The sequence below is a fragment of the Oncorhynchus kisutch genome, linkage group LG12 (genome assembly GCF_002021735.2).
Source record: "Oncorhynchus kisutch isolate 150728-3 linkage group LG12, Okis_V2, whole genome shotgun sequence".
Lineage (NCBI taxonomy): Eukaryota > Metazoa > Chordata > Actinopteri > Salmoniformes > Salmonidae > Oncorhynchus > Oncorhynchus kisutch.
This window is the reverse complement of record NC_034185.2, coordinates 15345675-15467570: the sequence shown is the minus strand read 5'-3', so window position 1 is coordinate 15467570 and position 121896 is coordinate 15345675. Positions and strand designations below refer to the sequence as shown.

General features: G+C 41.5%; 6 protein-coding genes across 20 annotated transcripts; 2 read left to right on the top strand and 4 right to left on the bottom strand.

Moving 5' to 3' along the window:
* Window positions 1-7133: 7133 nt before the first annotated feature.
* tmem151ba (transmembrane protein 151Ba) lies at window positions 7134-20002 on the top strand. Its single transcript, XM_020496277.2, has 2 exons — window positions 7134-7824; window positions 11579-20002. The coding sequence occupies exons 1-2, from the start codon at window positions 7738-7740 to the stop codon at window positions 13028-13030; spliced, it is 1539 nt and encodes a 512-aa protein (XP_020351866.1). The 5' UTR covers window positions 7134-7737; the 3' UTR covers window positions 13031-20002.
* drc5 (dynein regulatory complex subunit 5) lies at window positions 14089-29921 on the bottom strand. 3 transcript variants are annotated; one of them, XM_020496278.2, is made up of 7 exons: window positions 25579-29921; window positions 24986-25191; window positions 24317-24885; window positions 22690-22874; window positions 22112-22409; window positions 20960-21070; window positions 14089-17764 (listed from the first exon to the last, which is right to left on the bottom strand). In XM_020496278.2, the coding sequence occupies exons 2-7, from the start codon at window positions 25164-25166 to the stop codon at window positions 17681-17683; spliced, it is 1428 nt and encodes a 475-aa protein (XP_020351867.1). In that variant the 5' UTR covers window positions 25167-25191; window positions 25579-29921; the 3' UTR covers window positions 14089-17680. The 3 variants fall into 3 exon arrangements, with proteins under 3 accessions (XP_020351867.1, XP_020351868.1, XP_031692830.1); XM_020496279.2 differs by having other exon boundaries at window positions 22690-22841; XM_031836970.1 differs by lacking the exon at window positions 25579-29921 and having other exon boundaries at window positions 24986-25556.
* Window positions 29922-34148: 4227 nt separating this feature from the next.
* Window positions 34149-49586, bottom strand: rnf8 (ring finger protein 8, E3 ubiquitin protein ligase). Of its 4 annotated transcripts, none has more exons than XM_020496274.2 (9): window positions 49346-49586; window positions 43898-44026; window positions 43371-43819; window positions 42730-42943; window positions 39150-39239; window positions 38774-38863; window positions 38544-38651; window positions 36083-36294; window positions 34149-35861 (listed from the first exon to the last, which is right to left on the bottom strand). In XM_020496274.2, exons 1-9 carry the CDS (start codon window positions 49469-49471, stop codon window positions 35819-35821), a joined length of 1461 nt encoding a protein of 486 aa, XP_020351863.1. In that variant the 5' UTR covers window positions 49472-49586; the 3' UTR covers window positions 34149-35818. The 4 variants fall into 4 exon arrangements, with proteins under 4 accessions (XP_020351863.1, XP_020351865.1, XP_020351860.1 ...); XM_020496276.2 differs by having other exon boundaries at window positions 34149-35856; XM_020496271.2 differs by having other exon boundaries at window positions 36090-36294.
* Window positions 49587-58564: 8978 nt separating this feature from the next.
* On the bottom strand, window positions 58565-68742 carry LOC109900583 (NACHT, LRR and PYD domains-containing protein 3). Of its 2 annotated transcripts, none has more exons than XM_020496270.2 (15): window positions 68354-68492; window positions 67856-67912; window positions 67491-67673; window positions 67302-67331; window positions 65311-67060; window positions 64834-65007; window positions 64508-64681; window positions 63380-63553; window positions 63123-63296; window positions 62761-62940; window positions 62401-62574; window positions 60767-60940; window positions 60499-60672; window positions 59668-59841; window positions 58565-59056 (listed from the first exon to the last, which is right to left on the bottom strand). In XM_020496270.2, the coding sequence occupies exons 2-15, from the start codon at window positions 67866-67868 to the stop codon at window positions 59023-59025; spliced, it is 3582 nt and encodes a 1193-aa protein (XP_020351859.1). In that variant the 5' UTR covers window positions 67869-67912; window positions 68354-68492; the 3' UTR covers window positions 58565-59022. The 2 variants fall into 2 exon arrangements, with proteins under 2 accessions (XP_020351859.1, XP_020351858.1); XM_020496269.2 differs by lacking the exon at window positions 68354-68492 and adding an exon at window positions 68523-68742 and having other exon boundaries at window positions 58571-59056.
* Window positions 68743-83482: 14740 nt separating this feature from the next.
* mia3 (MIA SH3 domain ER export factor 3) lies at window positions 83483-106050 on the bottom strand. Of its 5 annotated transcripts, XM_020496267.2 has the most exons (28): window positions 105480-106042; window positions 104412-104545; window positions 104226-104312; window positions 103867-104109; window positions 101448-103335; window positions 100654-100932; window positions 100429-100562; window positions 97026-97157; window positions 96177-96198; window positions 95957-96045; window positions 95772-95849; window positions 95528-95638; window positions 95160-95231; window positions 94959-95063; window positions 94719-94841; window positions 94488-94569; window positions 94116-94168; window positions 93901-93991; window positions 92343-92481; window positions 91935-92133; window positions 91655-91722; window positions 91483-91571; window positions 88995-89108; window positions 88132-88203; window positions 87041-87087; window positions 86786-86845; window positions 85500-85851; window positions 84701-85327 (listed from the first exon to the last, which is right to left on the bottom strand). In XM_020496267.2, exons 1-28 carry the CDS (start codon window positions 105598-105600, stop codon window positions 85041-85043), a joined length of 5271 nt encoding a protein of 1756 aa, XP_020351856.1. In that variant the 5' UTR covers window positions 105601-106042; the 3' UTR covers window positions 84701-85040. The 5 variants fall into 5 exon arrangements, with proteins under 5 accessions (XP_020351852.1, XP_020351851.1, XP_020351856.1 ...); XM_020496262.2 differs by having other exon boundaries at window positions 84082-85327; window positions 86786-86842; window positions 101448-104109; window positions 105480-106046; XM_020496261.2 differs by having other exon boundaries at window positions 101448-104109; window positions 105480-106047.
* On the top strand, window positions 97983-119927 carry LOC116376502 (TATA box-binding protein-associated factor RNA polymerase I subunit A). 5 transcript variants are annotated; one of them, XR_004211872.1, is made up of 10 exons: window positions 97983-98103; window positions 109516-109651; window positions 109729-109840; window positions 111440-111634; window positions 112108-112226; window positions 112462-113102; window positions 117168-117243; window positions 118317-118436; window positions 118612-118769; window positions 119017-119927. XR_004211872.1 is itself a non-coding variant. In XM_031836967.1 (8 exons), exons 4-8 carry the CDS (start codon window positions 112508-112510, stop codon window positions 119085-119087), a joined length of 528 nt encoding a protein of 175 aa, XP_031692827.1. In that variant the 5' UTR covers window positions 108986-109840; window positions 111440-111634; window positions 112108-112226; window positions 112462-112507; the 3' UTR covers window positions 119088-119927. The 5 variants fall into 5 exon arrangements, 2 of the variants coding, with proteins under 2 accessions (XP_031692827.1, XP_031692828.1); XR_004211870.1 differs by lacking the exon at window positions 97983-98103 and having other exon boundaries at window positions 108979-109651; window positions 112462-112613; window positions 113030-113102; XR_004211871.1 differs by lacking the exons at window positions 97983-98103; window positions 117168-117243 and having other exon boundaries at window positions 108981-109651; window positions 112462-112613; window positions 113030-113102.
* Window positions 119928-121896: the final 1969 nt, after the last annotated feature.

Sequence of the window (121896 nt, the reverse complement as noted above, 5' to 3'; positions counted from 1 at the left end):
TTGTTTTGGTCACTGGCCTACACACAATACCCCATAATGTCAAAGTGGAATTATGCTTTGAGATAAAATAAAAGTCAATAAGTATTCAACCCCTTTGTTATGGCTCGCCTAACTGCGTTAAGGAGTAAAAATGTGCTTAACAAGTCGCATAATAAGTTGCATGGACTCACTCTGTGTGCAATAATAGTGTTTAACATGATTTTTGAATGACTACCTTATCTGTTTACCCCACACATACACATTATTGTAAGGTCCCTCAGTCAAGCAATGCATTTCAAAACAGATTCAACCACAAAGACCAGGGAGGTTTTCCAATGCCTTGCTAAGAAGGTAGATGGGTAAAAAAAAGAAGCATATATTGAATATCCTTTTGAGCATGGTGAAGTTGTTAATTACTCTTTGGGTGGTGCATCAATACACCCAGTCACTACAAAGATACAGGCTTCCTTCCTTACTCAGTTGGAGGAAGGAAACTGCTCAGGGACTTCACCATGAGACCAATGGTGACTTTAAAACAGGTACAGAGTTGAATGGCTGTGATAGGAGAAAACTGAGGATGGATCAACAACATTGTAGTTACTCCACAATACTAATCTAATTGACCGAGTGAAAAGGAAGCTTGTACAGAATAAAAATATTCCAAAACATGCATCATGTTTGCAACAAGGCACAAAAGTAATACTACAAAAAAATGTGGCAAAGCAATTAACTTTTTGTCCTGAATACAAAGTGTTGTGTTTGGGGAAAATACAATACATTACTGACTACCACTGTCCATATTTTCAAGCATAGTGGTGGCTGCATCATGTTACTAGTATGCTTGTAATCTTTAATGACTGGTGAGTTTTTAAGGATAAAAATTAAATGGAACGGAGGTAAACATAGGCAAAATCCTAGAAGAAAACCTGGTTCAGTCTGCTTTCCTTCAGACACTGGGAGATTAATTCTCCTTACAGCAGGACAATAACTTAAAACACAAGGCCAAATCTACACTGGAGTTGCTTACCAAGAAGAAAGTGAAAGCTCCAGAGTGGCTGAGTTACAGTTTTGACTTAAATCTACTTGAAAATCTATGGCAAGACCTGAAAATGGTTGTCTAGCAATGACCAACAACCAATTTGACACAGCTTGAAGAATTTTGAAAATAATAATGGGCAAATATTGTACAATCCAAGTGTGCAAAGCTCTTAGAGACTTACCCAGAAAGACTCAGCTGTAATTACTGCCAAAGGGGATTCTAACATGTATTGACTCATGGGTTTGAATACTTACAGTGAGGCAAAAAAGTATTTAGTCAGCCACCAATTGTGCAAGTTCTCCCACTTAAAAAGATGAGAGAGGCTTGTAATTTTCATCATAGGTACACTTCAACTATGACAGACAAAATTAGAAAAAAAATCCAGAAAATCACATTGTAGGATTTTTAATGAATTTATTTGCAAATGATGGTGGAAAATAAGTATTTGGTCACCTACAAACAAGCAAGATTTCTAGGCCTCTCACAGACCTGTAACTTCTTCTTTAAGAGGCTCCTCTGTCCTTCACTCATTACCTGTATTAATATCACCTGTTTGAACTTGTTATCAGTATAAAAGACACCTGTCCACAACCTCAAACAGTCACACTCCAAACTTCACTATGGCCAAGACCAAAGAGCTGTCAAAGGACACCAGAAACAAAATTGTAGACCTGCACCAGGCTGGGAAGACTGAATCTGCAATAGGTAAGCAGCTTGGTTTGAAGAAATCAACAGTGGGAGCAATTATTAGGAAATGGAAGACATACAAGACCACTGATAATCTCCCTCGATCTGTCGGCTCCACGCAAGATCTCACCCCGTGGGGTCAAAATGATCACAAGAACGGTGAGCAAAAATCCCAGAACCACACAGGGGGACCTAGTGAATGACCTGCAGAGAGCTGGGACCAAAGTAACAAAGCCTACCATCAGTAACACACTACGCCGCCAGGGACTCAAATCCTGCAGTGCCAGACGTGTCCCTCTGCTTAGGCCAGTACATGTCCAGGCCCGTCTGAAGTTTGCTAGAGAGTATTTGGATGATCCAGAAGAAGGTTGAGAGAATGTCATATGGTCAGATGAAACCAAAATAGAACATTTTGGTAAAAACTAAACTCGTTGTGTTTGGAGGACAAAGAATGCTGAGTTGCATCCAAAGAACACCATACCTACTGTGAAGCATGGGGGTGGAAACATCATGCTTTGGGGCTGTTTTTCTGCAAAGGGACCAGGACGACTGATCTGTGTAAAGGAAAGAATGAATGGGGCAATGTATTGTGAGATTTTGAGTGAAAACCTCCTTCATTGAAGATGAAACGTGGCTGGGTCTTTTAGCATGACAATGATCCCAAACACACCACCCGGGCAACGAAGGAGTGGCTTCGTAAGAAGCATTTCAAGGTCCTGGAGTGGCCTAGCCAGTCTCCAGATTTCAATCCCATAGAAAATCTTTGGAGGGAGTTGAAAGTCTGTGTTGCCCAGCAACAGCCCCAAAACATCACTGCTCTAGAGGAGATCTGCATGGAGGAATGGGCCAAAATACCAGCAACAGTGTGTGAAAACCTTGTGAAGACTTACAGAAAACGTTTGACCTCTGTCATTGCCAACAAAGGGTATATAACAAAGTATTGAGATAAACTTTTGTTATTGACCAAATACTTATTTTCCACCATAATCTGCAAATAAATTCATTAAAAATCCTACAACGTGATTTTCTGGATTTTTTTTCTAATTTTGTCTGTCATAGTTCAAGTGTACCTACGAAGAAAATCACAGGCCTCTCTCATCTTTTTAAGTGGGAGAACTTGCACAATTGGTGGCTGACTAAATACTTTTTTGCCCCACTGTATGTATCAAGCCTGCTCCCGCTCTCCCTCTCTGGCGCTCAAGGGCGCCAGGCTGCCCTTCATTACGCACACCTGTCACCATCATTATGTGCAGCTGCGCAATATTGAACTCCATTACTTTGTTGATTACCCCCTCTATATTTGTCTGCTCCTCAGTTTGTTCCCTGTGTCAGCATTGATGTTGTTATTTTTTCCCTGTCCAGACGCTGTTCCTGTTCTGTTTCATGTTTATTTAATGTTCACTCCCTGTACCTGCTTCTCGTCTCCAGCGTCGATCCTCACACTTATGTAAATTTTAATATTTCTGTGTTTCATTTTCAAAACATTTGCAAACATTTCAAAAAACATGCTTTCACTTTGTCATAATGGGATAGTATGTGTAGATGGGTGAGGAAAAATTTTATTTAATCCGTTTTGAATTCAGGCTGTAACACAACAAAATGTGGAATAAGTCAAGGGGTGTGGATACTTTCTGAAGGCTCTGTGTGATTAAACATTCACAATAGGCCTAATACAAATATGGAAATACAACTGGTGGCCTATAGTATATATAGACTACTAATGCTTACTCACTGTAAACACAACTTCAGTGGCCAATATAACCTACTAGGCTAATGCTTATTCACTGTAAACATAATTTTAGTGGCCTATAGAAAAGCCTACTAATGCTATGCTTATTCACTGTAAACCCAACTGCAGGAGTTTCAGTGCAAGACTTGTAGCCTAATTTTCCAGCAGAGAGCACTGGTCAGCTTTTTTTGAATCCAACCCCAAAAGGTATTTTTCACAGTTGGTGTTCAATATGTCTCCTGTAGGCTATTTATCCTATCTGGGGGTTCTCTCTGATTTAGCTCATGGTATCACCATTAAATAAAGAGGTATCATCTCATCTGTAGCCTTTTCTTGGTAACAAAAGAGAAAAATGTGTTCATGGGTGGACAGAGGGTAGTAGTCTGAAATCTGCCAAAATTCACCCCCGTTCCATAGGAGTCAAACCTGACCGTAAATCCCTTTCCTTGTTCAAATTAAACCTAATATCAGTATGGCCATTAGGGGGCAGAATCAGCCATGTTATAGCAGATTATTTACCTTTGAGAGTTGATACCACTCTTTACAGCCTACAGTACTTTACAGCCTACAGTACTAGCGATAATACATTAGATGTTACATGTTTGACTACAGCATTATTGAAGAATTACTACAGCATTATTGCAGACTTACTACAGCATTACTGCATAATTACTACAGCATTAGTACAACATTACTGCAGAATTACTACAGCATTAGTACAACATTACTGCAGAATTACTACAGCATTAGTACAACATTACTGCAGAATTACTACAGCATTAGTACAACATTACTGCAGAATTACTAGACTTTTACTGCAGCATTACTACAGCATTACTGCAACATTACTACAGCATTACTGCAACATTACTACAGCATTACTGCAACATTACTACAGCATTACTACAGCATTACTACAGCATTACTGCAGCATTACTACAGCATTACTACAGCATTACTACAGCATTACTGCAACATTACTACAGCATTACTACAGCATTACTACAGCATTACTACAGCATTACTACAGCATTACAGAAACACAGTGCTACAGAGGATTACTTGAATAATATTAACTATAGAAGCCCTAGTCTTGCCCATAGCATGAAAAGCTACTCAGCAGATTTTCTGTGCATTTCAACTTGCTGTCAAGAGCCGCTGATGCATATTTTGGCCTGCAGTTAATGTTATTAATGTTCCAAGTGCAATCATATCTGGCCATGCTTTTTGAATGATTAGATACAGTTGAAGTTGGATGTTTACATGTTTACAGGTTGGAGTCATTAAAACTCGTTTTTTCAACCACTCCACAAATTTCTTGTTAACAAACTATAGTTTTGGCAAGTCGGTTAGGACATCTACTTTGTACATGACACAAGTCATTTTTCCAACAATTGTTTACAGACAGATTATTTAATTTATAATTCACTGTATCACAATTCCAGTGGGTCAGAAGTGTACATACACTAAGTTGACTGTGCCTTTAAACAGCTTGGAAAATTCCAGAAAATGATATCATGGCGTTAGAAGCTTCTGATAGGCTAATTGACATAATTTGAGTCAATTGGAGGTGTATCTGTGGATGTATTTCAAGGCCTTCCTTCAAACTCACTGCCCTTTGCATGACATCATGGGAAAATCAAAAGAAATCAGCCAAGACCTCAGAAAAAAAATTGTAGACCTCCACAAGTCTGGTTCATCCTTGGGAGCAATTTCCAAGTGCCTGAAGGTACCACGTTCATCTGTAGTATGCAAGTATAAACACCATGGGAACACGCAGCCGTCATATCACTCAGGAAGGAGACGTGTTCTGTCTCCTAAAGATGAACGTACTTTGGTGCGAAAAGTGCAAATCAATCAAGGAACAACAGCAAAGGACCATGTGAAGATGCTGGAGGAAACAGGTACAAAAGTATCAATATCCACAGTAAAACGACTCCTATATCGACATAACCTGAAAGGCCGCTCAGCAAGGAAGAAGCCTGCTCCAAAACTGCCATAAAAAAGCCAGACTACGGTTTGCAACTGCACTTGAGGACAAAGATCGTACTTTTTGGAGAAATGTCCTCTGGTCTGATAAAACAAAAATAGAACTGTTTGGACATAATGACCATCGTTAGGTTTAGAGGAAAAAGGGGGAGGCTTGCAAGCCGAAGAACACCATCCCAACCGTAAAGCACGGGGGTGGCAGCATCATGTTGTGGAGGTGCTTTGCTGCAGGAAGGACTGGTGCACTTCACAAAATAGATGGCATCATGAGGGAGCGAAGATTATGTGGATATATTGAAGCAACATCTCAAGACATCAGTCAGGAAGTTAAAGCTTGGTTGCAAATGGGTCTTCCAAATGTACAATGACCCCAAGCAAAGTTGTGGCAAAATGGCTTAAGGACAAGAAAGTCAAGGTATTGGAGTGGCCATCACAAATCCCTGACCTCAATCCCATAGAACATTTGTGGGCAGAACTGAAAAAGCGTGTGTGAGCAAGGAGGCCTACAAACCTGACTCAGTTACACCAGCTCTGTCAGGAGGAATGGACCAAAATTCATCCAACTTATTGTGGGAAGCTTGTGGAAGGCTACCCAAAGTTAAACAAAATACTAATTGAGTGTATGTAAACTTATGACCCACTGGGAATGTGATGAAAGAAATAAAAGCTGAAAAATATCATTCTCTCAACTATTATACTGACATTTCACATTCTTAAAATAAAGTGGTGATCCTAACTGACCAAAGACAGGGAATTTTTAATAGGATTAAATGTCAGGAATTGTGAAAAACTGAGTTTAAATGTATTTGGCTAAGGTGTATGTAAACTTCCAACTTCAACTGTACATTGATTATATCATGCTCACGTAATCACTGTGCCATCTAATAACATCACTTTGGGGTGAGCCATAAAACTGGCTAAGGTCAAACTGGCTTACTGGGAACTTGTGTTAAAGGCTTAAATCTTCACTGAGCCAAGGATGGTTTTCATTGAGTAGGCTATGGAGGTTTATACCAGTTCTGTCAATCAATTGGTCTTCATCAGTGGACAGTCAGACTATATCAGTTGGACTTTGAGTAAAATCTCTTCAATCAGAGGCCCACATCAGCAATGATTTGTTCACTTAGTGTTGTTATTCTCGAAAATGTATGAATGTATGTTTTTCTTGTGTTCGTGATACGGATGTGTGTGTGTGGGTGTTAATAGAATACAATAAAATCCATCAGTCTCAATCAATCAGTTTGGGAAATATGACTAGATTGTTCTGGCACAACAGTGTGCTTAAAGTGGCACTTCAGTTTCCTTTTCACCTCATTTAACATCTGATTTACTTAACAAAAAGGCACATCTCAATAGGTGGTCCAGGTAAGTCATGGTATAGCACAAGTAGGGGAATGGGGTGCTTGCTCCTCTATTGTTCCTCAAGCAAGGGGGAGGCCAATGACATCACGACTTCCCATCAAACCAACTCCTTGAATGCCCTAGTCCTTGAATTTAGTTTGCAGTTGTGTAAAAAAAACTATATTTTGCTCTAAACTTTTATTTTTTTGTACCGTTTATTGTGTGTAATTTACTGTATCTATATGCCTACTTGGGATATCACTTTTCAACAGGAACAGTAAAAAACTTTCCTAATGACATGGAATGGGGAATAACCCACCCATACCAGACAATTTCACGTATCCCTTCCCTGCAGAGACCAATGGACACTGAAGGGGAACCTTGCTGTGCGCCGTCTACTGCCGTCTCATCACAGATACCTGGAGAGGATTGCAATCACCACGAGCACACGCAGGCGCGCTCTTATATCTACATTTTGCCTATGCCATATCCTGTAGAATAGTCTACAGAGTATTTGTCTTTGTCCTATATACCCCAGTGGTGCACTTGTTTTTTCATTTACTGAGGCTAATTTATGCAGCTGCCATGACCATTTTATCCTGACGGGGACTGACTGATGTCTTTACCATTTCCCACTACTCTATCACAAGAGCCTTTCGGAAGCACCTGCATCAACGCGCAAAGGAAGGAGCCCGTTGTTTTCTACCGCGGACATATGAACTCAGGACATTACGCTTTGGATAAAGGCTGCCCGTAGCCATGCAACGGCACCTCACATCAAAGATTCTGTGGGGAAGAAGATGCTGCTTTGAAACTGGAGCATTGTTAAACATGATGTAGAGGTTCCTTCCGGCTAAATCGGGTTGGATTATGTATCCCGTGATAGGCTTGCTGGCGAGTTTACGTTGCACTGTGATTTGAACCTCAGTTTTCCTAAGGTGATCCATGCCTCTGTGTTTTTGCCTTTGTCAACATGTCCCCAGCATCGGCTGCCACGGCCAGTGAGAGCAGCACCACTACCGTTCCAGAGGAGGACACAGAGGAAAGCCCCCGCGAGGAGGTGAGAGAAGAGAACCGCGTTGTATACCTTCAATTTTGCGCCTGCGGCTGCACGAGAGCTGCTAGGCGAATCGTGCAATTGGCAAAATAGTTGATATTCATATCACAGCTAAATCACCCATAACCTGAGCCCTAATCTGATTCAGAGATAGCGGCTCAATTACCCACGTATAATAACCGCATTACGCGCTGCAGCTGCACCAATACGGTTTTTACCGTTTATCATGTAAATTATAAATAGCCTATAATTTTGACCATATTATTCATTCAATATGTTGTGTTAGCTGTGCGTGAGTTTGCGCTTGTTTTTGTCTCGTCTCCAGCCACTGTAAAACATCCCCGTTATATGGTCCCTTTCTGGTGGGTATCAAAATGATTGACAGCCCTCTGTCTGAGGAGATATCGTAATGACAGGCTATAGGCCACAACTCCTGTCAGGGCAAGGGATTATTAAAGCCCTTTAAATATTCATTTATACAGCAATAGTAACATTCTGGACGCATTTCACAAACTATTATTATTTGTAATTGCTACAATGAACCCTTGTTTTTATAGTGTCCTTCTGATCAGGGAACACTATTGTATAATTGTTTTTAACTGCTGGTGTTTTATATTTTGAGGATTTAATAGAGTTTATTATCAGTTGATAGGATGTGTCACTAACCATTTTAATATATTCATTAGCTTACATTCACAATTCCCGTTACACTTCTGGACTAAACATAAGACTGAAGAGCTGACAATTCCAATCAAGTAGTAGGTTTAAGTATCAAGATGTGCTAATGTTTAGTCAAACTTTTGTTTTAGTTGGGCATCTCTTCCATTAGCCTTTCTATTACACTAAATTATTTTTATGTACCACAGAGCCAGTCTTAACAAGAGAGAAGTGTCAGCTTGACAGAAACTCAATTGGGGGTAATTCCACGGTAACATAGTGATGCTGAGACTCCGATTTTTCACTTTAAAATGTATGTAAAACAAAAACCAATGATTGCAAAATTAAACAATAAATACAACTCTTTGCACGACAATTAACAACAATTAACAATTTCCACTGAACATTTTACAAAAACGCATTTTACTTGAAGAACAGTGCAGATGCAAAGTTTGGTAACAGAATGAGGGTTTGTGCTGTTGATGCCATCATTCTGTTACCAAACTTTGCATGTGCAACGTTTTCTCCTAATTTCACAAAATGGTTGTTTTATAACATATTGTACCCTATAAAAATATGTCATTTACAAGTGGAAACGCCATGTCACAGGTAGTGTGAATGAAAGCCTGTCAATCTGACAGTGTGAACCCAGAGAAACCCTAAAGTAATCGGGTAAAAAGTGGGACACTTCTTTACCCTCACTTTGTGCTTCATCAACACCATTTGTTGAACACACCTCTGGTGAAAATCAGACCACCTGAGAGTGTCATCATTATGGCTGTTTTCAGCTCCTACAGAATTCATTAGGAAGTAGGCATTATCCACAAAGAAGACATTATCCATGAAGTAGGCATTATCCACCCACACAGCAAGACAATCATTTTTCATATCATTATTTCATTGTATAGTATTAATTCAGCTGCCTCCACATTGTTGATAATGAATTCCCTAGCTTCACCATTTTACCATGAAGATTCCCACAGCTTTCATCAAATGAAGCTTAAAATGTCAGGCGAAATGACTGCAATGCCTTCCTAATACGATGGATTGATTTTTGCTATGCATGATATACATCGGACCAGAATAGATCATAAGACCAGATGGTACCTTTCCTCAGGCACCTCGAGATGCTCAGAGCTTGAACATTCCCTACTGCCATAGGTAAGGGCAGCCATGCTGTATAACACAATGTGAAACATTATCTGTTGGACACCAGGCAAATGCACAAAAATAGTAGAAGAAATAAAAGTATTTCCTTCAAATTAAAAGTCTAAAAGAAAATGTAGTGCAATATCCACTGTGCAAACACAATGTGTATCCCTTCAAAACTGTAGAATGTTAGATGAGTACCAAAGGACACCCCCATCCTCTACAATCAATCATGATCTCATGTCATGCTGCTTCAACTCATATTACTTTATGCTCAAATCAAAAAGAGGGCACAACAGCTCCATGCAACAGGAGCTGGAAAGTGTGTTATGTTAGATTGATTACGGTGCTGGCTAGAGTTTATCCACTGCCAGTGAGTGAATAATATTCCATTGCAGTAGCATATCAACAGAAGGGGAAGTTCAGTGCTAAGCCCTCTGCCCTGTGGGGCGTCATGTTGACAGGGGGCATAGGGACCATGTCATGTGACAAGGTAGGGGGAGGATAATTATGGAGAAGGAACATCTATTATTTACTCAGTGCTGTCATGTTAGGAGCATGGCTTGCTCATTTGTTTTTCTGCTCACGACATATCAGAGATGGTCTTTTGTAAAAACCTGGAATACAGTTTGGCGAAACCTGTATTTAAATCCCCAAAAAGGTTGTCTATACAGTACTATCCTGTATTATACACTGGGTGGTTCGAGCCCTGAATGCTGATTGGGTGAAAGCTGTGGTATATCGTATACCATAGGTATGACAAAACATGTATTTTTACTGTTCTAATTACATTGGTAACCAGTTTATAATAGCAATAAGGCACCTCAGGGTTTGTGGTATAATATATACCACGGTTAAGGTCTGTATTCAGGCACTCTGCATTGCTTCGTGCATAAGAACCACACCCCCTCGTGCCTTATTGCATAAATAACCTATGCAACGAAAAATAACCATTGAAGCATGATGCCTCCTCTTCATAGCTGGTTGCAATGTCCTGCCTACCCTCTGTAGGCCCATGTTTAGTTCCAACAAATTAATCCACTGCCAAAAGTATCACCCCATGATGTCCAGGCAGCGAGCCTCCTGTACTATACACCATTAAGCCAATCAATCTCTGCCCCCTGTGTGATGACTGATATGCAAATGTAGGAATGGACTGCGCTATAATCCAACCATCCTGAGGCTTTTAGATCCCTTTCCAAGTGTGTGGGCAGGCTGCACTCCCATAAGGCGTGACCAGCTCCTGATGCAGGCACTGGGGCTTGCGGTGCCCTGGGGTGGAAAAGGTACCACCAGCTTCATTGCGCCTGGATGAAATGGCTGCATGATTTCTTCTGGATGGTTTGCTCTCTTAACGGTTCACAATTTTGGAATCCAGTGTTTTAGATATCTGTTTAAATAAATACTACTTATATGAGTAAAACATTATTTTGTAGCTAATATAGCTAATTTCACTTTTATTATGCTATTGCATATTTGATCAGAAGACTCCTATATACACAAACATAGGGCCATAAACTGGGAGTGCTTCACACTCACTTGAAGTTGCTGGTAGTATCTGTGAGATACTTCATGGCGACAAATGCATTACATGTTTTCTCAATGGCCTGGAATGGAAACAAGCAGATTCTCATTAAAAGGTTGAGAGTTCAGATGAAGTGTGTGAGCCGTTTGATCTTAACAAGCAAAGACATGATCAAGCGGCTCTCTGCTTAGGCATAAGATACGTTAATGCACTTAGAATGCGGACTATTTCTCTAAATATTTCATGTGTTGCAAAGAGCAGGTGCTTTTAGTGTTTCTATAGAGTTATTTCAAAGATAGCTATTATTTAAAAAATCCATTGGTTCATTCTCATCAGGTATTTGAAATGTATTTTGTCCACAATGCTTGCAGGTATGTTTTCACAGACTCAGATTGGTATTTTCTCTCTCTGTTTCCCTCTGTGCAGCAGCGGCCCCTGAAGCAGTCGCTCAGTAAATCCCTGTGCAGGGAGAGCCACTGGAAATGCCTGATCCTGTCTCTGCTCATGTACGGCTGCGTGGGGGCCATGACCTGGTGCCACGTGACCAAGGTGACGCGCCTCTCTTTCGACAGTGCCTACAAGGTCAAGTCCATGATGTACCACGAAAGCCCCTGCTCCAACGGTTACATCTACATCCCTGTGGCCTTCATGGTCATGCTCTACGTGGTCTACCTGGTGGAGTGCTGGCACTGCCACACCCACAACCAGCTACAGCACAAGGTGAACGTGGAGAGTGTGGGAGAGCGTGTCGGGCGCATGCAGCAGGCCACGCCCTGCATCTGGTGGAAGGCCATCAGCTACCACTATGTGCGGCGGACACGACAGGTAACACGCTACCGCAACGGAGACGCATACACCACCACGCAGGTGTACCACGAGCGCGTCAACACGCATGTAGCCGAGGCGGAGTTCGACTACAGCAACTGTGGTGTGAAGGACATATCCAAGCAGCTGCAGGGCCTAGACTGCTTCCCTGTCACGAAGCTGAGGTTCACCAAGTGCTTTAGCTTCGCAAACGTGGAGTCGGAGAACGCCTACCTGACTCAGCGGGCCCGCTTCTTCACTGAGAATGAGGGCCTGGACGACTACATGGAGGCCCGCGAGGGAATGCACCTGAAGAATGTAGACTTTAAGGAGTACATGATTGCCTTCTCGGATCCGGACCACCTGCCCTGGTACGTGTCCAACTACGTGTTCTGGACAGCCGCCGCCTTCACCTTCTCCTGGCCGCTGCGCGTGCTAACCGAGTACCGCACGGCCTACGTCCATTACCACGTGGAGAAGTTGTTCGGCTTCGATTATGTCCCTGTCACACCATCTGAGGAGCGACCATACTGCCGCCACATCCCTCGGGTCAACACCATCGACAGCACCGAGTTGGAGTGGCACATCCGCTCCAACCAGCAGCTGGTGCCCAGCTATTCAGAGGCTGTACTCATGGACCTGGCTCAGCTCTCGTCAGGTGGCGGCGGCAATGCCAACACCTACTCAGTGTGCGGCGGCTACGGCAGCTATCGGCAGAACTGCGAGCGCTGCCACCGCACCATCAGCAGCTCGTCCATCTTCTCGCGCAGCGCCCTGAGCATCTGCACTGGGACTAGCCCGCGCATCCCCTTCAGCGGCAGCCGCTTCTCGCTGTCGCGGCTGTACGGATCACGGCGCAGCTGCCTGTGGCGGAGCAGCGGCAGCCTCAACGAGACTTCGTGCCCCACAGAGAGCACGCGCTGCCTGACACCGTCGGGCCAGCTGACTAGCGAGGAGAATCCGCCGGACTACCAGGACGCGCTCTACTTCCCTGTGCTCATCGTGCACCGCAACGAGGGCTGCCTGAACCACTCGCTGCACAGGAATGGATCCTGCGTGGAGACCTCTATATGACGCAGCACTGGGCCTCCCAGTCCAAACCTGAACAAGGAATGTAATGTTACTGTCCTTTCTCTGGGAGGACACTGACTGGATAATGAACCTTCCTTTTGGATCTTTTTTTCCTCTCCATTAGCCCACAGAACAGATGACACACCAGTGGCATTCCGGAACCCTTCCAGACCTCTTCCAACACTGTTTATCAAAGACAGTACTGAGTTAAATACACATTTTGAATGCTCACTCCACCTTTTCCATAACTTCCTTTGCAGCCCAGCTCATCTCACATGAGATGCCCTCCAGTGATATGTTCATCATAGTAAGTAATAGACTATGTAACTATCTCAAAGCATGTATGAAAAAAACACATTCATTGGCAAAATCAGACAGTCTGCGACAAATGGACATAATGATCTGAGAATGATATTTGGAAGGACATATGTTGCGCGGAATGCACACCACCACCATTCTGGACCAATCACAATGCTCTGTTCATATCAGTTTGTGTTTCCTTAACAAAAGTGTCATGTTAGCTTCCACACTATCTATAAATAGAGAACATGAAAAAGCAAAGTACACTAACAGACATTTGGCCAGAGAATAAACTCCACCTTAAATCGTAGTGCATTTTGCTGTTGTCATAACCAGGTAGCAAAGAACTTCAATTGGAACATCTGTTTTCAAAGTTGGATAAAATGTGTTATTTTGTAAGTCTTAGAAGGGATGTCTTGTGACTGAAAATCCCCAACACAGCTCAAGACAGCTCAATGGTAGAGGCCTCCGACACAGCTCGACTAGAGGCCTTCATTGGAGATGACTCATAAGAGGGGCATGAGTTTAAGGAACATAAACATGATTTATTCAAGCCTTAGAGAGCAATTTGGAGATGGGAAGGAAAACCATGGCGCCACATTAAATAATTGAGAGCAAGAAAAGTTTAAAACATCTGACTTATTTTTCTAGTAAATGCATTACTGGATATTTTAAATGATGTTGCAGATATCAAAGTAAATTCATACAGTCCATAATTTGTTTCCCCTCTAGCTCATGGTTCTCAATGAAAAGCCTTAGACGCAGATCTACATTTTTTATTAAAACATTACAATTTGAAACACATTTGGGGCTATGTGATGGTGTAGTTGTTTGTTTTGAGGCCAACAAGAGATCTTTTTACGGAATTAATGTTCTTTCAAGATAATGATGATGAGAGATACAGCAGTTACAACATCCAGTTAATTAGCAACGGGAATCAAATATCACAGGATGCAATAACATTCCCACTTCCTGACCCTCTAAATATAGTAACATAGTCAGATCCATGAATAATTTAGATCAGGGGGACTAAATGGTACAAATACTTCAAACTGAATCCATGAGAGAAGTCTTTCATCGAATAATTTTCGTTACTGTCAAAATGACTGTCACTCTTCACTACATGTTAATGCATTTCTGATTGACTTAATACATACAACATCAATGTGATTATATCATGTCAGCTCAGCTGTCAATAATAACCTCAGCATTGCATATCTCCTATTTCCAATTAATATTTGAACACAAAATTATTATTAATTACTATATGAACAATCATTTCCTTCAAACTACCTCTTCTTTGTTTTTGTGATTTAAGTGCCTGACTGTGGGTGCTTTAAAGTTTGGCTTAAAACCACACCTAAACCACATAGCACACCTACCAATTCATCCAAAACTACACCTTAACAACATACTGTAGCTCACCTAACCATTCATCCAAAACCATACCTAAACAACATACTGTAGCTCACCTAACCATTCATCCAAAACCATACCTAAACAACATACTGTAGCTCACCTAACCATTCATCCAACCAACCAACCAACCAACCAGAAATACAAAGGCAGCAACAGAGCAAATCAACTTTCACTGCATCTCTTCTAAGTAGCAATATACTGATGAGACAGGACATTTAATTGAGGCTGGCACCAATGATCAGGCCCTGAAAACTTCAAGATGTGCTTTGTCTATTGTCAGAAAAAGTAGGTTTAAAAGCAAGACCAAGTGCTGATTCTGATGATGCCTATCAGAAACAGCCAGACAGCCATCACAGAGACCCAAAATAGACTGAGGGCTGTGTTCAAACACTGATAATGTCAGCTTTAGTAATAAACCAGGAGGATTTTTGAAGATATGAGAATAAACATGATCACAACTGAACAAATGTTCTATGTACTAATGGCTTATTTCCACTAGCAAAGTCTCAAAGCAAGGCAAGGTACATTTAAAAATAAGTTCAATAAATGTGTAGAATTCACACCTAGGACCAATCACTTATAAAGTACACAGAAAGGGTGCCCAGCTCATGAAGTGAAAAATCCAACCCACTTCTCCCAGTCCACTGAAATATACGCACACATTTTGTAAATAACTCTTTAAATGGTTTTGAAGGTAGCGGTCAAAGGGCTTTGTTGCTGTGATCAAACTAAAGCTAACCCTAGGAGCTGGAGTCAATATGGCCCGGGATAAGAGCTAAGCTGACAGCTAGCCAGTCACTTCTGGCCCAGAGGCCTCTGCTATTTAACAGAAAACAACTCTGATGAATTCAGGGTGACGGCAGAGCTCAGTAATCTATGCCCAGGACTCATACTTACAATTCACACATTGTCATTAGATCTATATACACAAAGGATAGATAGGCCTTTCTCCATTTTATGTATCCTACTGACCTCAAATTCCCGTTCTTATCTCAGAAATGACTAGCATTATTGACTGATGTGGATATGTGATTGAATTGACTGTAAACATTGGATTGACCACTTAATAATCCAATGCTGTCAAAGATAAACTCATTCTGCTCATTCTGAAAAAACATACACCTATTTTGTGAAATCCGCTGATCATCCCACGAACAAAAATTGCATTAACAATATACTGGTAGATCTCTAGCAGAGAGTGTAATAGCATTTCTTTCTCTTGATGCGTTTCTTCCTTGCACCCTACTACCTTTATAACGTCACTTGCTACTGGCCATTTTAGGGAACTAGATGCGAAGCAATTAAAGGAAGTTGTTCAACCTCAATCCCATTTTCTCGACAATAAACCAAAAAACACTTTAGCTATACAATAAAGCAGCAAACAAAAAATACACACCAGTCATAACCACAAGACACTGAGTCCTGTCATGGTTAGTTGTGGCTCACCTCATCTAAAGCGCATCTATGCAACCCCCATAACCAACTCAGGAGTGTAGTCAGGATATCCACCTTACATTTGTCATAAATTCTACCCCTTAACCTTTTCTTATTATCCCTATCAGCTGACTTGACAGTGCTGTTTGATTTGTTTTCCAGATAGGAGGCTATGAGGATGCACTTAAGTGCCCATATTCACAGTCTCAGAGTAGGAGTGCTGATATAGAATCATTTTTGCCTTTCAGATCATAATGAAAAAGGGGAGACCTGATCCTAGATCAACACTCCTAGGTCTCGGTCTGCTCTGCAGTTCCTTAAAGTGTCAGAGGCTTTGACCGTGTGTATCAGCTGAAACGAATGGTGTCCTTTATGGGGTTTTAATCACGGCATGTGACACAGCTCTGTAACCATACTGATGCTCCTATAGCAGATGATAGAAGGTTATTATAACCTAGCTGGAGGTCACGCACGTCATGGGAAGCACAGTTCACTCAGTCACAGAATGCCCTCTTTATTTAGATCACTCCTATTATGTCTGGGATGGGCTGAAGTTTGGAAACAGCAGATAGTGAAGCCCCAGAGTTTTAGACTTCAACAATGGTCAAAAAAAGATAGTGATACCGGCATTACAGACTCAATAGTCCATTGCTCACTGACCAGCCTCTCACTAATAAAAAAAAAGTTCATTTAATGTAGATAAAACAGTTATATCAGATGGCGTCACTGTGATATGTAATTGTGTACAAATACAAGTGTTTAACAGTGCTATGTTTACTAACCATAAAACCATAAATAGTATACAAGTACAGCAAACCAAGGTTATCAAACTGAGTTTTTTTAATAACAATTCAAAAACTGAAAATCTTTTCCTACCACAGACTGTTAACTTCAAACCCTTTATCCTAATGTAACATAGAACTAGGCTTGCAAAATTCCGGTAACCTTCCCCAAAATCCCGGTTGGTAAATTCCCAGAAACAGGAGGGCATAACCAGGAAATCCTGAATCTTCCAACCAGGATTTCTGAAAGACCTGGGAATTTTGAGAAAGTTAGCGGAATTTTGCAACCCTACATGGAACCCTTTATTGTGTGTATAAAGTGGAGTAATACCTTATAATACTGTATGTACTCTCACACCCAGAATGCTTTTGGGGCTCCTCTTTTTATAATGTTGTGTATAATTTTGTGGCTTAAAACAGGATTGCAGGAGAACGATTTTGTACTGTAAGTAATATAGAGATTGTAGGTTAGGACTGTCGTCGTGTTTCTTGTGCTTAGTCGATTGTGTCACCAGTAAATGCATAAAATGTGGTGTTTTATTAAACACTGCTAATCCTCAAATGTACTCGACAACAGGGAAGTGTTTCGGGTTTTCAGATCAACAATCGACACATTTCTATATAAAATGGTGTTGTACAAGGAAAATGAATCTTGTAAATACAGTACAATTTCAATTGCAGACCCTGCGGCCAATCTGATGCTGTATGAGATATACACTTACTTTGCAATGGCAGAGCACTGTTGATTATTTCCTTCAACGTTATTGGTATGTTTTAACACTCTTTCTTGATAGTGGAAAGGCTGGAAGAGAACACATTTGAGTATGGAGGTCAAAGATTTGAGTGCAGACAACTTTTTACATAAGGAAGCCAACCGCTGACTTATTTGATCAATATTCCACTATCTTAGACTGTCATTCAGGCTAGTTACATTGGTTGTGTCCCAAATGGCACCCTATTTCCTATGTAGTGCTCTACTTTCAAACATATCCCTCTGGGTTTAAAGATCTATGTGTTCTGGGTCTTGGTCAAAAGTAGTACACTCTCTAGGGAATAGGGTGCCATTTGAGACACACATTTGTTAAGTTTATTCTGACCATACTGAGAACATTTCTCTGCCTGCATTATTCTTACTCTCTCAATGTCATCGATTGCTGGTCCTTGCAGCAAGATCTACAGTCAGGAAACATGTTTTGTACTGCCTAGGTAAGGTGGATCACAGGTTGAGTGTGTGACTACTAAATAATAAATATAGGGCAAAACTGCAAGTCTGCATGTACAGTTGAAGTCGGAAGTTTACATACACCTTAGCCAAATACATTTAAACTCAGTTTTTCACAATTCCTGACATTTAATCCTAGTAAAAATTCCCTGTCTTAGGTCAGTTAGGATCACCACTTTATTTTAAGAATGTGAAATGTCTGTATAATAGTAGAGAGAATGATTTATTTCAGCTTTTATTTCTTTCATAACATTCCCAGTGGGTCAGAAGTTTACATACACTCAATTAGTACTTGGTAGCATTGCCTTTAAATGGTTTAACTTGGGTCAAACGTTTCGGGTAGCCTTCCACAAGCTTCCCACAATAAGTTGGGTGAATTTTGGCCCATTCCTCCTGACAGAACTGGTGTAACTGAGTCAGGTTTGTAGGCCTCCTTGCTCACACATGCTTTTTCAGTTCTGCCTACAAATGTTCTATAGGATTGAGGTCAGGGCTTTGTTATGGCCATACCAATACCTTGACTTTGTTGTCCTTGAGCCATTTTGCCACAACTTTGGAAGTATGCTTGGGGTCATTGTCCATTTGGAAGACCCATTTGCTACCAAGCTTCAACTTCCTGACTGATGTCTTGAGATGTTGCTTCAATATATCCACATAATGTTCGTTCCTCATGAATTCCTCTATTTTGTAAAGTGCACCAGTCTCTCCTGCAGCAAAGCACCCACACAACATGATGCTGCCACCCCCGTGCTTCACAGTTGGCATGGTGTTCTTCGGCTTGCAAGCCTCCCCCTTTTTCCTCCAAACAGAATGACGGTCATTATGGCCAAACAGTTATATTTTTCTTTCATCAGACCAGAGGACATTTCTCGAAAAAGTACAATCTTCGTCCCCATGTGCAGTTGCAAACCGAAGTCTGGCTTTTTTATGGTGGTTTTGGAGTCGTGGCTTCTTCCTTGCCGAGCGGCCTTTCAGGTTATGTCGATATAGGACTCGTTTTACTGTGGATATAGATAGTTTTGTACCTGTTTCCTCCAGCATCTTCACAAGGTCCTTTGCTGTTGTTCTGGGATTGATTAGCACTTTTCACACCAAAGTACGTTCATCTCTAGGAGACAGAACGCGTCTCCTTCCTGAGCAGTACGACGGCTGCGTGGTCCCATGGTGTTTATACTTTCGTACTATTGTTTGTACAGATGAACATGGAACCTTCAGGCATTTGGAAATTGCTCCCAAGGATGAACCAGACTTGTGGAGGTCCACAATTTCTTTTCTGAGGTCTTGGCTGATTTCTTTTGATTTTCCCATGATGTCAAGCAAAGAGGCAGTGAGTTTGAAGGAAGGCCTTGAAATCCATCCACAGGTACACCTCCAATTGACTCAAATGATGTCAATCAGCCTATCAGAAACTTCTAAAGCCATGACATCCTTTTCTGGAATTTTCCAAGCTGTTTAAAGGCACAGTCAACTTAGTGTATGTAAACTTCTGACCTACTGGAATTGTAATACAGTGAATTATAAGTGAAATAATCTGTCTGTAAACAATTGTTGGAAAAATTACTTCTGTCATGCACAAAGTAGATGTCCAAACCGACCTGCCAAACTATAGTTTGTTATTTAACAAGTGGAGTGGAAGAAAAACAAGTTTTAATGACTCCAACCTAAGTGTATGTAAACTTCTGACTTCAACTGTATATTGACACTATCACAATGTTGCCTTGATGTTGCATAATACAGTTACAATGACCGCAAACCAAATCTGTGTATCAAAAGTGAAAAAAGGCTAACTCAATAAAACAGCTTGTGAAATTGTTGAAACATAATGTGTCTTTTTACATACGACATATAACATGTACACACTGAAACCCATGTGGTAGAAGAATATAAAGCCTATATTTACCAGTATATCCAACTTTCCAACCTAATTTATATGCTATTATAAACTAGGTGGTTCAAGCCCTGAATGCTAATTGGCTAACAGCCGTGGTATACCACGAGTATGACAAAACATTTATTTTTACAGCTCTAATTATGTTGGTAACCCATTTATAATAGCAAAACGGCATCTTGGGGGTTTGTGGTATATGACCAATATACCACAGCTAAGGGCTGTATCCAGGCACTGCGTCGTACCCAAGAACAGCCCTTAGCCGTGGTATATTGGCCATATACCACACCCCCTTGGGCCTTATTCCTTAAATATATAACTCCACTTTGTACATTTACTAAACATTGAATACAAACAATGAGTAGCTTACATACAGTGAAGGTGCCCCATAGCTCAGTGGTGGATCTCAACAACCTGAAGTCATCCCAGAATAACACCTATGTCAGTATTCATCCCTGACCTTCGGACCAAGCCCATTTATTACATCCTAATAAACTGGGGTTATTTTCCATGGGCCAAAGGTACAGTGGTGTAGCCTATTTAGCTAAATTCTGATTTCAGTGGTAACATCGCTACATTTAACAACTTTGCAGATATGAAACAAATAGTAGGCATCCTGTCTAGAATATATGACAAAGTGGCACTTTGGTGAACACAAATGGGCTGTATGTTTATACGAATGAATGAAAATGTATTTTCATGTCAAATCGCCAGCTGGCAACCCATCCCCCAATGGGATTAATTGACACATAAACAAACATTACAATAATTCACTGTGATAATTCAGTGATGATTCTTCTTCCTTGTATTTAATAATGCTCTGAGGTTTAGGCTAGGTTCTCATCTGTGTTGTGTTTCCTGTGTGCTTGGTTCCGATTGTTGCGTACCACCTGGCTGATGCAGTAGTCGCTCTCCTGGCCCACCTCTGTCAGGCGGATATCACACTCCACCATGCTGCTGTTGTGACACATGCCCTCCTCCAACACTTTACCACCATCCTGAATGAACACACACAATGCACACTGCAGTTGGTTAATACACCACAGATATTGTATGATGCCAAACGCATCATCATCACCACAGTTTTTGCTCAGCACTGAAAGTGCGCCATCTTGAAAAGCTGACATATTACAATCCTAAAAAGGTGTCTAACAGTGGACTAACACTAAAATATAGTTTATTTGAGTCAGATTTTCACTTAGTCTCCCACTGACATAAGTGCATTAAGTGGGAGTTAGGATTCTCACACTGCCTGGAGAAACTTGGAACAGCTGGGGTCAAGGCTACATTGTATGTAATAGGACATGAAGGATGGTTTCAGTCCTTGAAACCACTGGCTGAATTTACTGTGGGCTACAGTATCATACAAGGCCTCTCCAATGGCCTATTGTACTGTCAACAGTGTTTTATTGTCATGTCTGAGACAAGCGTTTTTCTATTTCAGCGTACACTATACCAAGGTCAGACAGACATTTTGATGTACGTGACAGTTTTGCTATGCGGGTGATTTTTCACCCTGTGCACTCCAGTTCCACTTCCTGGGATGAACCTGACATCTGAAAGGGGAAGCTGCACATGAGAGAGGGAACAATACATCCCATTGGAAAACAACTCCTACTTAGCTTTCCATTATTGTGTATTTCTGGCATGCATATGAATAATTGAAGATGCAAACAGCTTGGATTGTAGAGCTAACATTTGCCTGTTTACTTTCCCATTGGAACCAAGTCTGTATAAAATGCCCTCTCTTTGTTGCATGTTTGATCCGTTATTTGTAGTTGTTGAACTATAGTACCACCTGAAAGGTGTTAGCAGCAGATATAACGTGGATGCTTCGTTATGCCTACCATATTACAACTTGACTTACTGTTAAATTAGTGACAATTGTTAAATGTTGAATCAGTAATGTGTTTCACTGAATCTAAAGCTGAATGATCTAAAACAAAACAATGCCAACCTTTAAAACAGTACAGTACTATACAATACAGCAGACAGATCATACGATGTAGTTTGTGTCTGAGGTAAGCGCCAGCACTCACCATACCCAGCCTGTTACAAGACAGGTTGATGCTCCTCAGCGTATTATTCTGGACCAGGACTTGGGATAGGACCGTGGCTGTGGGCTCTGTCATTTCGTTGCCTCCCAGGTGCAGCCATTTCAGGGTGCGGTTCTTCAGCAGGGCCTGGGCGATGGCCTGGCCACCTTCGTCCCCCAGCCGGTTCAGACGCAGGTTGAGGGACAGCAGGCTGGAGTTCTTGGCCAGGGCATAGGCTATAGCCTGGGCCCCCAGCCCCCGAATGTTGTTGTCGTAGACAGTGAGTCTCTCCAGCTTACTCCTGGTTAGTTTAATTTAATTTGCAATAATTACAGGAGAAAATGTGATAAAAGGGAAGGATGAAATAGTATGAAAAAATGTATCAAAATAAAGTTTTTAATGAAAATATGTAAATCATTATTTTAATATGTTGGAAACCCGGAAAAATATTGGCACTGTTTGCCGGACCTCAACTTCATCTTGGGCCTCACAACACCAGTGCCATTATATCCTCCTAACACTGGCTTTATCACTTAAAGGGAACACGTGCAGGTGAGGTAGGCAACCTGACAAAATCACACCTGTTGAGCAGCTTGCCGATGGCCCGGGCGCCCCGGTCCCCGATAAGGTTGTGGGAGAGGTTGAGCTCCCTGAGGGACGGGTGGTCCAGGAGGTTGTTCACAAGCTGACGACACTTCTCGTCATCCACTTTGCTTTGGTGGATCCTCAGCACCTGCGGCGATAGCATAGTATGGGGCGGGTAGATCTACGTGTTAAAAAATATATATAAAACAGCAAGCTGGAATCAAACGTCATTCTTTATATATAAATATATAAATATATAAAACAGCACGCTTGAATCAAACGTCATTCTTTATATATAAATATCATAATATATAAAACAGCACGCTTGAATCAAACGTCATTCTTTATATATAAATATATAAATATATAAAACAGCACGCTTGAATCAAACGTCATTCTTTATATATAAATATCATAATATATAAAACAGCACGCTTGAATCAAACGTCATTCTTTATATATAAATATCATAATATATAAAACAGCACGCTTGAATCAAACGTCATTCTTTATATATAAATATCATAATATATAAAACAGCACGCTTGAATCAAACGTCATTCTTTATATATAAATATCATAATATATAAAACAGCACGCTTGAATCAAACGTCATTCTTTATATATAAATATCATAATATATAAAACAGCACGCTTGAATCAAACGTCATTCTTTATATATAAATATATAAATATATAAAACAGCACGCTTGAATCAAACGTCATTCTTTATATATAAATATCATAATATATAAAACAGCAAGCTGGAATCAAACGTCATTCTTTATATATAAATATCATAATATATAAAACAGCAAGCTGGAATCAAACGTCATTCTTTATATATAAATATCATAATATATAAAACAGCACGCTTGAATCAAATGTCATTCTTTATATATAAATATCATAATATATAAAACAGCACGCTTGAATCAAATGTCATTCTTTCCTCTGATAGAACAAAATGTGATGCTGTGGGCTATTATCTTTTAACAGTTTTGCTCAATTCATTCTGATCAACCTAGCAATTACGACACAGCCCTCACTATTGTCATTGGTTGCACTAATTTAACTGTTGGTCTACATAACCTGGGTCAAGCATTCATGACGCAGTGATGTCAAGACCTTGGTGTTTTTTTACCCAATAAATGACTTGGAGGATATACATATGGATTGTGTGACTCTCTTTGTTTTTATAGCTTAGTTTATTTTCCATTAGTCAGCACCTCTACATTAAATCATTTTCTCTGGGTGTGCACCAGCTCATGCTTTTTATGTGGTATTATATTATGCCAAGTAGCCAAGAAGCAATGAATCCCTGTGCTGTAGTATAATAACAGTTGTGTCATACAAGGAAAGGTGTTTAGGGTTTCAGCCTCAGGTATTGTGGTACTTCCTTTGATGTAAGTAGAGAATTATAATACGTCTGTGATACTGCAGTTAGTTTCACCTTATTTCAAACAGAATCTTTATTACTGATGCTTACTGAGGAAGTGTATGACACAGAGCAGAACAGAAATGCCCCAGACAACCTGACTCCATCCTGTATAGGAAAGCAGAGCAACAAAGCCAAAGGGCACCATGCCAGTGAACACTGAGAGGCAGTCGATCGATACTCACCCTCAAGGTCTTACAGGACTTCAAGGCCTTGGCCAGAGACTCGCAGTCGCGGAAGGTGAACTCAAAGAGGTTCCACTCAAAGTTCATGCCGCATCCCTTGACCCGGTAGACCACGTGAAACTCCTCCAGGTGGCTCAGCTTGTCCAGCAGGATGCCAAAGTCAAAGTGGTCCATGGATGGCCCATCCATGCCCATGTCGCTGGCCGAGTCCGAGTTGTCATCGTCCTCTGACTTCTGGGGTTCCTTGATTGGCGGCATCAGCTGTGAGATGTCCAGCCTCTTCACGTAGTTCCGGCACAGAGGCACCATGCCCAGCACCGTCTTGGGGTCAGTGGCATCAGGAATGTAGAGCTCGATGATGTTCTCCAGGTGCCTCTCAAAGAACATGCGCTTCCAGCTGTGGCCGTATGAGGAGACGTCACACAGGCCCCAGCGCTGTTTGCAGCAGCGCTTCCAGTAGCCGTCGTCGCTGATCAGGTTGGCAGTCACCTGCAGGGGCAGGGACGGAGAGAGCCTCTCCAGGACATAGTCTTTGTGCCTGGGAAGAAGTTCTTCGAGGATGGGCTTCTCTGTGACCAAGATACAGAGGTTGAATTATGTGATCAAATAAACAACTGACTTGATTCATTGACTGAATAAATTACATAGAACATATATAATAAAACATACCCTCAAAGTTTCTCACTATGTGTTGCAGGCAGAGGTTGGATAAAAGGGGCACTACAGTGAGGGACCACTCTGGATCTTCTGCAATGATCCTGCGCATCTTCCTGGGGTCTGCAGCCAAGTTGAGTTTTGCTACTGGGGGATACATGCCAGCCCCAGGAGACTTGGACATTGTTGCAGTCATGCTTGGGAATTTTGGGGGGAATTACCTGTTCAATATAAGAACAGAGTTTAACCAGAGAGAATTCTCAAAATGCAATGTTAGAGTTTGCAAATAAACCAGTCAAATATAGTATTACTGCCACATTAATTTAAAAATATCACAAACACATTTGAGCAGGGATTCTGTAACTTGTTAGGCCCTATCTATCTAGCTACCTTGAACTAATGCTGGCATTATCAGCCCTTCCAAACATGAGAGCTAAGGTTAGCCTAACTAAATTTGTAACTTATCAGCCAGCTAACGTTAGCTAACTTTAGCTAGCTAAGTTACTTGACATAGCAGGATAGCTAACTTTTGCAATGCATAGCTACCCAAATGCTGCAAATTCTCTATTTATCTGATAACGAGTGCACATGTTAGCTAGCTAGCTTACCTTGTTTTGCCTTTGCTCGACCGACGTTGCCGTGGTTACAAACAAGCACACTTGCTCGTGGGAGAAACGCCCCGGGTGGGAAGTGGTTTCCACTAGAATCCACAGCCACAAAGGCAAATTGGCTATATCGTAAAAATGTATGAAAAAACAGTTATGTCTAGTGTTAGGCATACGTTTAGCAGTGTCATTATGGTTAGGTTTCACATTGCATTTTAAGAATATAAATTGTAGAAGTAGGCAGAGTTTAGCCATAATTAATTGTTTGTTGCATCAGGAGTGTCAAGCAGGGACAATCTGGTCATTTAGTTGCAATGCGCGTAATACATCCATATACTGAGTGCATGAATGTTTACCTATTATTTTATTATTTCCAGAACCAGAATTATGCATAATTGTTTTACTTCAACATAAAGCCAAACAAATCATAATTCTTAGGGGTGACCAACATTTATGCAGTAGCCAACAGCAGATGTCCCTCCTGTTTCTCTGTTCCCCAGGAGTCAGCAGCCAAAAATAGTTTGCTTCCATGTGCATAATTTATATTTCCATAAAACATTTGAAATTGGTGGTAGAAGTACTGGCTAGTTATCAGGGGTTGAAAAACCAGTACAAGATGTTGATACCATGTTACCCTACAACCCCAACCCACATCCTTAATGAATGTAGCCAGTAGATAGACACAATAAATATCATTTATTTTATTGACCTGTCTGTTTTATGAAATCAACAATGAGTGGGTGTCATGATTCCCCATTCATGTACATATAATGCATTCACAAAAAGTGTACAATCCCAATCTCAGTAGTTAGGCAAAATGTAATTCAAAATAAAATCTTGTTAGTTTGGCTTAGATAGCTGTAAACAGTATTTTCCAGTGTTTCCCTTGCCACAACGGGTTACTGTAGCTGGAGGTCAGTTGATTTCCTGTGGAAGTGAATAACCCAGCCATGTTGGGTGCTGTCAACGGCAACCAAGTAGTGTCCATGGGACCTGCTAAAAGAAGAGAAAACCGCAACTTCAAGATCTTACTCTCAGGGTAGTAACACCAAAGCAACACAATACCAGTGAGCAGGAACAATGTCTCAATTCAATTAATGGTATAAAGCTGACATCCAGCGTGCCTTTGTCTGAGAATGTAATGTCATGACTGATGATAAACTGTGGACAAAGTGTCATGTATTGACAGAAAGTGAACAGCGCTAGCTGCTCACACACTATATTTGTTATGTCTGGAATATATTGTGGCACCTGGTCGTTGACCTTGGATATCTTGGTGAGTTTGATCATAGGAAGGAAGTGGGCCTGCCTCGGAATAAAGGGGTACCTCAGGCCATCAGTCTTCAGACACTTAGTGTGTATGCGGTCACACTTATAACCACAAGGAAAGCAGTGGACACCATCCAGACAGCACACGCTCTAGGAAACAGCAATATACAAGTTCATGCTTTGATGTTACACATTTTAAGTAGAAATGTTTAATTAACAATGCTGTTTATAGAAATATGACTAACTTTACTGTGTAGTTACTAATGTAAGTAGAACGTAACAAGCATGAATTACATACTATCCTAATAACAAAACTGAATAACGACAATATATTTTTACAATATATATTTATCCTGTTATCCAAGATGTAAAGTTACAGTAGACCAGTGGTCTCAAATTACCGGCCTGCGGGCCCAGATTCACAAAACACGCAAAACCGTCTCACGCAAAAAAACATGTAATGACCTTGGTTATATCTAAGATATAAAATACTTTTATCCGTAGGTTATTTTCAATATGCTACCACCTTTAATAACATAAATGGCAACAAACAAACAACATGCGACTGAATCCTAAGTAGCCATGTCCTCCTCCCCAAAAAATGTCAGTTAAGAATACATTTCTTCTTAAGAAGGTTTTGTGAATCTGGGCCCTGTGGGCCAAATGCTGTCCTCTGGACTTTGGGGAAGAAGATCAAATGTGGCCCGAAGGCAAAATTAGTTTGAGACCCCTGAACTAGACCATGAAGCAAACATACAAGCAGAAAGACTACTCACATTGGAAAATGGACAGCAGCTCCACCCGCCCTCGGGGTGACAGCAGCAGGGCAGATATTTGAGCAATCACAGTGCACCATAGAGACAGAGCTCTCCACTGCTGCAGAATTGCTGCAGCATTGCTCTGGGATGATATCAGACTCAAGTGGGGGAGAGACAGGAGAGCGTGGTTCCTCTGCAGCCACCTTGTTCAGCATGGGCACACTGCTCTATGGTTGGTAATATTTCGCACACATCTGTTCCGTGGTGTTGCAGCTGTATCCGGACAGGCAACAGTGGGTTATGTTAGAGCAACACTACTTACAAACACACTGCCTAGGAAAACAAACATAGTGAAAATAAAAGTTATGAGGTGATCTGTGAATACCTTGTAATTCATATGTAATGAATCTCTAATATCTCTCAGTGAGGTCTGATGAGGGTCTCGTTTTGACCAAAAAGTTGGTTTCACCATTGAAGAACTACATCTATACTAGTGGTGTCAAATTTGTTTCGTACTCATTCAGGGAAGGGACAGCAGGCGTATCCTCCATTGGTCATACAGCAGGTTGACTGATCAGAGCAGACCCTGCCACCACTAACACCAATGCAGCAATATTCCACATCCAAGGACAGAGAATAAAGTGTTATAGAAGCATTGTTTAATATGCCAAGATTGAAATGAATTATATTGTGACATACTGAATTATTTCAAACTGCAGTTTCACTTACCAGGTAAGGTAAGCCTATGAAACAACGTAAAGGGTGACTCCTCAAACAACGTAATTAAACAACGTTAAGGCAGACTCCTTAAACAACATCATTAAACAACGTAAAGGCAGACTCCTTAAACAACGTAATCAAGCAACGTAAAAGACGACTCCTTAAACAACGTAATTAAACAACGTAAAGGGCACCCCCTCAAAAACATATTTTTATGCTGCATAGTAGATTTAATCTAACCACTTTTAATAAGGACCTAACTGGGCTAACCTGATGTCAATGATACTGACCTCAATTAGGGCTAATTTCTTCATCCAGTGTGTTTTTAAGTTGCTGACACCATTCAAACCAATGAGGGTTTGGAACGTTATAGCCAATTATCTCAGAATTATATTTTTGCAGATAGAAATGTATAGTTCCAATCTCTCAAAATTGGTTATTGATCAATAACCAAATGTTCAATTATGCAACAAGGATATTCCATTGCCCTCATTAGTTTAACTGGTTGAGGATTAAAGGTGAGGTGAGGATTAAAGCACTATGAACAAGACAATTTCAGCCAGTAGAGCTGATTCTCATCAGCAAAAACCCTTTTCCCTGATTTATGTTCAGCTGAAGCTTGGCTGGCAGCTCAAAGACATCCCTGCAGGGAACCTGCACAGTCATGTCACGCCACGTCTCACAACAAAAGACTATACACGTGTAATTACAATTACTGTCTGCCATCTTTGTTTCTGTCTGTAATGCAACATTATATAAATTACCCTCAAAGCACTCGTTTGAGTAAATTACTACTATCCAATCATGTAGACCTACTGCTCTTATTAAAACAATGATTTGATTACATCACACCAAGCTACAATGTATTAATGTTATAAGTATTATAAATCTTACTCAGAAGCTGCCTTAGCAAGGCAATTGGGACAGGACTTGGGCAGTGAGCTGTGCTTGGTGCAGAGTGGAGTGGACAGAATAGCTTACCCTGCATGCTACGCAACACATACTGTACACACTCAACACACAGAACTGTAGATGCAGTGTAGCTGTGTGCCATGATCCTGCTGTGTGGACCATTTGTGAGCAAGCTGGCAGATGGAACGAGGATTTTGGATAAGATGCATTTGGAGAGGATCCATCATCCATCCCAAAGCATCTAAACAAGCAGATTCTCTAGTCAAAAACCGTGGTGGTACTACAACACATGTCTTGCTGCTGCAAGAGAGTCTTTATTGTGTGTTGAATGAAAGAATCACACACCAAAACATAACATATCTTAAATCTAATCAAAGAAAAATTGTCACATGCGCTGAATACAAGTGGTGTAGACTTAACCATGTAATTCTTTTTTACGAGCCCTTCCCAATGATGCTGCAGAGTAGATTTGACAAATAATGATACAAATTAAATAGTAACACAAGAGGAATAAAATATCATACACAAGAATGGAATGATCTACAGGGACTACCAGAACAAGATCAATATGCAAAGCTATGAGGTATTTGAAGTAGATTTGTACATGAAGGAAGGGTAAAGTGACTAGGCATTAGGATATATATATATATATATACACACACACACACAATGGGGCAAAAAAGTATTTAGTCAGCCACCAATTGTGCAAGTTCTCCCACTTAAAAAGATGATAGAGGCTTATAATTTTCATCATAGGTACACTTCAACTGTGACAGACAAAATGAGAAGAAAAAAATCCAGAAAATCACATTGTAGGATTTTTAATTAATTTATTTTCAAATTATGGTGGAAAATAAGTATTTGGTCACCTACAAACAAGCAAGATTTCTGGCTCACAGACCTGTAACTTCTTCTTCTTCTTTCTTCGTTACCTGTATTAATGGCACCTGTTTGAACTTGTTATCAGTATAAAAGACACCTGTCCACAACCTCAAACAGTCACACTCCAAACTCCACTATGGCCAAGACCAAAGAGCTGTCAAAGGACACCAGAAACAAAATTGTAGACCTGCACCAGGCTGGGAAGACTGAATCTGCAATAGGTAAGCAGCTTGGTTTGAAGAAATCAACTGTGGGAGAAATTATTAGGAAATGGAAGACATACAAGACCACTGATAATCTCCCTCGATCTGGGGCTCCACGCAAGATCTCACCCCGTGGGGTCAAAATGATCACAAGAACGGTGAGCAAAAATCCCAGAACCACACGGGGGGACCTAGTGAATGACCTGCAGAGAGCTGGGACCAAAGTAACAAAGCCTACCATCAGTAACACACTACGCCGCCAGGGACTCAAATCCTGCAGTGCCAGACGTGTCCCCCTGCTTAAGCCAGTACATGTCCAGGCCCATCTGAAGTTTGCTAGAGAGCATTTGGATGATCCAGAAGAAGATTGGGAGAATGTCATATGGTCAGATGAAACCAAAATACCACTTTTTGGTAAACAAACTCAACTCGTCGTGTTTGGAGGACAAAGAATGCTGAGTTGCATCCAAAGAACATCATACCTACTGTGAAGCATAGGGGTGGAAACATCATGCTTTGGGGCTGTTTTTCTGCAAAGGGACCAGGACGACTGATCCGTGTAAAGGAAAGAATGAATGGGGCCATGTATCGTGAGATTTTGAGTGAAAACCTCCTTCCATCAGCAAGTGCATTGAAGATGAAACGTGGCTGGGTCTTTCAGCATGACAATGATCCCAAACACACCGCCCGGGCAACGAAGGAGTGGCTTCGCAAGAAACATTTCAAGGTCCTGGAGTGGCCTAGCCAGTCTCCAGATCTCAACCCCATAGAAAATCTTTGGAGGGAGTTGAAAGTCCATGTTGCCCAGCAAAAGCCCCAAAACATCACTGCTCTAGAGGAGATCTGCATGGAGGAATGGACCAAAATACCAGGAACAGTGTGTGAAAACCTTGTGAAGACTTACAGAAAACATTTGACCTCTGTTATATACCCTTTGTTGGCAATGACAAAGTATTGAGATTAACAAAAGTTTTTGTCCAAATACTTATTTTCCACCATAATTTGCAAATAAATTAATTAAAAATCCTAATGTGATTTTCTGGATTTCTTTTTCTAATTTTGCAGTCATAGTTGAAGTGTACCTATGATGAAAATTACAGGCCTCTCATCTTTTTAAGTGGGAGAACTTGCACAATTGGTGGATGACTAAATACTTTTTTGCCCCACTGTATATATAAGTATATATAAGAGTAAAATAAAGAGCAAAGTATTACACGTTAGTACAAAAACGAACAGAAACAGACAAGAAACACACAACCCAATAATGATGATCGATTTAGAGCCATGAAGCCTATCTGAAGAGTTGGACAATAAAACCTAAACATCACTTTCAGGTTACACTTTACATACTATACATTCTCCCAGACGCCGCAGAATAAATAATGAATTGCAGTCTAGACACACAAAAAAAACAGCTAGATCAGCCTTAGCAATTATGCCATCCTCAGCCTATAACAATGGTCACCAAGGCCTGGAGTTGACCGTCTATGACAGGAACCAGTGCTAGTAGGTCTTATCAGTTGCAGAACTAGAGAGGCTCCAGAGAGGTGGGTCTGGGACAACAACAAAAGACAAAAAGCCAATAGGTCCTAATGTTCTGTCTGTAACCCTCATCTGGAGTCTGTGTAGCTACCTCTCCCTGATTCCCCCTGCACTCTGTTCTACTGCAGCCACGGTTCATTGAGTGGAGCTTGTTTCTTCAAAGGGTTTGCAGTGAGTTCAGAGGCATGTCAGTTTGGCACAGTAGCACTATGCTGATTCTCCTAACAGCCCCAAGCTAATATAGAAAAGTAGGAATAGGATGTTTACTTAACTTAAAGCTCACGATTTGACAGTATGCATCAATGACATGTCATATACACATTCCTATTAGTATTTAGGTTCTAAAATATAGGGCTAAATTATATGGAGTGGGGGAAGGGGTTAGGCAGGGGCAAATGCTTTACTTTATCATGACACTGAAGGCCTAATGACATAATATGGTGTATTAGGAGGATATTCGCTTAATTATGTAATAAGATGGGTAATCCTACTTAGTAACTTAATGGGACATGACCGGTCACATGGTGCGACCCAAACGCTCAGCATGACGAGGGGGGGGGGAGCAAGGAAGAGAGAGGGTAACTGTTCTTTTCATGACACATCATGGTAGAGGCTCCTGGAGGAGATGGAGGGATGGAGTGAGGGGAGCGACGACTCTGACTAGGGCCCCAGGGCTGACCGTCACTGTCGCCCTGGTGTAACGCAGTCTGACAGACACACGCTTTCCTTGCTCTTGGCTTCTAATGAACTGGCATGACATGGGCCTTCTCCACAGAGCAGTGGAGGAAAGGGTCTCCAGAAGCAGGCACTGAAACGCGCCCGGGATATCAACCTAGTGGGGGTGAATGAATCAGTGCTGGCGATCCCAGGCTGCATCTGCTCTAGCCTGGAACTGAAGAATAATGTGTGGGGAAATCCAGTGTCATCTATGAGTCTTGCATGGCTTAGTGATGTTGTTAGTTAGGCTTTGCTCTTTTAGTGCAACCTCTTGTCCCCATTGCTTTGTGTCTGAAGAACCCAAAAAGATATGTAACACAGTGGGGAAAATCTGCATGTTGATAAGACTAATCAAAGTAAATGAATGAACAAAACCATATAATTTATGTTGGTCGTTACAGTAGAATTGACATTGGACACATCTATGATTGAAGAGCAGAGATAACACTGACTGCATTCTCTATTGACAGGTAAAAAAATGCAATGTCCACATATTTCCAGAAGTGCTGATGTCATTGCATTCCCAGTTAAAAGCCAATTTATGCTTAATTCTAAAATGTGGTGGAGGCACCATATGGATGGTCTGACACAATCAGAGCCTCTGGAGGCGCAGAGTGCAAATTGACCTCCATACCACAAATGTTACACCAATGGGGAGGGGGCGCCGTATTGACATGACTGTTTATACAGGACCTACCGTCAACCAAACTCACTTCACAACAGCTCTGCGTTGCTCGGCAAAGCGCAAGAAGTTTGAGTGCCTTGATTTCTGCAGAGGCCATATCACCATAACTGCTTCACGGCCTCCACAGGTGTCCAATTGACCATGTGGCACTTTTAACAGTGCAGGGTTCCCCTCTGCATCATACAACACAGCAGGATATTGGCCCATATATCTCACCTAGTACTGCCGGTTTCATACAGAGAAGAGCTTTGCTATTGGGAAGTGCAGTAGATGCCATCTTACAGAATTTACAGTGCCTTGAGAAAGTGTTCACACCTAGACTTTTTCCGCTTTGTTATAACAGTCTGGATTTAAACTGGATTAAATTGAGGCGTGTAGATCAATGACACAAATACCTCAATGTCAAAGTGAAATTATGGTTTGAGAAATGTTTACCAATTAAATTCAAAAGGAAAATCTGAAATGTCTCATCATTAAATATTCAACCTTTTTACAGCAAGAATAAATAAATTCACAAGTAAAAGTGTGCTTAACTATGCCCATAAGTAGCATGGACTCACCATGTGCAAGTGTTTAACAATCTTGAAATGACTAACCCCTCTCTGTACCCCACATACAGATCATTTGAAGCTCCCTAAGTCAAGCAGTGAATTTCAAGCACAGATTCAACCACAAAGACCAGGGAGGTTTTCCTATGGTTTGCAAAGAAGGCTACCCATTGTTAGATGGGTAAAAAAAACATTTTAATATCCATTTGAGCATGGTGCAGTTAAATTGTACACTGGTGTATCAATATACCCTGTCACTCAAGATACAGGCATCCTTCCTAACGCAGCTGCCAGAGAGGAAGGAAACTGCTCAGGGACCTTACCATGAGGCCAATGGTGACTTTAAAACAGTGTTTAATGACTGATGGGCAATAACAGAGGATGGATCAACAATATTGTAGTTATTCCACAATACTAACAAAATGACAGTGGAAAAGGAAGCCTGTACAGAATAAAAATATTCCAAAACACACATCCTGTTTGCAATAAGACACTATAGTAATACTACAAAAAAAGTGGCAAAGAAATTAACTTTTTGTCCTGACTACAAAGCATTGTTTGGGGCAAAGCCAACACATGACAGAGTACCACTTCAAATATTCAAGAATGGTGGTGGCTGCATCATGTTATCAGTATGCTTGCCATTGGTAAGGACTTGGGAGTTTTTTTTGTTTTTGTTTTATAAAAAGGTAAAAGTGCTAAGCACAGGCAAAATCCTAGAGGGTAACCTAGTTCAGCCTGCTTTCCAACAGACACTGGGAGACAAATTCCCCTTTCAGCAGGTCAATAGCCTAAAACACAAGGCCAAATACACACTGGTGTTGCTTACCAAGATGACATTCAAGGGTCCTGAGTGGCCTAGATACAGTTAGATTTTCAAGCCAATTTAAGTTATCGCAAGACTTGAAAATGGCTGTCTAGCAATCCTCAACAAACAAACTATATGATTTGTTTATAAAAGAACGGATATATATTGTACAAACCTAGTGTGCAATGTGCTTAGACTTACCCAGAAAGACTCAAAGCTGTAATTGCTGACAAAGGTGATTCTAACATTGACTCAGGGGGTTGAATACTTATCTAATATTTATTTCCTGTTTAATGAAAAAAAAATGTGAATTCCACTTTGACAAGAGTATTTTTTTTTGAAGATCTTTGACAAAACACAAATAAATCCATTTTAATCCCACATTTGGAAAAAGTCAAGGGGTGCGAATACTTTCTGAAAGCACTGTAAATTGTCTTAACATCTTCAAAGATCCCCTTGTTTAAGGGAATTCAAAACCCAGCACAGAGAGAAAGACCACCCATCTGTTTATCCATGCAGAATGCCAGCAGTATTTCCTGCATTATTGTTGGGATGGTGGCATAATCACACTTCTCCATTTGCCTCCATGGCAGGAGCCATTGCATTAGTTGCTAGGCAATGGGGCATTGTGTAAACTGCCAAAGAGTAGGTGGAAGGTGTGATTTGAGAAGTGGAATTTACAAAAAGATAAATAAATTAACCAGTTTCACACCCACAAAAATAGTATTGTTTTTACTGGCGCCACCTTGTGTTCATTTCTATGCAGAGACATTTTGTGACACGTCAAATGAATGAAGAAACTTTATTCCGTTTCAATGGGAAAATAAATGAACACAAAAAAAAAAAAGACATTGTTACCAAATATATGAAGACTAACGTAATTTATTGTACAATATTGAGTGCCTTAGTTTCCTGTCAAGGACGGGCTTTTTCCTCTGCACTCTCCACGGCGGTCTCTGTCAACCTTACAGGACAATGTGTGTAACAGAAAAAGAAAAAAAGTCGCGTGAAACACCCAACGTCAAATTGGCTAAAGAGCGACATTGTCTACATCTGAATCATCACTGATATAAGATGCAGAGCTAGAGCTCCAAATGACGCTCCCTTCCAGGGAGATGACGGAGCTGAAGCTATCCATGAAGAGGTCACTGTTACTGCTGCTGCTACTACTACTGCTACTGCTGCTGCTGCTACTACTACTACTGTCGTCGTCGTGTATCACCATCACCTCCTCTGGCTGGGCTGTGTGGAGAGACAGTAGTAGAAGGCACCATGAGAGCCCTTCAGACCCACTGACCTGGGTCGTGTTCAGTAAGGCACACTTGTTAACTTACTTTGATTTGACTTCTCACACAAACATCCATCCATCCATCCGTCCTTCCATCCATCCGCCACATCTTCACCCATGAATTCCAAGGCTTCCCTCAACAACTTCCACAAACTTAGGAGTGGGGTGAACGCACCTCTCACCTTTCCTCTCAGTGATGAGCACCAGGCGTCTCTGCTTCATGTCTGGGCTGAGCTGCTCCACCATGCGATCGATGCAGTTGTCCAGCACCAGCGAGCGGGTCTGAGAGAGGATGGCCTGCCGGCAGATGGGGCACTCGTCCTTCCGCTTGCGCCACTCACTGATGCAGTGCAGGCAGAAGCTGTGGGCGCAGTTAAGGGTCACCGCCTGTAGGGGATATACGAACGAAAGATCGAAACCAAACAGCTCGGATTAAAGGCTTATAGCATTCAAAATTCCGTTTTACCTGTGGCTTGTATCATATTATACTGTAAAAGTGATATTTTCTGGTTAAAAATAGGGCTAGGCGATATATCAAATTAATGTTTTAGCGTGATGTTCCAAATGCCTGTATTGTATTTTTTATTTAAGAGTGTTCTGTCTTTTTAGTCTCATATCATTAGCTCCTTCTGTGCTGTGTGCACCTTCCCACTTGCGGACACCAAGCGGCTTGCCCTGCCACTCACAACAATGATGAAAGATGACCTTCTTCCTCGTCAGAGTTTGACCGGGGTAGGCTGTCATTGTAAATAAGAATTTGTTCTTAACTGACCTGCCTAGTTAAATAAAGGTTCAATAATTATTATATATACACTGCTCAAAAAAATAAAGGGAACACTAAAATAACACATCCTAGGTCTGAATGAATGAAATATTCTTAAAAAAATACTTTTTTCTTTACATAGTTGAATGTGCTGACAACAAAAATCATTAATGGAAATCAAATTTATCAACCCATGGAGGTCTGGATTGAGTCACACTCAAAATTAAAGTGGAAAACCACACTACAGGCTGATCCAACTTTGATGTCATGTCCTTAAAACAAGTCAAAATGAGGCTCAGTAGTGTGTGTGGCCTCCACGTGCCTGTATGACCTCCCTACAACGCCTGGGCATGCTCCTGATGAGGTGGCGGATGGTCTCCGGAGGGATCTCCTCCCATCCCTGGACTAAAGCATCCGCCAACTCCTGGACTGTCTGTGGTGCAATGTGGCATTGGTGGATGGAGCGAGACATGATGTCCCAGATGTGCTCAATTGGAGTCAGGTCTGGGGAACGGGCGGGCCCAGTCCATAGCATCAATGCCTTCCTCTTGCAGGAACTGCTGACACACTCCAGCCACATGAGGTCTAGCATTGTCTTGCATTAGGAGGAACCCAGGGCCAACCGCACCAGCATATGGTCTCACAAGGGGTCTGAGGATCTCATCTCGGTACCTAATGGCAGTCAGGCTACCTCTGGCGTGCACATGGAGGGCTGTGCGGCCCCCCAAAGAAATGCCACCCCACACCATGACTGACCCACCGCCAAACCAGTCATGCTGGAGGATGTTGCAGGCAGCAGAACGTTCTCCACGGCGTCTCCAGACTGTCACATGTGCTCAGTGTGAACCTGCTTTCATCTGTGAAGAGCACAGGGCGCCAGTGGCGAATTTGCCAATCTTTGTGTTCTCTGGCAAATGCCAAACGTCCTGCACAGTATTGGGCTGTAAGCACAACCCACACCTGTGGACGTCGGGCCCTCATACCACCCTCATGGAGTCTGTTTCTGACCGTTTGTGGCCTGCTGGAGGTCATTTGGCAGTGCTCCTCCTGCTCCTCCTTGCACAAAGGCAGAGGTAGCAGTCCTGCTGCTGGGTTGTTTCCCTCCTACGTCTCCTGATGTACTGGCCTGTCTCCTGGTAGCGCCTCCATGCTCTGGACACTACACTGACAGACACAGCAAATCTTCTTGCCACAGCTCGCATTGATGTGCCATCCTGGATGAGCTGCACTACTACTGCCACTTGTGTGGGTTGTAGACTCCATCTCATGCTACCACTAGAGTGAAAGCACCACCAGCATTCAAAAGTGACCAAAACATCAGCCAGGAAGCATAGAGAAGTGGTCTGTGGTCACCACCTGCAGAACCACTCCTTTATTGGGAGTGTCTTGCTAATTGCCTATAATTTCCACCTGTTGTCTATTCCATTTGCACAACGGCATGTGAAATTTATTGTCAATCAGTGTTGCTTCCTAAGTGGACATTTTGATTTCACAGAAGTGTGATTGACTTGGAGTTACATTGTGTTGTTTAAGTGTTCCCTTTATTTTTTTGAGCAGTGTATATTGTTTTAAAATCAGGAGGTTTAAACGGGTGGAGTTTTGGCTTGTCCGGTGACATAAAAAAATAGAAAAATAAAGAGTTCCAAGCCTCTCTGCCAATAACAGATAAAAAGGATTTGATATTGAGATAAAAACAGCCGCATTGGGCCTTTACCGTAACCTTTCGTTGTGATAACATTGGAATTAGAGATTGAGATTACAGTACAGAGTCTTCCAGTTAGTAGCTATACTCCCAGACAGAGATGTAAACTTAACTGTACATGAGACTTATTGATATCCAATGGGAACTCCATAAAACGGTCAAAATATTTACCCTAATGAAGAGCTCAGAACAAATGATGCATTGAAGTTCGTTCTCCAGCACCTCCGTCATTTGTGTTACCACCTCCTCCTTTTGAGTTCTCGCCCTCTCCTTCTCTTCCTGCAAGACATTGGTTTGAAACCTCAATTTATTTGAATCCAGGCATGTCAAGTGAAGACAATTTCATTCAAACGAGTTAGGAAATTCAATTGAGTGAAGAAGTCACGCTTAAGGTAGCTTACCTTTGTCACCTCCAGCTCTTTGTCTTTGGCCTTGAGGACATCCTCGAAGCCTTGTCGAGAGAGTGCAAGTTCCTCTATGACTTTTCTTTGCTATATCGATTGCAACAGATTCAAGATTGGTTACACAAATACAATTGCGTCAGGCAGGGTAGCCTAGTGGTTAGAGTGTTGGACGAGTAACCATAAGGTTGCAAGTTCGAATCCCTGAGCTGACAAGGTACAAATCTGTCCTTCTGCCCCTGAACAGGCAGTTAACCCACTGTTCCTAGGACATCAATGAAAATAAGAATTTGTTCTTAACTGACTTGCCTAGTAAAGGTAAAGGTAAAATTTAAAAAAATATATAATAATAATACAAGAGCTTAATGTTGCTTACCTCTTGCAATGCCTCCTCCAGCTGCTTTTTCAAACCCTTCTCCTCCAACAGTTTTTTTAAACCCTCCTCTTCATGCTGTGTTTTTTGCACCTTTAAAACAACAAACATTTGCCAGTGTTAAATTAGTCATCGTTCTGGAGCACACCTTGATCATTATCAAATACATATTTGCTCTACTATACACTCAAATACGTTTGTGTAAGATTCCTCCTGAAAGGTCTTGTCAGAGTCGTATAATATATACAGTGCTTTCAGAACATATTCATAACCCTTGACTAAATCCACATTGTCGTTACAGCCTGAATTCAAAATGGACTAAATGTTTGTTCTCTTTCGCCCATCTACACACAATACCTCATAATGACAGTGTTTTGTTGTTGACATTTTAGCAAAGTTATTGAAAATGCAGAAATCTAATTTACATACAGTAAGTATTCATACCTCTTTGCTATGACAATCCAAATCATCCTTGAGCTGTCGCTACAACCTGTGGCCAATTCAATTGTTTGGACAAGATTTAGAAAGAAAACACACCGGTCTATAAAAGGTCCCCCAGTTGAAAGTGCATGTCAGAGCAGAAACTATACCAATGAAGTCCAAGGAACTGTCCATAGCTCTCTTGTAATGAGGCATACAGGACCAGTCTAAAGTTTGAACACACATACTCATTTCAAGGGGGTTTTCTTTATTTTTACTATTTTCTACGATGTAGAACAATAGTGAAAACATCAAAACTATGAAATAAAACATATGGAATCATGTATCAACCAAAAAGGCATAGAGAGTGCAAAGGGTGGCTATTTGAAGAATCAAAAATATTTTGATTTGTTTAACCAGCTTCATGAGGAATGCTTTTTCAGTCTTGAAGGAGTTTCTACATATGCTGAGCACTTGTTGGCTGCTTTTCCTTCATTCTGCAGTCCAACTCATCCCAACCCATGAAGAAACTTTATTCCGTTTCATTGGTGGGGGGAAAAAAATACATAAATTTGGGTCGAGGTCAAGTGATTGTGGAGGCCAGGTCATCTGATGCAGCACTCCATCCCTTTCTTTCTTGATCAAATAGACCTTACACAGCCTGGTGTGTTTTGGGTCAATGTCCTGTTGAAAAACAAATGATAATCACACTAAGAGCAAAACAGATGGGATGGCATATCGCTGCAGAATGCTGTGGTAGCCATGCTGGTTAAGTGTGCATTGAATTCTAAATAAATCACACAGTGTCACCAGCAAGGCACCCCCACACCTCCATAATTCACGATGGGAACCACACATGCATAGATCATCCATTCACCTACTCCGCGTCTCACAAAGACACAGTGGTTGGAAACAAAAATCGCAAATTTGGAGTCAGACCAAAGGACAGATTTCCACCGGTCTGATGTCCATTGCTCGTGTTTCTTGGCCCAAGCAAGTCTCTTATTCTTATTGCTGTCCCTTACTAGTAGTTTCTGTGCAGCAGTTCAACCATGAAGGCCTGATTCACACAGTGTCCTCTGAACAGTTGATATTGAGAGGAGTCTATTACTTGAACGCTGAAGCATTTATTTTGGCTGCAATCTGAAGTGCAGTTAATTAACGATTTGAGGCTAGTAACTCTAATGAACTTATCCTCTGCAGCAGAGGTAATGCTGGGTATTATTTTCCTGTGGCGGTCCTCATGAGAGCCAGTTTCATCATAGCGCTTGGTTCTTGCGACTGCACTTGAAGAAACTTTCAAAAGTTCTTAATTTTCTGGATTGACGGACCTTCATGTCTTAAAGTAAAGGACTGCCGTTTCTCTTTGCTTATTTGAGCTGTTCTTGCCATATGGACTAGGTCCTTTAGGGCTATCTTCTGCATACCAACACTACCATGTCACAACAACTGATTGGCTCAAACGCTTTAAGGAAAGAAATTCCACAAATTAACAAGGCACAACTGTTAATTGAAATGCATTACAGGGGACTACCCAATGAGCTGTCATCAAGGCAAAGGGTGGCTACTTTGAAGAATCTCAAATGTATTTTGATTTGTTTAACACTTTTTTGGTTACTACATGATTCCATATGTGTTACTTAATAGTTTTGATGCCATCACTATTATTCTACAATGTAGAAAATAGTAAACAAAAGAAAAACCCTGGAATGAGTAGGTGTCCAAACTTTTGACTGGTACTGTATAAATGGGAAAGGGTAGAAAACACATTTCTAGAGTAATGAACATTTAAGAGCACAGTGGTTTCCATCATAGGTAAATGGAAAAATTATGGAACTACCCAGACTCTGCATAGCGCTGGCCGTCAGACCAAACTGTGCAACTGGTAGTGCTGAGCAATGTGCTTTTTGAGGTTGTTTCAGTTAGATCAAAGTTTTCGGTTTCAATTTTATTTATTTTTTACATTAAATGCACTATGCATTATGTGGGTTGAATGCTGTAACACAGAATAAAAACAATACCTCAGTAACCTCATTGCTGCTATTCCTGCATTTCAGTTGAATGCCTCCTTGCACTTTCAATTTGCCTTCACTGCACATTTATACATCCCACTTAACATACATTGTATTTAATTGTTTCACTTGTACATTTTTTGCATTCTTATACTTGCATTTCTGGTCAGATGCTAATTGCATTTCTTTGTACAATGACAAAGTTTAATCTAATCCATGTAGAATATTGGCCTGTTGGAAACAAGCACCCCACCTATTCGCATAGTTCATTCTGGATATGATTTATCTCTAGAGAAACTGTGCAATGTGCACATTGAGCTCACAGAAAATACCCTGAACAAAATGGAATTCACAGAAATAAAACAATTAGTTGTTTAAAACACTAGAAATTAGACATTTGAGTTGATCACTCAGCACTAGCAACCAGGCAAGGACCTTGATCAGGGAGGTGACCAAGAACACAATGTCCACTAACAAAACTACAAAGTTCCTTGGCTGAGATGCATCTCTTCGGGCCTCCAGGGTGGCGCAGTGGTCTAGGGCACTGCATCGCAGTGTGCCACCAGAGACTCTGTGTTCGCGCCCAGGCTCTGTCGCAGCCGGCCGTGACCGGCACGCTGTGGTTAGGTTGTGTTTCGGAGGACGCATGGCTTTCGTCCTTAGTCTCTCCCGAGCCCATACGGGAGTTGTAGCGATGAGACAAGATTGTAATTACTAACATTTAACTTGACAGTGCGAAAATCTCCAAATGTGCAAAGCTGAAAGCTGTAATCGCCTCCAAAAAGGTGCTTCTACAAAGTATTGAATGAGGGCTGTGAATATTTATGTAAATTGCATATTTATGCATTTCATTTTCAATATACATGTAATACTATTTCTAAAAACATGTTTTTACTTTGTCACTGTGGGCTACTGTGTGTAGATGGGTGAGGGAGGAAAAACTATTCAATCCATTTTGAATTCAGGCTGTAACAACATGTGGAATAAGTCAAGGCGTATGAATACTTTCTGAAGGCACTGTGATCACAACAACAACAAAAAGAATAGGCTAGCAACGGGGTATAGGTCTGTACATTTTATGTGACTGGAGGATAATCATATAAAAGCAGAAATTCTGGATGAATCCCTGATATCCCCTTACTGAGGCTCACCTCCAGGCGGTTCTCTGTCTCGCTGATGGACCTCTCCAACATCTCCATCCTGTGCAGCTGGCCCCTCAGCATCTCCAGCTGGCTCTGCAGCTCCCTCACCTGCTCCTCCCGGTGGGGGTCATCCCGCTGTCTCCCCCCCTCAGCCTCCAGGGCCTCCACCTGCTGCTGGGTGAAGTTCATCCGCTCCCGCAGCACCAGCATGTTCTGGCTGTACCTAGCAGCCAATCAGTACATTTTTGTTTATCAGTCGGGATGTTAATCATGAGAACACCTGGCTTTTTCTGCAAATCTGTCCTCCTTTCCTCGTGCTGATCTAGGGTTGCAAGATTTTGCTAACTTTCACAATTTCCCAGGTTTTCTGAAATACTGGTCGGAGGATCCGGATTTCCTGCTTATTCCTTTCTGACTCCAGAAAAGTTACCAGAATTTTGCAACTCTTTGCTGATCAAAATAATAGACCTGGTGAAAGCCAGCCTAATGATGAGCTTCCATCATATTGTTCCACCTGTCAAGTCTTTTCCAATCAGTGCTGACAAGGAAAGGAGGACTGATTTCTAGACAATTGAGAAAGGGACATATTCTCTTTCATATAGAACCTGCCCAATATGTTATAAATGTAGCAGCAGGAGACACAGACGTACATTTGCAGGCTGGACAGACTCCTGCTAGGACTGCTGGGTCTCTCTAGAGGCGAGTCCAGCCGCCGATGCTGCCGCATGCTGGGCCCGGCCTCCTCCCGTACCCTGGTCCCTGGCCTGTCCCGGGGCTCGTCTGTGGGGTAGGGCTGGCCCTGGGACTTGTCTGTGGCAGAGTGGCGGTAGAGCTTGGATTTAGAGGAGGTTGAAGGCTCCAGTTCAGTGTTAAATTTCCTCTTCGTCTTCTTGATTCTGGATGTGGCGCAGGCCCCTTCACTTGGTCCCGTCACTAGGTAGGGTTTGATGTCCTCGAGGCGCTGCCGAACCAGTATGTACTCATACTCCACTTTGGTGCCGACTATGGGCACCCCCAACTTTATCGAGTCCCCAAGCCTCAGGAGGTGAGCTTTGTCCACAGGAATTCGTTCTCCGTTCACCCACACACCATTAAGGCTCTGAAATAAGAATAAACTGCTTACACTTTTTTATAATAAAAAAACTATTTTAAAATTGGATATATGGAGAAGCTGTACCTTCTTATCGGTCACCGTCCATTGGCCGCCGTCTCGTTGCTTGAACATACAGTGCATTCTGGATATCATTAGGGGGCAGCTTGGGGACACAAGCTGGTGAGTGACATTTAAGCCACGTCCAATTGTGACCTGAGACAAGAATGGAGCTTAGGGAATTTTCCCACAGTAGCGCGTTATACTTTTTTTGCATAATGTTTACAATAATATTTCTTTGCATAGAGCAGAATAAGAGTCCATAGTTATCTATGATAGAATAACATCACTAGAACATTTCTCTGTGACATGTTGTGGCGACCCGTCATTCAGGGCAGGTCGGGTCAGTTTTGTATGTTATTTTGACATTAATAGATGTGAACTGATGTTACAAACAATGTAAAGCCACATACAAAAATGGTCTCTTTTTCTTTTCTAGTGTTTCAACTAGAGGTCGACCGATTAATCGGAATGGCCGATTTCAAGTTTTCATAACAATCGGAAATCTGTATTTTTGGGCGCCGATTTGCAGATGTAAATTTTTGAAAACTTGTTTTATTTTTTAAATACCTTTATTTAACTAGGCAAGTCAGTTAAGAACACATTTTCAATGAAGGCCTAGGAACGGTGGGTTAACTGCCTCGTTCAGGGGAAGAACGACAGACTTTCACCTTGTCAGCTCGGGGGATTCGATCTTGCGACCTTACAGTTAACTAGTCCAACGCAATAACGACCTGCCTCTCTCTCGTTGCACTCCACAAGGAGTTATGCGAATGCAGTAAGCCAAGGTAAGTTGCTAGCTAGCATTAAACTTATCTTATAAAAAACAATCAATCATAATCACTAGTTAACTACACATGGTTGATGATATTACTAGATATTATCTAGCGTTTCCTGCGTTGCATATAATCTGACTGAGCATACAAGCATACAAGTATCTAAGTATCTGACGGAGTGGTGGTAAACAGAAGCAGGCGCGTAAACATTCATTCTAACAGCACTTTCGTGTGTTTTGCCAGCAGCTCTTCGTTGGGCGTCAAGCATTGCACTGTTTATGACTTCAAGCCTATCAACTCCCGAGATGAGGCTGGTGTAACCGAAGTGAAATGGCTAGCTAGTTAGCGCGCGCTATTAGCGTTTCAAATGTCACTTGCTCTGAGCCTTCTAGTAGTTGTTCCCTTTGCTCTGCATGGGTAACGCTGCTTTGATGGTGGCTGTTGTCGTTGTGTTGCTGGTTCGAGCCCAGGGAAGAGCAAGGAGAGGGACGGTTACACTGGCAATACTAAAGTGCCTATAAGAACATCCAATAGTCAAAGGTTAATGAAATACAAATGGTATAGAGAGAAATAGTCCTATAATTCCTATAATAACTACAACCTAAAACTTCTTACCTGGGAATATTGAAGACTCATGTTAAAAGGAACCACCAGCTTTCATATGTTCTCATGTTCTGAGCAAGGAACTGAAACGTTAGCTTTCTTACATAGCACATATTGCACTTTTACTTTCTTCTCCAACACTTTGTTTTTGCATTATTTAAACCAAATTGAACATGTTTCATTATTTATTTGAGGCTAAATTGATTTTATTGAAGTATTAAGTTAAAATAAGTGTTCATTCAGTATTGTTGTAATTGTCATTATTACAAATAAAATAAAAATCGGTATCGGCGTTGAAAAATCATAATCTGTCGACCTCTAGTTTCAACCTAGCTCAGTGCTTGTGGTGGTGGAGCAGCAAGCGGAAAATATGGAGCTTAAGGGTTGGTAATGTTCTCTAGTTGTGCTGTGATTGGCTCAGTGTTCTGTCACTCATTAGGGACATTACCTCACCGCAAAATCTTCAGGTAGAGCTAAAAAATTCAAGCCCCTTGAGTGCTGCCATAGAGTTACATTAGAAGTGCACATCCAAGAAGACTCAAGGTCATTGGCCACAGATAAAATTACATCAATTCAGTTTATACCTACTGTAGCCTTGATTAGTCTGATGTCCAACCTCATACTTCTAAAAATCTTAGCTAGCAAGCAGTCATCATCATGAATCAAGTCGACAATCTACTGGCAAATTCTTTTAAATCCTTGTCATATGAAGAGAAATTATAGATAAAACTTATCAGTGCTCATCGGCCATAAACATTACACAACAAGCTGGAAATCTCAAATTCAACAATGAGTGGAAGGAATCAGTGGCTAACTGCAAGCGTTGCAAAGCAAATCACTAGCCTGTTATTCAGTGGTGGGGGTGTGTGGTCCAAGTCTGGGTTAAAGGCTCTCTTTTCTAAATTTAAAATAAAAACATTCAACACCATTGGCCATAAAAGGTTGAATACATTGGCCATGCTGTCAATCCAGCATGACTTCTGCTGCGTTCAAAACAATTAGAAACTCAAAATTTGAACATCTCCAGACTTTGGTGAGTTTAAGCCAACTGGGAACTCTGGGGGTGGGAGAGCGCCAAATCGGGCCTCTTTCTAGAGCGCCGGCCTGAAGATCACTGACGTCATGATTCAACCTTGTTTATGTTGTGTAGTAAGCTGTCAGTAGACCATGTGCCTCCCCCTATGAATGTAGTGCAACAAATTATAAGTGCTGAACACTTGACTACATCGGTCCTAGCTTGCTTATTGTCTTAACCGAAATTAAAGATGGCCTCTTACTCACTCGACCCCTTATGCCATAGTTTGTACATCTCAATTGTCAGTAGAAAATCCATTTGTTTAACTTCTCTAGGGTAGAGGGCAGCATTCGGAATTTTGGATGAAAAGCGTGCCCAAATTAAACTACCTTCTATTCAGGCCCAGAAGATAGGATATGCATATAATTGGTAAATTTTGATAGAAAACTCTAAAGTTTCCAAAACTGTTAAAATAGTGTCTGAGTATAACAGAACTGATTTGGCAGGCGAACACCTGAGGAAAAAAAATGTTTTCTATTCAATGCCATTACAGTATCCATTGACTTAGGACTCAAATTGCAGTTCATATGCCTTCCACTAGATGTCAACAGTCTTTAGAAATTGTTTCAGGCTTGTATTCTGAAAAATGAGGGATTAAGAGCAGTCTGAGTGGACTCTGCCGTGTCACAGAGCTTTTTCATGCGCGCGACGTGAGAGTGCCTTTCTTGTTCACTTTTTATATTGACAACGTTATTGCCCGGTAAAAACAACCCGAGGATTGAATATAAACATCGGTTGACATTGACTTTATGGATACAACTTCGATTTTTTTGTCTGCCTGTTGTGACTGCGTTTGAGCCTGTGGATTCCTGAAAACTGAGGTTTTTGGCTATAAAGAGAGACTTTATCAAACAAATGGAACATTTATTGAATAAATGAATGTCCTCTGAGTGCAACCATATGAAGATCAAAGGCAAGTGATTCATTTTCTCTATTTCTGACTTGTAACTCTTCTACTTGGCTGGTTACTGTTTGTAATGATTTGTCTGCTGGGCGATGTCCTCAAATAATCGTACGGAATGCTTTCGCCGTAAAGCATTTTAAAAATCTGACACCGTGGTTGGATTCACAAGAAGTTAATATTTAAACCCATGTTAAATAGTTGTATCTTTTCTGAATTTTTATCATGAGTATTTCTGTTTGACGCTCTGCAATCTCACTGGATGTTGGCCAGCTGGGACGCTAGTGTCCCACATACCCTAGAGGTTAAGGCAGTAATCAAGGTTTGTTATCCTGTTACCCTCTTCATTAGCTTCCTGTGGAGCCATAAACTGTCAGGATTGGAGAAGGAGTGTTTTAAGTAGGATGTATAACTGTGAAGTGAGAAATGTTTTGCTGTCCGATTACAGCTGTACAGAACCTTTGGGAAGAATTAAACTTGGTTAAAGCTTCTCTAGTGTCCGTGAGTTATTTACTCTGAAAAATAAGAACCTAACACCACATTAGAAACATATACTAGTTGGTTGCTGATTTAGGGAACCTAGTGCTGATCCAATGGGAAACATGATAACTATAGTACCCTTTACTAGCATTGAAAAAGTAAATTCTCTAAAAATCAAATATAATTGTAATATGTTTCGTAAACAGGTGTATACTAACAGTGAAATGCTTACTTACAGGCGGGCCCTTCAACAGCGCAGAATACAATAATACAGAAAAAACATGTATAGTAACACGAGGAACAAATACACAATGAGCAATGATAGCTTGGCTAACATATACATGGGATACCAGTAAGTTACCAAGTCAATGTGCAGGTGTACGAGGAAATTGAGGTAACGTTAGATCTGTAACAGGATAGACAAACAGTAGCAGCGTATGTGATGAGTGTGGAAGTGTGTATGTCGAATGTGTGCACGTGTAATTTATGAATTAAAAACTAGTAACGTTGTCAATACTAGGCTAGAGTAACCTATGCTTCAGAGGGTAACCTACACTGTACACACCCATTGGCAAATATAACGTAAACTCACCCCATTCCGTACAAATGTGCGCAACCGCAACATTCAAACGAGGCTACAAAGAAAACTAATGGGATTGTGGCGACTGTGTTGACTTCAAAATCGGGGGTGTGAACTAGGTTTCTATTCAAGCGTTGATCAACATGGTAATGGCTCTATAGTATTGGAGAAAAGTTCAAAACTGACCCTCCGTTACATCTTGACGTGCCATGTCGTAATGTACAGCACGCATAAAGCAACTATTTCTGTCTTACAATCTCTCTCCACCAGGTGTAGCACTTCTCTCATCCTTTAAAAAGAAGAACTGGACAGTGACAGGGTAAGGATACCTAGTCATTTTTTTCATCATCATGGCATGCGATCATCATTCTCAAAGCCACTGTTTTAGCACCGCCCTAAAAACTCGATTCAAATTCGAAACAAACCTTCAAATAGGTATGTAATGACACATTATATAAACTCTTTATTGTGTTTTATTTACATTTTAGAGGCTATAAGGTGATAAGTTGGACAGATCGAGTGGGGGGAAAAAACATTTCCCCACACGACATCTCTTCTCACTGTCACGCATTAGTTTCGCTTCCCCACCCACCATTTTTTTAAAAGACCGTCGGGGCTCATTGCCTGCTTGAATTATGCAGAAACAGGCAGCGTTTAGGTCATGTAATTGATTTTGTTGAAAAGGGGAGAAATTGTGCTTTACAATGGTATTGACATTACAGTTGATCTGGAAGTATTACGTTTTTGGGGCGCTAAAATAAGGGCAATTCTACGGACCAAGGCGATGTAAGAGTTTACGTTAGTATTCCCAGCTGGCAGATGCTGGAATAAGTTTGAGTGACAGAGGGCTTTGCATATTGAACAGGTCTCAGCCCTTGACTACCATTTCGCATTCAAGAGGGATTTAGCTAACACTCTAGTTAGCTAGCTAGCCAGTAGGTTGAGGTTCAACTTTAGCATCAAACAGCTAACTAGACAAAATGTACATACAACATGTATGTTTGATTCGCAGCTACATTTACTAACGGCTAAGTTAACTATCGTTAGCTAATTACTGTACCTCTGTATTCTCGAACAAGCGGAGCCAGTCCAAATCTTTCCCGACTCGTGTCAAACACCATACTAATTTCTTCGCAGATTCATCTTCCTCGGCTGTAGAGAAATTTGAGCTTTCTATTTGGTCCATTTTACAACATATTACAGCCAGATAGCTGAGCAAAATATGTTTCGTTTTCCCTTCTTAGGGGGTGACAGAGCTTCAGAGGAAAATAAGTCACGTGACTTATATTTTTAAAAGTCCCACAATGCCTCACTCCAAAACTTGCTGTGTTTTCACTACTTACCCAAGCCACAAAGTCCACATTGACTACATCGTAAAACTTAATTAAAACAAACATTTGCTTTTCTGTCTCCATTTAAGGTTCGGTTTATGAATAAGGTTAAAAGTGCGGTTAAGTTAAGTCTTAGGTTTAATATTACATTTTAAGAATTGGGCGGGGTTTATAACTTTGTGGCTGTGGTAACTAGTGACGACCAAACTTTTTCTTCATGTCTGGACCATTGATTGTTCTGGAAAAGGGCTCCAACTAGTCGATCGCGAGCTCGCAGCCCACCTATAAGTAGCTCGTCAACAATTATGGAAGTGCATGTATGGCATAAACAAATCTCACAAGTATCAGACACCTCAAGCTCCCGGCTACTATCCAATCAAGTCCACATTGACATTATCAAACCTATTTAGCAACAATTGGCCTAAAAAGTCAAAGGTAACACATCTGCCAATTAATTGTATAGCAACATTGCCCCTGTAAGCCAAATCAAATGAAACGCGAACGACCATTGATTCACGTAAACACGAGAAAAATATACTTTTACTTTCGAAGCAAGCATGACGCTTTTGACCGCGTTGACGCTCGAGGCCCGTCTGTTTTCTAAGGAAAGGTTAACATTGTTTTACCCGAAACAGTCTTAACACTTGTAATTAGAATTATTCACTTTCTTTTCAATGTCTTTTTTTCTCCACTTGTCCAGTGTGCATTTAAAATCAAATCCAATTGTATTGGTCACATACAAATATTTAGCAGATGTTATCGCGGGTGTAACGCAATGCTTGTGTTCCTAGCTCCAACAGTGCAGTAGGATCTAACAACTCACAACAATACACACAAATCAAAAAGTAAAATATATAAATATTAGGATGAGCAATGCCAGAGTGGCATTGACTAAAATACAGTATATACAGTGCCTTTGGAAAGTATTCAGACTCATTAACTTTTCCCACATTTTGTTATGTTACAGCCTTATTCTAAAATGGATTCAATAGTTTTTTCTACAATCTTCACACAATACACCATAATGACGAAGCACAAACCGGTTTTTAGAAATTGTTGCTAATTTATTTAAAAAAACAACAACTGAAATATCACATTTACATAAGTATTCACACCCTTTACTCAGTACTTTGTTGAAGCACCTTTGGCAGAGATTACAGCATCGAGTCTTCTTTGGTATAACGCAACAAATTTGGCTCTGCAGATCCTCTCAAGCTCTGTCAGGTTGGATGGGGAGTGTTGCTGCACAGCTGTTTTCAGGTCTCTCCAGAGATGTTCGTTCGGATTCAAGTCCGGGCTCTGGCTGGGCCACTCAAGGACATTCAAAGACTTGTCTCAAAGCCACTTCTACGTTATCTTGACTGTGTGCTTAGGATCGTTGTCCTGTTGGAAGGTGAACATTCGCCTCAGTCTGAGGTCCTGAGGGACCTGGAGCAAGTTTTCATCAAGGATCTCTCTGTACTTTGCTCCGTTCATCTTTTCCTCGATCCCGACTGGTCTCCCAGTCCCTACCACTGTAAAACATCCCCACAGCATGATGCTGCCACCACCATGATTCACCGTAGGAATGGTGGCAGGTTTCCTCCAGACGTGAAGCTTGGCATTTAGGCTAAAGAGTTCAAACTTGGCTTCATCAGACCAGAGAATCTTGTTTCTCATGGTCTGAGAGTCTTTAGGTGACTTTTGGCAAACTCCAAGCGGGCTGTCATGTGCCTTTTACTGAGGAGTGGCTTCCGTCTGTTCACTCTACCATAAAGGCTTGATTGGTGGAGAGTGGCAGAGATGGTTGTCCTTATGGAAGCTTCTCCCATCTTCACATAGGAACTCTAGAGCTCTGTCAGAGTGACCATCGGGTTCTTGGTCACCTCCCTGGCCAAGGCCCTTCCCCCCTGATTGCTCAGTTTGGCAGGGCGGCCAGCTCCAAGTAGAGTCTTGCTAGTTCTAAACTTCTTCCATTTAAGAATGATGGAGGCCACTGTGTTCTTGAGGATCTTCAATGCTGCAGAAATGTTTTTGTACCCTTCCCCAGATCTGTGCCTCGACACAATCATGTCTCGGAGCTCTACGAGCACTGCCAACTGTGGAACCGTATATAGACAGGTGTGTGCCTTTCCAAATTATGTCCAATCAATTAAATTTCTCACAGGTGGACTCCAATCAAGCTGCAGAAACATCTCAAGGATGATCAATGGACACAGGATGCACCTGAGCTGAATTTCGAGTCTCATTGCAAAGGGTCTGAATACTAATGTAAATAAGGTATTTCTGCTTTTTATTTTAATTACATTTTTTTTATTTGATCTAAAAACCTGTTTTCACTTTGACATTATGGGGTAATGTGTGTACATTGCTGAGGATTTTTATTTTTATGTAATCTTTTTTAGACTAAGGCTGTAACGTAACAAAATGTGGAAAAAGTCATTGGGACTGAATGTATGAAATTAGTAATTATTACCTTTACCACCTGGGGGCGGCCCGTCAGGAAGTCCAGAACCCATTAAAGCAGTATGGAAATATTATTAAAGCGACTAGTGTTCCATTATTAAAGTGACCAATGATTCCATGACTATGTACATTGGGCAGCAGCCTCTGAGGTGCATGGTTGAGTAACCGGGTGGTAGCCGGCTAGTGATGACTATTTAATAGTCTGATGGCCTTGAGATAGAAGCTGTTTTTCAGTCTTTCGGTCCCAGCTTTGATGCCCTTGTACGGACTTCGCCTTCTGGATGATAGCAGGGTGAACAGGCCGTGGCTCGGGTGGTTGATGTCCTTGATGATCTTTTTGGCGTTCCTGTGACATCGGGTGCTGTAGGTGTCCTGGAGGACTGGCAGTGTGCCCCCGGTATTGCGTTGGGCAGACCGCACCACCCTCCGGAGAGCCCTGTGGTTGCAGGCGGTGCAGTTATCGTACCAGGCAGTGATAGGTGTCCTGGAGGGCAGGCAGTGTGGATGCTCTCAATTGTGCATCTGTAAAAGTTTGTGAGGGTCTTAGGGGCCAAGCTGAATTTCTTCAGCATTATGAGGTTGAAGAGGTGCTGTTGTGCCTTCTTCACCACACCGTCTGTATTGGTGGACCTTTTCAGATTGTCAGTGGTGTGTACTCAGAAGAACTTGAAGCTTTTCACCTTCTCCACCACAGTCCCGTTGATGTGGATAGGGACGTGCTCCCTCTGCTGTCTACTGAAGCCCACAATCAGCTCCTTCGTTTTGTTGTTGTGGAGGGAGAGGTTATTTTCCTGGCACCACTCCGCCAGGTCCCTCACCTCCTCCCTGTAGTCTGTCTCGTCATTTTTGGTAATCAGGCCTACTACTGTTGTGTCAGCTGCCATCTTGATGATTGCGTTGGAGGCGTGTGTGGCCATGCTGCCATGGGTTAACAGGGAGTACATGAAGGGGCTGAGCACGCACCATGTGGGGCCCCTGTGTTGAGGATCAGCGTAGTGGAGGTTTTGTTTCCTACCTTCACCAACGGGGGGTGGCCCCTCAGGAAGTCCAGGACCCAGTTGCATAGGGTGCAGTTCAGACCCAGGGCCCCAAGCTTAATGATAAGCTTGGAGGGTACTATGGTGTTGAAGGCTGAGCTATAGTCAATGAACAGCATTCTTACATAGGTATTCCTTTTGTCCAGATGGGATAGGGAAGCGTGTAGTGCATTGTCTGTGGATCTATTGGTGTGGTATACACATTGAAGTGGATCTAGTGTGTCAGGTAAGGTGAAGGTGTTATGATCCTTAGCTTGCCTTCTCAAAGCCATTCATGATGACAGAAGTGAGTGCTACTAATACAAATTTATTTCAGTTAACTTTGCTTTCTTGGGTACAGGAACAATGGTGGACATCTTGAAGAAAGTGGAGACTGCAGACTGGGATAGGGGGAGATTGAATATGTCCGTAAACACCTCAGCCAGCTATTCTGCGCATGCCCTGAGGATGTGGCTAGAGATGTTGCATCCTCAGAGCCTTGCTAGGGTTAACACGCTTAAATGTCTTACTCACTCGGCCATGGAGAAGTTTGATTTGAAGCTGTCATCAAGGCAAAGGGTGGCTACCCCGCCTAATAGGAGGTTAAAGATATACTGTAGAATTGAAGTCGGAAGTTCACATACACTTAGGTTGGAGTCATTAAAACTCATTTTTCAACCACTCCACAAATGTCTTGTTAACAAACTGTAGTTTTGGCAAGTCAGTTAGGACATCTACTTTGTGCATGACACAAGTCATTTTTCCATTCAATTGTTTACAGACAGATTATTTCACTTACAATTCACTGTATCACAATTCCAGTGGGTCAGACGTTTACATACACTAAGTTGACTGTGCCTTTAAACAGCTTGGAAAATGCCAGAAAATGATAGTGAAGACATCAAAAACTATGAAATAACACATATGGAATAATGTAGTAACCAAAAAAAGTGTTAAAGAAATCAAAATATATTTTATATTTGAGATTCTTCAAATAGCCACCCTTTGCCTTGATCACAGCTTTGTGTTATTTCATAGTTTTGATGTCTTCACTATTATTCTATAACGTAGAAAATAGTAAAAACAAAGAAAAACCCTTGAATGAGTCTGTGTTCTAAAGCTTTTGACCGGTGCTGTACATAAAAATTAAAAATCACCACGTTGGGGAAAGTAAGTAGTGTGTACACTTTGTCACTGGTGTAACATTCCAAATGCACGTTGATGTGCTAAACGGTGTACGTGACCAATACACTTTTATTTGATTTAATCACTATTTGAAGCCACCATTGCCACAGCAAATCAAGTGTAATTTAATTAAGAACAACTGACATGAAATAGCTTGTTTTAATACAGTCAGCCACCTTACATACATAATTCACAAAAAAAAACAAAATCATAGGAATTTACAATATCCCAATTCCAATCCAAATGGTGTTCAACATAAGTAGCATAAAAGACAAAACATCTGGAATACTACAACTCCACATGCGCAGCTAACTCTAAAGATGGTGTGGTAGGGTGTAGCCATTACTTGGATCCTATACCTGTCCCTATACTCTCCCTTCCTCAACCCTATTGAGAAATGATTTTCAGAATGGAGGTAGAAGGTCGCCATCCCCATGAGCGTGCCACCCTCCTTCTGGCCATGAATAAGGCATGCGACGACATCAATGCAGATCAATGTCAAGTTTGGATTTGCCATTCCATAAGGTTTTTAGCATGAGAACATTCATTGTGATGTGGATGAGAATTTAGGGCCAAATGCTCAAGACAGACTTGCTGCAAATGAACGCGTGCTAAACGTTATGTTTCATTTTCATGAATTTAATTTGTTTCATTTAATTTCTTACATTTGATTACTGACAGTACACATATGTTGCAATTATATCTGAAAAATATAAATACTTTTTTTGCATGAATGATTGTAAAGGATCTTCATTGATCACACCTTTGATTACACATTGGATAGATATTATGGAAATGATAGGTTTTCTGTCAATTTTGTTGGGTAATGTATGTCTATTGCCTAATGTGAAAACTGTGTAATCTACTATAAATTACACTACTGTAGTATATTACTTTCAGCACTTCTAAGGGAGATCTGAAACTAGTTTCTTGCATTGTTTGCTATTATGTTGTGTTTTGGTGATTAAACCAAAGTTCTCATTACATCGCACAATAAATGTAAATGTTGAATCAATGGTTGTGTGGTAAGAGATGTTTACAATCCAAATGAAGACAAAATGACAGGTTTTAAATGAAAAACTGGCCAGTTTGGAGTTTTATACTTAGAGTTGTGAAAATGCACCACATACTTGTGAAAATAGTACCAAAGTGACTACAAAAAACTAAACATGCCATTAGTTGGGTGTAACTCTTTAACTAAACATGCCATTAGCTGGGTGTTACTCTGTAACTAAACATGCCATTAGTTGGGTGTAACTCTGTAACTAAACATGCCATTAGTTGGGTGTAACTCTGTAACTAAACATGCCATTAGTTGGGTGTTACTCTGTAACTAAACATGCCATTAGTTGGGTGTTACTCTGTAACTAAACATGCCATTAGTTGGGTGTAACTCTGTAACTAAACATGCCATTAGTTGGGTGTAACTCTGTAACTAAACATGCCATTAGTTGGGTGTTACTCTGTAACTAAACATGCCATTAGTTGGGTGTTACTCTGTAACTAAACATGCCATTAGTTGGGTGTTACTCTGTAACTAAACATGCCATTAGTTGGGTGTTACTCTGTAACTAAACATGCCATTAGTTGGGTGTTACTCTGTAACTAAACATGCCATTAGTTGGGTGTAACTCTGTAACTAAACATGCCATTAGTTGGGTGTTACTCTGTAACTAAACATGCCATTGGTTGGGTGTAACTCTGTAACTAAACATGCCATTAGTTGGGTGTAACTCTGTAACTAAACATGCCATTAGTTGGGTGTAACTCTGTAACTAAACATGCCATTAATTGGGTGTAACTCTGTAACTAAATATGCCATTAGTTGGGTGTAACTCTGTAACTAAACATGCCATTAGTTGGGTGTAACTCTGTAACTTAACATGCCATTAGTTGGGTGTTACTCTGTAACTAAACATGCCATTGGTTGGGTGTAACTCTGTAACTTAACATGCCATTAGTTGGGTGTTACTCTGTAACTAAACATGCCATTGGTTGGGTGTAACTCTGTAACTTAACATGCCATTGTAGTGAACATGCAGTACATGTGATTGAAGTCATGGAATGGTCTGGGGAGTTTGAGGTGTTTCAGGTGGAACTTGTGTGAATTACAGTGTGTGTGTGTGTGTGTATGTTTGTTATTGTATAAGTCGTATGAGTAAGCAGTGTTAGCTACCTGTCTAGGCTGGTAGGGAAGGCAGGAATGACTGTAGATATGTTTTAAAGGCTGAACGATCTTTGTACCTCCCTTCTTCTCTTCAAATTCTGCAGAGCCTCATCCATAGTCTTCGGGCTGTAGTCCTCACTCTTACTGACATCCAGAAAGACACACACACAAGGTCAAAGGGTCATCACCACAACATATTAAAGGCCCAAGACATAGACATTTAAATATGTTGCCTACCTGCTACAAATTATTAGCTGTCAAACAATGTCACCGTTTACCTTTGGATTTGGATTAACACCAAACAGAATGACATGGCTAAATGTGTTTGAACTGACTTGAGACAAGGGTTGGAAGGAGAGAACACTCACAGACAGAAGGGGAACTTTGGGTACAGGCTCAGCATGACCAGTGGGTCTCCCATTAGAGGGCCTGGGAGGGGGGGGGGGAGCAGTGGAGAGAGAAGAGGAGATGAGAGAGAGAGAGACAATAGAGAATGAAGAGGAGAGGAGGAGCCAGATAGGTCCGGTCGACCAGCTGGTCAGATAGGACCGGTCTGGCCGGCCTGATAGGGTGGTCCGACCGGCCAGATGGAACCGGTCGGCCTGACAGATGGGACCAGTCGGCCGACAAGATAGGTTGAGCCTCGACACAATCCTGTCCCGGAGCTCTACGGACAATTCCTTCGACCTCATGGCTTTTGCTCTGACATGCACTGTCAAGTGTGGGACCTTATATATACAGATGTGTGCCTTTCCAAATCATGTCCAATCAATTGAATTTATCACAGGTGGACTCCAGTCAAGTTGTAGAAACATCTCAAGGATGATCAATGAAACAGGATGCACCTGAGCTCTATTTGAGTCCTATAGCAAAGGGTCTGAATACTTTTGTAACTAAGGTATTTCTGTGTGTTTTTTTTTATTTTATAAATTTGCAAAAATTTATAAAAACCTGTTTTCGCTTTGTCATTATGGGGTATTGTGCGTAGATTTATGAGAATTTTTTTTATTTAATCAGTTTTAGAATAGGGCTGTAAAGTGACAAAATGTGGAAAAAGTCAAGGGGTCTGAATACTTTCTGTGTCTGTTAAAACACTCCTATTCGGCTGGAGTGTCGTAAAGCACTCTGGAGCAGTGGAAACGCATGCTCTGGAGTGATGAATCATGCTTCACCGTCTGGCAGTCGGATGAACGAACCTGGGTTTGGCGGATGCCAGGAGAACGCTTACCTGCCCCAATGCATGGTGCCAACTGGTGGAGGAGGAACAATGTCTGGGGCTGTTTTCAATGGTTCAGGCTAGGCCCCTTAGCTCCAGTAAAAGGGACATCTTAACGCTACAGCATACGATGACATTCTAGATGGTACTGTGCTTCCAACTTTGTGGCAACAGTTTGGGGGAAGCCCTTTCCTGTTTCAGCATGACAATGCCCCCGTGAACAAAGCGAGGTCCGTACAGAAATGTTTTTTTGAGATCGGTGTGGAAGAACTTGACTGTCTTGCACAGGGCCCTGAACCCCATCGAACACCTTTGGGATGAATTGGAACGCCGACTGAGAGCGAGGCCTAATCACCAAACATCAGCGCCCAACCTCACTAATGCTTGTGTCTGAATGGAAGCAAGTCCACGCAGCAATGTTCCAACATCAAGTGGAAAGCCTTCCCAGGAGGCTGTAATAGCAGCAAATGGGGGACCAACTCCATATTAACTCTCATGATTTTGGAGTAAGATGTTCGACGAGCAGGTGTCCACATATGTCAAATGAGGTACTGGCAAATTACAGTATGAAGGAAATATGCTTTGAAATCTGTCAATTTTCCACTTGATCACTTCCCTTTACTGGAATGACCGGTATAAACTAGCCCATACCTCGAACAATTCAATGCTATTATATTTGTGGGATGTAGTGAACAAGTTCACACTTCAGGAGAAAGGAGATTTGGGATGCATCCCGGTTTGCGACAGGTAGCCTAGCAGCTAGAGCATTGGGCCAGTAACCGAAAGGTGGCTGGTTCAAATATTATGGGTGTCTGTCCTGTTATAGCACCAATAATTACCAGCTAATAGGGTAAAACATTTTATATCCTGTGTTTGATGACAGATGTAAAATAATAATTCCACAATTGACAAAGGCAAATTACAATCTGTTAATGCTTCTTTATTGAAATATTGATTGAACATGAATAACTGGAAAACAAATAATAACAACGTACCATAGTGGTGTGCCTGAATCCCATTCCCAGCCTCTAGACTCATAGCATACATTGAAAAATGAACAGCTGTAGAAAAATCACCCACATAATAAAATATCTACATGGAAAAATGCATCCGCTCAGTACACTGCGCCTTTGGATAAAGGCAGTCATTCATTATGTCATAAAACATCTGCAGATCTGTACAAACATTTGCAAACATTTATCAGTACAAATATATATCTGCTCTGTACATTGTGTTTTTGGATACAGGCAGTCATTCATTATGTCATAAAACATCTACAGATATGTACAAACATCTACAAATATTTATCAGTACAAATATATATCTGCTCTGTACATTGTGTTTTTGGATACAGAATTCATCCATTATGTCCTTCGATCATTTCTCTCTCCCCACAGGATAAGGCCATGCACTGTTGATAGATTGATAAACATAAACATAGACAATCATTCAGGTCAAAGATACAGATACCCATATTTGATTAATGTCCCAAAAGAATGCAACTATTGATCAACATTAATATCAAAATACCTGGGTTAAAATAACTATTTGAAATCTTTCAAATACTTTGTGTTTGATGTTGCCTGCCAATAGTGCCAGGTGGGAAGGGTTTGCACTCGACTATTCTATTGGTTCTATTGATAAATAAAAGTACAAATCAAGCCCAGCTAATGTATTTAAAATGACTTCAAAATAGTATTTGAACTCAGATCTGATATAGATTTTCTGGACCCAGTTTTTCCAAAAACATTTAATCCAGATCAAAATAATCCTGTGTTGTATTAAATTCTGATCCCCCTCCAGATGTGGTCCCTTTTTTATTTTGGGATGTCATACTAAGACAAAATGAAAAATCCCATTATATGCTACAAAAATATGTTATATGACATTAAGTCTAAATATTGTCTTCCTGTGGGTTTCCAAAATCGAATGGGGAAACCGGATTGAGACAGCACAGGATCATTGTGATCTGGATTAAATGTTTTTGAAAAACTGGGCCCTGAACATTTCAAAAGCACTAACCTCAGTGTCTCCAGTTTAAAGGTTGGGTCCTCCATTACAGCAGAGAGCAGTCTCAATCCAGAGTACCCAGGGTTATTGTTGTCTAGATTAATTTCTCTCAGGTGTGACGGGTTGGATAACAGAGCTGAAGCCAGAGAAGAACATCCCCCATCTGTGACTCTACAGCGTGACATTCTGCAGAGAAAGTGAGAGAGGGAGGAGGGAGAAAACATGAAAACACTGTCTGTAAACCCTAGTTACATTGCTCAGATAAGCAGACTCAAAACAGCAATTCTGTAATCAAGTATTATTACGTAAAGGCATGTTAATTGACTTGACAGCAAGAGATGAATAGTACATGTGCAATAGAATAGAATGTACTGTATGTGTGTTCTCGCCACCAGAGGGAGAAAAGGCTGAGATAAAACACCCAGGTTTCCTCACACACACACATTGTGTGTTAGTGTTATGTGCACACGCTTGTGTATCTTACAGATGTTGCCTTCACCAGGGTCGCTGTAAATTCCAGGCAACTCAGAAAGTAAACCAAATCCCAAATGTTCCTAATTGAAAAACATTGCGAGAAAAGTATGATAGACATTCCTATGTACTTCCTGAATTGACCCCAACCCTGGCCTACACCGAACCCAGCTCAGAAATCAGTGTGATTGAATGTGACTGAATAACCTCTGATTGAATGTCTCAGCTTAACATTATCTCCCAAAGTGTAGTCATTCTGATGTACTGTTTTTGTTGTGGTGCTAATTTATGTGATTCAAGTCAATGATACCATAGAATTGGAATTAGCCATAGTCTGAGGGTATATGTTAATTATATTTCTATGGAGCTTACCGGAGTGTCTTCACTTTACAGTGAGGACTCCCCAATCCAACACAGAGCAGTTCCACTCCTGAATTCTTCAGCTCGTTGCCACTCAGATCCAGCTCTCTCAGACTACAGCCTTTTGAGCTGAGAGCTGAGGCCAGGGCACCACAACATCTCGCAGTGAGATTGCAGTCCTTCAAGCTGAAGGAAAATACCATTTTTGATTGGAATGTGTTAAAATTGCTTTATAGTTCAAATAACATATACCTTGTAATATAATGGTCACAATACGTACTGCAATGTCTCCAGATTACAATGTAGATTCTCCAGTACAGCAGAGAGCAGGTTTACTCCTGAATCTCCTAGACTATTCCGACTCATGTCCAGCTCTCTCAGGAATGAGGGATTTGTCTTGAGTGCTGAAGACAAGAAGAAAATCCCGTTCGCTGTGACACCACAATCTGACAGCCTACAGAGAGAAGCATAAGACATATTTATCAATGCATCATAATCATCCAATAAGTAGTAGTGTATCATTTGTAGATTCAATACGATCATCCAATATACTGTACATTGCAATATAACATTTGTTGATTAATATACATTGTTAAATAATATGAATCATCTGTCACCTTCAAGATTGTCTAACTTCTCCATTATCTAACTCAAGTTTAATCAATCAAAATGATTAACTTTGTGATACTTCATTTTAGGACATGTACACTACATGACCAAAAGTATATGGAAACCTGCTCGTTGAACATCTAATTTCAAATTCATGGGCATTAATATGGAGTTGGTCCCTCATTTCCTGCTACAACAGTCTCCACTCTTCTGGGAAGGCTTTCCATTAGATGTTGGAACATAGCTGCGGGGACTACTTGCTTCCATTCAGCCACAAGAGCATTAGTGAGGTCGGGCATTGATGTTGGTCGATTAGGCCTGGCTTGCATTCAGCGTTCCAATTCATCTCAAAGGTGTTCGATACGGTTGAGGTCAAGGCTCTGCGCAAGCCAGTCAAGTTCTTTCACACCAACCTCAACAAACCATTTCTGTATGGACCTCACTTTGTGCACAGGGTCACTGTCATGCTGAAACAGGAAAGGGCCTTCCCCAAACTGTTGCCACAAAGTTGGAAGCACAGAATCATATAGAATGTCATTGTAAGCTGTAGCATTATGAGGGCCCTAGCCCAACCATGAAAAACGGCCCCAGACCATTATTCCTCCTCCACCAAACTTTACAGTTGACACTATGCTTTGGAGCAGATAGTGTTTCTCCTGGCATCTGCCAAACCCTGATTTGTCCATCGGACTTCCAGATGGTGAAGCGTGATTCATCACTCCAGAGAATGAATTTCCATTAGGCCAGAGTCCAATGCCGGTGAGCTTTACACCACTCCAGCAGAGGCTTGGCATTGCGCATGGTGATCTTAAGCTTGTGTGCGGCTGCTCGGCCATGTAAACCCATTTCATGAAGCTTCCGACTAACAGTTATTGTGCTGCAGTTGCTTCCAGACGCCGTTTGGGACTTGGTAGTGAGTGTTGCAACCGAGGAAAAACAATTTTTACATGCTAAGTACTTCAGCTTGTGTGGCCTACCAATTCGCGGCTGATCCGTTGTTGCTCCTATACGTTACCACTTCACAATAACAGCACTTACAGTTGACTGGGGCAGCTCTAGCAGGGCAGAAATTTGACGAATTGACTTGTCAGAAAGGTGGCATCCTATGACGGTGCAAGTCATTGAGCGCTTCAGTAAGGTCATTCTACCGCCAATGTTTGTCTATAGGAGATTGCATGGCTGTATGCTCGATTTTACACACCTGTCAGCAACAGGTGTGGCTGAAATAGCCTAATCCACTTATTTAAATGGGTGTCCACATACACTATATATACAAAAGTATCATGTATAATTTAGCTCTCTTACCTCAGTGTTGCCAGATTACAGTAGGTATTCCCCAGTCCAACAGAGAACAGCTTCACCCCCACATCGTGGAGTTTGTTTTTCCCCAGGTCTAGCGCTCTCAAACTTGAAGTGCTGGAGCTGAGAGCTGAAGCCAGCGCTTCACAGCATTTCTCAGTGAGGTTGCAATCATTCAACCTAGGGAGATATAGAACAGATCCTTTATTGTTTATTTGACCAAATCTCAAAACACACACACCCAGAAGGGTGGAAACAGAACAGCGTCAGCCGCAGAGCAGTGCTGCCGAACCAAATACAGTCTGCCGGTTCAGTCCCGACTTATTGCCCTGATTAAACCAACCACCATGAGGACACAGTCTTTACCTCAGTGTTTCCAGTGTACAGCGTTTATCCTCCAGTACAGAAGAGAGGAGTTTTACTCCTAGGTTACCAGGTTGGTTCTCACTTAGGTCCAACTCTCTCAGGGGTGATGGTCTTGGCCTCAGGGCTAAAGCCATAGCCAGAGCAGCACAGCCTTCCACTGTGAATGTGCATTTTTTAAGCCTTTGGAGAGAAGTGAACATTTTTTAAGATTGGTAACATGAGGTGCATATTATTTCATATGCATTGTTATATAGTCTAGTTAATGTAAAATATGACCATAGTGTTGAATTGAAAATATCAATAACATAAAATATTATCTATGAAAACATTTCTCAAAGTGCTCAAAATAATGAGTTGTTTACAACAGTTTCTCGAGTTTGCACTGTGGATTCTTCAAAACAACTGTCAGCCGTTCTAATTCTGAGTCTCCTAAGTTATTCCCGCTCAGGTCCAGCTCTCTCAGGTGATAGGGGTTTGACGTCACAGCTGAAGCCAGAGAAGCACAGCCTTCTTCTGTGATACTACAGTTTGACAGCCTACAGAAAGAAGGAATAACGCTGTCACTCTTCACTTAGAAATATGGGATACTGTGTAAAGAAAAGTCTATTCAATTATTCACCTCAGCGTCTCAAGTTTACAGTGTTTATCCACCAGTACTGCAGAGAGCATCTCCACTCCTGAGCCTCCAGGGCCATTCCTGCTTAGATCCAGCTCTCTCAGGTGTGAGGGGTTCGACGTCAGGGCTGAAGCCAGAGATGAACAGCCTTCTTCTGAGACTCCACAGCCTGACATCCTGTGATGTTAGTTCATGTAAAAACATTCAACTCTTTGCCTCAAAAGATGATTCACATTTAGAAAATATTCAGTGTCATTGTGAATAGAAGTAAAGCATTGTAGTTTTACAAAAATCATTCATATTAATGTTAATTATGGAACATTTGGCTCGAAATGGGTCACCTAAATGGCCAGAAATATTACCCAGAAATGATATTTTTGGGGGAGGAAGGGGCACACATAGCCACAACCATGAGCAAAAGCATATGTTAGCTAGGGCTGTGATGATACCAGTATCGCAATATTTCTTCTATGGCAAAAATTCAAACATGAAGCAGACCAAACTGTCTGGTCCTTTAAAAACCTGCTGAATAGCTTGGAAAATAAATAAATGTGACTCTGGATGACAACAATGATTGTTATATATGTTTATATGAACCACACAGGCAACACTAATGCCATAATTTGAGGAAAACAATTAGCAAGTAAACTTCAGATTTGATGAGGTAAAAATTCCCGGTTTACTTTAAGTGAATTCTGCTGCTTGTGTTTAGACAGGTGCATGCTGAACATGCCTTAATCCTGTATTAAGGTGTATTGTGGAAGGTGTACTGTCCTTAATGTTGCACATCAAATGGTCTTCTGTTTGTTTTCTCCACATGACAGAGAAGCATGTCTGTTCTACATGTCATATATCTATTTGGACTTTCTGAATACATTTTTATCAAATTAGTCAAATTTACTACAAAACACACATTGTTGAATGTGTGACAGTCTAAAAAGCATATTGACTTTCAAATTTCTGTTGATGTCTCCATAAGGAAGGGAAAGTAATGGTAATGTGGTAAAAAGGTGAAACTAAGCTAGGATTCTTACTCAGGTGTGCCTTCGCCGGGTCAATGGGAATCTACCTCCACAGTAACCTTTTTCTAATGCAATTTTTTTGCTTAATTCCACTGATCAGAATACTCACCTCAGTTTCTGCAGTTTACATTGTGGATCTTTGAGTACAGTAGAGAGCCTTTTTACACCGGAGTCTCCTAGGTTATTTCCACTCAGGTCCAGTTCTCTTGGGTGTGATGGGTTTAACCTCAGTGCTAAAGCCAGAGAAGCACAGCCTTCCTCTGTGATATTACACTGAGACAGTCTGAAGAGAGACATTCTACAATTAAATGGCATACACTTACTATAGGGATGTGCACTAAATGGTAGTACAAATCAAATCACAACTCATTGTTGGCCGTAAATACAGTTATCTAGCATTTAAAATCTAATTTCACGCTCAGAAGATTGTCTTACTTCAGTGTATCTAGTTTATTGAGTGGATTCCCCAGTCCAGCACAGAGTGTTTTCACTCCTGAGTCCTGCAGGTCATTGTTTCCTAGGTCCAGCTGTCTCAGACTAGAGAACTTTGAGCTGAGAGCTGAGGCCATTGCTTCACAGCATCTCCAGGTAAGTTTACATCCATTGAGTCTGGGAAAATATATTGTCAAATGTAATGAGTTATCAGACGACATCTTCTGTCTCCAAAACTTCCTTCACAGAGCGAAAAATACTGCACAAATGAACCATGGCATTTTAAAGAGACAGGACTTGTTGTCCTATCCTAAACAAATTTAGAACGGGTAACATGGTGGTTACTTATAAAAATTTATTATCTTCACTTGAATAGATCAGTAGTATGATTTTGTCCAGGGACTACGAAATTCAATTACCATGAAGTAATAGAATATTGATTTGCTAACTTTCAGTACATCGATTTGACCAATTACTCACAGAGCGGTTCTAGAAGCTTTGACCACTGGCAGCAGCCTCAGAAGACACTCATCCGATCTGATGTATTTCTTCAGGTCAAACACTTCCAGCTCGTCCGTGGAAGTCAGCAACACAAAGACCAGAGCGGACCACTGTGCAGATGAGAGTCTGGCAAACAAGGAACTTCCAGACCTTATGTAGCTTTGGATTTCCTCCTGTAAGGAATGGTCATTCAGCTCATTCAGACAGTGGAACAGATTGATGCAACACTCTGGAGAGGGGTTTTCCTTGATCTTCATCTTAATATACATGGCTGTTTTCTCATTGGTCTGTGAGCTGCCTGTTTTTTCTATCAGTAAACCTTGTAAGATATCTTGATTGCTCTTCAGCGAGAGGCCGAGAAGGAAGCGGAGGAAAAGGTCTAGGTGCCCATTCTCACTTTGAACGGCCTTATCTACTGCACTTAAGTAGATGTCTTTGCCTTTGGCGCAGTGTTGTTCTTCTAGCATTGGATTTTCATTGCTGGTTTTGAATGAGATGAAAACATACACAGCAGCAAGAAACTCCTGGATGCTCAGATGCACAAATTGGTACGTCTTGCTCTCGTACAGTCCAAACTCTGTATTGAACATCTCTGAACAAACCCTTGAAAAAATTGACCCCTCTCTGACATCAATGCCACACTCTGTCAGATCCTCTTCAAAGAAGGTCCGATGGTCTTTTTCCAGTTGCTGATAGGCCAGTTTTCCCAGTGACATGATGCTCGCTTTATACCTGAGTGGATCTCGCTCATTTTCTCCAGGGTACTTTCGTTTCCTTAGCATTCTCTGGATGTTCAGGAAGTGCGTGTACATTTGGGTCAGGGTTTTGGGGATCTCTCCACTTTCCATTTTGTTCATTCTCTCCAGGACAGTGGCTAAAATCCAGCAGAACAAAGGTATGTGACACATGATGTAGAGGCTCCGTATTGACTTAATGTGTTTGATGATTCTGTTGGCCAGTTTCTGATCACTGAATCTCCTTCTGAAAAACTCTTCCTTCTGTGGGTCATTGAACCCTCGTACCTCTGTCACTCTGTCAACAAACTCAGGGGGGATGCGATTGGCTGCGGCTGATTGGGAGGTTATCCAGATGCGAGCAGATGGGAGCAGATTCCCCTTGATGAGGTTAGTCAGCAGCACATGCAATGAAGTTGACTCTGTGATGTCAGTCAAGATCTTGTTGTTCTGGAAGTCTAGAGGAAGTCGACACTCATCTAGACCATCGAAGATAAATAACACTTTGTGTTCATTGTTGTTGAGGATTCCTGCTTCTTTTGTCTGAAGAAAAGGATGAAGAATGTCCATCAAACTTTTATTCTCTGTCATCAAATTTAGATCCCGAAAAAGAAGTGGAAAGATGAATTTTATATCCTGATTTGCTTTTCCTTCAACCCAGTCCAAAACAAACTTTTGCAAAGAGACCGACTTTCCAATGCCAGCGATTCCTTTTGTCAGCACAGTTCTGATCGGTTTTTCTTTCCCAACTATGGATCTGAAGATGTCGTTGGATAGGATTGGAGTTTCTTGTAAAGCTGTTTTTTCAAATGGTCTTACCTCATGCTCATTATTGACCTCTCCACTTTCTCCCTCTGTTATATAAACCGCTGTGTAGATGTCATTAAGCAGTTTGGAGTTTCCATGCTGAGCTAAACCCTCCTGAATAGTACTGATCTTACTGTTAATCTTCAGATAGTCTTTTAGTTTTTGATGGCGGTCTTCAACATGTATATCTGAAAGAAACAAAATGACAGAAAAATACATCAAAACATGAAGATGATAGATTTGATTGTTAACAGAAATCTATGCTCAGTAGCTTGTGTGTGCCCTTTCATTCAAAGGGCTGTGACATCCACCAAAAATATATAAAGACTCACACTTAGTGTCAGATTTGCATGTAAAGTTAAAAGTAATTACTGTATTTAAAAAATAAAAATAAACATTACTTAGATGGTCTGTAGAGGGTGTTATTACCTTCAGAATTAGGAAAAGTATCTTCATCATCTGGAACGAGAAAAAGCGAGAGAGAGAGAGAGAGAGAGAGAGAGGCGAAGGGTGAGAGCGTCAAAAAGATCTGGGATGTGTGTAAAATTTCCCAACACCAGATAGTAAGTTGTACTTTATGTATTCAATTTAATGAGTCAGAAGTTTGAGGTAACTTACCACCACCCTTCGAGCCCACACTGATGTAATAATTAATGTCTCTTATTTGGCTGCCAGAGATTGTGGGTGAGATGACATTGCTGCCATCCTGAGCGGTGTTGGTGGACTGGAAAGAAGTTCCTTGTGTAGGTATGGAGAGATCTGGCCTCTTCGCAGGGCCAGCCTCCTTAAAAAAAAAACGTTCTGAGAGAGAGGAGTCAGACAGGGAAAATAGAGAGATGCATCTATGTATAGGATCAAAACAAATTCCAGACTTGTTTCCATTTTAACCAGTCCTGTCCTCTGTATAACACAACGTTTATTTAACTAGTAGCTTATTCTACAGTTATGGCCTGTATAAGGGTTGAACAATTCTGGTTAATTACCTTTGGAATCCATAGATACAATCTCAGCTGGGCTGGAATGGACAGACAGGGACTAACCTGGAATACAGAGAAAAGGCAAGAAAGAGATGTAACTATTTTGGCTATTAGCTTGGGTGCACATTAATTTAATGTTCCAAATGCAGGTTGACGTTTATGCTTAGCCAACACTTCAAGATGGCGGACTGAACACAACTATGTAGACCACCTCATGATAAAAACGAAATATTCAATATCGGTAAATTAGACTAAATATTAGCGCTACACAATCTGGTGGGTAATAACCTTCAATCTGGATAACAACACAAAACAAATCATGAGACTAGAGAAATACATCGACAAATATTACAAAAACAAGCAACACCCAAACATAACGGAGAGTAAAAGGGGAACATATTTCAAAACGAAAACGTGACTCTTCTACAGACACAGACGATTTAATATTTTCACCACCGTGAATGGTAAAGATCGAAATATCAATAAATGACAAACTGCGCATACTTGAACTAGTCAGTAAGGATATAAAAGAGTTGAAGGCAAGTCTCAAGATGAGTGACGAAACAGCTGCGACATTGGAGAAAGACAAACAAGCTAACATGGACAGTCAATAAGATTAAAACGGAAGTTAATGAACTTAAAATGGAGAACATCGTTCTGAGAGAAGCCTTACTTGACATAGAGACTAGATCCATGAGAGAAAAACTGGTAATTACAGACCGAAGTAATGAAAGTTTCAGGTTGGATATTCGTCTGTAGTTTTCCTTACGTCCACCAACAGCAGTTAGGGATGTCAACAAAGTGACAAATCAACATTCACATTTCAATAGCTCTTTAATCATTACTCCTAAAACGTTCAAAACTGGTTGTAGCTAACCCGATGGCATAGACACACATTGCACACACATTTTTTTGTCTATTTACATCTTGCACTATTTTAAATTATGTATTTACATTTTTGAATATCAATAGCTCATTGGTCATGTGACCTACTGACTTCAAAACAAGGTTCAGAATTCTTCTCAGTGGGCCTACACATTGCACACCAATGTTTGTCCATTTTCATCTCTCGATTTTACATGAATTTTTCAAACTTTAAAATTTCAATAGCTCCTTGGTCATGTGACCTACTGACTTCAAACAAGGTTCAGAATGTCCACTCATTGGGCCTACACATAAGACATATTTTTCCAACATCATGACACTTATTTGGAGTCTGTGGCTCAAGTGGTTTGAAAGCGCGAATATCCTTTGAATATACAATTTTACCACAGTTACAGGTATCCAAGAGAAAGAAGAAGTTCCTGAATGTGTAGTTAGAGAGTTCCTCCTTACAGCGCTTCAGATCAAAAATCGAACTCGAACGTGGTACACTGCTTCGGACAGATATACAACCTTGTATGTGATGAATCACTATAATTGTTTGCTAAAATAATAATTGCTTGCCATAATGTAATTTTGATAATGGCGAGACTGGTGAGAGGTAAAAATCCTTTGCATAAACTGCCTACATCACTACAAATATTAATAGCTAATTATGGAAAATAACATAAACATGATTTTATTTATATATATATATATATATATATATATATATATATATATATATATATATATATATATATATATATATATATATAAATAATACAAATCGAGGTGAGGGCGATTGTTAGTTGAGAATTATCTGTTAATTGAACGATTAGAATATTCTGCCCTGAAACATAATTGTATGGAATTGATTAGAATGTATAAAATCATAATCAATAAATGTGTAGTCCTAGTCAGAATTAGGGTAAAACAATGCCTTTATGGTATTTTAAACACAGACTGTCTGAGCTTGGTGACGACCTGACTAGCGATTTGGGAGAGAACGGGGAGTAGTCTCAAGGACAAGGTCACTAATCTCTGTCGGCTGGGTAGTGAGACAGTGTCTGACTAGCAGGACATTGTGTGCGTCTGTTTGTGTGTATATGTGTGCGTATGGTTGTGTGAATGTGTGGGCGTGAGAAGTCAGTATAAAATGAATTGTTTTGTATTCTTGACTTTAGAATGTTCCCGTGAATCAACCTTTTTGACTATTTTAGCTGGGCCTCCGTCTGTTTCATTCGACCAGGATCTTACAAGTTCTGGTTTGCAGACTTGAGTAATATAATTAAATTGGGTTATGTACCTTGAGAACAAAATTATCTTATCAGCGATGGAAATGCATTTGGCTGTTGATCTGCTTCTGTTCTGTGGGTGGTACTGTGTGCTCTTATCGAAGGATGGGTCCCAGTCTCTCCGGGGCCATGGGATCCGGGGGTCTGGGGTAGTCTGCACGGGCATTGGGATGACAACCCAACTCGGGATGAAGAGGGGTTTTAGCGGGTGGAATAGTGGGGACCAATTGGAGGTTTGCTTAGTTGCAATGCAAATATCATGGTACAGCTATATAGACACTTAATCATCATGTTACTTTTTAATGGTTAGTTTATAAACATATATTATGATTAATAGAACTGAAACTTGTGTCTCATTATGGTAATTGGTGAAATAAGAATAGCCAGGCTAAGCAGATAATAAGAAGACACGATCAGTATTTACCTGGCTAAAAGAAAAGGAATATAATATCAATTGTTTATATATAAGAATTTATCAACTCTACAAGCAACTCTAGACTCTATTATTATGGTGGGAGATTTTAATATGGTTTTAAATACCTCTATGGACCGTTAAGGAAATCACACTACAAACTATCACCCTCAGGTACTTAATGAAATCATGAATGGCATGGATATATTGGAATTAGTGGATATATGGAGGCTTAAATACCCTGACCTAGTGAGATATACATGGCGGAAGCTTAAATCAAGCTAGTCGTCTTGCTTACTTTCTTATGTCATTCTCTCTGCACAAAAGTGTTGATAGGGGTCAGAATGCAGTCAGATCATCACATAATTGACATATATATTACGCTTACAGAATTTCCATGTGGGCGAGGATATTGGAAATGTAATCAAAGCCTACTGGATGGTAACTTGTTTATAACTAGGACAGAATAATTTATAACATACTTTTTCAGACATAACATAGATACAGCAGATCCCCTCATTGTATGGGACACTTTTAAATGTGCCTTTAGAGGCCATGCAATTCAGTACTCACCTATAAAACAAAAGCAATTTAGTTCAAAAGAGTCCATTTTACAAAGGAAATTGAGGGACCAACAGTACAGTTAGATAGCAATAAAAACTGTACCCTATATTATAACAATATTATAACAATAAAGCGAACTGGATGAAATATGCAGCAAATCATTTTTCAATCTTCAAAATAGAAATGCTACTAACAAAAATGTTTTGAAACTTGTTACAAATGGAGTCAAGCAAGATTCACTGAACGATATTTTGAAAGAGGAAGTAAAGCACTTTAAGAATATGTTTTCATTTCAGACTCCTCCATCTCCACTAACTGAAGCTAATTGTATGGATTTTTTCCCTATTAATAATGTAAAGTGAACATCTGTACAGAAAGACTCAAGTGAAGGCCAAATTACAGAGGAGGAACTTCTTGATGCAATTAAAGCCTTTAAGTCCGGGAAAACTCCAGGTCTGGATGGCATACCAGTGGAAGTATATCAAAGTTTCGGACACGCAACAAGAAGGTCTGATTTCATTACTACTGAAACAGGATCCAAGTGGTATATTTAAAGATACAGTCCATTTAAAAAATTGGAGGCCTCTTACACTTCAGTGTTGTGATGCAAAAATTTGAGCTAAATGCTTGACGCATAGAATTAAAAAGGTATTGCCAGATATTATTCATCCTAATCAGACAGGTTTTTTACATTGGAGATAATTGTCACACCCTGACCATAGTTTACTTTGTATATTTCTATGTTTTGGTTGGTCAGGGTGTGAGCTGAGTGGGCATTCTATGTTTCATGTCTAGTTTGTCTATTTCTATGTCTGGCCTGATATGGTTCTCAATCAGAGGCAGGTGTTAGTCATTGTCTCTGATTGGGAACCATATTTAGGTAGCCTGGGTTTCACTGTGTGTTTGTGGGTGATTGTTCCTGTCTTTGTGTTTGCACCAGATAGGGCTGTTTTGGTTTTCGTTACGTTCTTTGTTTTTTGTAGTGTTTGTGTTGATTCGTGTTTTACGTTTGTTTATTAAACATGGATCGCAATCTACACGCCGCATTTTGGTCCGACTCTCCTTCACCACAAGAGAACCGTTACAATAATACAATAGAATACTATGAAATATCGGGGGAAACCAGGCCTGGTGTTCAAAGCTGATTTTGAAAAGCCTTTTGATAAAGTACGACTGGAGTTTAGGAGTAAAACAAGGTTGTCCACTATCGGAATATCTATTTATTATTGCCATCGAAATGATAGCTGTTAAAATTAGATCCAACAATAATATTAAGGGATTAGAAATCCGTGGCTTAAAAACAAAGGTGTCATTGTACGCTCATGACTCATGTGTTCTTTTAAAACCACAATTAGAATCCCCTCACAGGCTCATAGAGGATCTAGATACTTTTGCTAACCTCTCTGGATTAAAATATCCTGAAAGAAAGTAATGATCACTCCAATACATTTTTATAGAAACTCAGCAAAAATAGAAAGTTCTTGAAATTTTCCGGATTGACTGACCTTCACGCCTTAAAGTAATGATGGACTGTCATTCCTCTTTGCTCATTTGAGCTGTTCTTGTCATAATATGGACTTAGTCTTTTACCAAATACGTCTATCTTCTGTATACCACCCCTACCTTGTCACAACACAACTGATAGGCTCAAATGCATTACGAAGGAAAGAAATTCCAGAAATTAACTTAACAAGGCACACCGGTTAATTGAAATGCATTCCAGGTGAAGCTCATGAAGCTGGTTGAGAGAATGCCAAGAGTGTGCAAAGCTGTCATCAAGGAAAAGGGTGGCTACTTTGAAGAATCTCAAATATATAATATATTTGAATTTGTTTAACACTTTTTTGGTTACTACATGATTCCATATGAATTATTGAATGGTTTTGATGTCTTCACTATTATTTTACAATGTAGAAAATAGTAAAAAATAAATAAAAACCATTGAATGTGAACAAACATTTAGCTGGTAGTGTGTATGTCTATATATATACACAGTGGGGAGAACAAGTATTTGATACACTGCCGATTTTGCAGGTTTTCCTACTTACAAAGCATGTAGAGGTCTGTAATTTTTTATCATAGGTACACTTCAACTGTGAGAGACGGAATCTAAAACAAAAATCCAGAAAATCACATTGTATGATTTTTAAGTAATTAATTAGCATTTTATTGCATGACATAAGTATTTGATCACCTACCAACCAGTAAGAATTCCGGCTCTCACAGACATGTTAGTTTTTCTTTAAGAAGCCCCCTGTTCTCCACTCATTACCTGTATTAACTGCACCTGTTTGAACTCGTTACCTGTATAAAATACACCTTTCCACACACTCAGACTCCAACCTCTCCACAATGGCCAAGACCAGAGAGCTGTGTAAGGACATCAGGATTAAATTGTAGACCTGCACAAGGCTGGGATGGGCAACAGGACAATAGGCAAGCAGCTTGGTGAGAAGGCAACAACTGTTGGCGCAATTATTAGAAAATGGAAGAAGTTCAAGATGATGGTCAATCACCGTCAGTCTGGGGCTCCATGCAAGATCTCACCTCGTGGGGCATCAATGATCATGAGGAAGGTGGGGGATCAGCCCAGAACTACACGGCAGGACCTGGTCAATGACCTGAAGAGAGCTGGGACCACAGTCTCAAGGAAAACCATTAGTAACACACTACACTGTCATGGATTAAAATCCTGCAGGGCACGCAAGGTCCCCCTGCTCAAGCCAGCGCATGTCCCGGCCTGTCTGAAGTTTGCCAATGACCATCTGGATGATCCAGAAGAGTAATGGGAGATGGTCATGTGGTCTGATGAGACAAAAATAGAGCTTTTCGGTCTAAACTCCACTCGCCGTGTTTGGAGGAAGAAGAAGGATGAGTACAACCCCAAGAACACCATCCCAACCGTGAAGCATGGAGGTGGAAACATCATTCTTTGGGGATGCTTTTCTGCAAAGGGGACAGGATGACTGCACCGTATTGAGGGGAGGATGGATGGGGCCATGTATCGCGAGATCTTGGCCAACAACCTCTTACCCTCAGTAAGAGCATTGAAGATTGGCTGGTTCTTCCAGCATGACAACGACCCGAAACACACAGCCAGGGCAACTAAGGAGTGGCTCTATAAGAAGCATCTCGAGGTCCTGGAGTGGCCTAGCCAGTCTCCAGACCTGAACCCAATAGAAAATCTTTGGAGGGAGCTGAAAGTCCGTATTGCCCAGCGACAGCCCCGAAACCTGAAGGATCTGGAGAAGGTCTGTATGGAGGAGTGGGCCAAAATCCCTGCTGCAGTGTGTGCAAACCTGGTCAAGAACTACAGGAAATGTATGATCTCTGTAATTGCAAACAAAGGTTTCTGTACCAAATATTAAGTTCTGCTTTTCTGATGTAACAAATACTTATGTCACGCAATAAAATGCAAATTACTTAAAAATCATACAATGTGATTATCTGGATTTTTGTTTTAGATTCCATGTCTCACAGTTGAAGTGTACCTATGATAAAAATGACAGACTCTACATGCTTTGTAAGTAGGAAAACCAAAAAAATCAGCAGTGTATCAAATACTTGTTCTCCCCACTGTATACGGTGGGGCAAAAAAGTATTTAGTCAGCCACCAATTGTGCAAGTTCTCCCACTTAAAAAATGAGAGGCCTGTAATTTTCATTATAGGTACACTTCAACTATGACAGACAAAATTAGAAAATCACAATGTAGGATTTTTAATGAATTTATTTGCAAAATATGGTGGAAAATAAGTAGCTTTTTTTTTCATTTAATCAATTTGGACTATTTTGTGTATGTCCATTGCATGACATTCAAATAAAAATCCAATTAAATTACAGCTTGTAAAGCTACAAAATAGGAAAAACGCCAAGGGGGATGAATACATTTGCAAGGCACTGTAGGATCAGCCATGTATCATATGCAGAGGCCATAAGACACATTGGTAGAACTACAGTGAGGACTGATGGAGTTTACATGGATGTACCTGTAGTAAGTGGACCTACTGTCTGGGCTGGTGCTTCTGATGGTCCTGGCATGGTTTAGAGGCCTGTTCACAGATCTTGTGTACTCATGAATGTGTGGTGTCAAAGGACACTTGGTAAGATTATCAATACGACTCGGGTTGTGGAAAGCAGAAATACCAGGTTGAAGGTTATTGTGAAGATGGCAAGAGAGATATTGGGGGTAACAGATGTTACTGTTGAAATGGTTAACATGCTGAGCAATTCTAAGGGTGGAGTGTTTCAGCATGATATAGATAAGGTTTAATGGGGTTAGGGAGGGTTTTTTGGGGAGTGGGGAGGGTGTGGTAGAAGTTAAGGATTTATTTGGTTTATAATTTTATTTTCACGGTCGTACAAAATTGGTTAGATCACGATTAAACCTACATTCCAGCACAGTAGTTGGCGGCATGCACTTTAAACGTTTGTTTGAAGACCACCGTGATAACATAGAAGAAGAAGAAACACAACAGATAGGACAATGAGACATATTTCACCGGAGTGGACAAGGTTTTGTAGACTTTACCATATGCCAAAGTAAAAAAAAAGAAGGCATTGTTTAGAAAGAATGCAAAGGCAAATTGAGATATTGTACATGCGCTATTTACAAAGTAGGCATCCCCTATGGAAATATGCAAATATGGGCTAAAACGCACCGATAGGATCTCGTTAGCTCGTGCTTGGCTCTGCCCACCTCCTGGATTGTTCTGCCCAGCATGGCTAATTTGTTCCCATTTGAAAATGACAGGCTGTGGTCTATCTTGGTTTAGTTATACAAATCTTCACTTCTTTAACTTGGCAAGTCAGTTAAGAACAAGTTCTTATTTACAATGGCGGCCTACACCCGCTGGGCCAATTGTGCGCCGCCCAATGGGATCCCAATCACGACCGGTTGTGATACAGCCTGGATTTGAAGTGAGAACGCAGAAGGGCTTGGCTAGTGTATATAAAAGCTTCAGTACAGAAACTACCTGGATAAATTATAGTATTATCAAATTATTCAGCCAGGTCTCTGAGATTATCAGGTCTGGGCTAGTGTCATGCACCCAGACATCCATAATGTCCAGTTTAGACATCAGCCTTCGCACATGTATATGCAAGTCTTACCTACCTTACCTTTGTCTGTACACTATGCCTTGAATCGATGCTGTCGTGCACAGAAACCTGACGCTTTCACTCTCTGTTCCGAATGTGCTAGATGGCCAGTTCGTATAGACTTTAGCTGTACCCTTATACTACTTCTCCTCTGGTGATGTAGAGGTTAATCCAGGTCCTGCAGTGCCTAGCTCCACACCCACACCCCAGGTGCTCTCATTTGTTGACTTCTGTAACCGTAAAAGCCTTGGTTTCATGTTAACATTAGAAGTCTACTCCCTAAGTTTGTTTTACTCACTGCTTTATCACACTCTTCCAACCCAGATGTCTTAGCTGTGTCTGAATCCTGGCTTAGGAAAACCACCAAAAACCCTGAAATCTCCATCCCTAACTAACTATAACACTTTCCGCCAAGATAGAACTGCCAAAAGGGGCAGTGTTACAATCTACTGCAAAGATAGCCAGCAGAGTTCTGTATTACTATCCAAGTCTGTACCCAAACAATTCAAGCTTCTACTGCTAAAAATTCCCCTTTCCAAAAACAAGTCTCTCACTGTTGTCGCTTGCTATAGACCACCTGCTGCCCCAGACACCATATGTGAATTGATTGCCCCCATCTATCTTCAGAGCTCGTGCTGCTAGGTGACCTAAACTGGGACATGCTTAACACCCCAGCCATCCTACAATCTAAGATTGATGCCCTCAATCTCACACAAATTATCAATGAACCTACCAGGTACAACCCCAAATCCGTAAACACAGGCACCCTCATAGATATCATCCTAACTAACTCGCCCTCCAAATACACCTCTGCTGTTTTCAATCAAGATCTCAGCGATCACTGTCTCATTGCCTGCATCCGTAATGGGTCTGCGACCAAACGATCACCCCTCATCACTGTCAAACGCTCCCTAAAAAACCTTCTGCGAGCAGGCCTTTCTAATGGACCTGGCCGGGGTATCCTGGAATTACATTGACCTCATCCCGTCAGTAGAGGATGCCTGGTTAATCTTTAAAAGTGCCTTCCTCACCGTCTTAAATAAGCATACCCCATTCAAAAAATGTAGAACTAGGAATAGATATAGTCCTTGGTCCAGTCTAGACCTGTCTGCCCTTGACCAGCACAAAAACATCCTGTGGCATTCTGCATTAGCATCGATCAGCCCCCGTAATATGCAACTTTTCAGGGAAGTTAGGAACAAATATACACAGGCAGTTAGCTTTCCTAAGGCTAGCTTTTTCAAACAGAAATTTGCATCCTGTAGTACAAACTCAAAAATTCTGGGGCACTGTAAAGTTCATGGAGAATAAGAGCACCTCCCAGCAGCCCACTGCTCTGAGGCTAGGAAACACTGTTACCACCGATAAATCCACCATAATTGAGAATTTCTTTTTTTGTTTGTTAAATTTTGACCCCTTTTTCGTAGTATCCAATTGTTAGTAGCTACTATCTTGTCTCATCGCTACAACTCCCGTACGGGCTCGGGAGAGACGAAGGTTGAAAGTCATGCGCCCTCCAATACACAACCCAACCAAGCCGCACTGCTTCTTAACACAGCGCGCATCCTACCTGGAAGCCAGCCACACCAATGTGTCGGAGGAAACACCTGGTAACCTTGGTTAGCGCACACTGCGCCCGGCCTGGCACCGGAGTCGCTGGTGTGCGATGAGACAAGGATATCCCTACCGGCCAAGCCCTCCCTAACCCGGACGACGCTTGGCCAATTGTGCATCACCCCACGGACCTCGCAGTCGTGGCCGGTTACGACAGAGCCTGGGCGCAAACCCATAGTTGAGAATTTCAATAAGCATTTCTCTACGGCTGGCCATGCTTTCCACCTGGCTACCCCTACCCCGGTCAACTGCCGGGAACCCTCCACAGAAACCCGCCAAAACCCCCACTATTTCTCCTTCACCCAAATCCAGATAGCTGATGTTCTGAAATAGCTGCAAAATCTGGACCCCTACAAATGAGCCGGGCTAGACAATCTGGACCCTCTCTTTCTAAAAATTATCTGCCAAAATTGTTGCAACCCCTATTACTAGCCTGTTCAACCTCTCTTTTGTATCGTCTGAGATTCCCAAAGATTGGAAAGCTGCCGTGGTCATCCCCCTCTTCAAAGGGGGAGACACTCTTGACCCAAACTGCTACAGACATATCTATCCTAACCTGCCTTTCTAAGGTCTTTGAAAGCCAAGTTAACAAACAGATTACTGACCATTTCGAATCCCACCGTACCTTCTCCGCTATGCAATCTGGTTTCAGAGCTGGTCATGGGTGCACCTCAGCCACGCTCAAGGTCCTAAACGACATCATAACCGCCATTGATAAGAGACATTACTGTGCAGCGTATTCATCGACCTGGCCAAGGCTTTCGACTCTGTCAATCACCACATTCTTATTGGCAGACTCGACAGCCTTGGTTTCTCAAATGATTGCCTCGCCTGGATTACCAACTACTTCTCTGATAGAGTTCAGTATGTCAAATCAGAGGGCCTGTTGTCCGGACCTCTGGCAGTCTCTATGGGGATGCCACAGGGTTCTCAGGCTGACTCTCTTCTCTGTATACATCAATGATGTCACTCTTGCTGCTGGAGAGTTTGTTTTTATATTTTAACCTGCGTGTCGTGATCGCGTTTGGTGTGGGGGGGACAAAATAAATGTATGCACGATAGCACACGCGCGCAGCCGGTTTGGGTTACATCGTACATGCATATCGTAAGCTAGCTAGCTAACTCAGTTAACGTTGTGGTAGTCACTTCGCCTCTGCGAGCAAACAGTTGATACATTGAATGTCCAGACAGTCCTCATTGTTCCAGAATAGAGCAAAATAAACACAGCTGCAGACAATTGTGTTGTTGAAAATCCAGTGTCTGCGTTAAAATTAACAGATTTACATGATACTCATTCAGTTTTTTGATGATTTCTAATTCTAAACTAGCTATTATACTAATTTAACTGTAACACAACCTTGAGTGAATCACAGGCAGATTTGATCAAGTCTCTAAAGACGTTGAATATTTCAGTATTTTCCATCTTCCTGTGCTCTTCTAGTGCACAGAGTCGCAGGAAAATTGGAAGGTCTGAAGAAACTGGAACCCAGTACGTATACTAAGAGGAATGTGTCAATCACCTGCTTTACTCATTCATTGTGCTTTTCTCTGAACAGTTAAAGAATATATTGACATATAACAAAGAATTTCCTTTTGCTGTGCAGCCAGTGCCATTGAGGTAAATTATGATCTGTGAACCATCACAATGCAGGCTACTTATTGATGTACCCAATGTAGAGATGCACACAAAACCAGTTTTTGGTTTGAGTACACAATCAGAACAAATCCAGTTTGGGAACCACTGGACTAGAGCATAGACTCAAACCTTCCTATGCTCGTACTTCTCCCTGTCATTCACTCAGAACCACTGTCAGTGTATACAGTAGGTTGTTTACAGGAAGAGCAGTCTCATACTAATATATATATATATATGAATGACAGCCTTGACAACATAACTCATAACATTCTAGATATGCAATTAAATCAACAATCAGTCAAGTGTTTTGATTGCAGTAAATCTTGGCTGTGGGTACAAAGAACAATGCTCTTTAACCTACAGAATGAAACTTTTCACCCCAGCATACAAGATAGTATTTGCATTGTCTTTAATCATGTACAAAAAAAATGTGGTTGTTTTTAATTTAAAAGAAATGTAAAGTATCCCTGAAATGTAACAAATTACAAATGTGAAAGGTAATATGAAGGTGTTAGATCTACATGGCTTTACACATGATATAGCTATCCATACAAAACATACATTGAAGGGAAATGTTTAACAGTGCTCAAACTATAATGGGTTTCATTCAAGAGTCTTCTCATGTTTCATAACTGCAGTCGATTTGACCAGCTTTATTCATAAAATATCCTAAGAACATAAGTTATACATCTGACCTTCAATTGACCCTTCACTAACCCCCCTTGGTTACTGTTGCAACCTCAGACATTTTCCAGGGATGCTCAATTCCAACATTCATTGAGATAACTTAAATGGTCATCACTAGTTACCACAGCCAAATTCATAATTATGGCTAAACCTCATTATTTCTTAAAATCCCAACACTAACCTAACAATTGCAGGTCAATGAGACAGCGCTAGCTAACCAGCTGAGCTAGCAAACAAGGTAAAAATGTATAATTACAGAGAATTTCAGGAATCACAGTAGCAAGTACTCCTGGTGCCCTGTGCAAATATTTAGCTTAAGAAAACTCCCGTTTTGCAATAGCCCTCACTGGCTTATGCGATTTAAAACGTGCCGCGAGCTTGTCCGAGGTGGAGCGCGGCGATTAGTTGCCCAAAATTGGGCGGGTTTAGCGAAAGGTCAATTTGATAAGCGACAGCTTTAGGGAGAGTGGTAAGATAATACTTCTGAAATGATCGATCAAGCAACAAAGACTTGTTAAGCCCGCCCCTTTATTTTAAATCATTTCCACAGGAAACCATAACATTGTGAAATTAATACAAAATCAATGTAATACCCTTTTGTTTTACCTTACAAAATAAAAACGTAATTTTCAGGCATACAATAGAAATGTTATTGCACAATAAGCCTTCTTGCATGGTGGCAGACAGTCATTTACATTTCAGACACGGAACATAAGACAATTTTTCTGATGCTTTAGTAGGAAAACTAGCTTTTTAGATGCTTCCGTTTGCAAATATATACACTATATATTACACACACAAAAGTATGTGGACACCCCTTTAAAATGAGTGGATTCGGCCATTTCAGTCACACCCGTTGCTGACAGGTGTACACAATCGAGCACACAGCCATGCAATCTCCATAGCCAAACATTGGCAGTAGAATGGCCTTACTGAAGAGCTCAGTGACTCAATGTGGCACCGTCATAGGATATAAACTCAGCAAAAAAAGAAAGGTCCCTTTTTCATGACTCGTCTTTCAAAAAAAATCCAAATAACTTCACAGATCTTCAATGTAAAGGGTTTAAACACTGTTTCCCATGCTTGTTCACTGAACCATAAACAATGAATGAACATGCACCCGTGGAACTGTCTTTAAAACACTAACAAGCTTACAGACAGTAGGCAATTAAGGTCACAGTTATGAAAAATGAGGACACTGAAGAGGCCTTTCTGCTGACTCTGAAAAACACCAAAATAAAGATGCCCAGGGTCCCTGCTCATCTGTGTGGACGTGCCTTAGGCATGCTGCAAGGAGGCATGAGGACTGCAGATGTGGCCAGGGCAATAAATTGCAATGTTCGTACTGTGAGACGCCTAAGACAGCACTACAGGGAGACAGGACGGACAGCTGATCGTCCTCACAGTGGCAGACCACGTGTAACAACACCTGCACAGGATCGGTACATCACAGATGCGGGACAGGTACAGGATGGCAACAACTGCCGAGTTACACCAGGAACGCACAATCCCTCCATCAGTGATCAGACTGTCCGCAATAGGCTGGACTGAGGGCTTGTAGGCCTGTTGTAAGGCAGGTCCTCACCGGCAACACCTATGGGCACAAACCCACCGTCGCTGGACCAGACAGGACTGGCAAAGAGTGCTCTTCACTGACGAGTCGTGGTTTTGTCTCACCAGGGGTGATGGTCGGATTCACATTTATCGTCGAAGGAATGAGAGTTACACCGAGACCTGTATTCTGGAGCAGGATCGATTTGGAGGTGGAGGGTCCGTCATGGTCTGGGGTGGTGTGCCACAGCAACATCTGACTGAGCTTGTTGTCATTGCAGGCGTTCTCAACGACGTGCGTTACAGGGAAGACATCCTCCTCCCTCATGTGGTACCCTTCCTGCAGGCTCATCCTGACATGACCCTCTAGCATGATAATGCCACCAGCCATACTGCTCATCCTGTGCGTGATTTCCTGCAAGACAGGAATGTCAGTGTTCTGCCATGGCCAGCGAAGAGCCCGGATCTCAATCCCATTGAGCACATCTGAGACCTGTTGGATCAGAGGGTGAGGGCCATTCCCCCCAGAAATGTCCAGGAACTTGCAGGTGCCTTGGTGGAAGAGTGGGGTAACATCTCACAGCAAGAACTGGCAAATCTGGTGCAGTCCATGAGGAGGAGATGCACTGCAGTACCTAATGCAGCTGGTGGCCACACCAGATACTGACTTACTTTTGATTTTGACCCCCCCCTTTGTTCAGGGACACATTATTCAATTTGTTAGTCACATGTCTGTGGAACTTGTTCAGTTTATATGTCTCAGTTGTTGAATCTTATATTCATACAAATATTTACACGTTACGTTTGCTGAAAATAAATGCAGTTGACAGTGAGGACATTTCTTTTTCTGCTGAGTTTGATGCCACCTTTCCAACAAATCAAATGCCTGCCCTGGTAGAGCTGCCCTGGTCAACTGTAGGTGTGGTTATCGTGAAGTGGAAACATCTATGAGCAACTAAGGCTCAGCCGCAAAGTGGTAGGCCACACAAACTCACAGAACGATACCACCGAGTGCTGAAGCGCGTAAAAATGATCTGCCCTTGGTTGCAACACTCACTACAGTTCCACACTGCCACTGGAAGCAACGTCAGCACAATAACTATTTGTCAGGAGCTTCATGAAAATGGGTTTCCATGGCCGAGCAGCCACACCCAAGCCTAAGATCACCACGTGCAATGCCAAGCGTCAGCTGGAGTGGTGTAAAGCTTGCCTACATTGGACTCTGGAGGAGTGGAAATGCGTTCTCTGGAGTGATGAATGCCGCTTCACCATCTGGCAGTCCGACAAACAAATCTGGGTTTGGAGGATGCCAGGAGAATGCTACCTGCCTGAATGCAGTCTCAACTGTAAAGTTTGGTGGAGGCAGAATAATGGTTGGGGCTAGTGCCAGTGAAGGGAAATCTTAACGCTACAACATACAATGACATTCTAGACAATTTTGTGGCAAAAGTTTGGGAAAGGCCCTTTCCGGTTTCAGCATGACAATGCCCCCATGCACAAAGCAAAGTCCATACAGAAATGGTTTGTCAAGATCAGTGTGGAAGAACTTGACTGGCCGGCACAGAGCCCTGACCTCACTCCCTTCGATCACCTTTGGGATGAATTGGACTGCCGACTGCAAGCCAGGCCTAATCGCCCAACATCAGTGCCCGACCTCACTAATGCTCGTGGCTGAATGGAAGCAAGTCCCCAAAGCAATGTTCCAACATCTAGTGGAAAGCCTTCCCAGAAGAGTGGAGGCTGTTATAGCAGCAAAGGGGGAGACCAACTCCATACTAATGCCAATGATTTAGAAATGAAATGTTTGTTTGATGAGCAGGTGTCCCCACATACTTTTGGTCATGTAGTAATGGGATATATGAAATAACTTGGTACACTAATAGTCAAAAGTGTGGACACACCTACTCATTCCAGGGAGTTATAGTTTTACTTTGTAGAACAGTGAAGACATCAAAACTGTGAAATAACGTATGGAATCATGTATATTTTATATTTGAGATTCTTCAAAGTAGCCACCCGTTGCCTTGACAGATATGCACATTCTTTGCATTCTCTCAACCAGCTTCATGTGGTAGTTAACTGGAATGCCTTTCAATAAACAGGTGCACCTCGTTAAGTTAATTTGTGGCATTTCCTTCTTAATGCGTTTGAGCCAATCAGTTGTGTTGTGACAAGGTAGAGGTGATACAGAAGATAACCCTATTTGGTAAAAGATCAAGTCCATATTAATGCAAAAACAGCTCAAATAAGCAAAGAGAAATGACAGTCCATCATTACTTTAAGACATGAAGGTCAGTCAATGTGGAACATTAAGAACTTTGAAAGTTTCTTCAAGTGCAGTCACAAAAACCCTCAAGCGCTGTGATGAAACTGTCTCTCATGAAGACTGTCACAAGAAAGACCCAGAGTTACCTCTGCTGCAGAGGATAAGTTCATTAGAGTTGCCCGCCTCAGAAATTGCAGCCCAAATAAATGCTTCAGAGTTCAAGTAACAGACACAACAACAACTGTTCAGTGGAGACAGCGTGAATTAGGCCTTCATGGTTGAATTGCTGCTAAGAAACCAATACTAAAGGACACCAATAAGAGACTAGTTTGGGCCAAGGAATACATGCAATGGACATTAGACCGGAGGAACTCTGTCATTTGGTCTGATGAGTCCAAATTTTTGTCTTTGAGAAACAGAGTAAGTGAATGGATGATCACTGCATGCGTGGTTTCAACTGTGAAGCATGGAGGTGGTGGTGTGGGGTTGCTTTGCTGGTTACACTGTCTGATTTATTTAGAATTCAAGGCACACTTAACCAGCATGGCTACCACAGCATTCTGCAGCGATATACCATCCCATCTGGTTTGGGCTTAGTGGGACTATCATTTGTTTTTCAACAGGACAATGACCCAAAACACACCTCCAGGCTGTGTAAGGGCTATTTGACCAAAAAGGAGAGTGATGGAGTGCTGCAGATGACCTGGCGTCCACAATCACCCAACCTCAACCCAATTGGGATGGTTTTTGATTAGTTGGACCACAGAGTGAAGGAAAAGCAGCCAACAAGTGCTCAGCATATATGGGAACTCCTTCAAGACTGTTGGAAAAGCATTCCTCATGAAGTTGGTTGGGAGAATGCCAAGAGTGTGCAAAGCTGTCATCAAGGCAAAGGGTGTCTACTTTGAATAATCTAAAATAGATTTTGATTTGTTTAACACTTTATTGGTTACTACTTGATTCCCTATGTGATATTTCATTGTTTGGGTGTATTTACTATTATTCTACAATGTAGAAAATAGTAAAAATAAAGAAACCCTTGAATGAGTAGGTGTTCAAACTTGACTGGCACTAATATATATATACCCAAATTAAATCTAAAGGAAAGGGGAAAAATAAAGAGAAATCATGGTTGATTAGACATAGCCGGGTTGTTAATGGTAGCAGGTGGTATCCAAGCCCTCTGACATAGTTGGTGGGTGTCTAAGGCTCTCCCATGGAGGAGCTGACTGAGTCCTGGGGCTGGGGGGTAGCTGCTGCCTGCTGGGAGCTGTAGTCTTGCCCCTGGGGACCCACAGAAGAGTCATGCCCATGGGGGGCCTGCTGCATGGGGGGCTGCCCGGGGAAGTCTCTGGGGCCACTGTAAGGAGGGTATGGGGCCGCTCCTGGGGGCAGGTGCTGGGGTGGGATGGAGTGATCACGTGGTCCGTAGTGCATGTAGGGACGTGGTGGTCCCATGGGTCGGGCCATAGGGGGGCCGCCGCGAACACCTGGGGAGAGCGAGATCAAACATGAGAAAGTGAAAAGCAATAATAAAATATCCTAGTACAAAAATAACAATATCACTACTACGTTACTCTCCACAACTGAAATAACAATAGCAAAGAAAGTCAACTTGAGGTTAAAAAATAAAACAAATGGGTCGCCGAATTCACCACCTACCGAATGGGGGAGGCACTGGTCCATAGTGAGGTGGAGGAGGGCCCCGGTGGTGTGGGGGGCCGTAGGCACCAGGAGGTGGAGGCCGCTGTCCGGGTGGCATCATGGGGCCAGGTGGGTGTCCATTAGGTGGTGGGGGTCCGGGAGGCATCATGCCTGGGTGTCCGTTGGCTGGTCGGTACATGGGAGGCATGAAGGGTGAGGGAGGAGGGATGTGGTGGGGCCCAGGGCCAGGAGGACGGTAGCAGAGTCCGGAGGGATGGCTGATAACTGGTCTGAGGGGGCCGGGGCCTGAGTCGGGGGGGGAGCTGATAGGGGAGGCCAGGAGGGAGCCAGGGCCCCGAGGTCCTGAGTTCTGGAGGAACCACCAATAAACACCATTACAAACCTAGAAGTCTTAAAGAGGAGATGTAGGTTGGTGGTGTCTGTAGCCCTGTTGCTGGCACCACCCGTGAGCTCCTTTCAAAACAGTTTAGTTAGAACAAAACACAATCATGCACATGTCAGAAACAACTTCAATATCCCACAATAGTAAGGTAAGTTATGCAGTTCCCAACAACAAAAATCACACGTCAAAGTTCCAATCACCATGATTTCGGGAATCAGGACCTTTCCACAAAGCATTAACCTCAAAACACACAGCTTTTAACGATAACACAATTCACATCATGCAGTTGTGCTTTAGTTATGGCTTTGTAGAACAGTGTCACCACATTTCATTCAGTGGGGGTGGTGTTGTAATGTAAAGAACTGATAAGGCAAGTGACCTCGCATGTGAAAATCCAGCCAGCAACATTCAAGTAACTGTTCAGTGTCTCCAGATTTCAATGAAATGACCGATAATTACAACGAGTGAAATAGTTTTCCCTTCAAAAAAAAAAAGGTCATTAAGCATGTTAAATATACGCTTTTCTGTGTGGAATGGTGTGGGCGTATACCGGTAATAAAAAATATTGCGAGTAGACTGCTGATTGGCCAGCTCATCCTCCTCAGAAGGATGACATCATCCTCTGAGGAAATAGCACGCATTTTTTAAATGGTCGGTTTAAGATACAAATATGTTTTTTCCCCCCCAATTTATACTTTGGCCACAAACATGAGTATAGGATGAGTCAACATAATTTGGGTATGAGTTAACAGAATGATTTTCACTGGACAGTTACTGTTAAGTCTGACAAACCTTGTGAGGCCACAAGCCCACTGCCTGCCACTGATCCATGGCTGAGGTAAGCATGCTCACACATCCACATCCCTTCCACCGTGCCTCAGCCTCCTACATAAATACTCACTGCCTCTGGGTTCTCTGTGGAGGCCTGGGCCTCAGCCTGTGACTGTGGTGGAGCGGTCTGCTTTAGAGCAAACACACCCACATGTTGAATGGAGTAACAGGGGGGGGGGGGGAAGAGATGCACATAAGACTAAGGACTCGAGGTGCCTCAATGAAGCTTTTCTCTGCTAGTTCCATGTCCATTTTCCATTCCTGACTTTGTAACGTAATAAGGAAAGAAGTTGTGGACATTGTCACAAATTGACTGAAAACTTACCGAGCTGTCCAGACTGCTTGGAGAGGATGTCCGTGGCGCAATGGTGTCTAAAGGTGATGCAAAGAGCAGAATGATTAAAGGAAATACAGCTAGGATCGAGACATTCACACATGCCAACCCTGTCCTTTTAGAGTACCAGACACTCACGGCAAAGTGGAGATTCAACTTGCGCGCCGAATTGAGGTTCTTTCCTCCCGCACGCTCATGCTGTTTGTGAGTCTGATCCCAATTATAGAATTGTACCAAATCAAGTCTATAAAAGGTTGGAATACTTTCTTTCTTGACAGCAATCTATTTATACATATGGTAAAAGTCCCGAACAAGATCTAATGAGAAAGAACAAAGGCCTTTATTCTTGGAGTTTAAAGTTATTTATTTCGGTACAAAATCTACAAATGCGAACTGCTGGCACTTTAGAGCCCACTGAATGTCCATCTTATGTTGGCTAACGTTAGCTTGAAACAATTAGTGTTCACCTTTCCACACGGAGTCGAAAAGGGATTTGTCCATGTGTTTAGGTACAGCTGACAGCCGGCAAACTCAGCTTCACAACAAACAGGAGGGGCAGACACGGGTTAGCTACGTCCAATAATGATGTATTCATCTCCATGTCTGTTGACACAAACTCCGCACGTCTGTGTGTTGCAGCCCGAGAACCGGGATGTTACATTTACGGGTGGCAGGGTAGCCTAGTGGTTAGAGCGTTGGACTAGTAACAGGAAGGTTGCAAATTCAAACCCCCGAGCTGACAAGGTATAAATCTGTCGCTCTGCCCCTGAACAGGCAGTTAACCCACTGTTCCTAGGCAGTCATTGAAAATAAGAATTTGTTCTTAACTGACTTGCCTAGTTAAATAAAAAAGGTTAAAAAAAACCTCAGTGGATTTTTTACATTTAATTAAATTTAAAAATATATATTTTAATCTGTCCCTAATCATTTCTGCCTACTTTTAACTCGGATCTCGAACTTGCATACATGGATAGAGAATTGCATAGTTGATATGCAAAATGCATGCATGTTGGCAGGTCTGGATATTGGATCATAGGGAATAATACTGAATCAACCTTCATTGACAAATAAATCATCCCTACCAGGTCTGGCAGCCACTGGGTGTTTGTGGTCAGGGGGGTAACGACCGTGAGGGTCAGATGGAGGTCGTGGTCCTGTTGAACACAAAATACACGGTCATATATCATCCTACCAAGGCTAATGTTAACACTGCCATATTCTCTGACCTCGGCTCTCCTGGGTGTCATTAGGCACCTGACTCTACACCACTGTGGTTCACGTTACTGCTTTATGCTACCAGCTATTTATAGCAGTGTCTGGTCTATTTGCAGTCGGAAGAAAATGTTTGGCCATATACTGGTAGGATTATTCCACAACTAGAACACTTGTGAATCAGTATTAATATCACATGGCTGAAGAACAACTGGATTGTACAAAGTTCCACAAGGGATCACAATGGCTAAGGCTTCTGCAACCTGACTATCCCAAGGACATACCCCTCACATATGACCTCCCAGCAGCTGAGCACCACCAAGACACCAACTTAGTACAGAAAAAGCAGGAGGAATGCATGAGAAGGACGGTGAAAGATAGAGGCAAGGGGACATTCTGGACCGCCTGGACACGCAAACCCGGGTTGAAAAAGATGTGTACGGCGGTAGGTATGGGGAGAAAAGATGGCAGTGAGAGAGAGGAAAGCATGTCACAAGAAAATCTAAATGTAAACAGGAAGTAAGCAGAAGATAAGAGGAATAAGTGATCAGAAGTGGAAACCAACTAGGTACAGGATGAGAGCAGTAGGAAGAAAAAGGGGACATGATTGAAACAGAATAGGGGATATAAAGGAAGGTGAAAAGGTTAGAAGGGATTTCATTGGCTGAGGGACGGTACTGCTTGGCCAATCACCAGGGCCGAGGCTGTCCGGGGAAGGGTTCTGGAGACTCACCGTAGGGCTCGTTCCGTCTCCCCACAGGGGCAGAGGGGGGTCGCCCAGGACCCTCCACCATGAGAGGGGGGGACGGGGCACCTCCGCTCACAGGCGAGGGCCCGTACGAGTCACCTGTTTAAACCAAACCAATTAACATCATTTAAAATGATGAACACCCAACCAACAGCACACAGCCAAATATTGTGGTCAGTCTCTCCACATTGGTCCAGCTTCAATGAATAGGCGTCAAATCAACAACACAACTCCACATATTTCCGATGGTAAAGCTCTAACAGCAGATGGGTTATCCAATAGTCAAAAACAAAGTCCAAGAACTCATCTGAAACGCAATCACAGCTATTATCCAACCAACAATAGAATAGAGCCAAACCAACAGGGACTCAAAGAACACAGGGGTCTGTTCAGGAAGGTGCAACATGACAGAATATTAAGATATAAACATATGATGTAGAGCATGTATCCATCTCTGTCCTCAAGAATAGAGAGTCATTTCAGATCTATCTGCAATACGCAATGAGCTCCAAAAGTATTGGGACAGTGACACATTTTGGGTTGTTTTGTCTCTGGTCTCCAGAACTTTGGATTTGAAATGATACAATGATAGCTGTGTTTGAATACCCAAACAAACATACTGTATACTACATACTATTAGTTCATCTTTTTTATAGTGTAAACAAACAGTATCCTTCCAGTTGAGTGTATTAACGCTGCACCTGTCTACCGGAAGTAGATGCTGTTGCTATGCAACCTCATGCTAGCATAACAAATTACTAGCTAGACATCTTACGACATCATTAACAATGTGCATTGAGAACACACAACAACTATACCACTTAGCTAAGCTAAGAATGACGTGAACAATCAAGTCAATACACATTAGGTAGTTAGTTAGATAGCGTATAGTTTATACACTGGCAAGTTTGATGTATTAGTAGCCAACCAAAGTTAGGTAGCTAACATATCAGTACATAAAAGCAACTGCTGTAATAGCACTGTGACAACTGCTGATGTAAAAAGGGCTTTATAAATAAATGTGATTTAATGACATGTTATGCGGTTCGTAAGGCTAGCGTAGCTAACAACTTGTCAGCCAACATAACATGTAACGTAACTTATTTGAAAAGTCATTACATTGCTCAACATTTGAATGAATTTGTATCAGCTGTCAGACTATGGCTGCATATTTTCCTCAAATCTTTTGTGAAGCCACGGCCATTTTCTGAAGAATTGCATTATGGGCCCTAAAAACACAGAAAGAGTGTCCACTCGCCAAAATACGAAGTATACAAGTAATGTAGTACGACATCAGGGAAGCTTTGGCATACTAACTACAGTATAGCCATACTATGACCATACTACATACTCAATTTGTCACAAATAGTACAGTTAGTTTGAGTATTCAAACACGGCTAATGACTATGAGGTGAAGACTTGTCAGCTTTACTTTGAGGGTATTTTTTATCCATAATCAGTTGAACAGTTTAGAAATTACAGCACTTGTTATACATAATCCTCCCCCTTTATGGGACCAAAAGTATTGAGACAAATACACTTGTGTATTAAAGCAGTAAAGTTAAGTATTTGGTCCCATATTCATTGCACGCAATGACTACAAATATGTTCGATGCATTTTCTGTTTGTTTTGGTTGCGTTTGAGATTATTTTGTGCCCAATAGAAACTAATGGTAAATAATGTGTCATTTGAGTAAATTTCATTGTAAATAAGAATAGAATAGGTTTCTAAAAACACTTCTAAATGAATGTGGATGCTACTATGATTACGTAAAATGATGAATGAATAGTGAATGAGAAAGTTGGGCATAAATATCATACCACCTCAAATGCTAACCTCCCCTGTTATTGAAATGGTGAGAGGTTAGCATGTCTATGTCTCTAACGTTCGCATTCATTATTCATTCAGGACTATCCGTAACCATGGTAGCTATCCGTAACCACATTAATGAATGTGTTTAGAAACATTCTATTAAATATTACAATAAAAATGACTCGAATTACACTATACATGATTTACCATTAATTTCTATTGGGCACAAAATAATTTGAAATATCCAAAATAAACACCAAGTGCATCCAAAAACTTTATAGAGTCAAAACCTTGATGTAGTTACTGTGTGCCAGAAATATGGGACCAAATAATAAAAACTTTTGACTACTTTAATAAACTTAAGTAAATTTATCCCAATACCTTTGGTCTCCTAAAATGGTGCTGTAATTTCTAAACGGTTCACCCAATATGGATGAAAATACCCTCAAATGAACGCTGACAGCCTGCACTAACATCGTAGTCAAGTATAATTTCAAATCCAAAGTGCTGGAGTACAGAGCCAAAACAACAAAATTGCTACTGTCCCAACACTTTTGGAGCGCACTGCACGTTCAACATTTTGCCTTACTGAATGCACCCCAGATGTGCCAGTCGCCAGCACCTAATAACATTGGGAACTCTGTGGGGATTTGTTCTTACCTCGTCGGAGAGGCATGGGAGCCATCCCAGGGGTGGGTTTGAATAGAGGCCTACGGAGCTCATTCAGCTTGCTGGACATCTCCGTCAGTCTAAGGTGAAAGAGAGAAAGAAATCTAGACTGGTGTCGCTAACTCCATTGGTATTGCCCAACTGAGTTTGTTATAGCACTCACTTGATACGGAGGTTGGTTGATTCCTTTTTCTCGTCCAACAAAGCTCTCTCTGCGGCGCGTGCAATAACCTGGAGAGAAGGAAGAGATATTTAAAATGTCATGTTTGGGACAAAATTTACCTTATGAAATATTGGTCAAACAGTAGACTTGTATTTTATTTCATTTTTTTTTTAATATACATATTTTTTAATGTCCTTGTCATTCTACATGTGTGCAATCATTGGGGGTTGAGAAATGAGTAGGAGACACATTAACGTTGTAACAAGTAAGTTGTACATACCCAGTTCTCATGGGATTTCTGCTCCTGCTCAATGATCTGGGCTTTGTAGGACTTTTCAGTCTGTTTCAGCTCATCCTGGATCTCCTTGATACGCTGCCTGCACACCTTGACCTCCTCCTCGGCCTCCAGAGCCTTGCCGTCCACCTCAGTCAGCCTATCCTCGTTGTTACGACGCTCAAACTCCTCCTTGGTTAGCTTCCTGTGAGGCGACGAACACAAATCAAATGAAGTTTTACTTAAAGTGCATTCAATAATCTCAATATACTTCACAGAAAAACTATCAAATATATTTTGAAGGCGGCACATTGAGGAAAAAGTCATTGTTCTTTTTACATGCTGTGGTACCGCTGAGAACAAACCCTACAATGGTATTAATGCTTGAACTGAACAGCGTCTAATTCTACTTACTGCTGCAAGGCGTTCTCCTTCTGCTGGTACATCTCTGTGATGATCTCATTCTTCTGCTGCAGGGTCTTGTACTGGTTCTCCAGGTGGTTCTTATCACTTTTCACCAACAAGATGGCATGCTCCAGCTTCTGGTATTGTTCTGTGGTGATAAGTTGATCGTGTTGAGAGAGAGAGAAAAGGGAGTGATGCATATCATATTCTAGCTGCTGGGATATAGTGCTTGACATACAGTGCCTTGCGAAAGTATTTGGCCCCCTTGAACTTTGCGACCTTTTGCCACATTTCAGGCTTCAAACATAAAGATATAAAACTGTATTTTTTTGTGAAGAATCTTTCCACAGATTCTCGATTGGATTCAGGTCTTGACTTTGACTTGGCCATTCTAACACCTGGATGTTAATTTTTTAACCATTCCATTGTAGATTTTGCTTTATGTTTTGGATCATTGTCTTGTTGGAAGACAAATCTCCGTCCCAGTCTCAGGTCTTTTGCAGACTCCATCAGGTTCTTCCAGAATGGTCCTGTATTTGGCTCCATCCATCTTCCCATCAATTTTAACCATCTTCCCTGTCCCTGCTGAAGAAAAGCAGGCCCAAACCATGATGCTGCCACCACCATGTTTGACAGTGGGGATGGTGTGTTCAGGGTGATGTGCTGTGTTGCTTTTACGCCAAACATAACGTTTTGCATTGTTGCCAAAAAGTTCAATTTTGGTTTCATCTGACCAGAGCACCTTCTTCCACATGTTTGGTGTGTCTCCCAGGTGGCTTGTGGCAAACTTTAAACGACACTTTTTATAGATATCTTTAAGAAATGGCTTTCTTCTTGCCACTCTTCCATAAAGGCCAGATTTGTGCAATATACGACTGATTGTTGTCCTATGGACAGAGTCTCCCACCTCAGCTGTAGATCTCTGCAGTTCATCCAGAGTGATCATGGGCCTCTTGGCTGCATCTCTGATCAGTCTTCTCCTTGTATGAGCTGAAAGTTTAGAGGGACGGCCAGGTCTTGGTAGATTTGCAGTGGTCTGATACTCCTTCCATTTCAATATTATCGCTTGCACAGTGCTCCTTGGGATGTTTAAAGCTTGGGAAATCTTTTTGTATCCAAATCCGGCTTTAAACTTCTTCACAACAGTATCTCGGACCTGCCTGGTGTGTTCCTTGTTCTTCATGATGCTCTCTGCGCTTTTAACGGACCTCTGAGACTATCACAGTGCAGGTGCATTTATACGGAGACTTGATTACACACAGGTGGATTGTATTTATCATCATTAGTCATTTAGGTCAACATTGGATCATTCAGAGATCCTCACTGAACTTCTGGAGAGTTTGCTGCACTGAAAGTAAAGGGGCTGAATAATTTTGCACGCCCAATTTTTCAGGTTTTGATTTGTTATAAAAAAGTTTGAAATATCGTTCCACTTCATGATTGTGTCCCACTTGTTGTTGATTCTTCACAAAAAAAATACAGTTTTATATCTTTATGTTTGAAGCCTGAAATGTGGCAAAAGGTCGCAAAGTTCAAGGGGGCCGAATACTTTCGCAAGGCACTGTACCTTCCAGCTCTTTCCTGGCTTTCTCTTCATTCAGCAGCTTGGTCATGAAGCGATCGCGCTCTTCCTCCACAACAGACAGAGTGGTCTGGACCTGTAGAAAGTATTGTATGCCAAGAGTTAGTAAGAGTTGACTCATTTCTTAGTTCTGAATATCATTATTTTGGCTTTCAGATACACAAAAATGTGGGTTTGTTCAAGAATGGACTCCATCTTACCCGAGTGACATCCATCATTTGCTTGATGCGGTTTCGGATGACGGTCTGCTTGTCTGAAACAGACCAAACATGACTCTAAATCCAGTTTACCCAGATACACACTGGAGGCTAGCAGATGCCGCCATATAGGCCTAATTTTGCATTCAGTCTTAACTGCGTCAGGCAGACCAATTCTGATCTTTTTCCCATTAATTGGTCTTTTGACCAATCACATCAGATCTTTTCAAATCAGCTCTTTTTCAGAGCTGATCTGATTGGTCAAAAGATTGGGCTACCTGTCTAAACAAATCCTTAGTGGGAAAACACTTACATATTTGGCATGTTAATTAGAAAGTTATCAAGTCATTTATGACAAGGTGTCAGGTGAATTACCGTTAGCGGCTTCCCCGTTAGCCACGACGCCTCCTTTCAGGTCGTCGCAGGCCTCGAGGTCTCCCAAGAGGTCAGACAAAACCTGCCAGAGATGGAGAGAACCACCAATTAATTGTACACTACACTTCTCCCCTTGGATCAGTCAACAAAAAAGACTTCTGGACCACAATTTTAGAACAAATACAAAATCGTAACGTTACATTTTTTTTTTTATAATTTCAAAAAACTCACCTCAACGTTGTGGTCCTTCTGAACAAGGGAGTCCTCCAGGTCTTTCTGGGACTTCTGGTAGACTTTGATCTGCTCGCTCAACTCCCTGTGCTTCTCCTCCCACGAATTGGCAGTGTGGTGCAGCTGGAAGGAGGATATTAGGTCATAAGGACGTTGCTATGCAGGCCCTGCATGGCCAAAGACTGCTGCACCATATGTCACGAGGCTTAGTGTGAATCGTTGTTCCGTGTTGGTACTCACCGAGATGTTCTCCTCTCGCAGGGTGGCGATATCCTTCTCCAGAACCTGGTGCTGGACATTCCGTGCATCTTCGCGGAGCTTGGCTTCTTCCATCAGAATGGTAGCCTGCAGAATCAAAAATGTGTGCTATATTTTAAAAACGGCCATATGCCATTTATATTTGAGTGGTGCAATGTTGATGTTTACATCTTTGATATGTACCTTTGAGAGAGCCTCCTGAGTCTTCTTTCTGCTCCGCTTCAACTTCTCAATAGTTTTGTCCATTTCTGACATCTATAGGTAAAGATAATGAGCATAATGACTACTATGTTTCTCTGTGCTCCCCAACAAGTTGTTCTATTTAGGCGATTAGCTGGCTAGTAGTAGCAGACTATGTGGTCTGACAAAATCACAATATTACTAGTTCTTCAAACTAGATAAAGGCATAATTTTAAGACTGTTGAATACCATCTATTAGATGTATTGTCAGGTAGAGATACTTGGAAGGAACAACGTTGATCAATTGGTTGTTAAAAAAAACAGAAGAAAACCCCGCCCGACATTTCGGCTTATCGCTCAGCATGACTCACCATATCTTGATGTTTCGCCGCCTTTGTCCGCTCTTCGTCAAAGGATCTGGCGAGCAAGTTCTTTTCCTCGTCCAGGCACTCATTTTGTCTCTCCATCTCTTGCACAAGATTCTGGATAGATATTGAAAGAAAAGGGCAAGACAAACACATTAAAAAAACTATGTAAAACAAAAAAAACAAACAAGTAAACAATAGCCAGCCTGACAATGACGTGTGATCATGAGAATATTTTCCAGTGGCTCACTTTTAATTCTTGGATCTTTTCCAGAGATGAGGTGGCAGATTTCTCAGACAGCTTTTTCTTTTCTTTGAGTTCTTCACCCTGAGGGGAACCCAGTAGAAATATATGATCAAAACATTGTTATGTCTCTTAATTCACATTGAACCCAAAGTCTGGATCTTGGTCAGTGAAAAGTCTCAGCAACATACCTGTTGTTGCAGTTCAGCAACCTTTAGGAGTATCTCCTCCTTCTCTTGTTCAAATGTTTTCATCATGTCTGCCATCTCTTTTTCAGTAGCTAATCAAAAATATATGTTAAGAGTATGAAATGAGACGTGTAAGACATGTGACATCACATGCCAGTAGGCATATATGAATGAGGATTCACTATGCACCCTAAATTGCAAAAAAATAAGTAGGTGAACCTACTTAGATAGGACTTCCTTTTGACCTGTGAGATGGAAAAGGAAATAGGTCAGTACATTGAGGCAAAGTCTCTTCAATAGCAGCATGCCCACCTCGATTGCATAGAATTACATAAAACAATAAAAACAAAAATTATGAAATGTAGGGTGTCCAATCAAATATGCTTATTTTGACCAATGGTCCAAACCTATATCATAATCCATTCAAATGTTATTGGAGTTTTTACCCTTGTTGGATGTCAAGATTAAGGTGACTAAATCAATGGAGGCCAGAGAAAAAAAAAAGTGGTCAAAAATCTGGGGAAAAAGGCACTCTAGGCTGGATGCTGTGTGAGAATTAAGACTAACTGACAGGCTCTTCACTGAACTCGTCATTTTTCTTCTCTAATCCGGAGGACATAAAACAATATAAAGGTAAGATAGATAGATGTTGAGACATGACATGTAGTATTTTTTTTATTTTACTGTACGCTTTTCATATTACTGGATATTCCTGTTATTTTGCAAAGATTTCTCTGAAAAACAAGCTTCTCTCTGAAATGTCAATGGAGCACTGAGCATACTCCAAGCTTTTTACATTTCATTCAGCTTGTGCCAAGTTAATTTTGCGACCGGCGGAAACTACGTTGCAGAAGATGTAAAAATCCATGTAAAATCCTCAAGTCAATGGGAGAGGAGGCACTGCTCTGTCAACAGAGCTTGGTACTTATTATCAGATGTATTAGTTCACAAAATCCAAGATAATGTTATGTTAGAGAAAAACCCCACTGAATGATTCAGAACATGAAGAATCACTTGTGTCTTGGACACCATATGAAATTCTAAAAGCAGTGACCGAGCAAAAATGACTTACAGATAGAACACTCCTCCAAAAGAGGAAGAGGAAGCCGATGAACCCGGCGCCTGCAGTGGCCAGCACGGGTTCCCAGGACACGCCGTAAAAGTCTGGACCTGGCTTCCATTCCTCTGGCAGGCAGGTGACCATCTGGGGAGAGACACAGGCCCAATCACACAGCGTTCCTTGCTACAGCTCATATTTCAGGTCTAGCAAATAAGTTGGGCAATAGTTGGGCTGAGATGAAGGACAGAGGAAAATAATTTTACTAAACCATCAGGCATTACTGTGTTGTTCAAACTGAGCACCCTCTCAGTCAATGCCAACAGACACTTCTTCAGATCAAATCAAGGTGGGTTCTGAAATAGACCTAGCCTGTAACCCAGTTGTTGATCAAAATCAATAAAGAGGGTAAACGTGCCTTAAGCTTATCTAATCAAAAGGGGATTGACTTGGGGCCCTGCCACTGTCCAACCAGAGACCTTTGCACTATGAACGTGGCATACAGGCCCAACACAGACCATACATCTCAGTCGCTCAGTGAAAATCTTGGATTAGATCAAACAAGCTAAATTAAAACACCACATTGTGGAGTGGATCTAACAAACTAAGGCCAATTTGGATTTAGAGTGCATTATGTGCCCTTTCACCTCGTTAAAGGCGGGCAATAAACAAACTACTTAACACAAGGTCTAGCATAAAATTAATTATAAACTGGGTGGTTAGAGCCCTGAATGTTGATTGGCTGAAAGCCTTGGTATATCAGACCATATACCATGGGTATGACAAAACCTTTATTTTTACTGCTCTAATTATGTTGGTAACCAGTTTATAATAGCAATACGGTACCTCTCGGTTTTTTGTGGTATACTGCCAAAATACCACGGCTAAGGGCTGTATCCAGGCGCTCCACTTTGCATTGTACATAAGAACAGCCCTTAGTCATGGTATGGCCATATACCACACCCCCCTCGGGCCTTATTGCTTAATTGTAAAAGGGAATAGGTCAAAGCAACAAAGCAAAATTCAACAGCTCAGAGAAACCCCTCGATCCGAGCCATACATTCACATGAATAATGGTTACTGCTAAAGTCTGGTAAGTGGCCAATTTTTTTTATGAGGAAGAGGACAGTCAACTTTCACTTTGATAACATTGAAACAAACGAGCAATTAAGTGATCCCTTCTAGGCTGAAACTATTGGAGAAATGGTATATGTATTGGACGACAACTAAACCATTCCACAAGACTTTGAAGCTGCCAACAAAATTGAGTTGCAATTTACTTATAGCAAGCCATCCATTTGGTAGACTAAGACTTGGCTAGCCAGCTAGCTGAAATAGTTATAGCCTCCATAAATGCGCAGTGTCAACACTAACATTAGCCAACTACTTACATATTGAAGTTCCGTTAGAAATGAGGCGTAGAAGACGGAGAGTTGATCAGATTCTGGCATCATGGGCAAAGGGGTTGTTACTTCCGAATCCATTGCTACTGAAAGTAGTACCGTTTGATAGCTGAGCTACCTAGCTAGGCTAATATGCAATGCAACTGGCTTGCGGAAATCCGAAATTCCTCGTTTCACAAACCTATCAACGTAGAATACTTGAGGCTCCTTCATCGTGGTTGTCTTTGACGACAACGATGATGACAAGCTGTGCCCATCTAGCTTGGTGAACTAATAGGCTTACTAGCGAACGTTAGCTTGCTGACTGATTCGCCAACAACCGGTCTACTAGCGACGCGTAGATAGCTAGCTATGCATTTAGCTTCCTTTTAGAGATTTGAACGCGATTACTTTCCACGACAAATGCACAAGTAGAAAGAAGGCTTGTACTACGAGCGGCGGTGTAATGTATGCCCTACACAATACCAATAAACCGACAGTGGTGGTCACTGAACTTCAGCCTACACTTCCCTAGAACACGTCAACAAAAAAAAGGAAGATCAATAAACCTGGGATATATTCATTCGGTCGATTCTGTTGCAAAATCCCAGTTTCATTACCTACTGTACTGTCTTTGGCAAAACGTTTCTTAAAGGAAACCGTAATAAACGAGGCGGGACCTACTGAATTTGTCCAATAGAAACTCGTTTTAGTTGCAAAATTGTTTTAAATAAAGATTACAGTAGGAAGCAAAGGTTTTCTTACGTTCAGATAGAAAAACGCTCTGTAGAACAAATATACCTCAGACATGTTGAATAAGGAATCATTTCTGCTCGATTAATGGATTTCTATCTGCAACGTTCGAGAACGTTTTGCAACTGAACGTGGCCCTGCAGAACCTTTGACCTAATGACATCACAGCGAGCGTCAAACATTCAAGTGGGAAAAATATTGCTCTGTGCAAAACCAATGTTAAAAATAATAATAAAATAAAGCTAAAAAACAAAACATTTGAAAACTATGCATTGTCACAGCAATAATCAGGTGAGATAAAATGCATATGCATACCAGGGTTTCCGTTAGGCTAACCGGCTATGAAATAAATAGAAAAGCTGAGAAATAAAATTGGCGCCTGGCCAATTGTCTGGGGAAAGAAAAGAAACAATCCCATTATGAAATAATGCTTTTTAGCTATTCATTGATGGAAACCAGTCGATGGAAATACATTTGACTGGTCATGCTTATCGGTCTATAGGTTAATTTGCATAATGTGTAGGCACAGAATATTCGTTATGCATCTCATCACACACATACAGAGTCCTTGAGCGGAAAACCTGTCAGACAGCGCGAGAGCACCAGCATCTCAAACAGCAACGGAAGACAGGCTTCATCAGTGAATCACATACCACTTTGCAATGAGCTGGAGGAAGTAGGCTATCCATTTTGAAAACATATACTTAAATCGTTTGAAACCTGAACATTTTAAGACTTGAGATACATCTTACCTTGCTTCAAAAGTAGCCTATTAGATCTCTATACATTTCTAACCAATATTTGAATCTCTGTTGCATGAAACCGCTTGCATGTGCGGTGCCCTTTTGACAATGGTGTTTTCCCTCTAACTGCATTATGGAACGAACACTTGCCCTTATGTTTAGAAATAATCGTTTATCAAAATTTTTTGCGAAACGTTCTTATCTATAGCATCACGCATTGCTTTTGAATTTTTATTTTATTTTTACGCCTAGGCCTACTGGTTGACTGAATTTTGGATCCACCTTCCCAGAAGTGTCCGAGAGTCCATTTGGAATAGACTATTTCTTTCTCGAATAGCTGACCAATAGTAGAAATGTTAATCTATTTTATCAGTATAGTATTGTTTTAGGCTAGTGATTTCGCTGTTCGTTACTCGTACATTTGTTTTCCTAATGGAAACCCTGATGCATACCACACTTGAGGCCTAAGCATTCAATTCTGACAGTCTGAAAAGTTAGTAAATTAATAGGAAGACAAACTCATTCATAGAAGTAACTTACCATAACAGCATATATTCCAAGGTACTCATAAACCACGGTGACTAGACTACCAGAGAAAATGAACACCGATACGATTGATGAACTACTCTGCTCCTCTTCCTGGAAATCAGAAACAGGGGGCGACTCCAAAGAGCCTGGCAATAAAGGACAAGCAAATTAGGTTAATTTCTGCAGTTTATCCCTAACAGCAATCTCAAAAGTAGAAGAAGTTGAAAGAGCGCATACCTGAGGAAGGGTGCTCCATGTCAACAAGTCCCATGTCCAAGGTATTTTCCAAAATAGCTTGAGGGCCCCTCTGGATTTCTTCTGGTTGATTGTCTTGGTTTCTGTTAAAATGCCCCACATCCTCCTCAAGACCCATATCTGGTCTGTTGTGGCCTTCATGGTCAGGCTTCTCCTCAGGTGCCTTAGTCTCTTCACCCGTCACCGTGAGGTTGTCCTCGTTTATGTCCCCCACAGAGTGCAGGAACGTCTTTTCTTCCTCTGCATCAGACACGTCCCCATCTTCTCGAATATTTATAGCGGTTCAAACAGTTAGATTGCAATGCATGAAAATGTACTAACTGGCATTGTCAGGGTGTGGTTTTGTGCTATGTCAACAGACTATTTACTTTGTGGTACTTCATAGGCATTTCTTAAAGATGGAATCCACAATAGGGGGAAACAGCACCACTGGTCACCCCATGACCGTTGTTATTGTTGCCGAGCTGAGGACTATCGTACAGCATGGCAAAAAAAATTGCAGTACATATTTTGCTCTATCGGGCATACAATGAAGTCAGAGAGAAAAATAAAGTGTTTGTTGTTTGCATTAACTTTGTTGTTGTAATAGCGCAAATGGACATGGCCGTTTCACCATTATGGATTCCAGCTTTAAATACAGCTTCCCATGCAAACCCAATCGCCAGGCATTATTATCATCATGTCATTTGCAACATGACATTTTCCAAATAAATTAATTTAAAAGGTTTTAATCCTCCCATAATCTGACATTAACTGAAGTAAATAAGCAATCTTACCGGTGTCAGGGTGTAGTTGACTGCCCTCTGCCAAGGGAGCACTGTCGCTGGTCATTGAGTACTTCTGATGCAGGGTGAACGCCAACTCTTGGAAGTTGTCCAAGATGGTGGCTTCCACATCAAGCTCACCAGTCTCCTGCTGTACGTCAGCATTCTCCCGGGCATCCAGCATCCTCTCAATCTCATCCAGGATTGGGGTCTCAGAGGCCTCCAAAATGGCCTCCAGCACCTTTTCAATGTCCTCACTGGTGTTTGTTTGTGACATCAGGGCAGCATTCAGCTCCTGCTCCAGGTCAGAGAACAAGAACTCCACCCTGAAGAGGTTCTGAAGACCCAGAATCTTCTGGAAGAGCTTCATATCCTGTTCCTTGAAGTGGTAGCGCAGTAGCGTCAGCCTCAACACATTATCACTGTATTCTGGCTCTTGGCCTGAAAGGGGATCCGGAACTTTGTCTTCAAGTGAGGGTGTATGTGTTTGATCCAAGCCTGCGCTTTCTGAATCTTCTATGTCATGCTCCTCAGGTTCTATGTCAATAGCCTCCTCAATTTGGACAACATCCAACTCATCACTAGATACCTCAGTTTCTGTAGCATTATTGGATTGCTCTGACCCAAATTCCGATCTACTTTCTTTGTCCTTATCAGTGTGCTCGGTTTTGGATGAAGACAATGCTGCATTTTCATCCTCTAGCAATTCTTCTTCAATCTCCAAGTTCTCTGGGTCTACCAAATCCTCCTCGTCTACAGGGAGTTCTTCATGCCTCTCTTTAACCATTGTGTTTTTAGTTGGATCTGGGACGTTAGGTCCTCTAAATCGTCTGAAAAGCTCTGTACCACCCGGTTTCAATTTATTCTCTACTTGTGAGAAATCTCTAGACTCTTTTTGTATAGGGAGTTCAATAGCTTGTTTCTGCTCTGATACGTTAGTTTTAATATCAAAGTCTGAGAGCAGTTCTGTCTGTGAGACGTGTTTAGGGACTGGGCTTTCATTTGCTGTAAGATTCTCTGCTAAAGCCTCCTCAGTATGTTCAAAAGGAATCACCTCATCAGCAGGCGGTATTGAAGGTTCAATGTCACCTTCTTCAGGTTCATCCTCCAACTGCAAAGTCTGGGAATCCACATGAGGCATTTTGATAGCCTCAAGGAAATCAGAGTCTATAGGTTCCTCAAATATGTCCTCGTGTGGCTGTTCTGTTACCTCTGGCTCCTGCTTTGGGTCGTTGGCTAGCAGCTGTATATTCTCCTTGGGTTCTTTTTGTATGGGGAGTTCTTCAACAGCTTGTGTCTGTTCTGAGTCAATAGTATTACTATCAAAGTCTGAAAGCATTTCTGTCTGTGAGACGTGTTTAGGGACGGGGCTTTCATTTACTGTAAGATTCTCTGCTAAAGCCTCAGTATGTTCAAAAGGAATCACCTCATCAGCAGGCGGTATTGAAGGTTCAATGTCACCTTCTTCAGGTTCATCCTCCAACTGCAAAGTCTGGGAATCCACATCAGGCATTTTGACAGCCGCCTCAAGGAAATTAGAAACTACAGGTTCCTCAAAGATAACCTCATGTGGCTGTTCTGTTACCTCTGGCTCCTGCTTTGGGTCGTTGGCTAGCAGCTGTATATTCTCCTTGGGTTCTTCAATTTTGGAAGGCTCCTCTGGTGCAATCTCACCTTCGTCGTCGTCGTCCTCTTCCTCTGAACCTGTAACATGAGCTGTTCTTTCCCCACCACTGACAATGTTAAAAACTGTATCACCTAATGAAGACCACAGGTTCTTGTCCTTGGAGTCCTGTTTTTCAGCAGTCTCTGGTGGAATCTCTTCCTCATCTGTCTGATCAGATTCAAAATGGCCTGGATCTTTATCCTCTGGAAACTCCTCTAAAACCTCTTCTAAAACCTTATCAATGTCTTCGTGTTCTAAATTAGAATGTTCTTCAGAAAAAGCCAGCAATGGAGTTTTGCTAAGATGATAATCACTTTTCTCATCCTGCTGATATTCAAACTCTTCACTTCCCTCGTCCTCCTCGTCATATGGAGTCACCTTCCTAGTTTCCTCGTCATCGGAGGTGACAGCATCAAAAGTTGTTCCAAGTGTAGTTTTCAACTGAGGGATAGGTCTGCCTTCTGAAAAACCAGCTGGCGCATTCTCCAACTCAGGATCATCTTTGGATAGAGGTTCTGAAAGGCTTTCTTTAGTCTCACCTTGCTCTGGTTCAACAACACTGTCCGGCACAGAGTCCTCAGTCCTCAGCTGATATTTCTGAAGGTCATCTTTGATCCTCTCAGCTGTGGGCTCAACTACTGTGTTAGATTCAACTCCTTTTGCGTCAAGAGTTTCAATTTCAGGCTGAGGTAGAGAGGACTCTAAAGGATCAAAATGGCCTGGATCTTTATCCTCTGGAAACTCCTCTAAAACCTCTTCTAAAACCTTATCAATGTCCTCAGGAACATCACTATCAATCTCATTGTTTTCTAACAGAGTCACTTCAGGTGGAGGCTCATCCACTTCCACTGTGGTGCTCTCTGCACTTTCGTTTCGGTCTAAAGTCTCTGTGGTTCCTTGTACAGACTTGTCTTGGTCCGTTAACAATAAGGAGGAGACTAACAGTGACTCAATGTCATAACTGTCAAACTGATCGTGTCCGGTGTCAAAACAAACAAAGTCGGTTTCCTGAAAAGAAAAAAGAACCTTGTTTGAGTCATACTACCATTTCAGAAAGTACAGGCATTTCAGATCATTTCTTAATAATGCATTGGAAATAAAAGAAATACAAGTTATTTTCTTACCTGAGCAGGAATCTCCAATTCTTTTTCAGTGTATATGTGATTGATTGCGAGTTGGTCCTTATGGAAGTAACCAAAGCGGCTACCAACCTAATTGTAAGAAATGGAAACAAAACAAAGAATGAAACAATTAACATTGCAGTCTAGAATGTTTTGTTATCACATGATTAAATATTAACTCATACTTACAGTCCCCGCCCATATATCTGTCCTTCTGCCTGAGAGTTTATAGTAGACATATACCGTCTCTCCTTTTTTAAAAGACAGGAACCGACAGTCTGGTCCAGTGAAATCACTTGATGCTTTCCCCCGGCACAGGAGCACTGTGGAGAGGAAGGATTCACAGATCAGTTGTTGTGGGAATGTCACCCACACCAAACATCTCATCCAATGACCCAGCCATGGGCCGTCTTTGGGCGTCCACCTTTAGTGCCCCATGTGTAAATACGTAAACCTTGCTTAATCTAATCTGTTTACACTTTAGTGAGTATCAAGGGTTCAATGAAACAGCTATTGTTTTTGATAAGGCAGATGCAAAAAGTCAAGAACTTGCAGGCAGAGAGGGGGTTAATGACGTTTTTTTTATGTCAACAATAGCTAAGCCTATACACCATCTTGCAATTGAGCTAGTCACAGTGAAATTGGCTATTTGCTTCCTAAAAGCCAACACATAATTAAACGGTCCCTAAAGTAAAAATGGCTTTATAAGTACATTTGATTGACTTAGGGAGCTAGTTGATTACAATAACTTAGCCTACCATACACACAACATAGATGTGTTCGCTAACCAAGGACACTGCCAGCTATGTTGTGTAGTCCACACTGGTGAACATTGCCCATGAAGCACTGGGGCCTTCGGTGGCTTTGATGTCAATAAAATATGTAGGCCGAAAGCTTGTTTACATGGTACAAGCTACTACAGAAAAGAGTTGATGTAACGTTAACTAGCTCCAGAATTAGGCAACTAGCCAGCAGTAGCCAACCCAGGATTCGGCTACAACCAAACAAGCCAGGTTTCTAGCTATATTTAGTAATAATACGTTACTCGTCTCGTGCTGATAAGAATACTAATGGCAGTACTTTTTATCTAGGTTAGCCGAGTTCATCCCTTTGAAATGGCAACAGGTCAAAGATAACGCCGGTTTATTAGCTAGCTAGCTGCTACGTTACACTGGAATGAGGTGGGGAGAGTGCATTTAACGATCGATGGAAGCATCATTCCTGAAAGTTCGCGTGAGCTAAACGCCAAGTACTTACTACTGCATTCTTCGTCAGCACATCGTTTGAAGTCGGAGAATCTCCTTTCGGTGGCGGCATTGGATATGAAATTAATAATAAATAAAAGTAAAATGTATACATGAGATACATTTACAGCCATGTCGTCAGTTGGGCTATCTGGTTCTGCTCGAGCATGAGCAGATGAAGCCGACACGTCAGCAAATCCAAGGCTGGTGCAACTTGCAGGATGTTGATCGTGGAGTCAAATATCAAAATATGGGCGGACAATGACAAATATTAAAGAGCAAGGCCATAGAACCAGAATATAATCTTCCTTTGAAGCGCATACGTTCTGATTCGGGTTTAGAACGTCTTTGTTGGATACACCTCAAACATTCAAAGCCCAGCACATTAAAGCCTGCTTGTGGTCGCAATTTCCTTTTCCTCATTCAATTTGCCAATCTGACTACAGCAGATGTATTATGACACCTCAAAAGATGTGTGTGGTGTACACGTGCATTGTTTTTCCAGGGGTACCCTAACAAACAAAACAAATAAAGAGACAATATGATACTGAATCTCTCGCAGCCTCATGGTGGTTAGGCTATCCTTTCTGCATGGCTACCTTTCTGTATGAGAGCGTGGTGCATTCCGGTTCTCAAAATAGTAGGTCCAGGGTAGCCCGGCAGGGCTCCCATTTGGTGGTGGTGGTGTGTGTGTGTGTGTGTGTGGGGTGGGGTGGGGGGGTGTAATGGTGGTAATGATTCAAGTCACATGTCATTGCAAATGAAAATTGCAAATGAAAATGCATTGCAACGTATTACAGGCCTATACCAAAGACATAAACCTCTTTCTGCCTATTCTTACAGCCCATAAAAGTGACGTTGGCTAACTGGGCTGCTCCATTCCACATTCAGAGTAAATATCTCCCCTAGGTATTGACATTATTGTTTTAAAATGGATCTCTATTTCACTCCCATAAATAATATCTTTCCCAGCACTATTTGAGGCCTACTTGCCTTCACGATTCCAGTGACGTGAGGCACTGAACCTACCAATGATTTGCTAGTATATTCTCACTTGGTCATATTACCTACTCACTTCGACCAATAGGTGCGTTAAAGTGCATCACTTTTTATTTGATTAAACAACAGTAACATACAAAACAATAGAACAGCCAGAGTGATTACAATTAAACAAAAAGTAACAAATACATCTGAGACATTTTGCTTTGCATACGTTTCAATACAAAACTAATGTTTATGTGTATAAAAATGTTTCCTAATAAGAGATTGACATACTGACATTCAACTATAGAATCTGTGTAGTAAAATGTCATACTTGGATATTTCAATGGTTGTATGCATTTTGTTACCAAGATATAGCGTCACATCGGTCCAGAAACCCTCATCATGCAAAAAAAACACAAAATAAGTGTTAAATAGATTCAGTTTCTAGTTCAAAAACTGCATTCCCTGGTAACATCAGGTGTGTATATATTTAGAAACCAAGTTATTACAGGGGTTTGAATTTACTTTGTTGGTCACCATAAATTTGTGAGGAGTGAGCCAAGCAGGGTGCCAGTTCACATCAAACGATGAAGCCCAACAAAATATGGCAGAAGGAATAGATTTCCTGTAGAAAATATCCCTTAATAATCGATTGTTGAATTTCTAATCTGGTAAACCTATGCCATTCACCTGGATATCACTTACAATCGGAAATATCCCACAATATGCATTATTCTGTAGTAAAGACTTTATCGCCACTAGGTATAGCTTTTATAACGGTGTCATATTCCTTGCTTGAAACCTCAGTTGTATCTTTCCATAAACTCTCTCCGTGTATACAGATTCCCACTGATACTAATTGGCTGACTAGAACAATGTTGTTTGAGAACCAATTACGGTAAAATAACATCTTGTTTCCATGTAATATATAATTATTATTCCATATAAAACATTTGAAGTGAAAAGTTGTTTATACAGCAAAGCCCAGCACATTAAAGCTTGCTTGTGAAAAGATGCCAATTTCACAGGAAGTTTACCCACAAAATATTTTTTTAATGGGGCAATCCCATATTGGATGTCCATAATGGACAAATCTTGACAGCAAGTCCGATTGAATTCTTCATTAACAGTTGACCTTCTCTTTAGAACCAAAGAGTTTCGTCACTGAAATGTATCTAAGGAGTAAAGAATCTCATAAAACATAGTGGTAAAGTCTGATATCAACTCTCTATCCTCAGAGGTTACCCCATTAATCTTTTCTTTCCGAAGTGTTCCGAGTTCCCTTCTCTTTTCCAAATAAAAAAGCATCTGTTAATTTCGCATTTTTCAAGCCATTGTTTTCTTAACCTTATGAAGGCTCTTAGCCTTTTCCTTATATAATTTGTGTAGTTGGCTCTGTAAATCATTAAATTTAGCCTTAAAATCAAGATGCTCAATCTCCGTGATTTTAGCAATTTTCTTAGAGCTCAGTTACCTCACATCTTAAAGCAAGCTGCTTCCCTTAAGTAATACAGGCTGAGCAGATTTTACATTCCAGCTGTTCCCAATATTTCCCATATAACGAGCAATAGTAATTGCGTCTTTTTGTTGGCACTAACACCACCACATGGTTCGTTGAGCAAAGCCTATGCGGGGGAAAGAATGGTGTTTTGGGATAAAAAGCAGAAAATAAGGTCTGTGGTAAACACAGGTTTAGGATATCGTTTTATTCTATGAGATCATCTCCAACTAACGTCACTTTTTGTGAATTCTGAATCATTTATGACATTTAAAAAAATCACATAAAGGCTACCTAACTCATAAAGGTATTGGTAACTGACTGATATAATTATCCCTACATATTTACTTACTAACGAGCGGAATACGTTTTTCCACCAATGATAGAATGCCAGAAAGCTCTTCAATAAGTTTTTCCACCAATGATAGAATGCCAGGAAGCTCTTCGGGAAGTATACCGGAAGTGAGGCATGTTATGAACCAGAGAGGAAGAGGCGAAAGCGAGAGTGATAACTGAGCGCAAAATCTGTCTACTCTAGCAGGGGGCGATTTTTCGTATCTTTCCGCTCATCAAGCGAGCAGTTTGTGTATGGAGGTCAATGAGAGCGTGTCGCATTTGGTTAACAAAACATTGAATGGCTTATTTAGTACGTGTGGCTTATTTGATTGAATAGAAGTTTCGTAATTATTAGGCTGTTACGAGTGTACTGATATAAGTAGAACAAGTGACATCCCGGGAAATTCGAGAAAAAACACTTTATATCGCCGTTGTGCCTGGTCGTTACTAGTTACCCCAGTCAGAAAGTCATAAACCCCGCCTATTTCTACAATGTATCTTCTTAAAATGTTATTTTTAAAATAACTTGGACCACACTGCTAACCTTATGCTTAACCTTAAATTTAATCTAATTTTTGTTTTCATACATTTTTTACCACACAGCCAATTCTGACTTTGTGGTTGTGGTAACCGTTGTGCTTTTTGTTCACACGCGTATCTGCCCTGTCATTGGCTAGAATGGTCCCACCTGATCTAGCCTCCTCCCGTTTGCCTTCATTTTTGAAGATTTCATGTCATTGTTAGAGCGTCCATTAGGTTAACTGTGTTTTAATGAAAAGCATGCATGGGGTTTGAAGCAAATTCACATTTTACTAAACTAACTACATTATATTTAGCCAGAATATGACATATTGTGGGCTTTCACATGATTGTCTACGAAATGGGTCAAACTTCAAACGGTGTCATGGATGATCTTGAGTCAGAACTGAGGGTGCTAGGAGAACTGGGCGAAAATTACTCTTCAGATGAATCAATCAACAGAAAACGAATCAAGCAGCCAAACCTCCCTCGGAGTCAACTATATTTAAAGGCACTTTATAAAATACACTTTGTTGACGAATATGTGATCCGCTAATTTATTATCTTGACAATGTGCTGCTACCGGTGGCTGTTTGCTTGCTCTGGACCTATCGCGCCACGAGAACGCACGACTATATGCCTGATTATCGTGTTCATCATTGTGTAAGATCTCTTAGACCTAGTAACCAGTCTGTCTCCTGTATGATCACAGAGACACACCGTGAGACTGGTTTTCACAAGACCACAATGAACTGCCTTCAGCACATCAAGGAGACCCTGCTACACTATAGATGGCAGGAAGCTGCTGAGTACACGAACACTGGAGGACATGCCACAACAACGCTGAGGTAGGGATATCTTTGCTCAGACTAAACACTCACAAATTAACTCAAAATACTGTAGAAATGCTCAATTTGATTTTCAGATCATTTGAAGGACAAGCACAGATACACCACCGTCCCATCTTGAAGCTGGAAGACCACAACAGTTTCTATGCGCTACTAGAGATCTATGCGGGAGTGAAACATTACCTGAAGGTATGTTCCTTCTTATCTTCTTTCCTTCACCTCTGCAGTCAGTTAAAAAAAATATCACCTTTCCCAAAGGATCCTAAGTCAATATAGTTTAAAAAAAAAAGTCAATATAGGCCAATAGGTTAAAAAAGTCACTACTTTTATTATGTTTTGAACCAGTATGACACCTTCAAAAACAAACAAATGGATGGAATATGTAATAATGTGTTTAACATGGAAATGTACAGTACCAGTCAAAAGTGTGGACTCATCTACTCAAGTGTTTTTCTTTATTTTTTTACTATTTTCTATATTGTAGAATAATAGTAAAGACATCAAAACTATGAAATAACACATTGACGCATGTAGAGACCAAAAAAGTGGTAAACGCATCAAAATATATTTTATATTTGAGATTCTTCAATGTAGCCACCCCTTTCCTTTGATAGTTTTGCACACTCTTGACATTCTCTCAACCAGCTTCACCTGGAATGCTTTTCCAACCGTCTTGAAGGAGTTCCCACATATGCTGAGCACTTGTTGGCTACTTTTCCTTCACTGCGGTCCAACTCATCCCAAACCATCCCAAGTGGGTTGAGGTCGGGTGATTGTGGAGGTCGGGTCATCTGATGCAGCACTCCATCACTCTCCTTCTTGGTCAAATAGCCCTTACACAGCCTGGAGGTGTGTTGGGTCATTTGTCTTGTTGAAAAACAAATGATAGTCCGACTAAGCGCAAACCAGATGGGATGGCGTATTGCTGGTTAACTGCCTTGAATTCTAAATAAATCGGTGTCACCAGCAAGCACTCTCACACCATCACACCTCCTCCATCATGCTTCACAGTGGAAACCACACATGCAGAGATCATCCGTTAACCTACTCTGCGTCTCACAAAGACACGGCGGTTGGAACCAAAAATGTCTAATTTGGACTCATCACGCCAAAGTTACTTGAACTCTGATGCATTTATTTGGGCTGCAATTTCTGAGGCTGGTAACTCTAATGATCTTATCCTCTATGGGCAGAGGTAGCTCTGGGTCTTCTTTTCCTGTGGCGTTCTTCATGAGAGCCAGTTTCATCATAGCACTGTCAAAGATCTTAATTTTCTGAATTGACTGACCTTCCTGTCTTAAAGTAATGATGGACTGTCATTTCTCTTGGCTTATTTGAGCTGTTCTTGACATAATAATGGACTTAGCCTATTTGGTGAAAGACCATCTTCTGTATACCACCTCTACCTTGTCACAACACAACTGATTGGCTCAAACGCATTAAGAAGGAAATTCCACAAATTAACTTTTTTTAAAGGCACACCTGTTAATTGAAATGCATTCCAGGTGACTACCTCATAAATCTGGTTGAGAGAATGCCAAGAGTGTGCAAAGCTGTCAAGGCAAAGGGTGGCTACTTTGCATAATCTCAAATATAAAATATTTTGATTTAACACTTTTTGGGGTGTTACTACATGATTCCATATGTGTTATTTCATAATTTTGACATCTTCACTATTATTCTACAATGTAGAAAACGGTACACATAAAAACAATTGAATGAGTAGGTGTGTCCAAACCTTTGACTGGTACTGTATGTGAATGTACATTGAGGAAGTGTTTTGTCCAGTAAATCTGTCTGGAGCACTCGTTTCACCTCCTGGTGAACGGGCAGTTTGAGGACGTCCATCGCTGAGAGCTGGAGGTACGGCAAGCAGTCAGCCGATCAGTCCCAGCGGATTAAGCTGATCCAGTCCTACAGTGGCTTCCTGGATTACTTCATCTGGTGTGGGGGGAGAAAAAAAGTCCACCGTCTCCAGCACTGGTAAGACGACACCTGGCTAACCCCAAACATCCATTATTCATTGGTTTCAATTGCATTGATAGTAAAAATCTGCATATTGTGTTAGACTGCTGCGCCACTCGGGAGACCTAAGGCACTGCATCTCAGTGCTAGAGGCATCACTACAGACCCTGTTTCGATCCCGGGCTGTATCACAACCGGCCGCGATCGAGAGTCCCGTAGGGCGGTGCACAATTGGCCCAGCGTCTTCTGGGTTAGGGGAGGGTTTGGCCGGGGTAGGCCGTCATTGTGGAATAAGAATTTGTTATTACTGACTTGCCTAGTTAAAAAAAAAAAAAAAAGAAGAGTAAAAACATCACCATCTACTGGACAGATAATGTAACTGTGCCTTTTGGGACATAATTCCAATGCATTTCAAACATTGTGGTAAAACAAAGAGTAACCAGAAACTGTGGTGCCTCAGCTTAACATGGACTTTGACATAATTATTTCAGATGAGTATGATGGTGTCACTCAAGAGATGCACAGCTACTTCCGCCAATCCTCTGTGAACCGGAAGGATATCATGAAACTTCCTGGGGTCTGGGATCCTTTTGTTCTGAGTTACATTAATGTAAGTGCTAGTTTGTGTTTAGTAGGCATTGAACAGGAGAAAACATTTCAACAGAATGGGGAATGGTACTACTTGAACTTTACACTTATTTTAATTTTGTGTTTCAAAGTGGTTTACTACGATTTGCCCTACTGAACACGACCTCTGGCATCCCCTTTTCCCTTCATTGAACTATGTTCCCTTATCACACTACCTATGATGAGATAATGTTTTGACTTGTGTGTGTCAATGGCAGATGCTGGAATTCTACAACGATCACGAGGGAGCTGTGAAGGTTCTGAATGACTATGCCTATGACAACAGTTTGCCTCCCCAATGCCCATGTCTACCTCTACCGGTACATGAAGAAATTCAACCACCCATCAAATAAACTGCTCAGTGCTCAAGGTAGGACTGAGGCCATAGTTTGTGTTCTTGACAAAGTTATCTAGCAGAAATGTTGAGCACTGGCCTCTGCTTGTTTTAAACATTATTTTGTATTAAATGAAAATCGTCTATTTTGTTTTTTTCTGAAGTAAGTCCTTTCCTTTTGTATTGTAGGAAAGGCACCAAAGAGGGTGGGAAATATACTCACAAAACATTGTTTATTTAGCTGTATGTTTACAGTTGGCATATTGAATGTTAAATTAAGCCACGGAAAATGTTTGCCTAAGGTTGACCTCCCTAAAAAAAGTAATTACAGTACTTTTGTGAGATGAAATTGCTAAGCTCTAGGCTACAGTTAGTCCTGCGCTCCTCTGCCCTTTCAATAGCGTTCTAGTACAGTAATGTTTTTAATGAGTCCATGTTTTCTATTACATTAGCCTTAGATCTTGCATACATTGGTCCCAAGTCACGAGTTAATGCTGGAATACAGTTCTCTTCTGCTACAGTCCGGTAAGTAAGTGTGTTGTGTATAGATAGTACAGTACCAGTCATTCAAGGGTTTGTCTTTTATTTGTACTATTTTCTACATTGTAGAATAATAGTGAAGACATCAAACCTATGAAATAACACAAATTGAATCATTTAGTAACCAAACAAGTGTTAAACAAATCAAAATATATTTGAGATTTGAGATTCTTCAAAGTAGCCATCCTTTGCCTTGATGAAAGCTTTGCACACACTTGGCATTCTCTCAACCAGCTTCATGAGGAATGCTTTTCCAACTGTCTTGAAGGACTTCCCACATACTGAGCTGCTTACTGTTGGCTGCTTTTCCTTCACTCTGCTGTCCAATTCATCCCAAACCATCTCAATTGGGGTGAGGTCGGGGAGATTGTGGAGGCCAGGTCATTGGAAGCAGACAGCCTAGTGGTTAGAGCGTTTAGCCAGGAACCGGAAGGTTGCTGGATCGAATCCCAGAGCTGACAAGGTACAAATATGTTGTCCTGTCCCTGAGCAAGGCAGTTAACCCACTGTCCCGGGCGCGGAAGACGTGGATGTCGACTTAAGGCAGCCCCTCGCACCTCTCTTATTCAGAGGGGTTGGGTTAAATGCGGAAGACACATTTCAGTTAAATACATTCAGTTGGACAATTGACTAGGTACCTCCCTTTCCCTGATGCAGCACTCCTTCCCTTTCCTTCTTGGCCACAGAGCCTGGAGGTGTGTTGGGTCATTGTCCTGTTCAAAACAATGCAAGGCAATGCAAATAGTCTGGGTGGCCATTTGATTAGGTGTTCAGGAGTCTTATGGCTTTGGGGTAGAAGCTGTTTAGAAGCCTCTTGGACCTAGACTTGGTGCTCCGGTACCGCTTTCTGTGCGGAAGCAGAGAGAACAGTCTATGACTAGGGTGGCTGGAGTCTGACCACTTTTAGGCATTCCTCTGACACCGCCTGGTATAGAGGTCCTGGATGCCAATAAGCTTTGCCCCAGTGATGCACTGGGCCTTTCGCACTACCCTCTAGTGCCATGCGGTCGGAGGCCGAGCAGTTTCCATACCAGGCAGTGATGCTCTCGACAGTGCAGCTGTAGAACCTTTTGAGGATCTGAGTACCCATGCCAAATCTTTTCTGTCTCCTGAGGGGGAATAGGTTTTGTCGTACCCTCTTCACGACTATCTTGGTGTGCTTGGACCATGTTAGTTTGTTGGCGATGTGGACGCCAAGGAACTTGACGCTCTCAACCTTCTCCACTGTAGCCCCGTTGATGAGAATGGTGGAGTGCTCAGTCCTCTCCTTCCTATAGTCCACAATCATCTCCTTTGTCTTGATCACGTTGAGGGAGAGGTTGTTGTCCTGGCACCACATGGCCAGGTCTCTAACCTCCTCCCTATAGGCTGTCTCATTGTTGTCGGTGATCACTGTTGTCATCGGCAAAATTAATCATGGTGTTGGAGTTGTGCCTGGCCATGCATGAGTGAACAGGGAGTGCATGAGGGGACTGACCACACACCCTTGAGGAGCCTCTGTGTTGAGGATCAGCGTGGCGGATGTTGTTACCTACCCTTACCACCTGGGGGTGGCCTGTCATGAAGTCCAGGAACCAGTTGCAGAGGGAGGTGTTTTAGTCCCAGGGTCCTTAGCTTATTGATGAACTTTGAGGCTACTCGGGTGTTGAATGCTGAGCTGTAGTCAATGAATAGCATTCTCACACAGGTGTTCCTTTTGTCCAGGTGGGAAATGGCAGTGTTGAGTGCTATAGAGATTGCATCATTTGTGGATCAGTTAGGGCAGTATGCAAATGGGATTGGGTCTAGGGTTTCTGGGATAATGGTGTTGATGTAAGACATGACCAGCCTTTCAAAGCACTTCATGGCTACAGACGAGTGCTACGGGTCAGTAGTCATTTAGGCAGGTTACCTTTTGTGTTCTTGGGCACAGGGACTATGGTGGTCACTTAAAACATGTTGGTATTACAGACTCGTACAGGGAGAGGTTGACAATGTCAGGGAAGACACTTCCCAGTTGGTCAGCGCATGCTCGCAGTACACGTCCTGGTAATCCGCCTGGCCTTGTGAATGTTGACCTGTGTTAAAGGTGTTACTCACATCTTCTGCGGAGAGCATGATCACACAGTCTTCTGGAACAGCTGGTGCTCTCATGCATGTTTCAGTGTTATTTTCCTTAAAGCTAGCATAGAAGTAGTTTAGCTCGACTGTTCTTCCCTTTGTAGTCTGTAATGGTTTGCATTCCCTGCCATATCCGACGAGCGTCAGAGCCAGTGTGGTATGATTTTATCTTAGTCCTGTATTGATTCTTTGCCTGTTTGATGGTTCGTCGGAGGGCATAGCGGGATTTCTTTAAGTTTCCTTGTTAGAGTCCCACTCCTTGAAAGTGGCAGCTCTAGCTTTTAGCTCAGTGCGGATGTTGCCTGTAATTCATGGCTTCTGGTTGGGGTATGGACGTACGGTCACTGGGGACGACGTCATCGATGCACTTATTGATGAAGCCAATGACTGATGTGGTGTACTCCTCAATGCCATAGGAAGAATCCCAGGAACATATTCCAGTCTGTGCTAGCAAAACAGTTCTGTAGCTTAGCATCTGTTTCATCTGACCAAATGTTTTTATTAATCGAGTCATTGGTGCTTCCTGATTTAATTTTTGTTTGTAAGCAGGAATCTGGAGGATAGAAATATGGTCAGATTTGCCAAATGGAGAGAGAACTTTGCACGTGTCTCTGTGTGGAGTAAAGGTGGTCGAGAGTTGCACATTTAACATGCTCTGGGTGAGGCTTTTCCTCTTTTCTTATGGCGGAGTAGTTCATTCACTGTGGTCTTAATGCCAGCATCGGTCTTAGTGCCAGCATCGGTCTGTGGTGGTATTTAGACAGCTCTGAAAAATACAGCTGAAATCTCTCTATGTAGATGGTGTCGTCTACAGCTTATCATTAGATACTCTACCTCAGGCGAGCAAAACCTCGAGACTTCCTTAGATATCGTGCACCAGCTGTTATTTACAAAAATATGTTTTCCGCAGCCCCTTGTCTTACCAGACGCAGCTGTTCTATCCTGCAGATACAGCGTATAGCCGGCCAGCTATATGTTAATAATGTCGTCGTTCAGCCACGATTCCGTGAAGCATAAAATATTACAGTTTTGGTAGTTTAATATTCTGCGTAGGTCATCAATTTTATTTTCTAAAGATTGCACGTTTGCTAGCAGAATGGAAGGAAGTGGGGGTTTATTCGATTGCCTATGAATTCTCAGAAGGCAGCCTTTTTCTTCATGCAAATTACGTGGATCTGGGCCTGTTCCCGGGAAAGCAGTATATCATTCATGTCGGACTCGTTAAAGGAAAGAAAGGATTCTGCCAGTCCGTGGTGATGTACAAAATAAGTTACAAACAACGCAAAGACACGAACAAACACAATTGGTTAGGAATACGTCAAATGTCAGCCTTGTTCTCTGGTGCTGTGGATCTTACTTTCCTGTGGCGGTCCTCATGAGAGACAGTTTCGTCATAGCACTTGATGGTTTTTGCGACTGCACTTGAAGAAACTTTCAAAGTTCTTGAAATGTTCCGGGATTGACTGACCTTCATGTCTTAAAGTAATGATAGATTGTAATTTATCTTTGTTTATTTGAGTTATTCTTGCCATAATATGGACTTGGCCCTATTTAGTACAAGACCATCTTCTGTATACCACCCCTACCTTGTCACAACACAACTGATTGGCTCAAACGCATTAAGAAGAAAATAAATTCCACAAAATGAACTTTTAACAAAGCACACCTGTTAATTGAAATGCGTTCCAGGTGACTACCTTATGAAGCTGGTTGAGAGTGCCAAAATTGTGCAAAGCTGTCGTCAAGGCAAAGGGTGGCTACTTTATAAAATCTCTAATATATTTTGATTTGTTTAACACTTGTTTGGTTATTACATGATTCCATATGTGGTATTTCATAGTTTGTCTTCACTATTATTCTACAATGTAGAACATGGTACAAATAAAGACACACCCTGGAATGGGTATGTGTGTCCAAACCTTTGACTGGTACTTATATTATACTTTTCAGTGTCTTATCTACGGGATCGGTGTCCCTCCACTGGGACAGTTGAGCTAACGTGCACTAATGTGATTAGCATGACATTGTAAGTAACAAGAACATTTCCCAGGACACAGACATGTCTTTAATGGGCAGAAATCTTAATTTCTTGTTAATCTAACTGCAATGTCCAATTTACCGTAGCGATTACAGTGTAAAAATACCATGCTATTATTTGAGTAGAGTACACAACAACAACTTCTATCACGTCAACTAATTTCATACATTCACCTCTGTAGGTAAATAATGTACTTACATTCAGTACTCTTGCTCTGATTTGTCATCCTTAGGGTCCCAGAGATAAAATGTAGCATAGTTTTGATGAAAATCTATTTTTATATTCAAATGTGGAAACTGAGTTCTACAGTTTGAACCCCTGCTGTGTCTGGCTCCACACCCACCCCGCCCGGCCATCAAGATGTGTGAAAGTTACTGTATAAGCTAATGATCCATCATGTATGACATTCCTGGGAGTGTGTAAACATAATTTTTATTACCATATCATTTTTGTATGTTCTCTATAGTTATGTAATTGAAAATGTATCAATTAACTAATTCGGCAGACTTGATACAAAATATTGTCCAGTATTGAAATGCTTCGCTGGAACAATCTGCAATTTTGTGCACACACTGATGCCATCTAGTGGCCAAAATCTAAATTGTGCCTGCGCTACAATACTACATTATGGCCTTTCTCTTGCATTTCAAAGATGATGGAACAAATAATACAGTGTATCTTTTACCAGGTATAAGGTGTTATTCTCCTACATTTAATTTCACATTTCCACAAACTTCTTCAAAGTGTTTCCTTTCAAATGGTATCAAGAATATGCTTATCCTTGCCTCAGGTCCTGAGCTAGAGGTAGTTAGGTTTGGGTATGTCATTTTATGTGAAAATGGTCTGATCCTTAAGAGGGAAGGACACTGTGCCCTAGTGTGTAAAATGTGGAAAAATAGCCAATTTATGGTGTATCTTGATGTTCTGGCCATTCTTTCAATGTTGTGCATGAAACACGGGCTTTTACACATTAAGATGAATGTATTTGGTGGATGCGCCCTTCACATTGACGTTGGTCACTTGAAGGTGTTCATAGTAACGGAAGAATTGATTTGTTTCAGAGAGAGTGATCTTCAGAAGGCTCTAGGTGTTGTTCTGGACCTCCTGGACTTATCCAGTTGGAGGAGAAACTTGGATGTCTGGAACCATTTGATGACCATCGTGAAGAGGCTGAGGCCCAGGTAAGGATGACAGCATAAATCCATACTATTCTCTCTCAAAAGGATGCTTTTGAAGTTCCTCTCCATTCATGTAATTAGTCACCTTACATTGCTTGTATCTCTTCTCATTGCTAATTAACAAAATGTAATATTATGCATAATACTGGTAATTCCACTGGTTGATATTTTCCTTTAGAAAACAATGGCTGAAGATTGTTGCAGAGGAGTTGGTGAACAGAATGGACTGGTGGCTAGCAATGTACTTCACAACATTCCAGGCCAGGAGAGACTTGGCAGTGAATGGGGTGCTACTGGAAGTGAAGTGCTTTGTGCTTGGAGCCTTTTGTCCTCGCTGTAAGTAAAGCTACACAGTAACACTTTTGTTGTTGTGGAGTATTACTTTCTTCCAGTTGTGTGAGATTGAGACTTCCTCACTTATTGGCAGCCTTGTCACTATGTGGCCAAATATACAATTAGTTTAAGAATACATGTTTACTTCCTTGAATCACCATTATTGGCTGTCCTTAGGTCTTGTTCTGATAGTGGAAAATTAGCCGTATGACATCAAATGTAGTTTAATCCTTTTTTTGTCTCTTGCCAGATGCCTTCATGTACCGTGGTGTAGGTAAAGGACACCCAAAAATAAGTTACTTCCGAGGCGCAGAAGACTAAAAGGTCAGAGAAGGATAAGGAATCCAAGACGGCTAATGCTCAGAAGAGAATGCGGAAAGCAAAGCTGACTTTGAGAAAGCGTCTCGGAATGCTGCTGGGCGCATCGGCGAGAACCGAAACGTTTTAAAAATATGTGAAAACCTTCTACCATTGCCTGATCATGGCAGACATAACCTCCTCATGTGGTCATCGGGTCATACTCTCTCCCCTTCCATGACAGCTGCTCCAACTACACCCCCTCACTGCAGGCCTCACTCTCACTGCAGGCCTCACTCTCCTTGTATTGCTTTACTTTACTTATCAAGTTCTATGATTGTCCACCAGGGAGGGCTCACACGATGGCTAAGTTTTGAGTCGTTCTGAATGCTGCTGAGCCAGTAACTGAGAGCTGTGTTCACTGTGGTAGTTCGTAGGGAAAAAAGGAGTCTGGGTATGCTGCAGTATTAAGTCTAGGACACGGTACACAGCTCTCCCAACGGGTAGATTGCAGCCAACATGTATGAGTAGCTCACCAAGCAATTCTGAAAGTACATGCATGTTTTTCATGTGTTCCCATCGCAAACTTTCATAAACAAGCTCCTGGCTACCATTCAACCAAAACCACATTGACATTATCCTACCCCTGGTTAGCCACTATTGGCTTAAAAAGCCCAAATTAACACTAAATCTGCCAATTTATTTCTGGCAATATATCCATTTGCCTCAGTCTGTCTGCTTGGTACATGCATTTGTCTATCTATCACTCAGTATGCTGCCAGTTAGCCGTGCTAGTAATGATAACCATCTTGTGGGTAGATAGACTTTCTGCAAAAACTCAATTAAATGGTAACTGCAAAGCAGGCTTGCCTGACAGAAAGAAATGATTATTTTTATCATTTGGGTGGCCATCCTTTTGCAAACGCTGCCATAACGTGCTGCAGCCGTAGGCCTAACAAACATCACTACACTGACACATTCCCCACTTTCTGAATGCGCAATTAAAGGGGAGTTGCACGTGAAAATTTAAATTTTTATTTTTCAGACTTCAATTGCTCTTCTGTGATTTTAAATTCTGAAATTTCCTTCCCCAATTACATTTTCTGTCAAGATAGCAACTCCACCCCTTTCAGCAGTTCTATCTACTGTAGAGAGAGCCTGCAGAGTTCTGTCATACTATCCAGGTCTGTGCCCAAACAGTTCGAGCTTCTACTTTTAAAAATCCATCTTGCCAGAAATGAGTCCCTCACTGTTGCTGCTTGTTATAGACCCCTCCTCAGCTCCCAGCTGTGCCCTGGACACCATATGTGAATTGATTGCCCCCATTTATCGTCAGAGTTCGTACTGTTAGGTGACCTAAACTGGGATATGCTTAACACCTCGGCCGTCCTACAATCTAAGTTAGATGCCCTCAATCTCACACAAATGATCAAGGAACCTACCAGGTACAACCCAAAATCCGTAAACATTGGCACCCTCATAGATATCATTCTGACCAACTTGCCCTCTAAATACACCTTTGCTGTTTTCAACCAGGATCTCAGCGATCAGTGCCTCATTGCCTGCGTCCGTTCTGGGTCAAACGACCACCTCTCATCACTGTCAAACGCTCCCTAAAACACTTTTGCGAGCAGGCCTTTCTAATCGACCTGATCTGGGTATCCTGGAAGGATATTGACCTCATCCCGTCAGTAGAGGATACCAGGTTGTTCTTTAAAAGTGCTTTCCTCACCATCTTAAATAATCATGCCCATTTCAAAAAGGCTAGCTTTTTCAAACAGAGATTTTCATCCTGCAGCACTAATTCCAAAAACTTTTGGGACACTGTAAAGTCCATGAAAAATAAGAGCACCTGCTCCTAGCTGCCCACTGCACTGAGGCTAGGAAACACTGTCACCACCGATAAATCCAAGATAATTGAGAATTTCAATAAGCATTTCTCTATGGCTGGCCATGCTTCCGCCTGGCTACCCCGGCCAACAGCTCTGCACTCCCTGCAGCAACTGGCCCAAGCCCCCCGCTGCTTCTCCTTCACCCAAATCCAGACAGCTGATGTTCTGATAGAGCTGCGAAATCTGGATCCCTACAAATCAGCTGGGCTAGACAATCTGGACTCTCTCTTCCTAAAATGATCCGCCTCCATCGTTGCAACCCCTCTTATTAGTCTGTTCAACCTTTATTTCGTATCATCTGAGATTCCTAAAGATTGGAAAGTGGCTGCGGTCATCCCCTTCTTCAAATGGAGAGACACTCTAGACCCAAACTGTTACAGACCTATATCCATCCTGCCCTGCCTTTCTAAAGTCTTTGAAAGCTAAGTGTACTAACAGATCACCAACCATTTCGAATCCCACCGTACCTTCTCCACTATGCAATCCGGTTTCTGAGCTGGTCACGGGTCCATCTCAGCCATGCTCAAGGTCCTAAACGATATCATAACCGCCATCGATAAAATACAGTACTGTGCAGCCATCTTCATCGATCTGGCCGAGACTTTCGACTCTGTCAATCACCGCATTCTTATCGGCAGACTCAAGAGCCTTTGCTTTTCAAATGACTGCCACGCCTGGTTCACCCACCACTTCTCAGAGTTCAGTGTGTCAAATCGGAGGGACTGTTGTCCGGACCTCTGGCAGTCTGTATGGGGGTGCCACAGGGTTCAATTCCCGGGCCGACTCTTTTCTCTATATATCAATGATGTCGCTCTTGCTGCGGATGATAATTTGATCCACCTCTACGAAGACGACACCATTCTGTATACATCTGGCCCTTCTTTGGACACTGTCAAACTCCCAAACGTGCTTCAATGCTATACAACACTCCTTCCGTGGCC

What these genes read in the sequence shown, in the direction of transcription:
- tmem151ba (XM_020496277.2), top strand. Translation starts at nt 7,738, where the DNA reads ATGTCCCCAGCATCGGCTGCCACGGCCAGTGAGAGCAGCACCACTACC. An exon ending in AGGAAAGCCCCCGCGAGGAG is followed by an intron (nt 7,825 to 11,578) that starts GTGAGAGAAGAG and finishes CCCTCTGTGCAG; the next exon opens with CAGCGGCCCCTGAAGCAGTC.
- LOC109900583 (XM_020496269.2), bottom strand. An exon ending in AAAGCTTCTAGAACCGCTCT is followed by an intron (nt 65,008 to 65,310) that starts GTGAGTAATTGG and finishes ATATTTTCCCAG; the next exon opens with ACTCAATGGATGTAAACTTA. An exon ending in TTTAAACTGGAGACACTGAG is followed by an intron (nt 59,057 to 59,667) that starts GTTAGTGCTTTT and finishes ATCTATCAACAG; the next exon opens with TGCATGGCCTTATCCTGTGG.
- LOC116376502 (XM_031836967.1), top strand. Translation starts at nt 112,508, where the DNA reads ATGACTATGCCTATGACAACAGTTTGCCTCCCCAATGCCCATGTCTAC. An exon ending in TAAACTGCTCAGTGCTCAAG is followed by an intron (nt 112,614 to 113,029) that starts GTAGGACTGAGG and finishes CTATTACATTAG; the next exon opens with CCTTAGATCTTGCATACATT. An exon ending in TGGAGCCTTTTGTCCTCGCT is followed by an intron (nt 118,770 to 119,016) that starts GTAAGTAAAGCT and finishes GTCTCTTGCCAG; the next exon opens with ATGCCTTCATGTACCGTGGT.
- drc5 (XM_020496278.2), bottom strand. Translation starts at nt 25,166, where the DNA reads ATGACTGCAACAATGTCCAAGTCTCCTGGGGCTGGCATGTATCCCCCA. An exon ending in CATAGTGAGAAACTTTGAGG is followed by an intron (nt 24,886 to 24,985) that starts GTATGTTTTATT and finishes TCTTGGTCACAG; the next exon opens with AGAAGCCCATCCTCGAAGAA. An exon ending in ACTACTGCATCAGCCAGGTG is followed by an intron (nt 17,765 to 20,959) that starts GTACGCAACAAT and finishes GTTCTCTTCCAG; the next exon opens with CCTTTCCACTATCAAGAAAG.
- mia3 (XM_020496261.2), bottom strand. Translation starts at nt 105,600, where the DNA reads ATGGCTGTAAATGTATCTCATGTATACATTTTACTTTTATTTATTATT. An exon ending in AAAAGATCCAAGAATTAAAA is followed by an intron (nt 95,639 to 95,771) that starts GTGAGCCACTGG and finishes ATATCTATCCAG; the next exon opens with AATCTTGTGCAAGAGATGGA. An exon ending in GAGACGGAACGAGCCCTACG is followed by an intron (nt 88,204 to 88,994) that starts GTGAGTCTCCAG and finishes TGTGTTCAACAG; the next exon opens with GACCACGACCTCCATCTGAC.
- rnf8 (XM_020496271.2), bottom strand. Translation starts at nt 49,471, where the DNA reads ATGGACCAAATAGAAAGCTCAAATTTCTCTACAGCCGAGGAAGATGAA. An exon ending in AGTCTGTCCAGCCTGCAAAT is followed by an intron (nt 42,944 to 43,370) that starts GTACGTCTGTGT and finishes ATTGGCTGCTAG; the next exon opens with GTACAGCCAGAACATGCTGG. An exon ending in GCTCATCACTGAGAGGAAAG is followed by an intron (nt 35,862 to 36,089) that starts GTGAGAGGTGCG and finishes CTCTCCACACAG; the next exon opens with CCCAGCCAGAGGAGGTGATG.